General features: G+C 35.4%; 4 protein-coding genes, 1 long non-coding RNA gene and 3 other non-coding genes across 11 annotated transcripts; 4 read left to right on the top strand and 4 right to left on the bottom strand.

Annotated features, from left to right (window-relative positions):
- Window positions 1–535: 535 nt before the first annotated feature.
- Trnat-agu (transfer RNA threonine (anticodon AGU)) lies at window positions 536–608 on the top strand. The gene has a single exon. It is a non-coding gene; the product is annotated as a tRNA-Thr (tRNA).
- Window positions 609–18,484: 17,876 nt separating this feature from the next.
- On the bottom strand, window positions 18,485–24,388 carry LOC123558952 (uncharacterized). Its single transcript, XM_053544861.1, has 3 exons — window positions 23,787–24,388; window positions 23,328–23,468; window positions 18,485–21,335 (listed from the first exon to the last, which is right to left on the bottom strand). The coding sequence occupies exons 1-3, from the start codon at window positions 24,112–24,114 to the stop codon at window positions 21,160–21,162; spliced, it is 645 nt and encodes a 214-aa protein (XP_053400836.1). The 5' UTR covers window positions 24,115–24,388; the 3' UTR covers window positions 18,485–21,159.
- A 5,135-nt stretch (window positions 24,389–29,523) lies between these two features.
- Window positions 29,524–33,714, bottom strand: LOC123558951 (zinc finger protein 648-like). Its single transcript, XM_053544860.1, has 5 exons — window positions 33,283–33,714; window positions 32,100–32,719; window positions 31,463–31,568; window positions 30,856–31,035; window positions 29,524–30,321 (listed from the first exon to the last, which is right to left on the bottom strand). Exons 1-5 carry the CDS (start codon window positions 33,398–33,400, stop codon window positions 30,020–30,022), a joined length of 1,326 nt encoding a protein of 441 aa, XP_053400835.1. The 5' UTR covers window positions 33,401–33,714; the 3' UTR covers window positions 29,524–30,019.
- A 1,057-nt stretch (window positions 33,715–34,771) lies between these two features.
- Trnat-agu (transfer RNA threonine (anticodon AGU)) lies at window positions 34,772–34,844 on the bottom strand. The gene has a single exon. It is a non-coding gene; the product is annotated as a tRNA-Thr (tRNA).
- Window positions 34,845–46,556: 11,712 nt separating this feature from the next.
- On the top strand, window positions 46,557–46,629 carry Trnat-agu (transfer RNA threonine (anticodon AGU)). The gene has a single exon. It is a non-coding gene; the product is annotated as a tRNA-Thr (tRNA).
- A 5,418-nt stretch (window positions 46,630–52,047) lies between these two features.
- LOC123557058 (uncharacterized) lies at window positions 52,048–55,060 on the top strand. The gene is made up of 3 exons (XM_045348260.2): window positions 52,048–52,226; window positions 52,966–53,072; window positions 53,954–55,060. The coding sequence occupies exons 1-3, from the start codon at window positions 52,129–52,131 to the stop codon at window positions 54,457–54,459; spliced, it is 711 nt and encodes a 236-aa protein (XP_045204195.1). The 5' UTR covers window positions 52,048–52,128; the 3' UTR covers window positions 54,460–55,060.
- Window positions 55,061–60,519: 5,459 nt separating this feature from the next.
- On the top strand, window positions 60,520–132,445 carry LOC123557056 (tyrosine-protein kinase Tec-like). 4 transcript variants are annotated; one of them, XM_053543371.1, is made up of 19 exons: window positions 60,520–60,654; window positions 72,429–72,688; window positions 73,321–73,419; window positions 73,785–73,884; window positions 75,472–75,603; window positions 89,261–89,466; window positions 96,766–96,830; window positions 97,149–97,208; window positions 98,563–98,694; window positions 100,454–100,477; window positions 107,802–107,998; window positions 110,467–110,531; window positions 111,718–111,821; window positions 112,571–112,659; window positions 114,065–114,263; window positions 114,724–114,842; window positions 116,721–116,881; window positions 118,075–118,132; window positions 130,553–132,445. In XM_053543371.1, the coding sequence occupies exons 2-19, from the start codon at window positions 72,542–72,544 to the stop codon at window positions 130,558–130,560; spliced, it is 1,965 nt and encodes a 654-aa protein (XP_053399346.1). In that variant the 5' UTR covers window positions 60,520–60,654; window positions 72,429–72,541; the 3' UTR covers window positions 130,561–132,445. The 4 variants fall into 4 exon arrangements, with proteins under 4 accessions (XP_053399346.1, XP_053399345.1, XP_045204192.2 ...); XM_053543370.1 differs by lacking the exons at window positions 100,454–100,477; window positions 118,075–118,132 and adding an exon at window positions 105,883–105,903 and having other exon boundaries at window positions 60,521–60,654; XM_045348257.2 differs by lacking the exon at window positions 118,075–118,132 and having other exon boundaries at window positions 60,521–60,654.
- Window positions 91,082–93,662, bottom strand: LOC128557003 (uncharacterized). The gene is made up of 3 exons (XR_008370975.1): window positions 93,326–93,662; window positions 92,923–93,028; window positions 91,082–91,821 (listed from the first exon to the last, which is right to left on the bottom strand). It is a non-coding gene; the product is annotated as an uncharacterized LOC128557003 (long non-coding RNA).
- Window positions 132,446–142,688: the final 10,243 nt, after the last annotated feature.

The following is a 142,688-nucleotide window of genomic DNA, read 5'->3' as shown; positions in this document are numbered from 1 at the left end:
AACAATCAGCTGCATAAGTATGACATTTAATTATGAATGCAGTTCTATATGCAAATGTAATTGATATAAATGTCTGTTTCTATAACAATCAGCTGCATAAGTATGACATTTAATTATGAATGCAGTTCTATATGCAAATGTATTTGATATATTTAGTAAACTTAAATACATTTGATGAGGATTTTATACATTTAAAGTAAATATCTAAAATGAAATATTTTAATGAAAGATGGCCATTGGATATATTTAAAAGCAGATGTGTGGTAATAATTTTGATATTTTTTCTTTTGCTTTTTTCACTTTTATTTCAATGGTTTTACGTTATAAGTATGTAATTGGTTATTTTTTATATCAGTGCGTAATCAGTTGTACAAGATACATATAATTAAACAAAATGGAAAAATCGTGTGCTTTATAAATTTATCAGCCATGTGTTTTGAGGCTCGGATAATAAACTATGATATATTTATAATATTGTATTTAATATAAAAGGAATTTGTTTTATGAAAAAATAATAAGTCCTGATATATTGTATGGCTCCATAGCTCAGTGGTTAGAGCGCCTGTCTAGTAAACAGGAGGTCGAGGGTTCGATCCCCTCTGGAGCCTTTTATGTGGCTCATATATTTGTTGTGCAAGAATTGACCATTATTAATTTTCGCCAATATATTCGCGCTTTCTCGTTATTTACGTGATATTTGTATATTTTTTTCCTGAAAATATTTATATTAACTAATATTACCTATAATCGATGACACGGTTACCGTCGGTTCAAATTCAGTGTAGATTATTTCTTTTAAATTCAATTTGATGATGTTTTATCATTATTGCGTTTATTTGTCACAATCCTTAATTGACAAACTTCACGATTTGTTATTCTAATTGGTCTTTCTTTGTAGTATCTATTATCGCTGGTGACAAGTCTTCTTCTTCTTGGCGTTCACCTCTGGTGATAAGTAATTTGTTATAGATCAATGACGTTTAAAAGATATTCAGTCGACATTTTCTATATCGGTTTACTGACATGAATACAGATGTTGAATACCAACTACTAGTGTATTTCTTCCAACAAATAGATCGTCAAAAAATCATGGTAAGTGTAGAATTTTTTCAGTCAGTTATTAAGAAACAAGTAATATGACCAGATATATAGGACCCAAGCCACAATCCCGAGATTGGCAGCTGCACTTCTTGTTCACAATCGACATGATTTCAATTAAGACATGAATATCTTGCATAGATTTTGATATAGTTATACCTTAGGGAAAATTGAAAAACGGAAACATACGAAATTTTCATGAGTGCCAACAGTGTTCTCCTAAACTTATGCATATGAGTCAAATGTTATCTAACAAGCAACATATTTTTTATTGTTGTTTACTACATTCGTTTCTGATAGAGGTTGACTTTCTGCACGTACCTGTGTGTACCACATGTTGTACCACCAGCGGCTAGTTATCACGCGAACATTTAGTTAGGTGACAACTCTTGCACCGTGAAACTAGCAACGTTTGCATGTGTGAGGGACATCTTTCTCTGGTATGCTATTTTAAACGCCTATTCCAGAAGTATGATTGTGACAACTAGAAACATGATTTACAAATATGATAGTCAAGGTTATATCCACATGAAATTGTCCAAATAACTGTGTCCATATTGTACACCCTCTCATTAAAACTAAAAAACTAGTATTTATACTTTTGTTCAAATGGAAACCAAATGTGTAGCTATAATTGTGATATTTTTCTTTCTTTTTTTCTTTCTTTGTTTCATTTTTATTCAGTCGTTTTACTTCCGATGTATAGGATGTGAGACATCAGTGCGTAGTTGTACAAGATACAATAAAATTAAACAAAATTAAAATATCTTGTGCTTTTATAACTTTTTCAGCCATGCGCTTTGAGGAGGGATTTTGGTAAACTTGTATTAAGTTTACGTTAAGGAGCGACTTATTCAGTTAGCGTATATTCTACATATAGTAGTCACATTGCTCCATAACACAGTGATTAGAGCACAATTTCGAGGGTTTGATCATTTTTAATTCTCCTTAGCTGTTGTTTTAAATAAGCAATTAGTATTATAGTTTTATTATTCACGAACTCGTCTGTCAACTAGGGAATTCAGCATGCTTTGCATTGCATTATTTGAATTAAAACCACTGTCTACGTTAGCTACTCAGAATGGCGTAGTGGTTTCGTGAGGGCCGTCACAAAGGCCGCTAGGGTTCACTATTCTGAAGTCGTGAGTTTTATTTTCCAATGAAAACAAATTGAGTTGTAATCAGATTTATTTAAGTATTCTAATGTTATTTTGTAATTATATTTTTTCATTAGTATTCTCGTGTACAACTAAATTTCATTTTAGTGCAAAATACCATTCATAATGTTTCATTAGCGGTAAGTTTCGAAAGCTGTGTCAGTGCATAGCTGGAATCAGAGTCAACAGCACAATGTATAGAAACAATTGACTGTGTATTGTATGAAATATTTCATATCCCTGTGCCACCAGTCTCCGCCAGTACAGGCATATATTTTGCAATAGGCAAATACATAATATCTCAAAATGTTTATGGTCTTTACAAAACAAACTGCACTGTCTTAGTAAATAAAGTTTTGCAACACACAAAATATAAAACAGAATAAACATGGAGGTACTCACATGTGCTTCCGTTTGATGACGTCACCTAGTTTCGCCGATTAAGTGTTTAGTACCTTTACTCTCCATATGTTTTTTACAAAAGAGTTCCAACAACTTAATGTTAATATACATACTAAGGAGCTCTCGAAGGAACAGCTTAAATTTCATTTGGTTGTTTTGTTTGTTTTTCATCTTTTAATAAAAGCAACGCTAACAAGATCTCCTAGTATGTATGGAAATATTACGCATCTTTCGTTGTGCACATAGGACACAGGAAAGTATTAACCCTTCGATGAACAGAATCTTAAGGTGAATATATCTATTGCAAACATCACAGGATGCCCAGTGCACAACAGAGATACTGATCTTCAGTTTTACAGGATAGAAACATTTACAGAGTTCTGTTCTGTCAACATCTGCTCCAGATCTACCATACATCCTTGAAAGACCAGGTTCAGGCAAACATGGGATAGTTTTGTGGTTTTGGTTTCTGTCTTTTTTCTTTATAGGCCTAGAGCTGGAAGGTGAAACCCTCCCCCCCTCTAGGGATTTTTGTAGACCCCATTATTTTTGAAGCCCCTTGTATGTAGATCATATTTCTGAATTCTGCCATCTGGCAAGCGGGTTCTCTATGAGTTACAGCCTGTTATTTACGTTACCTTAACAATTATTTAATAAATGATAAAACTGGAATGTGATGATTTATATGGTAGAAACAACCAAAATCATTAGCAAATGGGTTCAGTGATATGCAGAATATGCTGTTGTCAATGTTCCCGCTTAGTTTTAATTCCCTAAATTAATCGATTCATTTTGTAATTTACGTTACAATTATAATTTATAAAAACACTCGTATCAATTAATTCAATAGGTTTAATTGTCAGAAAATATCAGATATGTCTAAAGTATAGTATTTTCAGACGCACAGTGCATTAGTATTTAAGAATTTATTGTTCAACAGTTTTAAGAACCAGTACGTTACCATTATTAAATACGTTACTAAAATTTACGATATAATATTTTCCTTTCTCAGTCAATACATTGTTTATGTAATCCTTATAATTACGTTCAAACTTAGATAATGCAGGTATCTTATCAAGTTCGAACTAGTTTGATATAAAAATGCATATAGCACAGCACTGATATTGTAACCTACGTTATGATACGTTACTGAATGTGTATTTTAGTAACTGAAAAATACACGCTTACAACCGCTTATTTGTTTAACCAGATAAATTCACATAAACCAAAATTGAGAAACAACTAAGTTGCTGGGTTCAGTCATCTAAGTCGTTATAATCACTGTCTGTTTCGTATATGGGTATATGGTGTCACTTATATTGACTACTTCTTCATAGTCATCATCAGAGTCATCAGTCACATGTGCCGATGTGTCACAATTTCAGCTAGACTCATTTCCATACCATTATATATACTCGAGACATTGCCAGCACATACTTGCATACTTTGCAAGAAACATGTCATATATAAGTTTGATGTTGATATTGTATTCTTCTATCCATCTGATCAGTGATGTGTATGAACTACTTCTGCTAATGTTGCAACAAACACCTGTTTTTTTTTCTACTACTTTGAGGGGTGTTTCTTTCCTGCGAACAAAAACACTGGTTGTGTCAACCAGTCAGACAGACTAATGTAGGCAAAGTTGAGCAGATTCTTTCTCCTTTGCTTATAAAAATGTTGTTAGCATTTAAATTGTGTCTCTTATTGCCTGTTCCAGTGTAATATAAAGCAGTATTTCATGTTTTTAAAGATATAGTTTTCATTATTTGACATGAATGCTTTTCAGTCACATGGTACTTTGGTTTTCACTCCTGACAAGTAAGAATTTTGGAGCAGATCCACGTCTTCCACGCTTACAAAATCGACACGAGCTGTCTTAGGTAGTTGAATGAACACAGCTTCGGCTACGTCTTGGAATGTTGCAGGGATGGTTACTAAGCTTTGCAGCAGGGCGTTACTGTCAATCAGCAAATCAATGTCATCTTTTTTATGGCTGCAGCCTCTGCATAGTGAAGTAGTTTTGACTTGTCTGTTTTCATTGGCATTCCAGTCGCAATAGCTATAACGGCTAGGTGACAGGTCCTAGAGGAAAAGAAAGTGTCAATTCAATTCTAGATCTATGTTGTTCTGAACAGCTAAAAGTACCAACTGTTCATACACGTTACCGTCTGCTCTTATCTGTAGTATTTTGTTTTGAGAATTGGTTACTTTCCTTTTAACTTCAGCTGTGGCAAATATATTAAGTTTTCTTCTCTTAATGGGCCTTGGAAAGGAACTGATTTTTCAATCAATCTTATTTTGATAATCCATCCATTGTCTTTTCACCTATTTCGGTTGCCTTAAGGTCATAAGCGACTTCTGCTTTCGCAGGAATACTAGTCACACACAGTAAATTTTATCTTTGTTGTTTTATTTTTTCAGCCTGGAATAGGTTCGTGAAGGATTCTATACCATCATAATCCTGTTAACTTCTTCTTCACTCAAGCCTATCTGAGCAGGTTATACTTCTTTGTGGTCGGACATGTCTTCTCTATGTATGTCTGCATTCTGATGTGTTGCTTCAACATACCCGGCTCTGTAATGACGGGTCATGCACCAATGGAAATATGCAGCATAGTTTCTACTGAAACCACGTATGCCAACCTCAGACTTTGCATGTCTGTTAATTGTCTGCTCTGTAGTAATATCTACAGCATTTCTCAATGCCGGTACAGAAGACCTAGATACACTAAAATCATTACTTCAGAGTAGCTGTTCTGCGCCTGGATCAGTATTCAACAGGTAAACGAGGAGGTAGCGGGCATAATTATTGCAGTCAAATGCGAAGAACAAAGAGCACAATTTGTACAGAGATGATATATGTAAATCAAAAGCATAATTCTATGTTGCTTTGATGAGCAACAATATCATGTGAATTATGTCTACATACATAAACCAAAATTGAGCAGTTTTGCCACTTTCACCCTTTCTGATTTCTGATTTGCTGTCTGTTGAAATACTCTTCAAAGTTAGGAGAGTTATTATTTCAAACACCTTTTCTTTGCATGGACTTTCAGTCCGTTTCTGTAATATTAGTGTCTTCTTAAATGCTTTCCTTGCGGGGTTCTGTCTCTTCAAATTTGCATAGAAGCAAACGTTCCAGAACTTCCATTACAGTCCTGTGTACATTTAAGGTATGGTTGTAGCGTTTACCTGGTAATACTTCATCAAATGAACCACTAGAACAAATTCCTTATTACATTGCAAGTTCTGCAAGACCATTGTCCTTCATTAATTTTCCTACAGGCCCAAATATAGAGCAGTTGTGTGAAACACACCCTTACAGAAGCAAGCCTCTGTGGTGTACATGCTGCGTATTTGCTGTGTATATGCCGCGAACACAGTAGTACGCCAGAGGAGTACATTTTACATACACCGCATGCCGCGTACATGCCGCGTACTATTTCATCGAGTACACAGCATGTACGCAGGAGGTCACTAGTACACTTCAAGTACGCAGCACAGACTCTGAAAATTTAAGGAGTACACTGCATGTACGCAGGAGGGACTTGTACAAGAAAATAGTACACTGCATGTACACCGCAGATACTTTGAAATTTGTGCAGTACACTTCATATACGCGGGAAAGACTTGTACAATTTCTTTTGGCATTTATACTTAGTTTTTTTTATAAGTTAAAGTCTGAAGTAAACTTCATATACGCGGGAGGGACTTGTTCATTTTCTTTTGGTGTTTATACTTTGAATTTTTTTAGGTAAAAGTCTGAAGTACACTTCATGCAGGAAGGATTTGTACATTTTTTTTTTTTTTTTTTTTTTTTTTTTTTTTTTTGAAGCAAGAACTTGATTTCCGAGTAACTTTTATCTTAATAGCATAGAATAGTTCAGATTACCGGTATTCTGAACAATGAAAATTTGCCAAACTATTTGCAATGTTCATTTGTGAAGCTTACATCTTAGTGATTTCTGAGCTGCACCTTGCATGCAGTGTAAAAATATATTCTTTTTCATTTTGAATTAATCCTGGAGCTTTCTAACTTGGATAATTGAAAAGCCTTATTTGAACTTCGTTGCATTACATTTTGTAATACATGAATAATTACCAAGATAATGCCTCAACAGCGCCCGAATGAGAAGAATTAATAGCTCTCACTGTTATTTGAATACTCTTAAGCAAAACACCATTCTATCATGTTTTATAAAGGCTTTAATGCTCATTATGTTAACTCATTAAGGCCTCACCAAATTAAAAAGTTGTTCATCGGATTTGCCGCTCGTATATTTTCAGAACGTTTTTGGCTAATTGCGCTCGCCCCATTGGAAAAAATCAATCCAAAATTTTTTGGTGCGCTACTTTTTACAGATGTAAAAGTGTATAAATGCTTATATAATTCCAGTCCTAGATTGTTCTCAGATGGATTTTAATCAAAATAAATACATACTACGCACATATCGTCTATAATAAATCATAACACTTATATTTAGTTGCATTAAAGTTGTTTCCCCTTGATGCAGTTACGCCATTTTCTTCAAATGTTTACCAAATTACATGCTACAAAAATTGATTTATTTCATTGAAAAGTGGATGAAGAAAAGCATACTAATTTATTTGATAACATCAATCTACATTATTTTGGTAAGGGTAAATACTTATTGATGCATGTCACTTATCTTTTTTCTGTTTTTTTTTCTGTCCAAATGATCAGCATTTGCATACAAAAGTTGGTGGGGTAAGGAATTTACATTATCACAGCAGTTTCGCCACAAGAGTACACAGCATGAATGCAGCAGGAGTACACAGCATGTACGCCGCAGGACTCTGGCCAGGAGTACACAGCATGTACGCCGCAGGGGTAGTACACCGCAGGCTCATTTGCATGTGAAAAGTGTATGTGCCGCGTACATGCTGCGTACTATTTCCCGCATACTAAATTCCTCCAGCGTACATCCTGTGTACTATGTAGTCCACAGCATGTACGCAGCAAGAAGTACGCGGCAGAGCTCATTTGCATGTCAAAAGTGTACTACAAACGTTCTATCGGTGTATGTGCGGTGTATATCCTGCGTACTATTTAAAATCCTTGATTTCAGTACACATCATGTACGCATCATATACGCTGTATGTACACAGTAAGAGTACGCAGCAGGCCTTTTTCTTCTGTAAGGGCACCCATTCTAACAATTATGTTACCAAGTCCATCTCTAGACTGCAGAACCAACGATTATGCCTTCTTAGCAACAGCCGAGTCACATGTCACTATAGTATATTTCTGGCTAACTTCATTACTTGCATCTACTGACGTTTTTGGCATATGCTGCACTGTAGCATTATCATTGATTGAATAATTCGAAGGTACCATATATATGAAGCAAGTTTGAGCACTCACTCTCTGCAAATTATTTCACATATTTATTTATTTATTTCATTTTATTTCAATTCATTTCATTTTCCACTGAATGAAATCAGTTTCATTTCACATGAAAAAATGATTTTTGTTAATCCTGTTTGAAGAAACCTATATACAATTTATGTTATTAGTAGTTTTCGTTACATAGATTTATAATTTGTGATGTATTTATATGGTTTAAAATATGTAATACATATTAATGGAATTTGTACATGTTACATATCAGTTTAAACAAAATATTTTACCATATCCCAAATATTTTTCGACTTTTTAAAAAAACATTTAAAAATAAAATTGTTATAAATTTGAAACTCATTGTCAACATTATATTATTTAATCTTCTTTTCTATACATTATCGCTTATTTTTTCATAATAATAAGAAATATTTCACAATCGATATAATTATGTCAAGCTCTTATCTGTTATAACCACAACCTCTTTTTAGAACACTTTTGACATAGACACTTCAAATAAAATATAAAATCACATAGTTATATTTTCTATTTTCGTTACAATTTTTGGTAACGTACATTTTATAACATAAAGCACATGCCTATAAGTGTCAATTTTACCTGCAAAATATAAATCTGTATATTCTGTCTTTATATATTGACATATTGTGTAGCTAGTAAACCATTTATGTAGTGCCTGTCAGTATTTTCTAGAAATTATTAATGGTAACGTATAAAGTAGGCTGTAACGTAAAAAGAACCCGACTGCCAGATGGCAGAATTTCTGGAATGACAGCTCATATTATATGCTTTAAGAAAATCATAGCGTAGAAATATCCCTAGAGGGGGGGGGGGGGGGGGGGGGGGTTATTGTCAGCTCAAGGTCTATTAACTTTTGGTTGTTTTTATTATTTTTCGTTGTTACAGTTCTTTTCCTGTTTTGCTGTATATGGGTTTTGTGCCCTGTGATGACGGAATTTGGTAAACTCGTATTATATACCTCCAAGAAGCGACTTATTCAGTTAGGATTGCATTTCTGGCTTAAGTTTGTAATTAAATGGCTCCAGAGCTCAGTGGTTAGAGCGCCTTTCTAGTAAACAGAAGGTCGATGGTTCGATCCTCTCTGGAGCCTTTTATTTCTTTTTAGGTGTTATTTAATAAAGCAATATAAGTGATACAAATGCGTTGCAGAAAAAGAAGTAAATTGTTTAATGCCTTTACATTATAGAAGTCGGACAAAAAAGGTGTTGTGCAATGTACTTCATACGCCAGTTCTTAACACAGTCCGTTAACTATGAACAAAGTGTAAGTCTCAAAATATTATACGTCTCTATAACTAAGTTGTGGGAATGCCTTCTTGTAAACAGGAGGTCAATGTTTCGATACTATCTCCAGCCTTCATCAGGTAGTTAATTGCGTTATTTTTCCAGAATATCTGAAATTCAAGAGCTTTTCTATATTTCTTTTTCTTTGAAACAGTTTATTAAGCTAATGTAGTGTCAAGAGTCAGTAATACGTCCTATGCTAGCAGCTTCCGTCAGATGTTAAGGTGGAATATTGTTTTCAGAATTGCTTTGCGCTCTTGAACGTACGACCTACCAATTGGAGATAATGATCTTTACATTAAATAGTTGTTAACTTGACAGGACCGTCAATAGAAAGTAATACATTTTTCGACGACGCCGTCTAAATTCATTTTCGTTACCTATGCCACGTGACTTCAGTTTGCAAATCAAACTACTTGATAACGAATTATAGATAATTTATCAAAGTGGAAGATTTATGCAACACTCTGCCTGATTGGACGAGAGCGTCAATTTCTTTCACTCTGTTGATTGTGCTACGCTGAGTGAAATGTAGACAAAGCGTTTTTCCTAAACGACGCTGTTCAAAGTTTTAAAGCTAACTTTGGCTCAATATATTTAGCAAGAATATTGATATATCTCAAAATGATAAGAAAGTTTAATAAATATGATAAAAACCTGTTCAAATACTAACATATATCAAATTAAAGAAAGAGCTGAATACGGTCTGCGTATCACATGAATAAGGGTGTGATAAGAGTCTTTTATGTAGAGAAGTGCCTGTTAAAAGATTTTCCTTGTTACAATTGTCGTCTGTATATGAAAAGGTTTCTTGCTTTTTGACTTATTCAGATTGCATATTAAAATGAGTACTTGTTTGCTTTGATATATTGGTTATAAATTATTTAACTGATTTATTATATATGAATATTTTTCTTTAGTATGGTATGCAAATATTGAACTCAGTTGAAATCTGTTTTATTATATATATGCTATATAATGACTGAATCTCATTACACTGAAACGAAGGTACGCTGCATACAGTTTATCTATGTGATATGACTACGGTCAAACTTTGCTTATGAAACAGAAATATTGAAATAATTACAATTGTATGTTTTGCTTGACCTTCACTTTTTTATAGGTGTGACGTCATTGTCCAAAGATTCCTGAATAGCGAATATGCTATTTGTTAAAGCGGGATCAGTTGGCCTATTTTAGAAATAAATAAAAATAATAAATAAAAAAATCCTTTAATTGATTTTTTCTCATGTATTCTAATCAAACTTGATTTGTAGCATCTTTATTAGGCCCGCAGCCAACTTTGTTCAGCTGGGACATTTGACGCCTTTTAGGGGCTGCTAGATGTAAAACTAGAAATGCCTTTATACAGCGTCTCATGAACAGCTTGGTGGATCTTTGTCATGCTTGGTCTGGAGCATCATTATAAGGTCCTCTTCCAAATTTATCTATATAGGAACTTGGGCCTTATTAGCGACCACTATAGCTAAAAGTAGATATGCCTTTCTTCGAAAATTAACCACTAAAATATAATGGATTTTTATCAAACTCGATGTGTAACAATATCGTAAGGTCTCCTGCTATTTTGTTACAAATGGGGACAGGGACCAGTTTAGCTAAAATATAAACACGTTTAATGACCTCTTCTCATGAACCGCTTCATGAATCTTCATCAAACTACTGCTGTAATAATTCGTCTAAGGATAAACGAAACAAAATTGCAACCCTACGAAACCTTTGCGAAAAATTAAAATAGGACCATTTAAGTTGTTAAAGTGCGGTGTTTAGTTTTGCAATTTGAAAAATGTTAAATGAAAGATGAATGTTAGATGAAAAATTCATAAACTTCTTTCCTTATTACAATTCGCCGACCATCATTTTTAAAGATATTTCTTGTTGTGATCTATGTTCAATTTATGTACCAGTGTCTACAGGTATGCTTGAACTGTCTACACCGGCAGCAGTCAGTGCGATGCTAATATGAATTTATATAATTTAGATTCTATTAGACAATAAGCTTTGATACTAGTATGCAATACTTATATTGTGTTTACAAACTGACAAACTGAAAGATATACATGTACCTTTCATGTGATAATTTAAGTTTTAACATAAATGTTGGAGATAGTTTTAAGAAATTTCATTCAGGAAATCAACATTGAATTAAGATATGAATTAAGATAAAGATGAATTTCCACTGATGGGTAAATCCTTTGAAAATTTGATTGAAAACGCGTTGCTAAAATCCGCTTGATGTTCTTCAGGTAACATCTATCTTACACAATTTAACATTTTCCCGGGAAGCATAGTCCATACTCCACAATTGGATTTTTCCAACTCGTAGCGTGTTTCTTCCAAAAAAAAATAAGGTATGGAAAACCTGCAGCATGTTATATCAAAGCTTATATAACAAATACATTTGTTTAAACCAGGAAGGGACAGCCTAAAAAATGAATTCACCATCATAATTTATCAGTCAATAGAAAGCTGACAGTCGCTGAAGCAGGACAACCACGTCAATACAATTTTAGTCTCTCTTTCATGTTATCTCTCTTTATCCACAAAATGGCATGATTCAGTGATACATACGAATAGGGAAATAAGAAACATCCAAGGCTGTTACTACAACTTTATGATTTCATTTAGTGATTAAGACTTTTAAATGAAATCACCATAATTTTGCAATACGCTTATCCGTTCTATTCTGGCTGACCGGTCTATTTTTCTTCGTCACTCTTGGACAGAAACCTTCGTTTACTTAAAAATTTGGAAAACCTTAAGAAGAAAGATTCAGCTGACCGAAATTGCTAGCACATTGGAGAATGGATGAGTTTACATTTAAACTCTGCCCATGCATTTTACTTTTTCTCGATCATGGTGTAAAAATCCACGCTGAGATATTTAATGTTTTTGAATGTTAATAAGAACAATAACTATGAACTCTATTTGAGCTTTCCTCCCAAGACAAAATTAACATCTTCAGCTATTGTATCGACGGTAACAAACTATTGTTGCCTGAGATTTGTTTTGTATGTTAAAAAAAACAGTGGTCATTCGGGAATTTTAGTGATTCACTAAAAAAAAATTATGCAACAGTGGCATGGAAAGTGACCGTTACATTTTCGACGCACTGATGTATACTTTTGTAAATTTCAAGCTCTAACCTGACAAAAATATTCAACTACTGCATCCCTTTTCACGTAAGTTTTAAAAAATAAACAGCTAAAACTAAAAAAAAAAGAATATAAGTTTTGTATTAAAATTCATTTGTTTCGATATTTATGCATATTTTTTTATAAAATTAGGATAAAAATGCACTTATTGAATAGTCAACAGTCAAAACTATTGCCCGACTTCCGAAGGCCCGATGGTCAATACTTTTGTCTATTGATCGGCAAGCCATTCAAGAAGCGTTTAAATGCATGCCATCAAATTATCTTTCATATCTTGATTCTTAAATTTTGACTTTAGCAAAATAAAATTTGCCGTTGAACTATACACCTGTCAAAAGTATAAAGTATAGAGAGGCCAGGTACGCAGTAAATCTAAATTATTTTATTAAAACAACACACTAGCAGGTAAAGAAAAGGTATTTTGATGGCATCTCTGTGTAACATAATTACCTGAAATAGTGCATATTTGTTCTCAAAACATATAATTATAACGTTCTCTGCAACTAACATTAAAATAAGATAAATCAAATAAAATGATTACATTGTAATGATCCTCCAGCGCTTTATCTCGTAATTTTAATATCAAAACATTATCTTTATGATTTTGGAACGATTTTGATTTATTGCTTTAGTAGGATAACATCTAACATACCTTGACAAATGAGTAAAACGGCGCTTTAAATATCAAAATTCCTTCATCCAAAACCAAATCTTTATCAATATTTGACAGAATTTCCACCGGTATCTGATAAAAAGCAATCGTAATAAAAAATGGAATCTTATAGCAGCATTGAAAGCAAGCAAGCAACTCACTTACAAACTTGATTTTACCGAGTCTGTTTTCGAAAGTCCCGAAAGCACTGGCTATGTATTATATTTACTGTATTATATATTCAGAGAATTGAATGGACACCACAACCTAAAAAGACAAGTAAAACAATAACAATGCGTCCATAATTCCAAAATGAGCAAGTATAAACAAAAACAATCGGTCAATTATCCCAAAAAGGACCAGTAAAAACAATAACAACGGGTCAATAATCCCAAAAGGACAAGTAAAAACAATAACAATTGGTCAATAATCCCAAAAGGACCAGTAAAAACAATTGGTCAATAATCCCAAAAAGACCAGTAAAAACAATAACAACGGGTCAAAAATCCTAAAAGGACCAGTTAAAATAATAACAATTGGTCAATAATCCCAAAAGGACCAGTAAAAACAATAACAATTGGTCAATAATCCCAAAAGGACCAGTAAAATCAATAACAACGGGTCAATAATCCCAAAAGGACAAGTAAAAGGACAAGTAAAAACAATAACAATTGGTCAATAATCCCAAAAGGATCAGTAAAACAATAACAACGGGTCAAAAATCCCAAAAGGACCGGTAAAAACAATAACGATTGGTCAAGAATCCCAAATGGACCAGAAAAAAACAAAAAAAAATGGGTCAATAATCCGAAATGGACAAGTAAAAACAATAACAACGGGTCAATAATCCCAAATGGACAAGTAAAAACAATAACAACGGGTCTATAATCCCAAATGGACAAGTATACGTAAAAACAATAAGAACGGGTCAATAATCCCAAAGGACAATTAAAAACAATAACAATTGATCCTTAATCCCAAAAGGACAAGTTAAAACAATAACAATTGATCAATAATCCCAAATGGACAAGTAAAAACAATAACAACGGGTCAATAATCCCAAATGGACAAGTAAAACAATAACAATTGGTCAATAATCCCAAATGGACAAGTAAAAATAATAACAACGGGTCAATAATCCCAAATGGACAAGTAAAAATAATAACAATTTGTCAATAACTCGAGATGGACAAGTAAAACAATAACAACGGGTCAATAATCCCAAAGGGACAAGTAAAAACAATAACAATTGATCCTTAATCCCAAAAGGACAAGAAAAACAATAACAATAAGTCTTTCATCCAAAAAGGACAAGAAAAAAACAATAACAATGGGTCCAGGTTCGGGGAGATTTTTCACTATTAAAAATGTGTTGTTGTAGTAGTTCATTACTTTTTCATGAAGATCCAGTGGAAGCATTGACTCCGTCGTTTTAAAACTGTACCTGATACAGAGGATATTTGTTTGTTTCAATGTGAAATTGAAATATCTTTCATGATTGAAAATATGAGAGGAGTTGAAGACAGAGGTGCTGAGCCATTAGCACTCTCTTAACGAACCACAGCACCATGCAATATTGCTATGACTACACGCGTACGAGAAGAAGAAGAAGAAGAAAATATGAGATATGGTTTTCATGAGTGAAAGATGTTTTGAGCTTACATGTAAAACAAACAAATTTTCTTTTTATTTCTTGTTTTGTCTAAATATGCCCATTTTATAGTTATACATTTTTAATCAGTGCAAATATATTTGATATTTTAACTGTAAAAATACAAGATATATTTCAATGTAATATTTAATCATTGAAAAACATGTAAAGAAAATGTATGTGTAGCTTTGTACAAGCATTTTTTCTAGTTGTCTGATTTCTGAATATGTGTACATCTTCCTGATGTACAGAAGTATACATGTAAGTGTTTTGATATAATTACTAGTTATTTGAGACATAAAATAATTTGTTTTTGGATAAATGCAATATGTAGATGTATCGTAGCCATTATAACAACTTCCTGAGATAAATAGCTAGTTTAGTCCTACAATCATATCTTCATATCTGACGTAAATGCAATATAGAGATTTCTACGTCAAATGTATTATGATCATGTATATTTGTCTAAACATAGCTTATATATCCCCAAGTGCACACATTCCTGAGATAAATAGCTAGTTTAGTCCTATATTTAATATACAATGTAAATGTAATAAACTATAACAGATTTTCTAACACAAATGTATTATGATCATGTATATCTGTCTAAACATAGCTTCCAAGTGCACAACTTCCTGAGATAAGGACATATTGTTGTAGCCGTGTGAACACCTTCCCGAGACATATGGTTGTATAGCTTGTGTAGTACTTCCTGGGAAAAAATAAATGAGGTAGGCACTGCTATTAAAGTGTTTACGACAGTTTTCTGTCCGGAGACGTATATCTGTAAAATGTGTGCTCATCTGTCTGGGAATACATTTAAAGGTATATCCTGAGAATATCGACGTGTTCAGTTTGTCTTCCATTGGTCAACAATGAAAACGAACCACGCGGTTAGTAGAGAACATGTAGCACCTATACACAGGTAGAAAGATATTCCCAAATAGTGGGAGGTATAGTCTGAATTCTCGGGAGTGATTAATGGCATTTTTATTGATGAAATTATGCTGGTGCCGGCAGCTGACACTGAAATATATAAAAATAATATAATATACCCTAACCTGTGTACTAATAATATACTGTCCTTTGAACTATAAAATAACATATGATCTTCTAATTGAGTCTCCTAGTATTTGAAAATGTGTACATACATGCAGCAAAGCAGACAGTCACATTTGCCTTCGCCAATCTTTGGTTTGTCACAGCAAGCAGTAATGCCAAGGATATCAACGTGGTGAGGGCGGTCGCTGCTAGGCCTATGCACTGTAATACTTTAACACCAGGAAACCAGTCTGTAACATTTATATTAAAAATACAAAATTTTGTTTTACATCATGTGCATTTGGAATTTAAAAACAACTTATGTTTGTATAAAACAGACGGTCCAACACCTGAAAAATACACACAGTCTAGAAGTTTTTCCAATACACGTCCAATATCTAAACTGCTCTATGTATCCTATCCCGATGCTGACTTGGATGTCGTATGCCGATTTTTCTCAAAGGGCTGTAGCAATTGGTTATTTATTTGCGGGGAACACTATACATTGTTTTAGAAAATAAATCTGATGGATTTGTTACTATATCTTATAGAAAACAGCATTATGAGACGATCGTATGTCTATTGGTTCTAGGGTGCATCAACACATATATTTTAAGTTCGGTGCGTTTCAATAATTTTGTGCATACATTGCATAAAATACATATCAGAACATCTGTATGTTTTAATGACGTTTGTATTATTATCAAATTAAAGGATTTATATGTTTGTAAATCGAAATCAGTTCCTTTTGATTTCAACATAATGTATGTTCTACGCTCTTACTTGAAAGAGTGATTAGGCTGCTGAAATTTTTCACATTTTAAAATGCAATTTGTTATATCTTCTGGCTTCAGAAGTAAACTTTATTCTGTCTATCTTAGTTTCGCATTGACAATAGACCAAAGAGGTAACATAAAAACAAATTATCATTTCTTTTCTAACTACTGAGAAAAGATATTCTTTAATATATTCGGGAAATTGATGATGCTACCGAAGAACAAACTCGAAAATTCGACCGATTACTCCAAATTCCGAGAGACGTTAGACTCACTGAGCTCACCTATCTCGGCCTTTCTTTGATTATCGAAATTTCAATTACTTGCTCGAAATTTCCATTTACGAAATTGGAAATTTTGCCTTACTGACTTAAATGTTCAGTTTTGACGTATCATCAAAGAAATATAAAGATTTAAAAATTACAGAAATATAGCGGCTAATCTGTACCATTTCGTTATGCCTTTCTGTCGTTATTCTTATGGTGTGTTCGATATTCTTATGGTAAAAGTCATTATTGTTATTCTATGTTTCGTTATTATATATCTTTCATATTGTTATTCAATGTCATGTCATTCATATTCTAAGTCTTACCATTGTTATTGTATATGACTGAAAAAAAAATGTTGAAAAAGACGTTAAACCCGAACACACAAACACACTCTTCTGTAACACGCGTGCTATATTAAACAAAAGCTGACACAGCATACAATACAGAATGTACATTTATATACGTAAATAAATGCAATAAAGAAAAATATACTATAACAAATTTGCCTTCCATATAATAGAACAAAAGAAGTGCCCGATTTAATACGGTATGTGAAAAAAATGGCACATCTTAATATATTAAATCATTTCTAAGAATTTAGACCAGACGATTGTATTTATCATTATCCTATAGATTATTCAACAGCAAGACTCACAATTACTCAATATAACAAAGAGTCTTTTACAACTTCACTGACCTGATTCTGTAAATAAATTCTGGCAAGTTCGGGGCACGTCTGCCACAGTCCACAGCTGGATTTTTCCAGTGCTTCTTCCAAAATATGTAGAAGTATGTATAGTAAATAGTAAACCCTGCAGTATTTAATACCAAAGCTAAATTATCAAATAAATGTCCCGCTTTTAAACCAGGAAGAGTTAGCATTAAATTAAATCACCTTCATAATCAAATCAGTCAGTCGCTGAAAGTAGGACAACCACGTTAACACAAGTTTAGTCTCTACTTCATGTTCTCTCTCTTTATCCAAAAAACGGCATAATTCAGTGATAATTAACATCTAAGGTACATCATTCCTTTGGGTGATGTATAATTTTGAATATGCTGATCCGCTATATGACATACATTCATATGTACTGACCGACCGCTAGATAAATATACCATTTATAACTTGTCTTATTTTTCTGCGACAATGTTTGACAAAAAAACTACCAAAATTGCCATGTTTCATTAACTTGAAAATTGGGAATAAAAACTTAAAAAGTAAGGTTCAGTCGACCGAAATTGTTAGTAGATCAAAGAATGGACGAATTTTCATTTAAATTTAATTAAAAATACAAACAAAAACGCCATAGCTTTCCAAGAGATCATCATTGATTCGAGAAACATGTTATTACGCTGTATAAGTCATAATTTTATATTTTGCCTCAAAGAAAGTCTGTAATTAACAAGATGTACATACGACAGAAGTGCGGAGAACTGACTGCCTAGGAGTGCTTCCGCATCTCAAAATCTCAGATATCAGATACAGTCAAAACCTGTGTTAAAGACCACTTCTGAACAGAAACCACCTGGCTCCAAAGACCACATGTTTTGTTTCCTATTTTAACATTTACAGTGTATTTTAACCTATGAATAAAGACCACCTCCCAATAAAGACCACATTTTGGCTCTCCAAAGGGTGGTCTTTATAGACAGGTTTGAGTGTATAAGACTTAGACGTTCCTGCCTACATGGCTTCTAGTTTTCCTTTGATAATGTGAATGAGTCTCTGCCATGGTGTGAAAATCCACATTGAGATATTTGGTATTTTAGCATGTTTAGAATGTAAATAAGTTAACTAGATCTACGAATTCTATTTGAGCCTTCGTTTACTTTTGAACCCCCCAAGGTAAATTCAACATCCCAAGCTATTTGTCAACGGTAACAAACTATTATTGCATGATCTGTGTTTTGTATGTTAAAATAGTCCAGGGGCCAATCTATCTGAAACATTCCTCGCCTTTAGGAACTTAAAAAGTATACTAATTTATGCAACTATGATATGGTTATTGTCCAATTCAGTTTTGACGCATCTTGGTATTTCTAGCTCTAAAAGCTGATCAAAAAGATTTGATTGCCGCATCCCTTTTCAAGTCAGTTTTAAAAATAACAAGTTAACAAAAAAGTCTTACAACTACACGAAAAGAAATATGAGCATTGCCTTAACATTAATTTAATCTGATGTTTATGTCTACAATTTATAGAATAAGGGTATAGATATATTACAGTTAAACAGAGCAACAGTCAAAAGTATTGCCCAAACTTAGAAAGACCGGTGGCCAATATATTTGACTAATGACCGGCAAGCCATTCAGGGCGCGTTTTAATACATGGTATCAAAATATATTTTCCTATCTTTATTCTTAAATTCCGACTTTCGCAAAATAAAATTTACTGTTGAACTATACACCGGTCAATAGTACAAAGTATAGACAGGCCAGTTATAAGGTAAATCTAAACTTTTCAATTAAAACAACATATTAGCAGGTAAAGAAAAAGTATTTCTATGGCATCTCCGTGTAACATATTTAGTACATATATGACGTTCTCAACAACTAACATTAAAATAAGATAAATCAAATAAAATGATTACATTGTAATGATCCTCCAGCGCTTTATCTCGTAATTTTAATATCAAAATATCATTTTTATGATTTTGGAACGATTTTGATTTATTGCTTAAGTAGGATAACATCTAACATACCTTGAAAAATGAGTAAAAACGGCACTTTTTTATATGTTTTTATATAAAACACAAAGATGAAAGCAAACGGAACATTACGATAACCATGATAGGTAAGTGACGTAAATATCAAAATTCCTTCATCCAAAACCAAATCTTTACCAATATTTGACATAATTTCCACCGGTATCTGATAAAGATTAATAGTAAATGAAAATGGAATATGTATGTTTATCCGAATTCCTCTTGGAAAGTAGTGTTTTTGTTAGGGGGATGAAAGGGTGGGGTAAAGGTCACACCGACACAAATTAATAAATATGGAGACTTTTCCAGCTTTTGCTGGTAGCGGAAGTCCACATATGCCCCACGCATGCGTGCACAATGGGTCAATTATCCCAAAGGGACAAGAAAAAACAATAGCAATGAGTCCAGGTTTGGTGAGAATTTTCTTTTAAAAGCTGTTGTTGCTGGTGTGCGTTATTTTTTCATGAAGATCCAGTGGATGCATTGACACCGACGTTTTAAAACTGTGCCTAATATAGAGGATATGTGTTTGTTTCAGTGTAAGATTGAAATATCTTTCACGAGTGAAAATATAATATATGGTTTTGATGAGTAAAAGTGTTTTTGAACTTGCATTTAAAACAAACATATGCTCTTTTTATTTCTTGTTTTGACCAAATTTGCCCAATTATAGTTTCTTACTAGTGAAAATATATTTGATCTGTTTTTACTGTAAAAGTACAAAATATATTTCAATCTAATATTTATTTACCCTAAAAAAGCATGTAATAAAATGTATAGGTAGCTTTGTACAAAAACTGTTCTAGTTGTCTGATTGCTAAAATGCTCAACTACATCTGTGAACATCTTCCTGATGTAGATAAGTATACTTGTAAGTGTCTAGATATATAAATTATTTGTTATTTTAATCATATAGTAATTTGTGTTTGGATAAAAGCAGTATACAGATGTATACTTGCCATTAGTACAACTTCCTGAGATAAACAGTTAGTTTAGTCTTGCAACAATATCTTAATATACAATATAAATGCAATATACAATATTTCTAAGACAAATGTATTGCGATCATATCTATCTGTCTAAAACATAGCTTCTATATCCCAACGTTACAACTTCCTGAGATAAACAGCTAGTTTTGTTCAATAACCATATGTTATTATACAATGTAAATGCAATAAACATATTTCCTAAGACAAATGTATCGCGATCATATATATATCTGTCTAAACACAGGTTCTATAGCCCCCAAGTGCCCAACTTCAGGTAATCAGTTTGTTTTGTCCAATAACAATATCTTAATATACGTCAAATGTATTATGATCACATATATTTGTCTATTCATAGCTTCTTTTGCCCCATGTGTACAACTTCCTGGGACATGTTGTTGTAATGCTTGTGTAGTACTTCCTGGTAATAAATAAATAAATGAGGTAGTCACTGCTATTAAAGTGTTTACGACAGTTTTCTGTCTGAAAAAGTACATCTGTAAAAAGCGTGCACATCTGTCTAGTAATAAATTTAGAGGTATATCCTGAATATATCGACGTGTTCAGTTTGTCTTCCATTGGTCAACAATGAAAACGATCCACGCAGTTAGTAGAGAACATGTAGCAAATACACACAAGTAAAAAGATATTCCCAAATACCGGGAGGTATAGTCTGAATTCTCGGGAGTGACCAGTAGCATTTTTATTGATAAAATTGTGCTAGTGCCGACAGCTGACACTGAAATATATAAAAATACAAATGTACTTGGTACGTAAAGTAAAATATCTGTGGTGGTACGTAACGTATTTGTGCAAGGATCGAATGCTGAAATCAAAATATTCAAAGGCTGAAAAGTATATGTACAAGTCAGAAAATACTGAAGAAAATATAGCAGTATAGCAAATTCATATAACAGTAAGTATCGAAACTTTGACTCGTTTATGTGTTTCTTCACAGTGACCTTTTTGGACAAGCAAAACTTTTATTTCAAGCTAGATTCAACTTCTCTTTTTACATCCCTTTCCAGTATAAAGGCGAAATGTGGAGGGGCAAAATTGTTGCGTGAAGTGATTTTGAAGTATTGATTCCTTTCCTGGGATCGAAATCAAAAATTCCCGTCATCCGCTTTCTCGTATCAACGGCAAAATCAAAATTAACTTGTATCGAGGAGGAACGATTTGTATTTTTATACGAGGGGCATTTCAAAAGTAATACAACTGGGGTAATAAAAAGTGCGCGTTTGATAGATCTTAATTTATTTACGCGTCATACCCTCAAAGTAATCACCCTTGCTACGTACACAAAGTTTCAAACGTTTAATCAAATTTCAAAGGCATTTTCATACTCATTTTCAGGTATATCCAGCATACACTGATTAACAGCTGTTTCCAGGGCCTGTCGGGACCTATAATGTCTACCAGCTAAATGTTGTTTTTTTTTTTTTTTTTTTTTTTTTTTTTTTTGACTAGGGAACAAGAAATAGTCACACGGGGCTAGGTCTGGGGAATATGGTGTATGAGGAAGAACTCGAACCCTTTCCTTATTCAAAAACGAGGTCACAACAACAGATTTATGCGCAAGGGCGTTGTCCTGCAGCAGGGATAGGTGCTTAAACCCAGTGTGTGGACGTCGTTTAAAACATTATTGTTAAGTTTCTGCAACACTTTCTCTTTATAAAATAATCCAGTCACAGATTTTCTATTTGGTGAAACCAGTTGCATAATTGGACCACGGATATCAAAGAAAATTCTTAGCAATCATCAATCTTTTGGCAATTGAGGGGCGGCGGCAGTTTTTGATAGCCCATAATTATTTTGTTGTTAATTTTCCTAGTAGGCTCAAAAAAGGTGTACCCATGTGTCATCTCCAGTAATAATGTCAGAAAACTACTTTCTATGGTATTTTGGAAACATTTTAAACAAATTTCTGGCTGTTTCAAGGCGGACACGTTTTTGCTTGTCAGACAATAAATGAGGGATCCATCTAGCTGAAATGCGTCTCATTTTCAAATTACGTTTTAGTATGCGGAATGCACTTGCGGCTGAGATACCAACTATACTAGCTATCTGTTGGACAGTTAGTCTTGCGGCAGACTAACCACATCGCATACTTTTTCAACCATATTGTTAGAAGTGGCACTACAAGGACGTCCAGGTTTTGGGGCATCATTAATGGAGTCAAAGCCGCTTTTAAACTTCTAAACCCACCGCGTAACTGTGGCATACGACACTTCATTCTGCCCATGAACATCGCACAATTCCTCAAAAATCTCCTTCGCAGACACGCCAAACTTGCATCGAGTCCTTATATAACCTCGAATTTCAGTTGCCTTTACACTTCTCTTGCCGACTATTTGTACTATAGTGTCAATGACTATCTGCTGCTTCTGTCAAAGTATTAGCGATAATACAGCATGTACACATGTAAATTTGGTATCTATGTGTAGAGAATGGAATTCTCGTTATAGTAGTATGCTTTTTATGTGAATCCCGTGCAAAGCAAGGCGGTATGATAATCAGTTGTATTATTTTTGAAATGCCGCTCGTATTTAAAATACATTTACACTGGATTGATTAATGCAGCCAAGATGTCCAACGGGCCTTCTGTATTAGTCTGGAAACTGTTAGTATGATATACCCTAACCTGTGTACTAACATGCTGTCCTCTGAACTATGAAATAACATATGTTTTTCTGATTGAGTCTCCTAGTATTTGAAAATGTGTACATACATGCAGCAAAGCAGACAGTCACATTTGCCTTCGCCAATCTTTGGTTCGTCACAGCAAGCAGTAATGCCAATGATATCAACGTGGTGAGGGCGGTCGCTGCTAGGCCTATGCACTGCAATACTTTAACACCCAGAAACCAGTCTGTAACATATATATTAAAAATACAAAATATTGTTTTACATCATGTGCATTTGGAAAGTTAAAAAACAACTTATGTTTATATAAAACGGACGGTCTAACAACTGAAAACAACTTCTCATTTTGTTTACGATATATGATTTTCGTAATACTAATACTTAAAGTTAGTAAAATTATTAAAACAGTGAATTTCTGTTGGTGAAATAATGAGCTGTAATAACTTAAACTTTGTACGCTAGCTAAGCAAATTGTTTGTTATAAGCTATAACATTTTGCCGAGTTAAAATATGATATATTTTATTGTAGCAAGAGTTCACTAACCTGTATCTATAAATATACTATCCTGACATTCAAGGCCATTCCATTTGTTGTTAGTACAAGTTTGCCAAAGTCCACTATTTAACCTTTCGTGTTCGCTGACCGTTTCTTCTAGGAAATTAGGTAAAAAAAACCCGACCGCACCTAATATCAGAGCTAACATATTGAACACTAGTCCTGATTTAAACCACCAAGAAGAATCTTCAAATGATTTCACCATTTTACCTGAGTCATAAAAAATAGAAAAATACACATACTCAAGATGTTTTCCAATACACTTTACTTTGCCGCCTGTTTTTCCCAGTTGTGTAACTGCTACATTACGTAGCATGAAAGAACTCCACTATCCAGCAATAGACACGTCCAATATCTAAAGTGTTCTATGTGTGAGTCGTGCCATGAGAAAACCAACATAGTGGGTTGGCGACCAGCATGGATCCAGACCAGCCTGCGCATCCGCGCAGTCTGGTCAGGATCCATGCTGTTCGCTAACAGTTTCTCTAATTGCTATAGGCTCTGAAAGCGAACAGCATGGATCCTGACCAGACTGCGCGGATGCGCAGGCTGGTCTGGATCCATGCTGGTCGCAAAGCCACTATGTTGGTTTTCTCATCGTAATAGGAACTTCTTGAATTTCTTTTTCTAAGGAATGATACGCAGTAATATGAAAATCTTTGTTTACATTTTTAACAAATGTTACAAATATTTAACTCAAATATTCCTAGAAATACTGCACGTATAAATAGTGTAGTCAAAACTGGAATGTGGCCATGTTTATTTAAAACAATCTTTATGGGTAGGCATATTAAGTCGTAATTTTTATAAAAGAGTTTGAAAAAGATCTACAAAATGTATGCGTGCAAGTTCCCAGCATAAACATATGATAAAGAAAATCAGTTGATTAACATAGAACAAATAGCTCATACACAATGGTGACTCAAAAAAAATATCTTCATCAAAAGAAAAATTCTTGTTATACTGTAAGTTTATCCGGAATATAAAATCATTTTTCCACATATTAGAATAAAAATTGTATGATTTCCTTTTAAGATGGAATAAATTTTTAAAACAAAAATAAAATTCATAATTGTATGATAATCTCCAGTGAAAGTAATTATTGCAGATTACACCTGCAGACAAAACAGTCACCTGCTTCCTGGATAATGTGATACGAGATATTCTAAATTTCGGGTTTTACTAAATATTTTCTAGTTTATGCCAATCAAAGTTTAAAGTGCATTCATCAAAGAAAGTATCAGTCAACAATAATGAGAAGAAATGACCGTATTTTCAACGTATTAAGAATTTTGCATTAACTATAATGTATGATTGCTTTTTTTGTGACAAATTCAAATTTATATGATTGATTGCCGTAATGATACCATCTTTAAATACTAATTTCTCAAAATACCGTTTTCTTTGGAAACAGTTAGCAAATAAAAGATGAAAGCGAAATAATTAATCAGTTTTCATATGTTATATGTTAGCCCTGTGAGATTGTATCAACATGTATATATGAAAGTTAACGAACCGTTTAGTTACCGTTTCGCTGATTAAAAGTCAGTGAATGGGAAGCTAATGAAACTATGGAACATTACTTCGGCAAATATAGTATCTTACTTTGTTGCATATCCATGTCTCTATCTGAAAAAAAATGACAGCATGATATTGCAAAATGAAAATACATGCGTTAGTCTAAGATAATAATCCTGCTTTCTAAAATGCTACAATCTGAAAAATTGCATTTGCCATACTGACTGATGCTACCGTTCATGAGCCTTTTTCGTGCTTCAATTATATATTGGTGGGAAAAAAAAGAAACAAAAGTGTTTCTTAATTTAGTGATTGCAACAATCTTTCAGACTGTAAACTGGTAATTATGCGTTATAACAACGGTCATTTGCCCTACTGTATCATCCCATTAAATGGATTTGGGTTACACATTGAAGGAATTTGACTACCTACCCCATCAGTTTTGTCTCTTTTATTTCTGTTGATGGGATTTTCGCCGCTGTCATTTTTCTGCCAGCAGGGCACTTTGAAATACACACTATCGTAAGCTGTATGGGAAAGCTTTACACATATATCTTAAACCAAAGGCTATTTAATAGTACTTTTAAAAAGATATAGTTTAGATGAAAACCAAACTGATTTCTGCAAAGATTATTCCTGTGTCGACCTTATATTTACTTATCATTTCTTAACTGAAATTGTAAAAAAGGACACTAAAACTTTTCTGTGCATTTATTGGTTTGTCTCAAGCTTTTGACAAATCCTGGTGTGGTAGTCTATGACACAAACTCCTGCGGAATTTAAGAGACGGTAGATTTTAGAGTAATTAAAACATGTACGCATATATGTAGACGTTAACTTTATTGTGTAAGATCCACAAATAGATCTTCAGTTAAGTTTAGGTATTCTAATGAATGGCACATAAAAGTAAATATGAGCAAAGGAAAGTCAGAGAATTCGAAGCATGGCAGCTTTAATATCGGTAACAAGTAAAACGGTATCACTAATCATTATCATTTTCTTAGTGTCGCTTTCTCACGAAATGGATCTTTTTTCCAAAAACTAGGAAACACATAGCCTAATAAGCCATCAACGCTTTGGATTTACTCGTTTCAATGTGCGTTAATGCTAATTTACCAACTAACTTAATCATAAAACTATTCGACCATACGATTCAACCAAGTTTAACTTATGAAAATTCGGAAATCTAGAACTTGAAAGAAATCGCAATGAATTCCCCAGTTTGTCTCCGAACCCCATCACATTTATGTATGGCCACCTATACAAATATCCTATTTCATCAATTGAGAAACGCCAGATGATTTCTACTGGAACTATAGTAAAGTGACTCTCGATATTTTAAAGTATATGTTAAATCAGCCCCAAAATGATAATTTTAATTGAATGAATAGGATAAACAGGCAGTCCCGACTTACGGAAAAACCAGTTCCAAGTTAACCAGAAAAATCTCCATACTCAGTACACAAAATAAATGTATACTAACCGACCAATTCAAGCCAACTTTAACAGCCAACTATGGGAGTTATTTACTGCAGCTTTAGAGAAATTTGTTTTAATTAGAAGAAAATAAATAAATATTTTTATTTTCGAATCACATATCACCCATTTTCAGTATTGTTGAAGGTCAATTAATGTACTCTATATAATAGGGATCAAGTAAGTTCAAGAGGCACTACTTACTACATTGTGAAAATTTCCAACGTGACAAACATTGATCTGTCAAGAAGCTAGGTATGTCAATATCTCCACTGCGCCCCCCCCCGCCCCCCCCCCCCCCCCCCCCCCCCTCCGCACCCAAACTTACGCCCGCCTTGAAACGAATGGCTAAGTGCTGACTGACTGGTCTCAAAATTTAAATGTGGCAAAGAGGCTGGTATTTCGTAATTTTGAAGCACGTCCGAGATACTAAAAGATTTTTCGTGTGTCTCTAATCAAGTAAAAGCTTCATAAATGGCGCTGTAAAAAAACTCTAGAATATAGATAGATTTACAGCTTTGATTCTCATCAATGTCAAATTTGAATTTCGCAAAAGCAAAATTAGAACAAGTCACGTTATCGTTTGTATGTGTGTTTTATTATTATTATTATTATTATTTTAGTGGTATAATTTCCGAATAATTAATTGACATGCCTAGTAGAATTCTGGCACTAAGATAAACATCACGTTTTATAAAATATAACAAGACCATGGGCCAAAGGCAACATCGCACTCTTGCTTATTTGACATTGCGTGTTTGAGCTTTAATCGATATATTGTTTTATATTTCTTTAGTGAATGAATCAGATGTTTTATTTCAATACGGCAGCAGATTTTATGTAAATACAATCAACACATTATTTACCATGAACCGTTCCAATTCAAGCGGTCTTCGTTAAAAGCACAGGAACGCAGATATTTCGGCCTTATCCGGCCTTTATGTATTGACGGAGCTTACGGCCTTTAGGAATATAATCCAAAGTTTCCATAATCTCAACTTTTAAAAATGACTCACAAACTCGGTTATACTGTTTTTTTAGTCTACCGGCACCTCGACGGTAATTTATGAAAGTTACGATTTGGGCAAAATAAGACCATATTCTTTGAGTTTGGTCCTTCGGTCACAGTATAAAGGCAAAACCTCGCAGGAAAAATACGATCATGACTTCGAGGTCCTGTGGATTATAGATGATAAAAATATCATGTGGGGCAAGTTTTAATTTCGTTTATACAATAGTCATATATATGAAAATTATGGTAGATCATGTTAGGCATGAAGAGGAACTTTTTATTTGTATCGTTTATGTTAATAAAAGTAACCAAATTTTAAAAAGAGTATTAAGAGTACTATGCATAGCGTGAATATATTTGTCCAACATTATATTTAAAAAAAAGATACACCTTGGGCACCAGAACGACAGAACGCCAAGACGACGTTTCTTGGGGCGCCGTTTATAAGTGTCGTTCTTTCGTTCTGTCGCGTTGCATTCTTCCTATATCGTTTTGGCGGGGGCGCCAGAACGAGGACGAAACAACGTCAAAAGAGGAAAACGTCATTCTGTCGTTCTGGCGGGGGCGTTAGAACAACAGAACGAGACAACGCCAAATGTGAAAACGTCGTTCTTTCGTCGTTCTGGCGAGGGGAGTGAGGGGTGGGGGGGGGAGGCGGGCGCAGAACGACAGATCTACACTGGCAGAAATCAACCACAATAATAATGTGTAGCTTAGCTGACCTGTGGGATTGGGTCAATACCTGTCCTGAATTCGTACATTGGGATTCGTGTTCTACTCAGTGTGCACATTATAACTACACTCTTTGGTGCGTTTATTTTATAACGCTAATGTACTTTGTAATCGTCAACAATGTCAATACATTCTTGTAGGTTATATGGATTGTTGTAATTATATATTTTCTGCAAGTGGAAAATGGCCAAAGATACTTTAACGGTACTATTATTTGAGCCGCGCCATGAGAAAACCAACACAGTGGGTTTGCGACCAGCATTGATCCAGACCAGCCTGCGCATTATATGTTTTTGGAGTTTGTTTTCTGAGCAATCTGGTTACAGTTCTCTGCATTTAATATTTTAATCTGACATTGTGGGGAAATTTCACGGGCGAAACATGGAGGCAGCATTTGTTCACACCTATATACAGCAACAAGGCAGTATCATAAATGCGCAAAATATTGCGCTGTCGAAGCTATACCTCATTTCACAAACATGAGTTTTGGAGTACTTCGTAGATTTTGATAGATTTCTTTAAACTTTGGGACTTCAAGCGGCTAATCTACATAGGACGACTCTTGGCAGTTCATTTGTCATCAACCAGGGCATTCGATTGTATCACAAAACGGTAGCGAAAGCCTCTCATAATGCGATATAATGGATTTTAATGACATTAATAAACGTACATTTATTCTAAATCTGACATACATCACAAACGTCGCAGATGTATTTAGGATAAAAGTGTTTCTTTTTAGATGTACTCTGTATTTGTAAACCGGTGCAAAAACAGCTGTTTTTTCTTTAGAGTTTGTCCTCAATTTTTATATGTTTAGTCATTGTGTATAATTATAATAATAATATTCAATTACCAAATACATATAACGAAATCCAGCTGCCGCGTATGGGGGGAGTCGTAATAATGCAGATGCAGTCGACATTACGATACAACAAAATGAGAACAAATAAATTATTGTGCTGTGAAAAATAAAAATGAAAATAAAAATTGATGTAATATTTGATTTTATTACAGATTTTATTGAGACAATCACGTGTAAACTCCCATTTAAAATATAACTCTTAACTGTTTGATGAAGCACATAATACGGGTGCAATGAACAACATGGTACACGAAGAAACAACTTTAAAATGTTCTAATTATGAACTTTCTTTTGTTGTTTTCGTTGTCGTGTTTTAAGAAACACAGACACGGTTTAAGTCATATTGCTACCTTGCATTTTCAATCCTGGACAAAGACACTTGGTGCCTCTACGAACATTCATTGTGTCAAACACGGTTGGGCACATTGGTTGAACTGTCGGCTTCACGCAAGCCAGTTTGAAGGATTCATGATATTGTATAATCCTGCCCAGTAAGTAAAACGTGTATCCACAACGGTAGGAGCTAGTGGTTTAATGTCTGCGACCTCACCCCTCTGTAGCAGGCAGAGGTCCACTTAGAAGAAGCATCGCCTTAGATCAATACAGGAATTGAGCAAGCGCTCAGGATTGACTAAGGGAGCCGTGTTTTATTTTCTTTCCATTATTTTCGTTAAATTTAAAATGTCTTTTGTCATAACATCTCAGAATGGTAGGATTGTAAGGATGGCTGTCTTTAATATGAACAAAATGTTCTTCCGGGTCTTCAGTCACGTGACCACAGTCTTCGCAGACGTACACTTTCCCGCGTCTTTCTTTGTATCCAAACCGGAACTCAATGTTGTGTATTTTTCGACAGTGAGACTCTAATGAGCAACGTTGCGTAAATGCCTTGTCACACATTTCACACTTGTACGGACGGACACCTGAAATAATATAGTTACACAGTTAAAAAATCTTGCCAATAACTCAAATACATAGTGGATCATTGATTGTTTCAGTGTAATTTCAAATATCTTTCACTGAGTGAAAAAAAGATCCAATTTATAAGACAATGTGTTCAAAAGTGGAAAATAGTTTTGATATCAAACATATCATCTTTTACTTGTTTTATATTTTAACTAAAGTTTTGCAATTCTGTAGGTAAAACCTGTGACAAATAGATATCCGTTTAATTTCACTTTTATAATTCACTGAGAAAAAGAATCGATCAAAACTAAGCATCCAATGAGAAATGCACAAGCAAAAAAATGCAAACTAAGAATGACTTTGTGTCAAGGTCACGACTACTGACTTCTTCTTGGTATCAGTATTCGATACGCCGTTTCTACATTGAGGCTCATGTTCTGACAAGAGCTTCTGCAATCACTTTTGTTATCAGACTTGTTTATTATGACACTTGTTGAATATTACGACACTCGATGTATATTATGACACTCCCTGTTTATTCTAACACTCACCTGTATGAGTTCTTGTGTGACGTTTAAGATCAAACGTGTCGTTGAAACCTTTACCGCAGAAAGTACACAGGTATCGTTTAACGTCTGTATGAGACTTCAGATGGCGCTGTAGTAACTTCGGGAACTCGAAATATTTGCCGCAAATTTTGCAACTGAATTTTGTATCTCTGTAGCTATTGCCTACAAAAAGAAAGTCATTCATCAATGTTACATTTTTTTTTCATTTCTAAAGTTTAAGAAACATTAACAAATGATAATGGCATATTTGTACAGCAGTTTAACTGACCATGACATAGTTTGGTTCTGGTCAATGACTTTCAAATATTCCCGTTAATGACAATTGTGATAAAATAAAAGTTTACACTATTCTGGCAAATTCCTATAAAAATACTTCTCATAAAAAATAAACTCCGTGCAAACATGAGCTTATTACGCGCTATGACATAATCAAAACTACAAAATAAAAATTATACATTTCCATGTCCTTTGAGTCCATAAAAATGTGTAATAAAAAGGATGGTTTTATTAATTTGAAAGGGTCATAAATTTAATACAAGATAAAGATATTAAATTGAAAGGAAAACGTGCTTAAATCTGTTCTAAGTACCTAATGTTGGCGCGTCTTTGGTAACATTGCAATCTGGAGATAGTAACGGGTTCTTTATACCATACCCTCCATTTATCAGCTCTATATTCGGTGTCGCCGACTGTGTCTGCAGAATTAACGAAAGTTTATTTCATAAATGTGAGAGTTGAATTTTTGGAAGCACAGCTGAATATTATCAAAAGCAAACAAATTTAATGGTGGAAAAAATATAAGCTGAATACACAAAAAACTAACACAGAATTAATAAGAATGAAGGCTTATATCAATATTATAATTCTCATAATAATTCAAAGACCGCTTATTAAACAATATCATATTTAATGTCATAACGTGTAAGAATGAAATGCTGCACAACAAAAATAAAATCAAAAATAAATTATCAGAAAAGCATTCATCTCTCCTGATCAGTTTCCTGTGTAGGTATGGAATTACTAACTGCCATACAGTGGGGATTATAACAAAACGCTATTTTTTCTAGCAATTACGGGGGTAAAAAAAGTAATATCATAAAATTTAAAATCGATTAATAAATAATTATTTTTTTAAATTTTAAAAATTTGCATCGGTCTTCTTAAATTGATTTAAAATATTGGTTGTGTGAAATTTTGCAAAACCAATGTAAAAAAGGAACACGTACAATAAGCGGAGACCTCGGAACATTTTGTGGTTTACTTTTTGTCTCTGAGACAGGCGTTGTTTTCAGTGTTGGGGACATCTTATCCTGCTTGTTCGCACATCTGAAATGCCAGTTTATGGATGTTTCTGTTGGAATTTTGTATGGATGGAAAGGTCTTACGTGTCTCTGATGAAAGGAATTGTCAGATGTATATCCAGACCCTGTAAAACTGCTGAAAATGTTATGAGCAGGCCAGAAAATAGAGTCAAAATTTGATGAACTTGCAGGTATATCCAACGCTTTATTTCTTGAAATGTAAGCGTTTACCTGACTTGGAGTGCTCGGTGAAAATGGCGGTGATGATGCCACAAGCCTGTCCTTGTTGTTGTTTAAATCAACATTCATATTATTTTCACTTTGACAGTATTTAAAACCAAATGGCAAAAAGTTAGATCTTTGCGGAAATGCGTTATGGGGTGGCGACTGTAGCATTCGTTGTTTCACGATTGGCCAGTACTCAAAAGCAGATCGGAGATGGTCACGTGACGCAGGTTCGGAAGATATTTGTCCTCTCTCCGCACTGTCTGCTGCTATTGGAGATGGAACTTCTGGAATTGGAAACTTTAATGTTTCTACGAAATCTGTAAAGCATAAAATAAATCTTTGTTCAATGCAGCTTTGTTAGTCCGGCGATAAACAGAGTTTAGATTAGACCAAAACAAATATCTGGTGTGTCATCGAATGACCATTAAAAGACTTTTACAACATCGTTTTATTCCACGACACAAATGTTTAAGGGAACTTACATATTTGTGGTAGTGTGGATTAAAAATATTAATTTTGATGTATTATGTTTAAGCTGGCATTGGTTATATTTATTGAGAAAGTATAAAGCAGAATAATAGTAAAGGGTCTTTTAAGTTGTTTTTTACGATGTTAAAATTCATTTTCCTGTTATAAGAGCTATTGTTATTATTTAATTATTATTGTTACAACAAAATTGAAAATACAAACACACAGTAGGAAACATTGAAATTAATTGATTCTCATGCAGAAATCAAATTTTGACTTTGATTTTTTTTTAAATATAATCCTTGGCAATACATGTTGTAATGAGACCTGAATTTGGCATTCGATTACAAAAAAAAACCCACTGTGAAATAAGTTCGTGATGGAAATTATATTTTTTCTGTATAAACATTACCTGTTTTAGAGTTGTCATCCAATCTCCTGGAGTCTATCTGTCCAGTAACTCCTGATTCTATCTCATTCCAAACATTTTTCAACCCTTGTTTCTTTCTTATCAAAAATGTTTTCGGCATTCTACAAACAATTCTTCCGACGAGTTGAAATTGAAAAATATTACCGTTAATTAAAGTCAGTAAAATTATATCACTCACACGCGTTAACTTTTATATGAAAAATAAAAATATATCCTTTTATTTTCACGTGCAATTAAATTTTCAGTAAAATCACCATTATTTGATTATGGGAAGTCAGTATTTGACAGAAGATAAAATTAACTATGTTTCATCAAATCCGGATATTTGTAATGACAACATCAAACGACCGCAAAATAACGAGGGATAATGAGTATAAGGGTGTTAGTATATTTTATCTAACTGTTACCATGGCAAAACGAGGTTGTAGGTTGACTACTGTTACGGTTGTTGATCAACGCCGTTATACTGTCAAACGTAGGGGCGTTTCTTCTCATCTACCCCAAAACATTAAAGCTAATATATTACTCTTTCATCTTACATCTATAGGTGTTACGCTTCATACATCCACCAATCTCAGCATCTAGGATCGTCAGTTTTGATACGACATATGAGCCGCGCCATGGGAAAACCAACATAGTGACTTTGCGACCAGCATGCGCATCCGAGCAGTCTGGTCAGGATCCATGCTGTTCACTTTCAAAGCCTATTGCAATTAGAAAACCCGTTAGCGAACAGCATGGATCCATGCTGGTCGCAAATGCACTATGTTGGTTTTCTCATGCTCAAATGGGTTTTAACAGAAACTTTCAGCGTCAGTAATAATTCTAATGAAAGACTTCTTGACCTAAACATACAATGTAAATCATTCCTTTACAGGGACACGCCATGCAGCCTAAAGGTTAATATTAAACTTAACATATTTTCGTTATTTTGTTTTAAATTTGTTTGCTGACACATCAGTTGCTGATTTGTTTATGGCTGTAACAGTCTCATTCAGCAACAAAAAATAACAGCTTATTTCTTTTTCGCCGATTACGGAGTCGAGTTAAGTTAAAGGTAAAAGTAAATTGAGCTTAATCTCTGTAGAACTTCTGAGCGACCCTATTTAAGAACAGTTAAAACCAATTATACCTTACCCACAGCAATTTGCTGGAATACATTTACAGCTGGGTCAACTGAGACAATCGTGATAAAGTGCCTTGTCCAAGGACACATCGCAAATGGGAGTAGCCAGGAATCGACCCCGGGGCCTTTACCTCCATAGGAAAGTGTCTTAGCCCTCTCGACCAATGCGTCCACATTGAGTCCATACTTATTACTTAAAAAAAGTACAAATGCAGACCCTGATTTTGAAGCATTTAGTAAGGTGAAATACATGTTACTGGTGTAAAAAGGTAACACTTTTATCATATTAATGGAATGGTATAAAGTCTATTTTAACGCAATGAAACAAAAAGCAATGTATGTAAAAGGCTCCAGAGGGGATCGAACCCTCGACCTCCTGTTTACTAGACAGGCGCTCTAACCACTGAGCTATGGAGCCGTATACGCAACGTGAGAAATAAATATGTACTATAGTTTCAAATAACTGTTTCCCGTTTATGGTTTATGTAAGTAATAAACCTTTGATGTAGAATAATAACTTGGATATTTAGTATGAATTTAATACATAGAAAATCTGTAGAATAATAAACTTGGCTATTTAGTATGACTATATAATTTTAATACATAGAAAATCTGCGACCATAAAATAAAACCAGCGTTATTTACAATAAAAATGAAACAGCTGGTAAAATGACATACAGCGCGTCTCCTGTGATGATTAAACGCACAATAAAATCATCTTTTTTTCTAATATAAAGAAGTATAAACCGTTTAGTTCTGTGTTACAGTAAAGGTAAAACTGAATATCAAAATATGGCGTTGAACATACGTGACCGTGTGGTCATATTACAGTGCACAGAAACGCAAGAAGAATGTAGGTCAGCCCCCACCTCATCCCCACACCCTCACTTTGACCAAGGCGGATAAAATCTTCCTTTTGATTTTGTTGATAAAAAAAAAACGAAGTTGAACAGAAATGGAAAACAATACTTTTAAGGTGTAATTATCTATTCTAAACGAAATGAAGTGAAAAATTGGATATAATTCAATTTGAAAAAAAAACAAAACAAAAAAACGGAAGAGGCAGTTTTACCGCCATAGTCAAATTGGGGGGTGGGGGTGGGCGGTGTCCGGAGGGATTTTATCCGTTTTCCCGGTGGTTTTGAGGCATTCAAAACTTTATTGTGAGTAACGTTGATAGGTTTCCGCACAGATTTGATCTGCGCACGAGGTATGTTAGGGTAGACTGAGACTACAGCGCACGCGAATCCCATGTCCCTTCTCTGCCACCGTAAAATAACCGTATTTGTACTTATGCATATTGCAATATCATGTGAGCAAAAAAAAACTAACAACGTTTGTGCGCATTAATCTTTTATCAGTTATTACAAATATTCGATGATTTACGTACGCAAGTAATGACGAACCAAAATTTGTTAAAAAATAGTGTTTTTCGCGGCGCCAAATTGTCTTTGCAAAAACAACATAGATATTATGTTACCTGCGATGCAATCATAATTAACCGGATTTATTGAAGTAAATTTTCCGCCACATCAGTTTAATAGATACCTTAAGATTTGAAATCATGATAAAAAACTTTAAAAGTAACATCTTTATTAGTTTTCGTGTTATTACGCGGTTTATTATAACTGCTCTTAACCCATGCGTGCAGTTCGTCAGCTTCAGATAAAGTAATATACTTTGAAAGTAAAATTCGAAAATCGCTGATAATGATATCGGATTATCGACAATATTCTGTTCAAATGCATTTACATACTTCTTAAACAATAAAATTAAAATATGTATAGACAAGTATCCTACGGCTTTTAATTTTGTGCTCAGTTTTGTTGCTTTGCACCAGGTAACGGCTAGAAAATGCACAGTGCGTGTTTCTCCGTACCATTTAATACAAGATAGAAGAGAAATATGCTTTACCTCCAAATAAGTCACTTTTGGCATAACATATAATGATTTTTGGGAGACTTGGGTCAGTATGATGGCAGATAATCTAAATTGGTTTAAAGTAAGCACAAATTCATGTATAACGTCCCCGTCTTGGACAAGCCTAATTCGCTGCAACACATATGATATGTACCAACTTGAAGGTGAAATGCAAGTAAAGCGCTGTTGCCGATCTTTGTAAAATGCTATTTTCGCTACATGTTCTACATTTCAATCAATTCCTTTCATTCTGACTACAAATAACCCTAAAACAAAAATTTAAATCCACATCAATTCCTTTAGAAAAAGAGTTTTGCTCAACAATTCTGATAGTAATTTGACCGCAGATATATGTACTAAACTCGGATATGATACCATCAGTGAAGTTTGAGTTCGGCAGTCGTTGATTTCCCGAGTCGTAGATCGATATTCATTATGCAGACCCTGGCCTTCAGTCGTAGATGTACATGAAAAACGACAGGTCTTGTTTATGTCTATACCACAGACCAACATTCTATTCAAAATGTTCTGTTCAATGTTCTATAATGTCCAGATCGCTGAAAAACATTTTCAGATGCCCAGATCAATGTTCTAAAATGTCCAGATCACAGATCAACCTTTAAAATGTTCAGATCGTATATAAATATTCAAAAATGTTTAGGTTGAAAATCAAAAATGAAAAAAAAAAGAATTCAGGTCTTAAAGAATAAAAAATATTAAACTTTCTTGAAAAAGTTTCGAGATAAAAAAAAACAACATACAAACCTCTGCATTAATTGAGGCCCCGACAAACTTATGATATAACTAAAATATAAGCGGCTGAAAAAAAAATGAAAGTGTCTTATTTATTTAAATATTTATTTATGCAAATAGAATAAAATCCTGAAATGTTGAAATGTATTAACTAAATGGGGAGACTCTGGCCAGATTTGAATATGCTATTATTTTTCTGTATCAAATTAAGGAAATAAAACCTAACACATGTACAATACATGTTTATAGAATCAAAGACTGATAAAAAAAGGTACAAAAAATAATGATTAATTTTTACATGCAGCGACCGTGCGTTATGAGCCGATCGGAACTAGAAAAATATATTTGTGTATCCGCTGTAATTTGAACCCCGACAGCCTCTAGCGCTAAAGTATGTACGAAGCTACTTTAATTAACAAACGGCTACATCATACTACGGCAACCGTTATCTGTGCAATTATTTCTTTTTCTTTTCCCCCTTTTTTCTTTTTATTTTTTTGGTGGGGATGGGGGCGAGTGTGGAGGTTGGGTGGACAGGTGTTGGAGTTGCCACTGCATGGTTAGTAGCAGCCTCAGAGTTACTTTAGCGCTAAACATAATATTATACAAGTATTGCCTTTTGGTGAGGCCGATATTTGGATTTATCGATCTGATAAAAGCGATATCGACCGAGGGCGCTGTATTCCTAATGTTACATCAGTCATGAACTATTATTCAATAACCATTGCTATACAGAAAGAAATCTTGCAGTAACATATTTCTTTTCAATGAGTGTAGGGGCCATAATAATAACAGTAAATGTCATACTTCCCATGAAAATGACAGCTTGAATAGTTAGTGGGGGCGGATTTTGGGCTTTTTATTCTTTATCTTTATATTAACGGTCAAAATGTTTAGGCCTTAGATCAACTTTCAAAATGTTCAAGTTGTAGGTCAATATTCAAAACGGCCTGGACTTATTTTAATGTTTATCTATTCAATTGCAGACTTAAATCGACTTTCAAATTCCGACTGTCATTTACTTTTTAATGTTGTTAACAAAATTGATATCTGAAGGCGGTACAAAAACTGTCCAGCCGTCTGTCCGTTTGTACGTAGGTAGTGTTTTGTCTGGTCAGTATCTCAACTAAACTTCTACCAAAATGTGATTTAATTTAGGCATCATTATTCATATAAAATAGAATAAAGAATCCAGAGGCAACAGTTAAAAGTTCAATGGATTATTATGAAAGTTTTCCATATTTTTCACTACAAGACTGACTTTGTTTTAACTTAGAAGATATGGCACAAGAACCACAACTCTGTCGTGAATAATTATTGATTTCCATCCCTTGTTTTACTTAATTTTTCGTCATTTTCCCTCTTTTCACTGTCTAACGCTGCTCCACATTTCAAAACATATCAGTTGTACACTCATTCTACCACTGCTATCATTAGCCCAAACCCAAAAAGCGAGAATAAGAGAACTTTTACATATATGTCTTAAACGCGCAAGTACGAAATATATCTGCAAGTTCCTTTCTCCTTCAACGTTTTTGTTCCTCGGTATGAGGTTCTGTCAAATCATTCCATAATACAACTCTTGATCCCACTTCTTGCATTTTTATGTATCGAGTACAATGGAAGAAAGGTATGGTTAAAACTGTCTGTCTGTCTGTGTCTAATAAGAATTAGCGAAATATGCATTTCTCATTAGGTATTTTTACTTTCGTGAAACTTGCTCCAAAACTGCAGCAGCTGTTTCATTTGGAAATAATGGACCGCTTGGCTCATCTAAACTTCATCTATCAAATAAATTAATTATAGTCGTTTCTTCAAACAGTTCACATGGTCATTACAGGGTAATTTTGGAAATGATTTTCCTATTTTTTTGGATTATTTCACACGTCAATCAGTTTATAACTGTTAATGTAATGATCTTACTAAGTTATAGGAAATACAAAACATCTGAAGAAATCTGCCCAGGCATTGGATGATGTTTTATATGGTTAACTGGAGGATGAAAACGATTTCACGAGGCGTTTTCTAAACCGTGGACGGGCGCGCCGCAGAAATTATCTGCTTTGAATTTATTGTAAGATATCAAAAAGCAACATGTTTTAGTATTGGTTGAACTAGTCACGTCACAATGTAGCTTCTTATAATTCAAGATAAACAGCTTCAGGCTATGCGTATGACTTTCCTAAACCAATTAATAAGGGGCGTCCGTGACCACGTACTTTAAACTTCGCCTTGGGGTGCAGAATTCTTGAGACAACCATCCGGCTCAGCGGTTCTGCCCAGTGCCCGCGGGTGTCTGTCATGTCTGAAATAACGCCCGAATGAGCACCTGTGGTCTTAAGTTACCACTACTGAAAGCCGCCATAATTATGACCTAAATTGTGTCAGTCCGACTCTTAACCCAGCAAAGGGAAAACAGCTAATTTATGAAAATCGCCCCATGTAATACAATTGAATTGTCGCGGACTGTAGGGTTGTGGGTCGGAGGTGGGTGATAGCTAGGTGGTTTGTAGCGTCTGATTCATAAAGTTCTTATCATTGTTTTAGAAATTAAAACGTTCATGTAGAAGTGTTTTCAGATAAAGTGAAATTATATGTTTGTTACAAGCATTGCAAAATTTTCCGGTCATCCATGTTTCAAGATTTTTCTAAGCTGTTAAAAAGTAAATACGAAAAAAAAAATGTTTACACGGGAGAAAAATAAAACATTGAAAACCAGTCCATGTTTTAGTGTGTGTTATTTTAACAGACGAAAATTACGGAAGCAGGCGACATTTAAAATTTTGTTAACAATATTATAGCGGGATTTATTGGCCAGACAACCTACCAGTTATTTGCATGGCGGCGCGTTAAACTTATAAAGAAGTAAAATCAATTACCAAAAAATGAAAATTATCCTAACTAAATCTAAATTAAGTTTTCCTGATGTATACATCAAAGGAAACAAGGTTTACCGCTTCATTTAGAGAAATTTACGCACATATTAGGCATTTAATTAACTTCTCGGACCTACGCGAATTTAGTAATTTTGGAGCGAACGTTAATTTCTCAGGGTGCACAAATCAGTTAAACAGCAGTTACATGCTTGTCATAAATCTAAAGTAAAAGAAGTACCGAATATCCTTTGAAGTGACAAATATGTTCTTTTTTTAACGAGAAACTTATACGGGTTTCGTAAATATGTACGTTAACACAAGTGACGCTGTATATCTACCATTATATAAAATATTTGTATGCTACGGTGCCCGTAAAGTGACATGTGAAACTATTTTATTTCGTTTTTAAAAACAAAATGTTATTTTGAAAAAAAAACGAAATAAAAAAAAATACCGTAGTATGCTGTATTTGGACACAAGCCAGTGGAGGTTGGGGTGTGAAGTCGTAACTGTGACATAATGCCAGTTGTAGTGGGTGGTGGCGTAAGTGACTATGTGAATATTTTATGATGTCGGTTTAACAAAATGTTATTTGTGACATAATCCGTGAGTGTGTGTAAGTGTTGTGACAAAGCCAGTGGAGGTGGGGTGTCAAGTCGTTACTGTGACATAATGCCAGTGGAGGTGGGGGGGTGTCAAGTCGTTACTGTGACATAATGCCAGTGGAGGTGGGGGTGTCAAGTCGTTACTGTGACATAATGCCAGTGGAGGTGGGGCTGGGGGTGTCAAGTCGTTACTGTGACATAATGCCAGTGGAGGTGGGGGTGGGGGTGTCAAGTCGTTACTGTGACATAATGCCAGTGGAGGTGGGGGTGGGGGTGTCAAGTCGTTACTGTGACATAATGCCAGTGGAGGTGGGGGTGGGGTGTCAAGTCGTTACTGTGACATAATGCCAGTGGAGTGGGGGTGGGGTGTCAAGTCGTTACTGTGACATAATGCCAGTGGGGTGGGGGTGGGGTTCAAGTCGTTACTGGGTGTCAAGTCGTTACTGTGACATAATGCCAGTGGAGGTGGGGGTGGGGGTGTCAAGTCGTTACTGTGACATAATACCTGTGGAGGTGGGGGTGAGGGTGTCAAGTCGTTACTGTGACATAATGAGTAAGGTACAGTCTTTCAGACAATTTACAAATACCGCGATATTTCTCAGATTCAGTGTGTGATATACAGCAGCTATTTGTTTTTAAATCTTCCAAATGGCCATCGACTCCGCAAGAACTTGTAACATGGGTACAGTTCTTGTGTCCTGCACGTCCCTTTTTGTGGTTTATGCTGACTTAAATATTTACCCTGACCATCCGTAGGCATGTTAAGATACTTGTATGTTGTTGTTTTTTATTTATTTATTTATTTTATTTTTTTTCCATTTTGCACGTTCCATTATATATATGTAAAGTTCCTTTAAAATCCTTCAAATAGATGCAAAGGTATTGCAAATATTTGAATTCGAAAACTTAAATATAAAACATGAGATAATAAAAAATATTCAAGATGCAAGTATTCTCCATTGTATATTTTCAGTACGTTTAGCTTTATTCTCCGGACAAGTGCAAAGGTCGAAGGGACGGATAACTGGACGAAATACATGCAAATATATGCTCCCTTTGGAGAACATAAAACTATAGTAACTATATATAGTATCAGTCTATAAGAAGGACGGGTACATGAGGTAAATTGTGACAACTAGACGACTTCCTTGTATATATTTTTTTGACTGTGACTCAATGCAGACTTGGAGCGCCGGTATAAATTACAGACTCCGGTACATACCGGATTAACTAAATTTGAACGAAAATATCTTAAATGTATATATTTTGTAACCATGGTGATACTAACCCTAACCTTTAGTCAGTATTTTATGCATATTGTACACTAAATGCATGCGGACATGCAAAAATATGCATATTTTTGCCGTGCGCTACAATTGATAATCACTTTCGGGCATGCGCAGAAGACCGCTCCAAGTCTGCAATGAGTTACATCGTATTTTTTTAAACCTGAAACCATCTTTTTTTTTTCTAGGCAAGTTGATCAGTTATGAGGCGTAACGTGCATATGCTCCACCAAACACAGAGTGCTCTGCAGCTCAGCGCTTAGTACACCGGCTTCTCGGGCGCAAGGTTCGTGTACTTTCCGTTAAATGATAATAACTATAGCTTTCTGGGTGCGGCTTTAGATCAAGGTTCAGTGTAGTGCTCTCTGCACGTGACCTTGCACGGAACTTTTCGGAACTGAAACGTCTGATGAATCTTGCCCTATCTTCCAGAAAAGCTAAATTGATTGCGATTATTTTACAGTTATAACACAAGAATAATCTTTACTGATTAGAACAGTAGTTATTTATGAAAAATGTGTTAAAGGGTTAGAATTGGTTATCTCAACGGAAAGTGTAGTCAGATTTGACCTCTGCGTCTTTGGTTAAGTACCAGTAAAAGAAAATACAATGTCGGCCTCTTCATCTTTGGTCATGGACTAGGAAATTATTAAAAGGTCGACCTCTTCCCCACTGGTAATATGACAGCAGCGAATGGTTGATCTCGTCTTTCTGCAGACTGACTTCTTTCGTCGCTAGTAATGAAAAAAGATTATTAAATAACACTGAACCTTCTTTCTTTTGTTTATATAAAGGGACATAGTACAATAGCACACTATTGCTGTGGTCGACTTGGATACTGTATTTGAGTATATATTTGGATATACGTAAAAAATGTTCTTAATGGTTTTCTTTACTGAAACGATGAAATATTAAAATATCCCGTAATCGCAAGTTGATCTTCACTGTAATTACCGTTTCTTTTGATCAGTCATTACACGTATGAATATACAAGTGTCAAAAAGGCCAGTGATAAAACTTTATATATGATTATTGCTAGCTAATTTCGTCCTCAGGCAAATATTTCAAAGTCATATTGAAACATTATACATCTAACGTTAGAAAACTCCGGTATTTGAAATTATCACATTGACATCTATAGTGGGTTCAATTTATTACTCACATGAAATTGAAGCTGAGGTCTTGAAAGTTATTCTAATTAGTAGTAGTTAAGTTGGTTTGATTAGAAATGAAAACACTCAGTCAGAAGAGAAAATATAGCATAAACGTTTTGATTTAATGCAATAACTGAAATGCGCGCTAAAAGGCGGGAAAAAAATATACTTTTGAATATACGCGCTGTTATGTAATCTAATATACGAGCAAAAACTATAAATTTCATAAGTGTTAACTTAATATCTAAAACTTTAAAACTTATCTCAAAGTTTAGCATGATATTTTAAGAGATGCAAATTCTTAAAGATCTGATCATTATTAACGGCTATTACTTTCTACGCTGTCTGCCTTTTATTCTAATGGCGTTAAAGTGATCTTCAGCTTTTTTTTTCATAATTTAAGTATTTGATTATCCTTCAATCAGATATATGATGTATTAAAACGTCTCTAGGGAAATCTTACAAAATGCATTTGTCATCATATGCATGTTTTGCCGATCATTCTTCTGTATAAAACATGGGCGACGTATTAAAGGCAGTCGATCACATTTGAGCATCATTTTATGACATTTTTCAGGTTTCATTTATTCTGTTATAGGTTTATTTAAGGAACAAAATGGCCCATTACATGGCGTTAAATCCATATTGGAAAGGTATATTTTAACACTTTTTTTTGCTATTTTGTAATTATTTCCCTTTAATAAAGTGTTTAAAAAGTGGTCTATCTCTTTTGATTTCAATATAATTTATAGTTTTAGATTTTGCATTTGATAAATATTGGGATATTTCAACTATCTGAAACAAAAGAAGTTTTAAAACAGCCTATAGCTTCAGAATTCACCTATTTTCAATCTATCTTGGTTGCGCAACCGAGATAGACAAAGGGAGGTAAAAATAATTTTATAAACTTGCATTTTTAATTAATTTTAGCAAAAATATGTACTTGTCAATGTAACCTTTGACAGCTTTAATACAGTAGTGCCTATATTCATATCAGTCCTTAGGCAAAATGTGTTCATTCAATTTATACTTATGCTAAAATCTTGGTTGGGCAACAAGGATAGGAAAATCAAATTATAAAAATACTTCCTGTGAAAATTTTATGTATATTAAGACTTCGGTGAATACAAATAAGTGTAAATAATCAGTTGATCTAGTTTTGAACAAATCCATTTATTGACCAAAATCTGATTGACCACCTTTAAAATATCCCAGTATAAACTTAAAAGAATAAGCCGCACCATGAGAAAACCAACATATTGCATTCGCTAACGGTTTCTCTAATTGCAATAGGCGTTGAAAGCGAACAGCATGGACCCTGACCAGACTGCGCGGATGCACTATGTTGGATTTTTCATGTATTCCTCATTTATTTTGTAAGAACTAGAGTTGAATCATTCTTCATTCTCAAGGTTCCATGAGGTGGTTACAAAAACCTTTATATGGTGGCACATTTCTGCAAACCACATAGCCACTTATTTATGTAGACAGTTTTCTCTAAAAATGTCACATATCCAGTTATTATCTGGCAAGTGGCAAAATTGCGTGTTATCCAGATAATCAAACTGCCTGTTAGTGCCATCAACATATTCACACGAATAAGTGGTTATTGTGAAAGTTGTCTTGATATCCAGTTAATATTCGCACCCAAATTGGCGATTAACGGTTAGACTTTTCGTCCCCTATACGGAATTGTCACGGTATAGAACTTGAATATTGAAAATGTATAGGTGGCCGGGTACCTCAGTCGGTACAGCATTGGAACGGTATTCCGAGGCCCCGGGTTTGAGTCCAGGTCTGGCTGCACTTTTTCTCATCCTGTGACATTTGGTGTCCAACGTGGGGCATTGACGGCATTACACTGGTTAGTCTCCGACGTCTGTAATTGCTGTAATTGTAAGTACCCGTTGAAATTCGAGGATGACTTTCAAAGTGATGGGGAAATATGTCACGGTACAGAACTTGAATATTGAAACAGGGAGAAAATGTGTAGGCGGTCAGGTAGCTCAGTCGGTAGATTATCGGAACGGTATTCCGAGGCCCCGGGTTCGAGTCTCGGTCTGGCTTCACATTTTTCTCACCCTGTGACAGAATGAATGAGTGTATATCCACCTCCTCCCCTACCACCACCCCTAATGGTTTGTGCCGATAGGACTTGGAATGATAAATTTGCATAATTGTTATGCCCCTTTACGTACTTTCATTTATTCCGTAATGATAGGGGACGATTATGGGATATTGCCAATCATAACTGACTAACTGACAAAAATCAAGATGCCTAATTAACGTAAGTGAATATGTGGATGGCAGGCATGAGTGGGCACTAACAAGCAGTTTTGTCCTGTTAAGATGCTTAAGTTGATAACCAGAAGTTTTGTCACTTGCCAGATAATAACTGAATAAGTGACATTTTTACGAAAAATTTCGAGATTAATAAGTGGATATGTGGTTGGCAGAAATATGCCACCATACTTATATAATTAAAAAAAAATATATCTTAAAAATTTTAAAGCCAATTTTAAGGCCAAAAAATCTGAGTTTTCCTGTGTAAAATTCACATTTCTACTATAAGAAAATTGAGAAAAAAGTAAAAAAAAACTTTTCCCTTTTTTAAGGGTAAATAAAGACTTTATGCTAACTACGAGATTCTGAAAACTAAATGAGAATCCATTAACAACAACAAAACAAAACAATATTGAAAATTTAAAAAACATAAGTTTTACACCAAATGGCTGACTTCACAATGGAAAGGAAAACCTATAAAAATCGTTCTATGGTGACTTAAAAAAGTAATCATTATAATTCGAAAACTACTTAAACAACAAAGACTACTTCCACCCAAACGCTGGTAATTTTTAAGAAATGTAAAGCGATATCACGTACGGAAGAATGGGATCAAACAATGATACAGAGGTTTATTCAATCACTCATAAAACATTAGTTATTCGTTATATGCTAGCTGTTTTTATTTCTATTTTTTCTTTTGTGGATGGGGATGTGGGGGTCACACTGACACAATTTAGGTCATGTGGCGACAATTTAAGATTGTAAATGGTGTTTCTCTGGGTATTTCCGGCAAGCTCTAGCACCTTAGTAGAACCACCGGCCTACCGGAAGCCAGATGAAATAATGTATGAGCAGCGGCATTATAGTATTATGTTTATGCACATTTTCACGGTGATTTTGTTAAACTGAAAAACCAATACGATAAAATCTGGGTACGAGAATCCTTTTCCTGTTCTAATCAATGATATAGTTTAGACATCATATTATCATGACAAAACGTAATTACATGAGGATTATTTTACATTAATCATTTTACCTATTTATATACCTATGTATTAAATCGATCTATATACATGGTCTATGTATTAAATCGATCTCGTGATACTATTAAACTTTATACTATACATTGTTGGCTGAACTTTATAAAGATTGTCTTATCGGACAGTTTAAATCGTCCAGTTCAGTTTATCGTCGATTTTATCGGCTTGAATTTTGTTATTTATCTTAACTAAACTTGGCCACGACACAACGGCTCCATAGCTCAGTGGTTAGAGCGCCTGTCTAGTAAACAGGAGGTCGAGGGTTCGATCCCCTCTGGAGCCTTTTACATTAAGTGCTGAACATTTTTTTTTAGTTTCAATGTGTTAAAATAGACTTTACTCCAAACCATTATTTTAAGTTATTCCTTTGATAAAAGCAGTATCAAATATACTTCGTTTTTACAATGATCATTAAACAGTAAAACTTGTAAAAGCATAGATTAAAGTACACATTAACTTCAAAAACTAACAAAGATTATATCTGGATATACGTCAAAAATAACATTATTCGCAAGATTTATTATCCGTCAGCCGTTAAAGTAAGGGTTTATACAGTTACACACGGAATACCAAGTCATTATTTAGGAAAGGTAGTAATCTTAAGATCTTTTATATTCAAATTTCTTCTTTTTTATATTTTACTGCACTTTTATTGGTACGTCAATCAACGTTCTGGTTTGAAAGACATGGAATAAATATTACGATGAACCTAACCGCTTTGCTTAAGTTTTCTTTAAGCAATATCATGTAGAAAAGTGACATCTTTTGTCGGGGACGGCGGACATAAGCGTTTGTAGGCTGATTTGTGCCATTTTGTATTTTTCCCGTGACTGTGGCGGGAAATTATATGAGACTGAAGAAGTTAAGATGGCCGGGACGGGTGGCAAATCAACAGAGGGCGGGAGCGAGAAGTGGAAATTTTACTTCAAACGGCGGAATTGCGGAGCGCCCCCACCATTATGTCTATTAAATGTCGACATTTCGCCTCGCACTCCTGCTAAAGCATTTTTTTTTATCCCGTGTTCCTGCTGTTAAGCGGCACCTCAGCCCCGACCAACCTCCAGAATTTGGTTTAAAAGAAGTCTGACAGTAATTAAGTTTCAAGTATTTCTTAAGAAATATAGCATTAATTACCTGAATCTCATTTTTTTTTCGCTTGGCGGGGTGAAAAGATGACATGGCACAAACTGAACACTATACAATCGACAGTTAATACATCGACCTTCGGACGCCCACACACGTGTTTTTCATCCTGACATAGAATTCATACAGGCGAAACAACCTATTATCTGCATGCTCTTAAGATGTTAACAAGAGTTGTTTTTCTTCATACATCACATACAATAAGCGATTCACCTAAAATCAATTTAAACACTCATTCTTGCATATAATAAAAACAAAAATATTTTTTTCACTGGATCCAGACATATATTAACGGGAGAAAAATCGTGCACAAATACTGTGCAGGCGGTAGAGCAGGCTGGCCTGGATCCATGCTGGTCGCAAACGCACTATGTTGGCTTTTTCATGGCGCGGCTCATACGTAGTTTACCAATGATACGGCGGCTTAGTGGTAAGGTGTCTGACCTGTCGTTACCATGGGTTCGGAATAATCTTACACCATCTTTTTTAGATTCAGTGTAATGTATTTAACTATCGATGTTGCTTTTATTCTAACATTATTTTATGTAGTATATTTCATGAACTTTAATTATTTTCTCTTGTAGTGTTTATTTTCTGCAAACGCTGATGACAAGTAATTGTCTTTTTTTATCTAATTTAATAGTACTTCTAATGATTTTTATTCGACATTTTCTTCCATGGTTAACTTAGCTATGAGTGTATTTCTTTTTCAATCAATGAATCATAAAAATCTCAACAAGTTTGATCAGGTAAGTGCGGCAATTTTACGGATTCACGAGTGTCAGATCAATACAGACAATCGTAATCATTGAAAACATTCTTGTTTATAACCAACTAGACTTACAAAGTCTGTTGAGATCAAGTTATCTGTAATAAAGTTTATTCCTTCTTCATACTGACACTGATATTTTCCAAGAAAAACATTTTCTCTCTAGGCTCATCTCAGAGTCAGAGGTTAGAGATATTGTAATTTTTTTTAGAAAGTGCTATCAAAGAGGATTGATTTTATAGCCAAGCGCTTTACATTTAATGACTCTAACGACTGATGCCAGTCTAATAACCAACAAACGGCTTCGTTTCAGCTTGTACTTGTAAAAATCGCCGTTCCGTAGTTTATGATATTGAAGTAGGGGTAGCATTTGGGTGCCGGCCAGTAAACCTACTGAGATTTCCCATGGACATTTTTGGACAGCCAGAAAATAATAAAAAATGATCTGCCTATTATTGACAACAGTAATCATATCAGACCTTTTAAGGTACATCTAAATACTCTTTCAAATGGCCTTTTTCTCTTTAAAATCGGTCTCTTAGGTCAAAAAGTTCGGGGAAGGAGGCGCAGCATATGCTGCCCGACACTCTCAAAATTGAAAGGGAACCTGACACCATTGTCTCTATCCCCCTCACTCCTCCCTCTCCCAGCTCCTACGCCTATGCGAATTTGTACACATTAAGTAGTCTTTGGTGACATGGATTTGAGTATGAGCAACATAAAGTTTCTATTTTTAATGCTCTTTTAATTTTTGTTATTTTGGCAGCTAACTCATTTAACGAGTTATCAAGGCAGAGAGAACTCATGAGTAGAAAACTGGCTTGTTCCAAAGACTGTTTTGTAGTGCCTTCAGTAGGTAGCCCCCGAAACGAGTCCAATAATGCTACAGTTATCTGCGCAAAATATGCCAAAATAGTTTCTCATTTGTGACCTTGACCTTGATCTGAGAGACTCGGGTCATAAGCGCGACACATCTTCGCAATATGGTTAACATTTGTGTCAAATTATTTTCAAATCCCTTGATAAATGGCAGAGTTATTATGGACCAGACAAGAAACAGACCCTGTTAACAACTGACTCCTAAGTGTGACCTTGACCTCGGAAATAGTGGATCTGGGTCTTGCGAATGACACATCATCTCATTATGAAAACATTTATTCCAAGTAGGGATGGGAACGAATATTCGAATATTCGAATATTCGGAAATCGGTCGAATATTCGAATATGAAAATCAAATTCGAATATTCGTAAATTATTGTATATTTTTGTTCAAAACAAGTATCATTGATTTTGGGCAATATGAGCATGCTAATTCTACAGAATAAAACCATGTCATGTTTGTTTAACGAGTATCAAAAGATGTCCAATTAACAAGAAAATAGCAATGCATAATTGGCAGGGGCCATCGTTACGGATTAACAGTTTGCAACAGGCGTCATTGTGTCAGATGCATGTCAAAAGATGTCCAATTAACAAGAAAATTGCAATACATAATTACCTGGGGTCATCGCTACGGATTAACAGTTTGTATTAGGCGTAAATGTGATATCTTTATAACGTTTGTTCATTTTTATTGGCGCCTGTTTTATGTAACAAGTTGTAGAATTTTTTTTTTCGAAAACAATACCAAACTTGTAGATATTGCCGATCTTTTCACAATATTTTGTACGACGTTTCAGACCATCCGCAGAATCGGTTTTCATCCGCAATCGGCCGTATTCGAATTAACTTTTATAATAAAATCAAGATAACATATGACTGATGCATAAGTTCATGTTGAAGGAGGTTTAAGTTTGCCTTACTAGCTTTTTACACGACGATTAAAAATTTTCAAAATGGCGGCGGTAATACAACAGCGCGTCACGTGTTTAAATGGGGCGACCTGCTATTTTTAGATAAAATTGCGACGGTCTAAATTATAATCGTTTTGATTTTTTGTATTATTTTGAAGCTAAAACACTGAATTAGTTATATATGTTCATGATTATATTGACAGAATCGTGAAATAAAATGCTAGGATCGGCGGGTTTTGCTAAGTAGGATCGGGTTACCCGAAGCAAACATTTTTTGGCCTTATTACGTACGATGATCCACGCTGTAAACAAATGAATACGTTGTGTTTATGCCAATCACTTAATAAGAATTGAAAGCTTCCATTAAAGCAAACCGAATATTCGAATATATTCGAATATGGCAAACCGAATATTCGAATATTGATTTCAGTATTCGTTCCCATCCCTAATTCCAAGTAATTTTAAAATCCCTTCATTGATGGCAGAGTTATGGACCGGACAAGAAACAAACCATGTTAACATTTAACCCTTAAGTGTGACCTTAACCTTAAAACTAGGGGGTCTGGATCTTGTGCAAGACATGTCGACTCATTATGGGGAGCATTTATGCCAGGTTATTTCAAAATTCATTTATGAATGACAAAGTTCTGAAACAGACAACGTTAACATTTGACTTCTAAGTGTGACCTTGACCTTGGAGCCAGGGGTTTGGGTCTGGGTCTTGCGCTTAACACAATGACTCATTATGGTAAACATTTATCCTAAGTTATTTTAAAATCCCTTCATGGATGGCAGAGTTATAGAACGGACACGAAACAGACCCTATTGACATTTGACCTCTAAGTGTGACATTAAAGCTATGGTTCTGGGTCTTGTGTATGACACGTCGTCTCATTATGGTGAAAATTTATGCCAAGTAATTTCAAAATCCCTTCATTAACCCTTAGCCTGCTGCAGGCGAATTTAACAGCCATTGCAAACAGCTTGGAACCAGATCAGACGCCGATTGATCAGGTTCCAAGCTGTTTGCTACTCTGACAATATTTATTCCAATTTTGGAGCAAATTGAATGAACTTTACAATTTAAGCAGACGACATTCCCAGCAGACGACAGTTTATCTAGCATGCTAAAGGTTAAAGTTACAGCTCGGACAAGAGTTTGTAACAAACATTTGACAAATAACATCTACATCGACAAAAACATGTTTACGTACATGTTTATCAAGTAGTAACGAACTCAGTTCTACGTAATTTCGTATCCGTGAAATGCACAAGTTTACGATTTTTTATTTTTATTTTTAAGGACATAAGCGTGATTAATGTCATAACTAATGAATTATTGTTAGTAAAATTGTTGTCGCGTATCGCTATAGGCCGAGCATATTATTTAAACTTGTTTCTTAACAGTGTAAGTAAGTAAGTAAGTAAATATTTTTCATAGTGACATGAGCATTAAATATTCATAAACATAAGATTTCAAAGGCATGAAAGCAAGTACCCGGCCCAGTGGGCCTACTAGTAACCTAGTCAAACAAACACATTATATTATTAATGATAAAGTATATACCGGTATTTGTGTATCGTTAGATGAAATGATATGGCTTCGGTTGGAATAACTGATAGACATATTGTATAAAGTGCAAATAGTGAAAAACAAATATTAATTAAATATATTGACAGAGAATAAATACATGGATGATTATATATCAATGTACGTTAATTCATATTGAAACAACTCTATGCAGAGCATGTACGAGGGTGGAGGGGGTGGGTGGAAGGGGACTGTTGCTAACCTATCAGTGTTTCTTATAAATTTGTTTGAATCCCATGTTTTAGTTTGTAACAAAAAGTGTCTGATAAACTTTTCTTCTTTTTTTTTCGGACACACAACATATGATGCAATTTGTGTGGTCTTAACTTGATTTATGTCCTCAATTCATATTTTGTTTTGATTGTACATGTTTACGTGTTACTACGTAAACGCTTTTCTCAGAATGATTAATTTACACAAACAAAAAGGGTATAAAAGACATTTGTAAAAGCGAAGTAGATGTAAACCGTTGTTTAACTATCAGAAATGGAGTGTTCGAAAAGTATTATTTGTTTCATCGCCGTCATACTCGGAGTGTCCAGCTATGCTTCTGCAAAAGCGCCTGACGCTGGCAGTGTATTTAGGTAAGATGTTTTATTTTGTATAACTTAAACACTGTTTATTTGAGTCTTGCCATGAGAAAACCAACATAGTGCGTTTGCGACCAGCATGGACCCAGACCAGCGCAGCCTGCGCATCCGCGCAGTCTGGTCAGGATCCATGCTGGTCGCTTTCAAAGCCTATTGCAAGAAAACGTTAGTGAACAGCATGACTCCTGACCAGACTGCACGGATGCGCAGGCTGGTCTGGATTCATGCTGGTCGCAAACGCACTATAGTGGTTTTCTCATGGTGTGGCTCATTTATTACCTTTTTACAAACACACAATTACAATACAAGTTACAAACAGAATTTAGTAAAAAGCTTCGAGTTTGTTTTAGAACACAATGAGTAAATATGATAATTATATTTTAAAAACTCAAATTCTATAGAGACATCCGTGTTTATACACAGAAGCCTGAAATTCTATCTATAATGCTCCAAAATGGCTAAATATAAAAATGACCCCTCCTGTTCTTTTTTTATATATATAGGAGGGGTCATTTTTATATTTAGCCATTTTGGAGCATTATAGATAGAATTTCAGGCTCCTGTGTTTATAGATCTTACATTCGTAAAAGAACGGAGAAAAAAGTAATTTGTTGAAGTCTAAATCAAAATCTTGCACTTAAAATTTCAATAAATACGGTTCCTTTATATTAAGAAAAAGTTTAAGGTGAACTGAATCATATTGAATGTACATATTATGGAATGTCTATTGCAGCTCAGGAAATGATTTAAAGACAGAAGAACTTGAAAGAGGGGGCTGGCAAATGGTGTTCCGAGCAACGTCTGGTAACGGCGACAGTGTGTACGACGCATGGACGAAAGGTTTCTTTCTTATGTTTATTAATATTTAAAAAAAATACATAATATAATGGAATTGGACAAACGTATTTGTCAAATTAATGTTAAGTCAGAACAAAATTACCACCTCATAAAAAAGCAAAAACAACAACCATAGGACGGGCCTGATATGCTTATTTCCCAGATTCAAGTTTATAAACGAAAAATATTATAATATTCATTGATAACCAGGTAAATATTGCATAAATATCATAGGCAAGGAATGGTGACATAGCATCCGTCCAGGTGATATTCAGAACAATTCAGAACGACTGTTGCATTTAAAATTAATCCCAGTCGGTCTGTGGAAATTTTTTAATGGAGTGTTTACTTTAAGTAAAAGTAGTACACAATTCAAGAGATTGCAAATTTCTACTGACACAGTCTCTGTAGTCTAGTAGTCGTGCGCCGGATTCGAGCGTTGGAGGTCGCGTGTTCACTCACCGGCCGCGTCAAACCAAAGACGTGTCTTGTAAGCCCGGTGTCAGTATAATGCTACTTGGAATGAAATCATTTCAAGTGCCTACGGCGTAATATTCCTTTGAGATACTACTATAAAGTGTGGCATTGTGCTCACTGCTAAAAGAAGAAACCGTTGTTTATATGGCTGAAACATTACTGGATAAGACGCTAAACCTAAAAACGAACGCACGCATACATGAACACACACCCACTAATGTCACAGAGTTTTATCTTATCTTCAATAATAAGAAGTAATCAGTCTTTTACTTATTTTTTATTTTACTGTTGCTAATAGATATTTGCAGAGTAATGTCGGCCAATGTGGGCCGTAGCATCAAATGCACTGCTTTTCATCTAGCCTGTCAAAAATTATTTAATCAAACGTTTCCTTTTTCTTTTACTAGGTACAAAAACCAATCAAGACAAACCTTTCTCCATGAAACGATCTCATGGATTACATTACCGCAGCAGCATTGTATCCAGATGGTCAGATGTTGGCGTCGAATTCGTCAAGTTTGCATTTTACGATGAAGATAGGGAAGTCGCTCACGTAATTTTCAATGGCAAAGGCAGCGATATCAACAACTGGTTTGACAAAACACGTGTCCTGTCATCTAGCTGGCCCGATCTAACTTCCAAACATACCTACAATTACTTTTCAATCGCTGGCCATTACATACCGGCGCGCCACGATCGCCGTTTTTTCATCAACAAATCATATGCCGGCTGCCCGAAAGATCTCGGTCACATGGTTGTTATTAATTCTGCTACCCCTGCTGTATGTCTATGGGATAGTCATGCAACCTATCCACAGTTCCTTTATTCAAAAATCAACTCTATTGATCTTTGGGACAGGCGAATGTTTGGAACAGCCGATTATATGGCGATCTTTATCAAAACAAAAGTGTAAATACATAGAAAGTCTTTGTGTATCATTAAGCATATATTCGTAATATTTCCAAAGGAGCAAAGTGATTTAACTGTTACATTTTTTCCAGGCGCTGCTACGTAAACTGCTGGTAATCCATAAAAATATTGATGCTCTGAATGATTTGAACAATGATATTAATGCTTATACATTTGAACAATGATATTAATGCTAATACATTTGAACATGATGTATCGATATACCTTTGCTGATACATTTGAACAATAATTTTAATGCTAATACATTTGAACAAAGATATTAATACTAATGCAATTGAACAATAATGAATCGATGTTGACACATTTGAACAATAATTTTAATGCTGATATATATGAAGAGCGATATTAATGCTAATATATCTGAACAATTATATTAATGATTAAACATTTGAACAAGGCTATTAATGATAATACATTTGAACAATAATATTAATACTAATACATTTTAACAGTTGTATTAATGCATTTTGCAAAATAAGTATCTTATTTTTTATATTTTCTGTATTATATGAATTATTGCTTTTAAGTCATGTTTGAAAAAAAAATGTTTTTGTGAGAAATAAACACTTATAACACCAAAACAAGCTTTTTTATATGTTCTGCAAGGACTCTTAGACTAGTGCTCTATGTTTATACCACACATAATAAAGTTAAGGGGTACACACAGTAGTACTCTTACTGTTGGTCATGAAGTCGGACAGTCGAACTGAAACGAGCCGATTTCGTAACGAAAACTGGTCTTTTCTACCCTTACCGACGCGAAATAAATCCATCAAACGCAGCTCCTTTATGGAAAATGGTTTGCTTGTTGCAAACCGATAGAAAGACACTTGCAATGAAATTCTTAAGTGCGATAAAACCGACATTCAAGAGAGACAACTCTGATACATTTCTTATCTTCAAGTATAGTAGAATATCTTCCCTTGTATGTTTTTATTAATTGTTTACACGTTAAAGTTGGTAGTTTTTATAATGTTCAGGCAGACTCTCAAACCTCTTTATGAAAGGTTTCTTTTGATCTGCATTATGCAGAATTTATAAACACAATAAATACGATATACACCATGTAAGTTCCCATGTAATTATATATTTTTTTGCGAATTTACTTAATTCCCATTTAAAAGTCCTACATGCAAGTAGTTAATCCTATAATATCAAATAATCTGTATAAGAAAATTGAATGAGCCACTGTTTCAAAACAAATGTTCCTATTTATCGAATTAGTGACCTTTGCGTGCTTGCAACATGACATCTTTAATTCAGAAAGTAAATGTAACCGACAGACACAAGAGATCAAATTGCCATTAATAGTGTATCACACTTATCAACACCGAAGTAAGTTCGAGCCTCACTCGAGGCACTGAAGTCTTCATGTGAAGACGCCATCCAACTGGCTTATGGAAGGTCGGTGGTTCCACCCAGGTGCCCTCTAGCGATGAAATAATGCACAGAGGGCCACATGGGGTCTTCTTCCACCAACAAAACTATCCACCCTTAAAAGTTTCCTGATCATGATATAGCTCAACTTTTGCCTAATTTCTGGTTTACTACTTGTATTTTTTCTATCCTTGGCCCACAGATCATTAGTCTGGTAGATGTTTTTTAAGAAGAAAAGCACTTTTTTCTGTCTTAGACGCTTTGTATTTAAAAAAATCGATCAAGTAATAAGGAAACTACAAACAAAAAATGTTACACTAATCGAGCGATTTTCTGCGTATGTACGACACAAAAAAGTCAGTATGGATTGGCCACTCTGAGGTTAGGGTTTGAGTAATACGGAACAGTATTAAGTCATTAAAATAAACAATTGTTGTGGTGAAAACCAACGAGAAAATATGCGGCGGACTAATTGTAGAAGTGCTCCAAACACTTTAATTTTACCGCAGCGTTTTTCCTCTACTTATAATCTAATACACTTGAAGATGATTATACAAGTGTAATTGTATAGTAATATAACATTTTTTCCTTGAATTTTAATAAGAACCTCTCGTCTTCATAATATATCAAGCGGACCTTGTTCGGATAGACAACTTCCTTGTAACTTTGTAAGTATATCATGCTTCCTTAATGCTGTGTTTCAGATTTATTCTTATGTTATATTAACCTGTGGAATGCCTTAGACTCCGCACACGTGCTAAGCCGTGCTGGCCATACATACTACGTTTTTGGTATGTTTAAAAAGAGCTGAACGAAGCCAAATAAGAGGCGGCTTGTCCTCTCTCAAGGCAGAGATTTTACTGAATAATCAACACTATGTAGCAACTGAAAACATGCATAGTAAAGACATTGAGATGTAAACCGGAACAAAACAGAATTTCCTACAAAACATAGGGACACACAAAAACGTATTGGCGACATATTAAAACATTAAAACGTGTAGACGGTTGCGTTGCCACAGTAACAGCTAACACTGACTTTGAAAATGCAAATCTATGTTATTTGCAAGTAGGAAAAGCAGAGATCTTCTGCAAAACAATGCAATATATACTGAATTAAATATACGGCATTAACTGGCTTAAAAAGCAACATTGAAAAATTCTACAGAACTCGCGGTGTTAATTCTACTTAAAATTATCAGAATTCTAGCACATCAAATGACAGTGGAGAGTGTCCATCTACACTGCAGCAGCCAAGTCACGTCATAAAAGTAAATACAATTCTACCAATAACATAGACAATGTCTACTACAGTGTCAGCCCTTCAGCTCAGCATTTCAGTATTCTGTCGTCGGAAGAGAAAATGATTCCTCGTTTGACGAAATGACGAATATGGAGACTTTTCAGAGTACGTAAAACGGGCCACAAAACGATTTTACGTTGTTGGCTTTAAGTCATGTATTAAGCAGCAGGGAATTGCATCTTTTGTGCGCAATCAAAGCCCTAAAATGACTTAAGTAAATGGGAATTGCTCTGAACCTCTCTAAGCGGCATAATTTTGCCATAATGTCTTCCAACAGTTCAGTTATTTTTTTATTTCTTTGTCCAATGCAATGCTCAGGTGAGTTTTTCTGATCGCTCGATGTCCGGCGTCCGTCGTCTGTCGTCTGTCAGCATTTAGTTTTTCGTAGCAGAAAATCCAATACAGCTACTGGTAAATTTAGAGGCTGACGAAAACGCAAAGTTCTCCCTTAAATTTTCTGTATGTATCCAGCAACAGATCCATTTTTATCAGAGCCTCCTGACTGGGAAAACTGTCAGTTGATGGATGGGAATGGATTGTCACAGTTCTCTCCTCCTCCTCCTCCTCCTCCTTCTTCTTCTTCTTCTTCTTCGTACGCAACTACACTGTCAGACCAGTAGCCTCGATGAAACTTGTGGTTTGCCGCAGATCCTCAATGCCTCCATACAGTTTCTGGTGGATTGAGGTATCTATCTGCCAAGTCGTAGCTCGCTCCTGGTCATGCCTTTTACATTTCTGGAGTATATGCCTCGTAGTCTGATCTTCCTCACCACATGGGCAGGTTAGTGATGGTGCCAGTCTGTATTTCTTGTACATGTGAGCATTGAGCTTGTTGTGCCCTGTGCGAAAGCTTTCTTCTTCTTGTCGTTCGCATCTACACTGCCAGACAAGTAGCCTCGATGAAACTTGTGGTTTGCCGAAGATCCTCAATGCCTCCATACAGTTTCTGGTGGATTGAGGTATCTATCGGCCAAGTCGCAGCTCGCTCCTGGTCATGCCTTTTACATCTCTGAAGTATATGCTCCGCAGTCTGATCTTCTTCACCACATGGACAAGTTGGCGATGATGTCAGTCTGTATTTCTTGTACATGTGAGCATTGAGCTTGTTGTGCCCTGAGCGGAGCCTGACCATCATCACTTGTTCAGACCGATCAAGGAGATGAAAAGCATCTTCCTCCATCCTTGGTCTCGTTAGTGCCTTGATGATGGTGACTTTCTCCTTGTAACTCATAGGTTCTGTTGGTTGTTCTGACTGAGCTTCCAGCTTAGCCAGTTTGCCTACCTCTTCATTGCCTGCAAGTCCACAATGGGATGGAATCCGCTGAAGTGCTACTTTGCAGGTTATACTCAGGCTCTGCATTCTCCTGGCTAGCTGTGGAGCTTTATTGTTGATTAGAGCTTCCATGACAGACAGTGCATCTGTGAGAAAGACGACTGAGGAGCTTTCTTCTGCCGAGGCTTCAACCATTGAGACGGCCTTCCTGAGTGCTTCAGTCTCTGTCTTGTAATTGCTGCAGTGTTTTCCTGTGGCTGCATGTAGTGTTTCTCTCTTGCTAGATGGGTATTGAATGAAAACTCCTGCTCCTCCATCTTTGACGCGCATGTGGCTGATCCGCTGTATAGAATGAGTCCATAATTCGGAGGAGCTCCTCATCTGATCAGCTACACTCTGAGAAATGCTGACCAGATCACTTGTTCAGACCGATCAAGGAGATAAAAAGCATCTTCCTCTGTCCTTGGTCTCGTTAGTGCCTTGATGATGGTGACTTTCTCCTTATAGCTCACAGGTGTTGTTGGTTGTTCTGACTGAGATCCTAGCTTAGCCAGTTGGTCTGTCTCTTCATTGCCTGCAAGTCCACAATGGGATGGAATCCACTGAAGTGCTATTTTGTAGGTTATACTGAAGCTCTGCATTCTCCTGGCTAGCTGTGGAGCTTTATTGTTGGTCAGAGCTTCCATGACAAACAATGCATCTGTGAGAAAGACGACTGAGGAGATTTCTTTTGCCGAGTCTTCAATCATTGAGACGGCCTTCATGAGTGCTTCAGTCTCCGCCTTGTAATTGCTGCATTCTTTTCATTAGGCTGCATGTAGTATTTCTTTCTTGCCAGATGGGTTTGATGGCGCATGTGGCTGATCCATCGGTATAGACATTAGTCCATGTTTCCGGAGGATAGTCCCAGTGTCAGGCTCTTACGAATACCTTCATCCTCTTGTTTCCCGCGGTCAAGATGAGGAACAGCAAGTCTCACAGACACTGGAGACAGATCATTTGCTAGAGAGTTTATAATGTCTTCTCTGCCTAGCGGAGTCTTTGGCATGTTCAGCTCACTTTCGAACTCTCGATCTCGTGAACGAAGCTGCTACGTATGAGCCGATTTCCGGTATAGCCATCCAACTTGGCTTTCATGGGATGGTCTTGAAAAGACCTGAACTTCTCTGCTTGAAGCAGGACATTTGCATGTATCCTGTCTTGTAATGGCTGTGTACTTGTTAGCTTCTCCGTGTAGGGGATTGGTGTAGACTTTGTAGCACCTGTCATGATCCGCAATGCTTGGTTGTTAACATTGTCTGGGGTCTGATGGTTAGTTTTGGCAGTAGTGGACCATGCAGGCAGTTGAGCTAGCTATAGCCTATACTCTAAATGGGGTCTCACTGTTCCCTGATATACTGTCTTAAGTATGTGCTCATTTGCTCCCCACGTTGTTCCAGCAAGTTCACGCATCATGGCAAGCTTCCCACGGGCCTTCCCTTCTGCTTGACTAATGTGGGGTCTCCAGGTTAGCCGTTTGTCAAAGGTCATTCCAAGGTATGTTGCCTCGTCTGTTTCAGTCAAGTACTAGGCCTCCGACAACTTAAACTTGTTCACGGCCGAGAGCTCCTTTTCTTATCGCTACTTGGTGGTGGAGCTAGGATTTAGTAGCCGTGCAGAATTTATATATTTCTTTAGTACACGAAGCCTACACTATGTTAAACGTTACCATTCAGCTAAATTCCAGTTCTCTTCGCTGACCCGTGAGTGATACATGGAATTTTATGAAAGTTACACCTCTTTATATATGCCTACTGGTATTTATTGCTTGTGCACAATGATTTTGATATTTCATATTTATAAATGTATAGTGTAGCCAGTGTAGGCAGGAAGGTCTAATACGTATCCAGGCCAGTGTAGGCTAAGAGATTCAAATATTTTATTTGCAGGCAAATATACATGAAATGTTCTTCACATATGGAGGAAATAAAGATATATATATAATATGTACACATGCGTAATAGTTGCTTTCATTCAAAACGATTTTGTTTCGATATTTTACATCAGCTTTTCTGCTCGGACAAATGGCATCTTTGGCTGGGAGAAAGCCCCTGTACGGGCCTCAGAGATCATAAATTGTCTCCCCTGATCGGGGTTATCTAAACGTCCGAAATATCAAGCGTTTTTATGATCGTTACCAAAATACTTCCTGCTTTGTGAAAAAAGGCCTAGAAATAATTGTTTCTGGTAAGTTTTACATAATTTCACAGATATTTGATAATATTTTCTTGTTTCTTCTGATGAAAGCTTATTTCTGCGAAGACAACTGGTCGTTTAATCGTTGTTTAATTTGTAACTGAAATCTGGCTTCATTTTGTTAGCAGAAAAAGACTTCCTGTTTGTAAGCAAGATTTTCCGTTGTATCTTAACTATAACCACAGGAGTCAGAAATTCAATCAATTAGACTCCAGAAGTCTATCTTTAAAAGAAATGTATATGCTATTTATAAAGATAAGTAGTCCAAATAATTGTACTTGAGAGTTGAATATCGTTATATTATTTTGACTTGTCGATATCCGCCTCCGAGTACAAACCAGAAAAGGTAAAGAATGTGGTAGCACTGTCCTCTTCTTTGCGTAAGTAACACCCAATGGAATCCGTTGGGCGGGAATTATGTTATAATAATGCAACAGATAAAAAAAGAAATACATACATAGAAAGCCTGTAATTTTTCCTTTTCAATGATGTATATATTACCGAGATTTCTTGAGAAAAATTCAAACTATGGCAGTTAAAAAATTGCCAAGGTTTAACACGAGTGTACTACATATTGGAAAATGGCCGATCACCGGTAAACACATTACTACACGAAGCGTTTTCATTGGTCACGCCTCCGACCACCATTACATGAAGTCGATTGAAACGTTAGAGGTTTAAATTTTTTACAACAGAAATTCTTGATAAATATGTCCTGTTCTTATGTTTTTTATTTACTATTTATGATTTAAAACAACAGGTAAGCAGTTAGGGCTAAAGAAAAATCGTGACTACTGATAAATCGTAATTTCAATTGACCACAGTTTCCACCACAGTTTTGATTGTTTCTGGTTGAGACCTCTAGGTAGACAACGTAAAATATCAAAATGTAAAATCGGTCTGCCCGAGGTCTCATTATTTAGACTATAAAGATAAGGAACCAAGTGTCAAAAACCCAGGGTCACCTGAAAATATGATCAGAATACAGGTTGCTCCCAGTCTAGTCCAAATGATATGAATTACGAATTACTTTGGGAAAGTTTTCTGGTACATGTACATTTAGTATAAATTTGTAATGATTACATCTCTGATAATGATAACTTGCGGCGTTGACATTTTATGAATGTATATTTTGTGTTTTGTTTCTGCAATCTTGTGTCATCGGCAGTCGGCTGTTTATTGAAACCGGTGTCAGGGTAGATTATCTCCTCGCACATGTCACATATCATATTTTCGAAGATTTAACTTAAGTCTCTTATTAAATTCAATTCAACCAAAGAAGTATAAGATACACAAAATGGCGAGATGATCTCGCGTAAGCTCGTATCAGCGCGTTATCTTATTGAAGTGTTTGCCGACTTGATCAATTGTGATCAAATCAAAAGACGCTTATTAAAGTATTACACTGGCTTAAATTAGTCTTATAATAATACGGCTGGCACGTAATAAACCGAATCGGGTCCAATTTTCAAACTTCCCCGTGTAGAAAATACTAATAACATTAAAACATTAAAAAAAAACATTATCATTATAAACAAACGATCTGATAGAAAGTTTTCCACGACACAAATTTTTATCCTTCTGCTGTCTGTTTCATACACCAGTAAAACGAGATCTCATTCATTGAAGTTTCTTCATGAATATCAGGGTTCATACGCGTCAGGGAAAAGTCAGGGAAAAATTTTTTTTTTCAAGGTCAGGGAATTGTCAGGGAATTTTACAGAATGTCAGGGAAATTTTGAAATTTGGAAAATGTCAGGAAAATGTCAGGGAATTTTCTGATCTGGTTAGGCAACAATTTGTAACTATGCAAAAAGATGCAGATGACATTGCTCTGGAGGCTGAAAAGAAAAGGAAAATTAAATTACTTTCCAAGTCAAATGCTTTCCGGGCAAAGGCAACAGATATAAAAAGGATCTTACTGAGCTAGATGCCAAGATATCATCACTGCAAGAGAAACTGAACACTTCCTAAATCCTTTGTATTGTTGTCTTGTTCAATGGCAACCTGTGCTTGTAAATATGAAATATTTCAGTGCTTAATAGCTGTTTTGTATAGAATCCTTATCCTATAGATTCATTGCCTTTGTTATAGTACTAGTTAATTCAATCTAACCACATGTATTATAGCTAGTTGTTTAACCTGTACAACTCTGTTAACATTTTGTGAACATTTAGTGGTTTTTATGCTGTTGTGCTGGATATGGGGCTGATCAGCTTGCTTGTATATAATAGTATGCAATACTGTCACTTAATTATGCAGGGCTTATTTTATGTGCGATATATAAAATTGAACATAATATTATCTACAATACCTTAAAGACATGCTTTTGCTACCAAGGTGTTTTGCATGGTATATATCCTATAGATGTTACTCTTTTTAATTGGTAATCAGAATGACAATTCCATTTTAATGTAATTTAGTAAAGCTATGTTCAGAAAAACAGTTGGATTTGGCTAATATATTCAGGTTTCCAAAAGTAATTGCTTTATTGTCTGTTGGTCATAACATAAAAACATTTGTTTGTTTGAAACAGTGTATTTGATTACTTTTTATACCCCCACCAAACATGTTTGAGGGGGGTATGTAGGAGTCAGTTTTGTCGCGTCCCGTCCCGTCGCGTCCCGAAATCTATTATCTCAGTTATTACCAAATGGATTTGATTTGAACTTAAAATACATGTTCCACCTTATCACCCACATCATGTGACACAAGGTGCATAACTCTTGACACCAAGTTTTCATGAATTATGTCCCCTTTTACTTAGAATTTAAGGTTAATTTTGTTGTATTTTCACTATATCTCAGTTATTACTAAATGGATTTGATTCAAACTTAAAATAGATGTTCCACCTCATCACCCACATCATGTGACATAAGGTGCATAACTCTGACACCATTTTTTTATGAATTATGCCCCTTTTTACTTAGAATTTAAGGTTGATTTTGATGTATTTTCACTTTATCTCAGTTAGTACTGAATGGATTTAATTCAAACTTAAAATAGATGTTCCACCTCATCACCCACATCATGTGCCCACATCATGTGACACAAGGTGCATAACTCTGACACCAAGTTTTCATGAATTATGTCCCCTTTTACTTAGAATTTAAGGTTAATTTTGTTGTATTTTCACTATATCTCAGTTATTACTAAATGGATTTGATTCAAACTTAAAATAGTTGTTCCACCTCATCACCCAGATGATGTGACATAAGGTGCTTAACTCTGACATAAATTTTTTATGAATTATGTCCCCTTTTACTTTAAATTTAAGGTTGATTTTGATGTATTTTCACTATATCTCAATTATTACAAAATGGATTTGATTCAAACTTAAAATAGATGTTCCACCTCATCACCCACATCATGTGACACAAGGTGCATAACTCTGACATAAATTTTTTATGAATTATGCCCCTTTTTACTTAGAATTTAAGGTTAATTTTGATGTATTTTCTCTATATCTCAATTACTACTGAATGGATTTGATTCAGACTTAAAATAGATATTCCACCTCATCACCCACATCATGTGACACAAGGTGCATAACTCTGACACTATTTTTCTTGAATTGTGTCCCCTTTTACCTAGAATTTAAGGTTAATTTTGATGTATTTCCACTATATCTCATTCTGATTGGCTTAGAGCCAAAGGGAAGTAACCTTTTTTTTAACCTTTGTACTGAGTTTCTTACCCTTAAATTCCAGGAATTAGTCTATTTTTAGAAATCCTATTTTTAGATTTTCAATATTTTAGGTATTTTTCTAACTTTTTTATTATAAGTCCTATGTAAAAAGTAAAAACTTTTTTCCGTGGTAACATGGGTCGGTAAGACACTTTTTTGTATTCACTTTTAGTGTATCTCTAATATTAGAGATTTAATATATTTACTAGTATTACTATACTAGTATTATACTAGTATTACTTATATGTGGAAGCCCAGGATGAAGTACTCCAAAGTATTTTTAAGATTCCTTATGGTTGCCATTCTTCTGTGACAAGACCGTATGGTGGGGGTATGAGTCACTTCTGTGACAGTTCTAGTTAATGCATGATAATTCATGTCATTTTGCTTGCCAATGTGTTTTGTATAATCACCAGCTCCATATCCAGTTGATTTGGAGTAAACAAACAAAATATTAAACAATGTAAATGTTTGTCAAAAAAGGAGGTAAGGGTTGGCTGTAGGGGTGGTGGAGGCCAACATTCTATTTTTCATTTAAAATTGAACCACTAAATGTGCACATTTTAAGATGACAAAAGTCATACTAGGTGACTTGGTTTGTATCGTACCGAACCAAAAAGTCAGGGAAAAATGCTTTCATGTCAGGGAAAAGTCAGGGAAATGTCAGGGAATTTTGTCTGAAAGAATGTGTATGAACCATGAATATTAATGTTTAATTTATTAAAGCAAGTAAGTCTGACTCTGACCAGATTTTTTAGATTTTTTAATGTCTTCGTTTTCCTAACAGTAAAATGCAGATATGGGTAAGGCTTAGAGGGATGACAACTGTGAAATATCAGATGATAAAATAAGTCAAGATATTGTGATAAGCCAAATGAGTAAGGCTACTCCCAATCTAACTAGCGTGCTTATGAAATAACACCAAAATAGCCCTATTGCATTTGACAGTTTTTGAACTTGATACACTTTAAGAGGTTAATCAGACACATACAGTTTTTCAGAGATTTTCTTCCAAAGCCAATTTGATGTTGCTCCATGCACTGTTTTATAATTATTAGTATCCTCAAGACATCAAAAATGGTGAGTTATATGTTTTGGCGCACCATTTTTGACTGCATGCTATTAGTGTCAGATTTACTGAACATTCACATCTGCAATTTTCACCATTTGTTCAAAGGGATGTTTTCTACTAGTATATCATGAAAGGTTAATAGACAAAACTAGTGTGTACAAGTAATGAAAACCTAAGAAATAATTTTCAAATTGCAATTTTCCTTTTTACTTTTCCTGAGCCAGTTTGTATTTATTCTGAAACTTTTCAAAACCTGACTGAAACAAACAGATCTCAGCAGAGGCAGACATGTGCATATGTAAGCTTTTATGTCATATATACGTATAAAATTTAGGCCTAAAAAAATCTTTGTTTCCAGTAACATGCTCAAAAAAATTAGGGTAGGTAGGTCGGAATTTTTTTTTTTTTTATTAGATGAGACTTTTCAGAAATTATTTTTTGACAAAAAATGAATACAAATAAGGGGGTTGTGCCTTTAGAGCATCAGTAAGTTGATTTCTAACATCACTGACCATGTTTAAAGCATAAAAAGTGCAGTTTTGCAACTTTTTGTTAAACAAAATTTTTTTTTTATGCCTTAGTGACATTTTATAATAACATTGGGAAAATTTAATTGAAGATATTGCATCTCCTTATAACCAAATTAAAAATAGGTTTGTGTGACTGAGTGTACTAGTTATTAGATTTTATCTCCAGTTTTGAAATAAATAATATTCTGAAATCTCAAAATTATTTATGCAGTTGTGTTCCTGACAAATTATAAGTTACTGTAATATAAAACACTAAAAGATTTCTCAGGTAAGTTCTTAATTTATCTGCTGAGATAAATTTCAACGTAATACTATGATTTATAATTTTAGTTTGACAACATGTTCACTTATATTTTTAGCTCACCTGTCACATAGTGACAAGGTGAGCTTTTGTGATCACCCTTCGTCTGTCGTCCGTCGTCTGTGCATCCGTGCGTGCGTCAACAATTTCTTGTCTGCACGGTAGTGGTTTCATTTATAAATTTATTTTAACCAAACTTGCACACAACTTGTATCACCATAAGATCTCGATTCCTTACTTGAACCGGCCAGATCCCATTATGGGTGTCAGAGTTATGGCCCGTGAAAGGGCCAGAATTAGCTATTTTGACCTTGTCTGCAGAATAGCAACTTTATTTATGATTTGATTTTTACCGAACTTGCACACAACTTGTATCACCATAAGATCTTGGTTCCTTTCTTGAACCAGCCAGATTCCATTATGGGTTCCAGAGTTATGGTCCCTGAAAGGGCCAGAATTAGCTATTTTGACCTTGTCTGCACAATAGCAGCTTCATTTATGATTTTGTTAGCTCGACTATTCATAGAATAGTAGAGCTATTGGACTCACCCATGCGTCGGCGTCCTGATTTGGTTCAGGTTTTGTATGTAAGCTGGTATCTCAGTAACCACTTGTGGGAATGGATTGAAACTTCACACACTTATTCACTGTGATAAACTGACCTACACTGCACAGGTTTCATAACTCTATTTTGCTTTTTTACAGAATTATGCCCCTTTTTCGACTTAGAAATTCTTGGTTAAGGTTTTGTATGTAAGCTGGTATCTCAGTAACCACTAGCAGGAACGGATTGAAACTTCACACACTTATTCACTGTGATAAACTGACCTACATTGCACAGGTTCCTTAACTCTATTTTGCTTTTTTACAAAATTATGTCCCTTTTTCGACTTAGAAATTCTTGGTTAAGGTTTTGTATGTAAGCTGGTATCTGAGTAACGACTTGTGGGAATGGATTGAAACTTCACACACTTACTCACTGTGATAAACTGACCTACATTGTACAGGTTCCATAACTCTGTTTTGCTTTTTTACAAAATTATGCCCCCTTTTCGACTTAGAAATTCTTGGTTAAGGTTTTGTATGTAAGCTGTTGTCTCAGTACACACTAATGGGAATGGATTGAAACTTCACACACTTGTTCACCGTCATGATCTGACATGCACTGTATAGGTCCCATGACTCTACTTTGCAATTTTTTCAGAATTATGCCCCTTTTTCGACTTAGAAGTTTTTGGTTAAGTTTTTGTATGTAAGCTGGTGTTTCATTATCCACTTATGGGAAAGGATTGAAACTTCACGCACTTGTTCACTTTATGAGCTGATAAGCATGTGAAGGTTCCATAACCCTTTTTCCCATTTTTACATAATTATGCCCCTTTTTCGACTTTTGTATTCATTCAATTGACAAGGCTGTTGAATAGTCGAGCGTTGCTGTCCTCCGACAGCTCTTGTTTTAACCAAACTTGCGCACAACTTGTATAACCATAAGATCTCGGTTCCTTTCTTGAACTGGCCAGATTCCGTTATTGGTTCCAGAGTGATGGCCCCTGAAAGGGCCAGAATTAGCTATTTTGACCTTGTCTGCACAATAGCAGCTTCATTTATGATTTGAATTTAATCAAACTTGCACAAAACTTGTGTCACCATAAGATCTCGGTTCCTTTCTTGAACCGGCCAGATCCCTTAATGGGTACCAGAGTTATGGCCCCTGAAAGGGCCAAAATTAGCTATTTTGACCTTGTCTGCACAATAGCAGCTTCATTTTTGATTTGATTTTAACCAAACTTGCACACAACTTGTATCACCACAAGATATTGATTCCATTCTTGAACTGGCCAGATCCCATCTTTGGTTCTGTAGTTATGGCCCCTGATAGGGGGGTGGGGCCTGTTTTCCCTATATGGCTTTATAGAAAACTTTGAAAATCTTCTTCTCAAAAGATACTGGTCCGTTTTCAAAATAATTTTACACAAATGTGCCTTGGATGACCTACCGAATTCCTTGAGATAATTTTGATTCTTCGAAAAACATGGTGGCCCGCAGGAGACACTCATTATCTCTATATGGCCATATAGAAAAATTTAAAATTAAATCTTCTTGTATGAAACTTCTGGCCTTATTTGAGAATAATTTTATTTAAAGTTACTTTAAGAAAATTTTAACTATATTTTCTCATAATTCTTTTGATTGATCTTTATTATGAATTTTTTACCTTAAAAACTTGTCCTTAAGTGCAATGATAACAGGTGAGCGATATAGGGCCATCATGGCCCTCTTGTTATTAAATTTTTCCTAATTCACCAATACCTTTATGTACAAATGTTGGGATTATAAAAGTAACATGAACTCAGAATCACTCTTTTGAAAGAACTAGAAAATTTCCCTCAGATTTCAATGTATTTTTGTTTAATTAAGGGCGCACCATTTCATATACCCCTGTATTAAAATACTGTAAAGGTGGGTCCATGTATTCAAGCAAGAAATATTATAATACAAGTTTTCATACAATTTGTTTCTTATTTTTAGCTCGCCTGAGCTAAAGGCTCGTGGTGAGCTTTTGTGACCGCTCAATCCGTTGTGTGACGTGTGTCGTCCGCCCGTCAACATTTTCTTCTTGAACACCACTGGGCAGAATTTCACCAAACTTAACAGGAATGATCCTTGGATGGTCCCCTTTCAAAATTGTTCAAAGAATTTAAATCTATGCAGAACTGTGGTTGCCATGGCAACTGAAAGTTAAAACTTTAAAAATCTTCTTGTCCAAAACCGCAAGGCATAGAGCCGTGATATTTGGGATTTTACATCATCTTATGGTCCTCTATGAAGATTGTTCAAATTGTGCCCTTGGGGTGAAAAGAGGCCCCGCCCTGGGGGTCACAAGTTTTACATAGACTTATATTGGAAAAAAATTTAAAAATCTTCTTGTCTAAACCCACAGGACCGAGGCCTTTGATATTTTGTATGTAGCATTGCCTTCTAAATTTAAAATATCTATAACATATTTGTTCATCACGTGTCTGGTTTCACCACCTAAATTCTTCTTCCTTTTCAGTTCCATTTAGTATGTAAAGATACAGTATTTCGTGTTAGTGAAATGCTCATCAGTAGTTCTTCTGTTCTATGAGGGAAAAATAAAAAATCGATTGTTGATTGTGAAATCATGCAGCAATCATTCAATAATGCATGTGGCTTTTGTTATAGTAACATACTGTTTATCAAAATTAAAAATCGTATCATAAATGTTGTCTGTAATGGGCGCACAATACTAATAAGGATAAGACTTTCTTACATTTGTTTCACTTCATAGTAATTTAACAGGTGAAGGTAACGTATCTGATTAATGCTTTGGCAACAATATATATTTGAATGCACAGACCGTGAAAATTATGTGCCATTGATGATGAATTTTGGTAGGTCATGCATGAAGCCAGTTTGAAAATGAAACGAAAAGATTTTAAATACAATGTAAAATAAATTTAGTCAAGATTGTTGAGCGACACAAAATTAGGCAATTTTAACACTCTTACGTGGAATCAGTGTAATAAGGTTCATTTACTTTTATATAAATGCAAAAAGTCTTCTCAAAAATGGTACAAAAAGTCAAATATAGGTACACAATGATGTAAAACAGGAACTAGCTTACAGAAAAAATGAAAATGACACAAAATGATTTCTTTTCTTTTAGCTATTATGTGACAAGCCCGAAAGTGCTGCTGGATTACATATTTGTACTTTTATACCTTTAATGAATTGCAACATTTAAACACTTAAAAAGACTCATTATTATATAGAAAATTGGAATTACTTGCTATATACACCATTTTCTTAATTTATTGGACACAATGTGACCATTCAGACATGAATCCCTGGAACATTGTAGAAAACACACATAAACATTTACAAGTCGCATGTGAAGCAAAATTCATGCTTGCGGTGCATTTTCAGTCGATTTCTACCAACAACAAACCTGTTAAAATGCATTAAATGTGCTTTTTGGAACTTTGGACTCGATGTGACCACACTATTTCAAGAAAAAAATCACTGCTTTGAAAATCTCTGCAGGTTAAATGGAAAGACGGCAACACTCACATAGCAAAATAATACATCGTTGGAACCGGAAAATTGTTAGCTGGAACATGATCGGTAAAATATATTCAAATATGATGAAAAATTGCAGAAAAATACAAAAAAACCTTCAAGTACATGGGGGCAGCCATTAATTTGGACATAATATGATCATAAACAAAAGTCACGTGATCACCCGCCCTGATGTAGTTAAAAACAAAGTCTGTGCGATAATCAAATACAGTTTGTTTTTATCATCGCACAAACTTAACATGAAAATAATTATTTATATGTGATAATCAAACAGAAATATAAACAACTAAAATAATGCATAATGTGTCCGATTATTGAACATTATATAAAATCGAACATAGACACAAATCTACTGCAATAACCGTATATATAGCAATATAGATAAAAACAGTATTGTGCCTTGATACATAAGCCTGTTACTGAAATGATAAGTCTGTCTCATGTTTGATTGGCAGAAGTTTGCAAAAAATTGCCTACTTAAAGTGGAATTATGGGCATTTTTCAAGTAAAAATCCAGCTGAAATAGATGTGTTTGTAAAAAAAGGTGGAGGAAATTATAGCTTTTAACCCAATATACCAAACCCTTCCTGTTACCAGTACAAAAAAATAACTTTCCAAATATGACTTTTCTTATTTTGACTGGGGCAGTCTTTTTGAGAAAAGTCAAACTGCACGCAGGAGTTGCTTCCCTTCAACTTCAGAAATCTCTACTTGTAGGTAAGGGAGATCACTGCGTAGAAGATTGAAGAAAAGAACTATTATTTTATTAGTCCAATTTCTTTATTTATAAAGCACCAACTTCAAATTAATGCTTATGCGGCATCATCTTTAATTTAACACATTAAAATGCACAGCAAACGAAAATTGCTTTTATAGAACATTCACCAAAAACACACTGTGTGCAGTAAGATGCGCATAATGCCACTTTAAAGACACAGACCAAATGATGATTTCTGTAGTCTCTAACTTGAGTAACCATTTTCAAACACAACACTGTAGTTCCTTGTTAATTTCTAATACTACAGTTGAATATAATCATGATATTGTCAATAAACATAATTGAGCCGTGCCATGGGAAAACCAACATAGTGGCTTTGCGACCAGCATGGATCCAGACCAGCCTGCACATCGGCGCAGTCTGGTCAGGATCCATGCTGTTCGCTAAAGGTTTCTCTAATTGCAATAGGCTTTGAAAGCGAACAGCATGGATCCTGACAGACTGCGCGGATGTGCAGGCTGGTCTGGATCCATGCTGGTCGCAAACCCAATATGTTGGTTTTCTCATGGCACGGCTCATTTTAGTTTTGAAAATGTTCCAGTTTTATAACATTTTTCTGTTGTGATATCTCTAAATAATTGCTACAAGTGTAGCACAATATATCACGATATGCTTAAAACATATCCTTGTGGATATTCTGTGATTCTAACACCATTAATTTTCCTTTTGTTTGAGTGTCCTAAAGCTGTAGGAAGTCAAGTGTCTCGTAATCAATTCATTTATGAATAGTGTAGTGAACTTATTTAATTTTTAAAATTGCAACTGGGACTAGGCTGATCACAAACATCAGTCTAAAATTTTATTTATCGGTTAATATGTCATGTGACAGTCAAATATTCTTCCATTTAAACATTCATCTCTTTTGGATGAATTGTCATTTGTGCCAAAGTATCGGGAATAAATCTTGCCAGTGTTTTAATATGTTGTTAATTAAAAGAAAAGTAGTATGGATTTTTTGATAATTTTGGCTCTAGGTCACAAAAATAAGTTGTAACTTTAATCCACCCACATTTAAACAAAATCCACCCATGTGCTTGACCCCTTTGCATAACAATGTAAATTAATGGTTCTTAAAGCCCAACTTACTTCATATGTGTGGGAGCATGTAATCCACAAAAAATATTGTGTTTTTGAAAAATAATGTTATCTATAGATACCACTATTCTGTGGGTGTCCACAATTCTGTGGGTGTTGCTCTACAAAGGTTTTTCTAGAAATATATAAAGGATTCAGGAAAGAAAACAGGTCTTTGATGTCTGATAACTGTTTTTCTGCAATATATTTTTTTCTTACAGAAGGGGAGTGAAGAAATGGCCCATGCACCTACACTGGAGGAGTCCCCATTAGCTCATTTTTAGTGATTTACTCAATTTTCTGAGGGTTGTGATATAGACAAGAACAAGTGAAAATGAGCAGAGATGGAAAGGAAGTGCTGGCGGACTTCATGTTGAAGCGAGCAATGAACAAGGGAACTGTATTCACTGCACAGAGCTACAAGGAAAGGTGGTTTGTGCTAACTGAGGAGAGCCTTACATACTATGGGGGTACATTGGCGGTAAGTTAGTGTAGAAGAAGTGGTGGTATGAGTATAAGTTGCAGTGGCATTTATTGACTTTCTAGGTTATGGGTTAAAACCTTTTCAGAGGCTGTGAACATACCTTTTTATCTCGACTTTCTGAAGAAAGTGTAGAGCTACATGTATTGCACTCGCCTTGGCATAGGTGTCGCCATCGACGTCGCCTTTTGTTTAAAGTTTTTGATAAAGTCAAATATCAGGAGAAACAATCCTCATAACTCTGATTCGAATTTTGACAGAGTTATGCCCCTTTTTAACTTAGAATTTCTTGGTTAAAGTTTTTGTTAAAGTCAGATATCTCTGTTACTATCAAATAAAAAAGTACAAACTGCAGTGTTATTTTTCTTTGGAAAATGATTAAATTTTGCCATGATAAAGTTACTAAACTATCCGTTCAAAGTATGTTTGGTGCTTTCTTTTGATCTGTTAATTTTTTTCTGTTAAAAATTTCAGGATGCTTTAACTTGTATTAATCATGTTATATTTGAAATGTTTTGATTGTTCTCACCAGATGAACCAACAGTACTTATATCTGGAGTAGAAAACGTCCTGTGCTGTGCCAAGTTTCATTAGACTGTATATATACATGTATTATCATGTATATTTTTCAGAAACGAGGGAAGGCAAAGGGTACAATATGCTTAAATAATGTAAAAACAGTTGAGACGGTGGAAGATGGCAAGTTAGATGATAAGATCAATGTGTTTCAGGTAATGTGACTAAAGTTTAAAAAGTTATTTTGCATCTTCAAATGTTTGGAGATATGTTGATTTTGTTTTGTCTGTCTTTGTCTGTCTGTCTTTACCAGTGATCTTCAAACTTGATAGGCACTTTGCTTCGGGCGTATTTTGCTGGACACAGTGGTGGCATTGTTTAATTAATTTAAAGTTCATCCAGGTTACTTCTCCTGTGTTGCTGTAGGGATTTGAATGAATGTTCACAGGAATTTTCAGAACCATTCTAGCTGCACATATTAAAATATGATGATTTGAGCCATTCAGAATGATTTAGATAGGCAATTTTAATGGTCTAAAATCTGACCTTACTGAGAATATTATATTTCTAACTTTCATAGATAATGCACAGAACAGAAAAGGGTGAAGGTTACTACACATTGTATGTAGTTGCTCAAAGACCAGAACAACAGAAAAATTGGGTGGATACCTTAAAACAGAGTAAGTCCACAACTTTTGCATTATGTTGTTATTTTTATGACACTTTCACAATACCATAAAAAACCAAGGCTAGGAAATAGATCAGAGATCTGTTATTTTAGCCCGCAGTCTGTAGCCTCGGACATTATGACAAACTTTCGGTTCTGTAATAGGACCATTACAAAAACACACATTTATGTAATATCGGTCACTGGTCAGATATTACTTTTTGTAGTAAAAATTTGAAATTTGGAAGATATTATGCAGACTATTTATTCAAGAACATGATTGTAGTTTGAAGTTTTCTTTTCTTTTGGGCTTAACGCCATTTTTCAACAGTACTTCAGTTACGGCGGGCAGTTAACCTAACCAGTGTTCCTTGATTCTGTACCAGTACAAATCTGTTCTTCTTTTTATGCCCCCCTTTGAAGAAGGAGGGGTATATTGTTTTGCAGATGTCAGTCGGTCGGTAGGTCTTGTCAGTACGTAGACCAATCCATTTCCGGATGATAACTCAAGAACCCTTGGGCCTAGGATCATGAAAGTTGATAGGGGTGTTGGTCATAAATAGCAGATGACCCCTATTGCTTTTGAGATCAGTAGATCAAAGGTCAAGGTCACAGTGACCCGGAACAGATAAATGGTTTCCAGATGATAACTCAAGAACGCTTGGGCCTGGGATCATGAAAGTTGATAGGGATGTTAGTCATGAGCAGCAGATGACCCCTATTGATTTTGAGATCAGTAGGTCAAAGGTCAAGGTCACAGTGACCCGGAACAGTTAAACGGTTTCCGGATGATAACTCAAGAATGCTTGGGCTTAGGATCATGAAAGTTGATAGGGAAGTTAGATGTGAGCAGCAGATGACCCCTATTGATTTTGAGGTCAGTAGGTAAAAGGTCAAGGTCCCAATGACCCGGAACAGCTAAATGATTTCCGGATGATAACTCAAGAACACTTGGCCTAGGATCACGAAAGATGATAGAGAGGTTTATCATGACCAGCAGATGACCCCTATAGATTTTGAGGTCAGTAGTTCAAAGGTCAAGGTGACAGTGACCCGGAACAGTTAAACCGTTTCTTGACGATAACTTGAGAATGCTTTGGCCTAGGATCGTGAAAGTTGATAGGGAAGTTGATCATGATCAGCAGGTGACCCCTATTGATTTTGAGGTCAGTAGGTCAAAGTTCAAGGTCACATTGACCCGGAACAGTTAAACGGTTTCCATACAATAACTCGAGAACACATGGGATCATGAAAATTGATAAGGAGGTTGGTCATGACCAGCAGATGACCACTATTGATATTGAGACCAGAGGTTAAGGTCACCGTGATCCAGAACAGTTAAACCATTTCCAGACAATAACTTGAGAGTACTTGGGCCTAGGATCATGAAAGTTGACAGGAAGGTTAATCATGCCCAGTTGATAACCCCTATTGATTTTGAGGCCAATAGGTCAAAGGTCAAGGTCACATTGACCCAGAACAATAGAACTTTTGTGTACAGTGACCAAATAATTTCTGTGTTAACAGTTAAAATAAATACCAGGAGGTGGGTTTACATGATTTTCCAAAAATCCTTATTAAGTTGATCATTTTGTTTCAGCTATAAGGGATAAGGGTGTCACATTCCTGCCAAAGTACCATACTGGGGTCTGGACAAAGAATCTAGGACACTACAACTGTTGTGACCAGATTGATCGAAACGCTCCCGGTTGTCAGGTTATACCAGATGATGGTACGCCTTTTTATTTCAAATTGTTTGTTAAAATGGTAAATTTTACATTGAAAGGGCCATTTTTAGTTAAAAATTAACTTACAACAGACAGTTGAGACAGTGAATAAGGATGATATAATGAGTAAGAATGATATAAAATTTTCTTATTTCTTCATACGAAACATCTAAATAACAAAAAACATGATCTTCAGTGTTTTATATTATGGCATTGTTAAATAGGCAGTTATTAAAGAACAAAAGACTTCTATATAGTTGGTAAGAAGATAGTACAGCCAGATTGTGTGAAGAAAGAAGACAGTTTTGGATATATCAGGTTGTTGATTTTGAATCACCTGTCCCTGACTTCCAGTTTGAAACCCTGTTTGGAATGAGGTTTTACCCAGGTGCCCACTCATGCCTGCAGTAATGTCCAGTGGGGTTCTTCCTGTTTCATTAAAACTGGAAATTCATTATACCTTTTTAGCTCACCTGTCACAAAGTGACAAGGTGAGCTTTTGTGATCGCGCGGTGTCCGTCGTCTGTCGTCCGTCCGTGCGTGCGTGCGTGCCGTGCGTCCGTAAACTTTTGCTTGTGACCACTCTAGAGGTCACATTTTTCATGGGATCTTTATGAAAGTTGGTCAGAATGTTCATCTTGATGATATCTAGGTCAAGTTCGAAACTGGGTCACGTGCCTTCAAAAACTAGGTCAGTAGATCTAAAAATAGAAAAACCTTGTGACCTCTCTAGAGGCCATATATTTCACAAGATCTTCATGAAAATTGGTCAAAACGTTCATCTTGATGATATCTAGGTCAAGTTCGAAACTGGGTCACGTGCCGTCAAAAACTAGGTCAGTAGTTCTAAAAATAGAAAAACCTTGTGACCTCTCTAGAGGCCATATATTTCACAAGATCTTCATGAAAATTGGTCAGAACGTTCATCTTGATGATATCTAGGTCAAGTTCGAAACTGGGTCATGTGCCTTCAAAAACTAGGTCAGTAGGTCAAATAATAGAAAAACCTTGTGACCTCTCTAAAGGCCACATTTTTCATGGGATCTGTATGAAAGTTGGTCTGAATGCTCATCTTGAAGATATCTAGGTCAAGTTCGAAACTGGGTCATGTACAGTCAAAAACTAGGTCAGTAGGTCTAAAACTAGAAAAACCTTGTGACCTCTCTAGAGGCCATATATTTCAAGAGATCTTCATGAAAATTGGTCAGAATGTTCACCTTGATGATATCTAGGTCAAGTTCGAAAATGGGTCACGTGCCATCAAAAACTAGGTCAGTAGATCAAATAATAGAAAAACCTTGTGACCTCTCTAGAGGCCATATTTTTCATGGGATCTGTATGACAGTTGGTCTGAATGTTCATCTTGATGATATCTAGGTCAAGTTCGAAACTGGGTCATGTGCCTTCAAAAACTAGGTCAGTAGGTCAAATAATAGAAAAACCTTGTGACCTCTCTAAAGGCCACATTTTTCATGGGATCTGTGTGAAAGTTGGTCTGAATGTTCATCTTGATGATATCTAGGTCAGGTTCGAAACAGGGTCATGTGCGGTCAAAAACTAGGTCAGTAGGTCTAAAACTAGAAAAACCTTGTGACCTCTCTAGAGGCCATACTTATAAATGGATCTCCATAAAAATTGGTCAGAATGTTCACCTTGATGATATCTAGGTCAAGTTTGAAACTGGGTCACGTGCCTTAAAAAACTAGGTAAGAAGGTCAAATAATAAAAAAACCTTGTGACCTCTCTAGAGGCCATACCTTTCATGGGATCTGTATGAAAGTTGGTCTGAATGTTCATATTGATGATATCTAGGTCAGGTTTGAAACTGGGTCAACTGCGGTCAAAAACTAGGTCAGTAGGTCTAAAATTATTAAAATCTTTTGACCTCTCTAGAGGCCATATTTTTCAATGGATCTTCATGAAAATTGATCTGAATGTTCACCTTGATGATATCTAGGTCAGTTTCGAAACTGGGTCACGTGTGGTCAAAAACTAGGCCAGTAGGTATAAAAATAGAAAAACCTTGTTACCTCTCTAGTTTAAATTTTGCCAGTTTATTTAAAAAGAAAAGCTAACAAAATACAAGTACATATAAAAGGCTTAGTTCTGTGTGCTAGACATAAGCAGTAGAAAAGTGAACTTTTTAGCACACAATTTTTTTAAAGAACATATCCTCCGTAACCAGCAAGTCAGATTAAACAAAGCTTCACAGGGGTGCCATGGCAACCAAAAGAATAAACTATGAAACATTTCTTCTTAGATACCACTGTCTCAAATTTAAAATAATTCACAGGAAAGTTCCTTTAGTGACTTTCTACCAAATTTCTTCAAGTCAGTTTGTGTGATTAAAGAATCTGGCCACCACCACACATTACCAGTATTGTCACATTGACCTGGATCAATGACCTCAACACCTGATATTATTCTGCTGCTGTACCTGGTTATAACACATCTAATGTACGGCCACGGGCATGGGTAGGTCTATTCACATGTTGATGCATACCACATGACTGAAGTACACTGGTAAATCTGACAGCATCAGATTCTCTATCTGATAGAATATCAAAATAGAAATTCATCACAGTGTCCCACAATGATGACATCTTTATCAACTGTAGCATATCTGCCTAAGAAAGCAGGCCATTCTTCCTATAGAAACATACTAGTTTGTAAACCATTTTGTTTTGTTGTTGGTGATATATATATATATCACTGTCACTTGTGCAGAAAATCCGTTGATACTCAAATTACAATTCATGTATTCAAATTTCTTAAAATCTTTGTCACAACTAGATGCAATAACAGGAAGAGTAAATGCAGATTTATGTATGAGAGCCACAGCTCCTCCAGGGCTGCTGCTGCATCGTACAATATTTTAATCAAATAACCATTCGGTACAGTTTGAAATGTTTGTAAAAATTTCATTTCGTGGTTTAACTTAAATTGTGATTGCTTCAGACAATCAGACAGTACTTGTAAATTATTCAGATGGACTCCATTGACATCCCATATATATATACCCCCTCTTGTACTTCTGTATTTTATAATATCTAACTGTTTTATTGTAAATAAATGCAAGTTGGCAAGCATAGCATGCCGAAAAAACAACAAAGAATGGACATTCAAATTGAATTGAAAAATGCAAACTTTGCCAAAATGTGATTACATCCCAATTGATACACCCTTGTATTTACTGTGATGCTAGCACATCTTGAATATAAATATGGAGTAGGAGAAATCTTTACAGTTAGAAAAGCTACGTGCAATAATTGTGTTTCCAATGTCATATTATATTTTCTTTCGTTCTGCATCAATATTTCACTAAAATGTTAACAACTAAATAGGAATGCAATGAACCCAGCCAGAATTCATCATAATATTTCCATTATTAAATATTACATATTGCATTAATTGGACCCCCTCAAACACCCACCACACAAACAAAACAGATAATGTCACTGATGATGTCATCAACATAATTTAGTTCCTTTTTACTTGTTTGTTTATAATACACTTTTGTGCAAAACGGTTGTAACTGGCAAGTACAACCGTTTTGCACAAAAACAAAACAGCACTTGCAGATACAACCTTTTGGCAAAAAAATAAAATAATACATAAATCTTCAGAGTTCAAAGCTAATATTTTACAGGATTATGTAGACATGCAAAATAGGTTGAAAAGTGTAAAAAAGTGATTTTTGTTAAAAATGTCAGTTACAACCATTTTGCGCTAAGCCCATGATATGACTTTATGAAAAGTTTTAAAAAAAAATCTTCTTTGAAATCCCTAGCTCAGTATTAATACAATTCCACACAAATGTTCTTTGAGGTACCAAATTCTTTCTGTCACTCTACTTCATTGATAGACATGGCCACTAGAAGACATGGCTGGGTTTTCCTGTATGTACATACTAAAAGCTTTAACCGTTACCCTGCTAAATTTCTATAATGAACTTGTCTGTCTTTCAATTTGGACAGTACCATTAACTGTTAAAGGGGTGCATACCAAAAAGATTCTGACTGAATGGCGAACAGTGCAGATCATGATCAGACTGCATGGATGTGCAGGCTGATCATGATCTACACTGGTCGCAAAGGCAGAATCAATTGTGTCCAGCATGATAAGAGTTAAAATTCTTCCTGTCGGAAACTAAGGGCCTAATTTAGAAATAATTTCATGCAAATGCTCCTTGGCTGACCAGCTTCCATTGTTGTTCAGATTGTTCCGATTCATTGGAAAAATGGCTAAATGAGCTAAAAATAGAAAAGTCTTCAATTGACCTGTCCCACTAAAATGCTTGTTCAATTTTGAAATAATTCTACTGGACTATTTCTTCAGGGGCCATTCTCAAACATTCCTCACATTCACTTGGTTTGTCAGAAAACATACGCAATTGAAATATAGAAAATTTTAATTAATGTCATCCAATGTCATAGTCTCTTAAACTGTTGGTCCCATCTGTGTTCAAATTATTCTAGTCTATCTGTAAAACTCAGGAAAGTGATCTTGTTATTCGTACATAATTAACACCTTCTGTAATTGTTAAAGAACAGGTGTTAAAAAAGGTATGTATATGTACAATTTTTACTAAAACCGTTTTATCTTTATATTTCCATAATTAAGTTAAAGTTGCTTTTTTCCTACTTGTTATTATTCAAAGCCTAACGTTAGATAGTTTCCAATTATTACCATATTATATTAACACATTTCAGTTAGCAAGTATTTGTTCATTATTTTGTTACTATTTTTCCATTAAGTGCAGATTTTATAAGGTTTAAAAGTTAAGAGAAGTCAGCTAAGAAAGGGCTTTCTTTCCTGCTGAGAACAGATAGTTGTGGTTGTGCAAGATCGTGAAGAAATGAAGTAATTGATAAAACAAGTTATTTTGTAAAAAAATTTACATAAATCCAAATTAACATCGAACTTTTTATTGTATTTTGTGACTATCCAGTGTACTGTAAAATCATTTAATTTCATGGACATGAAATTTCATGGTTTATGTCAAAACGGCATTTTGTGGGGATATGGATTCATGGATTTAAACTTTTGAACATAAAATGAATGGGAATTTTACTTGTTCGTTGGGATTAAATTTTGTGGATTAACTCAACCACGAAATTCACAAAAATTAGTCCCCCACGAATATTAATGATTTCACAGCATCTGAATGACATTTTTCGTGTTTTTTTTAACTTATACAACAGCATTAAAATATACTTGAATAAATAAACATTTAATCAAATAATAAAAAAAGGTTTCTTAGTTTTATACAGATTGATCTGTAATCTAGTTGTCGAGACAGCAGTATATGACATTGTTCTTTGTGTTTGATCCTCTTTACATGCAGCTGAAATTGCAATCTTGTTTCGCTGCAGCTTATAATGAAATTTTCTGGAATTATTTCTTTAGAATAAATGAAACCATTATCTTTTGGGTCACTGTTTGCTAAAATTCTAAAGCGATTTTGATGATGTTGCTTTGGGGGCAGTTTTTAGTCCCCTATTGGTCCGCAAGTTTGTGTCTGGTCCATAACTCTGTCATTCATGAAGGGATTTTAATATTACTTGGCACAAATGTTTCCCATGATGAGACAATGTGTCGTGCACAAGACCAGGACCCCTGGCTCGAAGGTCAACGTCACAATTGGAGGTCAAACATCAACAAGGCTTTTTTCCTGTCTGGTCCATAACTGCCATCCATGAAGGGATTTTAATATTACTTGGTACAAGTATACCTCATAATAAGATGATGTGTCGTGCACAACTTTCAGACCCCTAGCTCAAAGGTCAAGGTCACACTTGGCAGTCAAATGTTTACATGGCATAAACAGGGTATGTTTCGTGTCCAGTCCATAACTCTGTCATTCATTAAGGGATTTTAATATTACTTTGCACAAATATTCCCCATGATGAGATGACATGTCATGTGCAAACCCAGAACCCTAGCTTAAAGGTCAATGTCACACTTGGGGAACAAAGGTCAATAAGAATTTTTTTTGTCCGGTCTATAACTTTGTCATGCAAAACAGGATTTAAATATCAGTTGACACAAATATTCCCCTGGATGAGACAACAGGTATGTTGTCTTCCGCAAAACCCGGGCCCATAGCTGAAAGGTCAAGGTCACACTTTGAAGTCAAAGGCCAAAAGGGCTTTTTTCCTGTCCAGTTTGTAACTCAACAATTCTTAAAGGGCTTTTAATATATATCACTTGGCACAAATGTTCACCATCATGAGACATAATGTCATGCGCAAGAACCAGGTCCCTAGGTCTAAAGTCAAGGTCACACTTAGAAGCCAAAGGTCAGATACAAGAATGACTGTCCGGAGAATTCTTCTTCATGCTTTGAGGGATTTTGATGTAACGTGGCACAAATGTTCACCACCATGAGAGGGATTGTCTTGCACAAGAACCAGGTCCCTAGGTCTAAGGTCAAGGTCACACTTAGAGGTCAAAGGTTAAATTCGAGAATGACTTTGTCTGGAGCATTTCTTCTTCATGCATGGAGGGATTTTGATGTAACTTGGCACAAATGTTCTCCACCAAGAGGCACCCTTGTTTTAAGCTCACCTGTCACATAGTGACAAGGTGAGCTTTTGTGATCACGCAGCGTCCGTGCGTCCGTCCGTCCGTGCGTAAACTTTTCCTTGTGACATCTCTAGAGGTCACATTTTTTGTGGGATCTTTATGAAAGTTGGTCAGAATGTTCATCTTGATGATATCTAGGTCAAGTTCGAAACTGGGTCACGTGCCATCAAAAACTAGGTCAGTAGGTCTTAAAATAGAAAATTCTTGTGACCTCTCTAGAGGCCATATATTTCACAAGATCTTCATGAAAATTGGTCAGAATGTTCACCTTGATGATATCTAGGTCAGGTTCGAAACTGGGTCACGTGCCTTCAAAAACTAGGTCAGTAGGTCTAAAAATAGAAAAACCTTGTGACCTCTCTAAAGGCCATATATTTCACAAGATCTTCATGAAAATTGGTCAGAACGCTCAACTTGATGATATCTAGGTCAAGTTCGAAACTGGGTCACGTGCCATCAAAAACTAGGTCAGTAGGTCAAATAATAGAAAAACCTTGTGACCTCTCTAAAGGCTATATTTTTCATGGGATCTGTATGAAAGTTGGTCTGAATGTTCATCTTGATGATATATAGGTCAAGTTGGAAACTGGGTCACGTGCCTTCAAAAACTAGGTCAGTAGGTCTAAAAATTTAAAAAAACATTGTGACCTCTCTAGAGGCCATCTATTTCATGAGATCTTCATGAAAATTGGTCAGAATGTTCACCTTGATGATATCTAGGTCAAGTTCGAAAGTGGGTCACGTGCCTTCTAAAACTAGGTCAGTAGGTCAAATAATAGAAAAACCTTGGGACCTCTCTAGAGGCTATATTTTTCATGGGATCTGTATGAAAGTTGGTCTGAATGTTCATCTTGATGATATCTAGGTCGAATTCGAAAGTGGGTCACGTGCCATCAAAAACTAGGTCAGTAGGTCAAATAATAGAAAAACCTTGTGACCTTTCTAAAGGCCATATTTTTTTATGGGATCTGTATGAAAGTTGGTCTGAATGTTTAACTTGATGATATCTAGGTCAAGTACTAAACAGGGTCATGTGCGGTCAAGAACTAGGTCAGTAGGTCTAAAAATAGAAAAACCTTGTGACATCTCTAGAGGCCATATTTGTGAATGGATCTTCATGAAAATTGGTGAGAATGTTCATCTTGATGATATCTAGGTCAATTTCGAAAGTGGGTCAAGTGCCTTCAAAAACTAGGTCAGTAGGTCAAATAGTGAAAAAACATTGTGACCTCTCTAGAGGCCATATTTTTCATGGGATCTGTATGAAAGTTGGTCTGAATGTTTATCAACTGGGTCATGTGGGAAGAGGTGAGCGATTCAGGACCATCATGGTCCTCTTGTTTTAGAATTACTTCCCTTTGTTGTTACTTTAAATAGCTTATATTGTAACTTTTTTATTACTGGCTATAGGGAAAAATCGAGACCACTTTCCTGTGGTACAACATGCATGTTATTCTCCAATTTTACGTGTATTTTGACTTATCTCTACCTGGTAAAGAGTTATGTGTGGACTTACATTATATAGAATATATTTTTTTTTAGGATTAACTTCCCTTTGTTGTTACTATTAATAACAATAGAGAAAATTAGGTGCCTTCCAGTAGGGGACTTTGTATTGCATGGCAATACTTCATTCACTTGTTAGCTCATCTGATTTTTTGAAAAAAAATGATGAGTTATTGTCATCACTTGAGCGGTTGTCGGCGTCGGCGTTTGCCTGGTTAAGTTTTATGTTTAGGTCAGCTTTTCTCCTAAACTATCAAAGCTATTGCTTTGAAACTTGGAATACTTGTTCACCATCATAAGCTGACCCTGTATAGCAAGAAACATAACTCCATCTTGCTTTTTGCAAGATTTATGGCCCCTTTTGTACTTAGAAAATATCAGATTTCTTGGTTAAGTTTTATGTTTAGGTCAACTTTTCTCCTAAACTATTAAAGCTTTTGCTTTGAAACTTGGAATACTTGTTCACCATCATAAGCAGACCCTGTACATCAAGAAACATAACTCCATCTTGCTTTTTGCAAGAATTATTGCCCCTTTTGGACTTAGAAAATCAGTTTTCTTGGTTAAGTTTTATGTTTAGGTCAGCTTTTATCCTAAACTATCAAAGCTATTCCTTTAAAACTTGCAACACTTGTTCACCATCATAAGCTGACCCTGTACAGCAAGAAACATAACTCCATCCTGCTTTTTGCAAGATTTATGGCCCCTTTTGGACTTACAAAATATCAGATTTCTTGGTTAAGTTTTATGTTTAGGTCAACTTTTTCTCTTAAACTATCAAAGCTATTGCTTTAAAACTTGCAACACTTGTTCACCATCATAAGCTGACCCTGTACAGCAAGCAACATAACTCCATCCTGCTTTTTGCAATAATTATTGCCCCTTTTGGACTTAGAAAAATCATTTTCTTGGTTGAATATTATGTTTAAGTCAACTTTTCTCATAAACTATCAAAGCTATTGCTTTAAAACTTGCAACAGTTTTTCACCATCATAAGTGGACACTGTACATCAAGAAACATAACTCTATCCTGCTTTTTGCAAGAGTAATGGCCCTTTTTAGACTTAGAAAATCATGGGTAGGACAATATTTCTATTATACAAAAAAAATCAGATGAGCGTCAGCACCCGCAAGGCGGTGCTCTTGTTTTCATTAGTTATAAAAGTGAATGTGAGGTTTTGCATGAAGACTGGTGAATTAAGATACTTTTGTTTGAACACTTACATTTTTAAAGGGTTCCATGTAGTATGAAAGATTTTAAAACAAAGGTAACCCAGTTTCAAGATTTAGTTCAGTAAATTACAGTCGAACTTTGTTCAAACTCAGAAAATTGAAACACCACCCTTCGCTGGAACTCAGCATCAGGTCCTGGCAAAATTCCTTCATAAAGTATATTTTTTCAAGCTCATACTGCAGATAACCAGGGATGTAAAATTCTTTTTCACACCACATGCCCTGCAGGACTAGTAGCTAGTAAAATCTACTCGCCCTTAGTGGACAGTCACTCGCCCTAATAATTGACATGTTTAATACTGTCACGTTTTATGAAAGGAGAATTATGTACAAGCAAATTTCAAGCTTAACACATAGCTCGTACACTACGTTTCCTTTTTGATCATCCGTTTTTGTTACTCTTAAATTTCCTTTTTACACCAGACATTCATTTTTATACACCCGTTTGAAAAATGGGACGTATTATGGGAACGCCCCTGGCGGGCGGGCGGGCGGGCGGGCGGGCGGCGTCCACAGACTTTGTCCGGAGCATATCTTCTACATGCATGAAGGGATTTTGATGAAACTTGGCACAGTTGTTCACCATCATGAGACGGAGTGTCATGCACAAAAACCAGGTCCCTAGGTCTAAGGTCAAGGTCACACTTAGAGGTCAAAGGTCAAATTCAAGAATGACTTTGTCCGGAGCATATCTTCTTCATGCATGGAGGGATTTTGATGAAAGTTGGCACAATTGTTCATCATCATGAGACGGAGTGTCATGCGCAAGAACCAGGTCCCTAGGTCTAAGGTCAAGGTCACACTTAGAGGTCAAAGGATACAAGAAAGAAAACTTTGTCCGGAGCATATCTTCTTCATGCATGGAGGGATTTTGATATAACTTGGCACAAATGTTCACCACCACGAGGCGGAGTGTCATGCGCAAGAACCAGGTCCCTAGGTCAAAGGTCAAGGTCACACTTAGAGGCCAAAGGTCAGATACAAGAATGACTTTGTCCGAAGCATTTCTTCTTCATGCATGAAGGGATTTTGATGTAACTTGGCACAATTATACACCATCATGAGATGAAGTGTCATGCGCAGTTCCCTTCTTTAGAATTACTTCCCTTTGTTGTTACTATAAATAGCTTATATTGTAACTTTTTCATTACTTGTCGTAGGGAAAAATCGAGACCACTTTTCTGTAGTACAACATGCATGCTACATCCAATTATGAGGTGTATTTTGACCAATCTCTACCTGGTAAAGATTTTTGTGTTGACTTTTCAATTTTTTTTTGGATTTTTTTTTTTTTTTTTTTTTTTTTTTAAGATTATCTTCCCTTAGTTGTTACTATAAATAACTTATATTGTAACTTTTTTATAATTGACCTGTGGAAAAAACAAGACCACTTTTCTGTGGTACAACATAGATGTTACTTTCAAATTTTAGGTGTATTTTAATGTATCTCTACCTGGTAAGGAGTTTTTTTGTGGACTTAGAAAAACAAATGACTTACAATGATTACTAAACAACCACAAAATTAAAATTCCATTTAAAATACAGGTGCCAGAGTAAAGAAATTTGCTGTGACGGGCGTGTATTGTGACATTCTGGCACTCTTGTTCTTTCACTAATTTGTCATCTCCACCACCAAGATGCTTTCCATAATAACTGCATCGATAGTAAAAATAAACACAGTCTAACCCCTGCCGTAGTTTCCCAAAGTGTCAGGAAAGTATTAAACATCAGTTATTTTAATTTTCTCAAGACTTATTTCCTGAAAAAAAAATATTTTGAAAAGTGTCCTAAAAATATGGACACAATAATCATATTCCAACTTCCCGTCTTGAAACGAAAAAAAAAAGTTGACGATCATTGGTAATTATTCTGTTGATAAACTAAGTAATTGGCCTGTTTTCATCATCAATTAACATCCTCTCAAAGAGCTTAAAGAAGTGTGTCGGTATCATGACATCTGAAGTGGAGATCAAAGCGGTATTGTCGCACGAGATTGTCATGGCATTACGTCATATTACAGTTTTCGCGCCATGTGACTATTTGCCCTCAAGGAATATTTTATATAAAAAAAAATACATGTACAAAGATTCATTTAAAACTATTAAAAAACGCAACAACATCATTTGGTTTTATTTTAAAACCACATTTCTATTTACGTCCACGAGACCTTTTTACAAAAAAAAAAAAAAAGGAAAAAAAAAAAAAATATCGTTTTACTCAATGTATTTAAATTACTGCCGCTTTTTCATTATTTAAGATTTTTTAATTCTCTTTTTTGTTCTTTCTGGTCAAAAGTCCGCATTTTATGCCCATAGTATGTATCACGTATTTTCTCTTAGAAAGAAATCAGTAATTAAGATCGCGCTGTTTGAAATTTAACAAATGATTATATGAAAATTCCACCGTTTTCATACAAATTTGCTTATATTTCCGTCTATATTTTATTGAAATCGTAGTAGATTTCAAATTGTATTACTTCTCAAGCGATGTTGAAAAACTGAAGCGATAATGTTAAAAAATGAATGCACTACGCACGTTTTTTGTGTATGTGTCGATAAACAAAAAGTAACTGAGATGTGAATTTGATACTACGATAGGTCGCACGTGCTCTCGGAATGGAAAATTACTGGCATGACATTTTGATATCTTTTTGATTCGCGGGTAAATTCCAGTCAAAGTAGCAACTGAACTATCTCAAAGTTTGTTAAGGTTTTTCAAGATGTAATTTCTAAATTTCATTAAAGCTACGACGTAAAAACCACTCGCCCGATCGGTCGAGTATACAGCGAGATCCACTCGTCCTATCCATACTTTAACTCGCCAATGCGAGCGGGCGAGTGGAATTTTACACCCCTGATAACTCGATTTAATTTTGCCTGATGCAAGCAAACAAAGTTGACTGTGTTACAGCTACTGCTACTGCTCTTGTATTTAAATTGTCAAGCCTACAGTCACATGAAATTGTATACCACTGTCAATTGTGCCCTTCCTTGAAATATTTATGTCAGTGTACTCTTTACGAACTGTTCTTACTTTCAGCAGAGCTCTCTGCCTCTTAGACTTACCTTATTTTATAATATATTTAACCAAAGATCGGACCATTTACTCATTAACTTGACTGAACAGGCATGGTAGATTCACTTGATATCATACTCATTGTCTATCACTGTTTTTTACACCCCTGGGCATGTAGCGGTTGGACTGTCCATCTATTTATCAGTTCGTTCTTCAGTTTGTTCTTCCGTCCGTTCATCTGTACATATGTCCGTATTTTATAGTTTTGCCGCCCAATTAATGACCCAATTTAGGTCATACTTACACTCAACAATCCATGTGGCAAGACCTACAACAGATCTATATATAAATGACCTTGATCCCCATGTCAAAGTTAAAACCTTAATAAACGACATTTTTGGTCTTCCAGCCCACATAAATGACCCAATTTAGTTTGTACTCACACTCAACAAGCCTTGTGGCAAAACCTGCAAACTGACCTATATAAAGATGACCTAACTTGACCTTCATATGATCAACACCTTTTAACTTAAAACCTCAAAAAAAAAAACACCTTTGGTCATACAACCAGGGACATGATTTTGTGTTTTGAAAATGCAGCTCCTGATTTGGTACATCTAAACTCCATGTTATTAGTCTTAGTAATTAGTCAGATTATATTTTTTACACATTTTTCATGCTAAAAGTTCACTAGGTCTATATACACGGTGTCAGATGGCCTTGGGGTGTTTATCCTTAAACTAGCTTGATGATTGTTACATAATTTCGCAGTTACGGTTTTGGTTTGTATTTTCAAACTGGTTAGGTAAAGCAGTGGGAATAGTGAGAAAATAAATCTACCATGCCATTTAAGTTGCTGTAAAAAAGAAATCCATCCACATTTAGAAATAAGGCCAAAAACTCTATAGCACGTTGTTTTTGGACAAAATGTCAGCTTTGTTAGGGATTTTCTTATCCACAAGTCGAGGGGTTGGCAAGTTTAAAGATTAACTCATTACACAAGCTGTTACCTTGCTTTGAAACTGTTATTTCCATGATTGAATCAGCGGCGTGTTAACCATGTCAGTAAGATATCTGTACTTATAATATTAGCTCATTGAAATCTTAACGTGTCTACTTCATTATTGCTGTAATTGATATAATAAAATAAAAAAGTGGAAAACTACAGGTTACCCGGCACGACATAAACAATATAAAAGCAAAGTACATGAAGTCCTACTTTGGTAAAAGAAAAAGAAATTTTACCAAGTTTAAAGTAAAGTAGAACATTTTTTATGTAAGGGTGGTAAGTGACAAAATATAGCTGATATCTGATTTCAGGATTAGGAGCTGCACAGAACAATTCTACTCGATCTAATTTACCACCTTTACCGGATATTCCCAAAACAAACGGAACTGGTGGACACCGGCCTGTACCGGCACCCAGACCTCCGAAGAGAGAGAAGGAAAAGGATAGAGAGAAGAAAATATACATCGCAGCTTACGACTATAAACCATGTGAAGATGGGGATTTAGAATTAGTAACAGTAGGTTCTTGTGTACCCAAAAAAATTTGGTGTTGAGCACTGAAATTTGTCATTGTCTTGATGTCTGTTTGTCCGGCTGAATTTGTGCCATACATATCTGAAAAAAATATGTTTCCTAGAGTCATACGCATCATATGGTTTTTGTTCTGCTTGTGGGGTTTTATTTGGCATTTTACTTAGTGAGACTATAGTTATGGCCATTGACTTAATCAAAAATATGTATAAGAGGCCAAAGGTTGTGTCTAAAATAATAAAAAGAATTTGATCTAGAGTCATGAAAATTTGTAGGACTGTCGTTCAGTATGTGAAGTTATACACCTGCAGTTTTATTTTGGAGGAAATATATTTAATACTCTGTTTCTTTTATTTTGTGTTTTTAGCTCACCTGAGTATGAAGTGCTCATGGTGAGGTATTGTGATCATGCTGTGTGTCGTCCGTGCATCAAGTCGTCGGTTGTCAACATTAATTTTGTGTTTAAACGACATCTCCTCCAAAACCACTGAATGGATTTTGATGAAACTTGGCCCTGATGTTCCTTTGGTGGTCCTCTACCAAATTTGTTCCAACAGTTCCACTTGGTTGGACATAGGGGCTGCCAGAGCTAAAAATAGAAAAATCTTCAAACAACACCTTCTCCTAAACTGATGGTCCAATTTTGAAATATTTTCACACAAATAGTCCTTATGCTACCCTCTACCAAGATTGTTCAAATTATACTGATTTGGTAAAAAACATGGCCGGATTGTTCAAATTATACTGATTTGGTAAAAAACAAGGCCGCCAGAGGGCGTGGTCACTTTTCCCAGTATGGACATGTATATAGAGGAAACTTTAAAAATCTTCTTATATGAAACTGCTTGTCCGATTTTAGAATAATTTTACACAAATGGTCCTTGTGTGACCCTCTACCAAGACTGTTCAAATCATTTTGATTCGTCAAAAAACATGGCCACCAGAGGGCGTGGTCACTTTTCCCTATATGTATAATATTGGAAACTTTAAAAATCTTCTTGTGTGAAATTGCTGGCCCGATTTTAGAATAATTTTACACAAATGGTCCTTGTGTGACCCTCTACCAAGATTTTCTAATTATTTTGATTCGTCAAAAAACATTTCCGCCAGAGGGCGTGGTCACTTCTCCCTAATATGTATGTAGTGGAAACTTTAAAAATATTTTTTATGTGAAACTGCTGGCCCGATTTTAAAATAATTTTACACAAATGGTTCTTGTGTGACCCTCTACCAAGATTGTTCAAACTTTTCTGATTCGTCAAAAAACATGGCTGCCATGGAGTGTGGTCACTTTTCTTCTCTAAATCAATGATAGCTAGAGCCTTGATATTTGATGTGTGATATCAGATTTGTTATGTCTACCATAATTGTTCAAATTATTGCCCTAGGTTCAAAAGTGTGTGTGACATGTATATAATATAGGCTAACATAGAAGAAACCTAACTCTGTACTTATACAACTTGTACCCAGGTGAGCGCTTTAGGGTCAATGACCCTCTTGTTTTATGATGTTTTATTGTATCCTTATATCCCCCACTTCCCCTAGGTAATATTAAAGTTAACTAAATCTAGTATTGTCAACAAGTACCAAGTAACCATCCCGTCCCTAGATTTGCCACTATAATGCCACCCTTTTCAATGGTGGAGTATTTAGACAATTTTCCACCAAAATGCCACCTAAAATGACACCAAAATGGTGAAAAAATGAACAGGACAGTGGCAAACCTGTTTTACACTAAATTCCACTTCTTTCCACTTGTGTACACCTTTAGGTGGCAATAAGTGGAGTATTTAGACAGTTTTACACCAATATGCCACCATTATGGTGGAAAATTTGTTTGCCACTTAATTCCACCAATAGCCACCTTCATGGTGGCAGTAAGTGGAGTATTTAGACAAATTACCACTAAAATGCCACCATTATGGTGTAAAAATATTTTCCACTAAACGCCACTTACTTCCACCTAACGCCACCTAACAGGTGGCAGTAAGCAGACAAAATTTCACCAAAATGCCACTATGGTGGCAGTCCTATTTTCCACTAAATGCCACCAAATAGCTGGCAATATTAGGAAAATACATCGCAACTAGTGGAAATCGGCTGCACCTGCTGAATCTGAAAAAACTCAGTAGTAAGCAAAAATCAAATTATATTATTATATTTTTTATTTTTATGAAAAATCAAAGACTCTTCACAAGAAATCACAAAAGATCTGAACACGAGGATCAGGATGTTGTCAATACAGTCTTATTTTTTCATATTCCAGGATGGCTTAAGTAGATGGCGAATGACTCTCCAAATTTCACTCCTTTGGATGTAAGGCCATTTTTCCAGCACACAATCTGTAATAGCAAACCATACAATGTCATCTATTAATAGATATATTTTTCTAACATTCTGAATAATTTTGCAGAAAATTGTAAATTTCCTCTAGAAAATATATGAAATCGAAAGACTAAACTGTAACTCACTGACATAACAAAGAACTCTACAAACTTAATCTATGCCAAAAACTGTGAAATCATTTAAATTCGCTGGCATCAAATTTCAAGCAAACGTAAAAAGGACTGTTTCGCGCGGGCTTTAATTCGCACATTTTCAATTTATAAATGAAAAAATAAATAACAGCGCGGTCTTAAATTCACCCATCGGTTCTAGCCCGAAATACACGAAAATTCGTTCTAAGCAAATAAAAATGATTTCACAGTAATGTGCAACATCTTTATTATAACTTTGAGAAGTTTCATCAAAATCTACATTGTAGAAAAAATTCTATTCTCTCAAACAGTTACATTGTTTTGTGGAAATATATGCATCTTGAATCAATAACAAGAACTTGAGAATTAATGAAAGATGTGGAAGCACAATTGCTCTAAGGTGATTTACACTTGTGTCAAATTTCATGAATATTTATCAATGGATTACTTGTTATGTAGGAATTTATGGATTGAAAAACAATTAAAGGGCAATAACTTTGGTTACTGAAGTGATCCTGATGGAAATTGCACATGCACATGTCCTGTAGTGATCTACATTTTTGTAAAGTTTCATGAAGATCCATCAATAGATGCAGGAAAAATCCCTATTTTTAACCAAGTCAAGGGGAAACTCTTCTTTTATTAGGTAAATAATTGAGCAGTGTTAAGCAGTGTTAATGAGCTTATAATAATTACATGAGGTTTAGTGATTCTATAGACAAAGCTATAAAAATATTATTCCAATTACAAGCATTTTCAGTTAATCCGACGGACAGATAAAAAAGAAAGGACAACACCAAAAATAATATCCCTCCGCCTTAATAAGTAATAGCACTTGGGTTTTTCATCACATTTATAATTAATATTTATCATATAATATGCCAGGAATTTCTATTAATTGGTGTATTTCTTTAAAAAATAAGGGTTATTTAAACATTAGCTTTTATAAAAACATATAATATTTACCTGATTCAAAATTATCTTGATATGTTTCTTTTATGCAGTAATAAGCTGTGTGCTGCTCAGGTATATACAGTCAGGCACAAAGTTGCACTTTTTTCACAGAAGGTACCTGGTATGAACAGTTTAAAGTACATATTGTATCCTAAGTGCTAATCAATAATGTAAATAATTACAAAATGATACAATTTTACAAACAGTGTTATAAACATGATTGAGCTATATTCCAGAAAATATATCTGGGATTTATCCATCTGCCAAACTTCCTAAGACATAGAAGGAGATTTTTTGACTTTAATTTAAAGCAGTTTGGTAAATGTTGTTTCAAATTCAAGTATTTGTTAAGAGTAATTAAGACAATGTTAAAGACAGTAATAATTAAAAAAAATAAACAGTATAATATTGTTACCTCTCACAATGTGTTTCCAGTTTCTCCCAGGCTGACTCATCAAATGCCAGATTTCAAAATTTGGTATTACTACACAGATAAATTGATTCCACACATACACTTTCTTGGTCAGCTAAAGAAGGTGTCAAATCCTTAAGTTGAAAAGCTATTGTAAAAACATCCTTTTTATAAACACTTCTTTTTTTCAATTAATGAAGAGAATAGGCAAGAACTATTTCTTTGCATCTGACCTGATGTTTGCCTGAATATATAAATCTTAACTGACCCAAATTCCACCTGGGGTTGTTTCTATACATTTGTGTGGGAGCTTGTAACTTGATCTATCATTAATCTTATCTTTAACCCAACTTTAACTAATGCAGAAATAATACACTGCAGACACATTTAAAAATGATCTTTTTAGACTCAGCTAGTACAGCCAATTCCACTAGTTGCCACCTATTTTCCACCCTTTCTGTCTTTCATTGAATATAATGCAAAGCTATAATAAGCAATAAATATTCTGTCTCACGAAAGAACGAAAATTCAAATTTTCTGTATACCATTCTGAATATTATTTTTGTCCAGCTAGAGTCAGCATAGACTTATTCTGATTTTAATGAAACCCTTTGAAGAAGGAGCCTGGGTATACTGTTTTGCAGATGTTGGTCAGTCTGTCGGTCATCTGGTATGTTGACCAATTGGTTTCCGGATGATAACACAAGAATGCTTGGGCCTAAGATCATGAAACTTTATATGTAGGTTGGTCATGACCAGCAGTGACCCATATTGACTTGGAGGCCAGTAGGTCAAAGGTCAAAATGACAGCGACCTGGAACAGTTAAACAGTTTCCAGATGATAACTCTAATACTCTTGAGCCTAGGATCATGAAAGTGAATGGGAAGGTTGAACATAGCTAGCAGGTAACTCCTATAGATTTTTAGTTCAGTAGGTCAAAGGTCAAGGTCAAGGTCACAGTGAGCTGGAACAGTTAAGCTGTTTCCGGATGTTAGTTTGAGAACTCTTTGACCTAGGATCATGAAACTACATAGGGAGGTTGATCATGACCGGCAGAGGACCCCTACTGATTTTGAGGTCAGTCAATGGTCAAAGGTCTAGGTCACATTGACCCAGAACACTAGAACTTTTTTTGCCCAATAACTAAAGAAGGCTTTGGTCTAAGATCACATTTCATACAGAAGTCACTTATGACTGGTAAATGGCCCATGATTATTGATTTAAAGGTAGTACATCAAACGTCCAGTGCACAGTGACCAAATGATTTCTGTTTCTTGTACAGTTACTGAACGCATCAAATGGGGGTGGGGAGCATTTTGTGTTCTACGAGCTGTTGTCAATGTGCAGTTTTAGCAAAGTCGGGTTCCGTGTCAATTAGGCCTGAAGTCCATTATACCTTGATTCCAACCTGAGTCCATGTGAAGATTTTTGTACAGGGTAATCCAATGTCTTACAGTTCTCTTTTAAATCAAACATCACAAAAATTTCTAAGTTTTTTTTCCACCTATTCGCCACCAAGAAAATTTGCTAAGTCCCTATTTTCCACTAAACGCCACTCGATTTCCACCATGAAAAAAAACTATGTTCTACTTTCCACCAATTTTACACCTTTCTACCACCATAAAGAAAAACTATGTTCAAATTTACACCTAATGCCACCTAAATGCCACCAAAATAAAGTGGCTTTTGGTGGCAAATTTACCACTTAGGTGAAAAAAGAGCTGAATTACACCAAACGCCAACTAATGCCACCTATTTCCACCAACTGCCACCCTTTTTTCATAGAAATAAGTGGCAAAGAGTGGCATTAAGTGGCAAATCTAGGGACGGGATATTAATACCATACTGACTACCGCAACAGTAAGTGTTCTTTTTTTTATTATAAGAAATAAATTGGTATTCCATTTCTTTGTTTAGGACTGATGCAACTTCAGAATCCAATGTGCAGGTTCAACTGAACGCGAAAGATATACCTTTTTAGCTCACCTGAGCCAAAGGCTCATGGTGAGCTTTTGTGACCGCTCAATATCCATCGTCCGTCCGTCAACATTTCCTAAAAAAATCTTCTTCTTGAAAACCAATGGACAGATTTACACCAAATTTCACAGGAATGATCCTTGGGTGGCCCTCTTTCAAAATTATTCAAAAAAATTGAATTCCACACAGAACTCTGGTTGCAATGGCAACCAAAAGGAAAAACTTTAAGAATCTTCTTATCCAAAACCGCAGGGCGTAGAGCCTTGATATTTGGCATGTGACATCATCTAATGGCCTGCTATGAAAATTGTTCCAATTATGCCCCTGGGATGAAAAGAGGCCCCACCCTGGGGTTCCCAAGTTTTACATAGACTTAATATATAGGAAAAAACTTTAAAAATATTCTTGTCCAAATCTGCAAGGCATAGAGCCTTGATATTTTTGGCATGTGACATCATCTAATGGTCCTCTATGAAATTTGTTCAAATTATGTCCCTGGGGTGAAAAGAGGCACAACCCTGGGGTCCAAAGTTTTACATAAACACATAGGGAAATTTTTTAAAAATCTTCTTGTCTGAAACCACTAGACCTAGGCCTTTGATATTAGCATTAGCATTGCCTTGTGGTCCTCTACCAAAATTGTTCAAATTGTAATCCTGGTGTTAAAAGAGGCCCCACCCCGGGGGTCCTAAGTTTTACATAGACCTATATAGGAATTTGTTTTTAAAATCTTCTTGCCTGAAACTGCAAGGCCTAGGCTTTTGATATTTGGTATGTTGCATTGCCTAATGGTTCTCTACCAAAATTGTTCAAATTATTCCCATGGAGTGAAAGAGTGAGGCCCTGCCCTGGGGGTCTCAAGTTTTACATAGACTTATATAGGAAAAAAAAATCTTCTTCTCTGAAAGTTCAAGGCCTAGGACTTTGATATTTGGTATGTAGCATTACCTAGTGGATTTCTAACAAGATTGTTCAAATTATGCCCCTGGGGTGAAGAGAGGCCCTACCCCGGGGATCACTTGTTATATGAGTTATATAGGAAAAATACTTAAAAAATTATTAAATCGTATTTCCTAGACTGTTTAATTATAATTACCTGATGACTCCAAGTGATAAGGGTCACCTAACTATGACCTTGACCTACTGACCTACTTTCTTGCTTTTTAAGATACAGCCTTGAAATTTGGATGACATGTACAGTTTTGCACACCGATCTTAAAACTGACTTTCATTGACCATAAATATGACCCACTGACCTACTTTCTTAATATTTTAGCATCAATTTGGCTTTTGAAACATGTAGCTCATATTACTCAGGTGAGCAATCCAGGGTCATCATGACCCTCTTGTATAAACCTATTTTTGCATTTTATTGTATATAAGACAAATCCCTTTTGTTTTGCTTCTTGCATAAACTGTTGTGAAAACAACAGCTTGATGTCATGTGCCTCTGTATATATTTCAGGGCTCAGAGTATGAGATTTTAGATGATAGTAGAGATCACTGGTGGCTAGCGAAAAATCAAAACGGGTAAGCTTATTTTATGTCAGTTTCAGATATGTATGATTTTGTTTCTCTCTTATCAAGAAAAGTTTACTGATTGTCTTGAAATCAGCTGACACTTGTATATTAATGTGCAAAAAGTCTAATTAGAGTAAGAATCTGCAATGAATTTGCTTGGAAATGATTCCTTTACAGATGCTGTTACTTTTGCATTAACTTCAGACCTTGACACAACCCCCAGTTTGGATTTAAATATGAGATTTCTTGTGATTTTTTTTTCATCCAAATTGTTATTCTGGACTTTTACTTCTCATTGTAAAGTTTCTTTTTCATCTTTTTTTACAGCGAGAAAGGTTTTATTCCTGCCAATTATGTGAAGAAGAAGTTCGATCTAGAAATTTATGAGTAAGTTGAACAATATAGTATATTTCTTCCGTGCACCAGTATAAACTGAAGCATGTTTCCAACACAGTGTAATTTGGGATAGTTGGCCTTAATTAAGGTGACAGTTAGAACTCTTGATGTAAGTTCTGAATTCAGTACTTATGTATTCTATTTATATATATTTAGATGTGATTACTAGAGGTACTACTATTCTGTTTTCTCATTAAGCATCATGAGGGTAAAGATCTGTGACTCAGAATTGTTGCCCCTTTCTTACTTGTTCACATTTTTATTATTTGAGCGGAACCATGAGAAAACCAACATAATGCGTTTGCGACCAGCATGGATCCAGACCAGCCTGGCATTCGCGCAGTCTGGTCAGGATCCATGCTGTTCGCTTTCAAAGCCTATTGCAATTAGGGAAACTGTTAGCGAACAGTATGGATCCTGACAAGACTGCGCGGATGTGCAGGCTGTTCTGGATCCATGCTGGTCGCAAATGCACTACATTGGTTTTCTCATGGTGTGGCTCATTTAAACTTTCTTAGTGACAAGGCTTTCGAATAGTTGAGCTTTGCTGTCCTCTGACAGCACGTTATTGGACAAACAATTGCACAGTAACATTCAGACTGCACATATTGTACATAAATTCATTGTTGCATGTCTGGTTGTATATTTGCATGTATTGTATAATTTTATACATACAGATGTATAGTTTGATTCAAAATGATTCCATTTCCAATTCAGATCTTTTATGGATTAATAAGGTCTTTTTTCAGATGTCTGTATAAAGTTTCTGAGTGTATTTTTATAGCTGCTAATCCTACAACATTAGGCGGTCCGATTAGTCTGTTTTTCAGTGTACAGTTTAAACTTGCTTTGTCAAACGTGCCTTTTTCAAAATTGCAGAAGAAATTTTCAAGTCCTATCAAAGTTCCTTCAGAATGTATGTGTTTTCTCTTAGCCATACTTGACATACTACAACTGTGGTTGTGTTGATGTGAAATTTGAAGTCATCTCGATTTGTCAAAGTAAAATGCTGGAAGTATACATAAAGGCATGATCACGCTCCGCAAAAAAACAGCAAAGAATAAAAAGTATAAAAACATGTGTTTATATTGCCTAATATACAAAAGAATGTAAATGAAATCTGTATGTCATACTGTCTTCTATATGAGGCAGAGGCAACATTTGAAGCAAAAAGCAACATTGGCACCATTTATTTTAAAATCAAGTTTCAGCTGTCTCAAAGTAAGATACTTATTGTCTTGCCTGTTAAGACACAGAGATTGGACTGAATTTAAAATTTATAAGAACACGTACAAACATTTTGAATTGGACTATATTTCTTCCTAACTAACACTTGCACTTGCAGATGGTACTATAAAGGTGTTACAAGGGAGAGAAGTGAACAGATTCTCAAATCTGAGGCCCGGGAAGGGTGCTTCATGGTGCGTGACTCGAGCACAGCTGGAATGTATACGCTGTCTATATATACCACAGAAACGTAAGTATTGCACATCGACTAACATCAAAAATGCTTCTTCAGATTTCAGAAATTATATATTTTGTAATCCTTTACAAGAAAATATATATCTAATTTCACTGCTGGGTTAATTAAGTACCTATATCTGAAATAGAAGTTGCTTGTAAAACATGCATTCATCTAGTGCACAGGAACAGCATGTGTTTACAATAGGTAATCACCCTATGAAATTTTATGTCTACACTGCTGAGACTGATGGCAGAAAGCACTAACTGAGCAGGTGTACAGGATTCTCCCTGACCTACTCTCTCAGCTAGTACTTTCTGACTGTATTTTCAGCATGTTGCAGACAAAGGCAATTTGTTGATCGAAATTTCTGTTCTAATAAACAGAGCTTTGACCTACTTTTGCCAAGTATAATAGGGTATACACAAGTAATCATTGAATTATATGAGCCGTGCCATGAGAAAACCAACATAGTGGGTTTGCGACCAGCATGGATCCAGACCAGCCTGCGCATCCGCGCAGTCTGGTCAGGATCCATGCTGTTCGCTAACGATTTCTCCAATTCCAATAGGCTTTAAAAGCGAACAGCATGGAGCCTGACCAGACTGCGCGGATGCGCAGGCTGGTCTGGATCCATGCTGGTCGCAAACCCACTATGTTGGTTTTCTCATGGCATGGCTCATATGTACAGCCCTAGATATACAGACCATCATGTATCCTCACTTCTTGAAATCTGGTAAACAGTTATCTATCATCTTACAAAGTCTCCTGTCTTACAACAGCAGCGCCTGTCCTAGACATGTCAACATGTAAATCTCTGTAACCATTGTTTCATTCGTTTTCCTTTGACTTTCATATACGTTACAGAGGGTTCGAATTCAGTTCATTTTCTAAATTGAAATAAGTGTAATGAAATTTACTTTCTCACATTATTTGAAATAAATAATCTATTCATTTATAATGATTCTTGTTTCTATGGAAAAAAATAATAAAATTGTCAGTTATTTGCAGCAAAATTGTGTAGAAACTGCGGCAACAGTAATAGGTAACTGACTGGTGTAGGAAACTGGAATTAATAAGCTATCCCAAATAATATGAAAGAGAAATTGGTAGTTCATCTCATGATTTTTTGGATTCTATATGTACATATAAACCAGTTTTGCTAAAGTTACTGCCATAATTTCCTACGGATAGCACGCACATTTGTTTAACCTGTATTTGGTAATGACCTGCGGATTATATGACAGTAACACATCACAAGTATAACTCTCTTATTGTGCTTTTAATCACTCAAATTAAGCTGATAGATTTCCAACTATAATCACACAGTTAGATCCTCTAAGTTTCTGTATTTAACCCTTACCATGCTGGACATGATTGGTTCTACCTTTGTGACCAGTGTAGATCATGATAAGCCTGCACATCCATGCAGTCTGATCATGATCTGCATTGTTCGCTATTCAGCCAGTACCTTTTTTGTAAGCACCACTTTTAACAGTTAATGGTACTGTCCTAATTGGAAGATGGACTGGTTCATTATAATAGAAATTTAGCAGGGTAAGGGTTAAGAACAAGACTTCTCAAGTCATGCAGCTCACCGGTAGGAAAGCCAGCAAATGTCAGTGTTATTGCAGCATAAAAAATTTTGTCCTGTAACCCAAATGGCTATTCTTAAAGGCGGAAATCATTTATAACCACAGTGTATCCTTGGGAAATTATGGTAGTTTATATACCTTAGTTTAAATGAAATATAAAAACTATATTTTACTGCAAGGAGGCAGAGTGTACCAAGTAGTAGGTAAGATGACTGCAAAGCTAGTTGCTAGATACATGTAAATCACATGCAGTTAGGATGTCCGCTCGCTTTTCCCCAGACGTACATACATGTAAATAGAAGACACTGAAGACTTACTTTAATACATCACTATCAATTTTTATTGTCAACATGTGAAGTTTTGTACCAAAACCTGGTCACTACCCCCTCCCCCATTCCTTTTTTAGCTCACCTGTCACATAGTGACAAGGTGAGCTTTTGTGATCACCCTTCGTCCGTCGTCCGTCGTCAGTCCGTCCGTCCGTCCGTCCGTGCGTCCGTCCGTCAACAATTTCTTGTCTGCACGATAGTGGTTTCATTTATGATTTTATTTTAACCAAACTTGCACACAACTTGTATCACCATAAGATCACGGTTCCTTTCTTGAACTGGCCAGATCCCATTATGGGTTCCAGAGTTATGGCCCCTGAAAGGGCCAAAGTTAGCTATTTTGACCTTGTCTGCACAATAGCAGCTTTATTTATGATTTGAATTTTACCAAACTGGCACACAACTTGTATCACCATAAGATCTTGGTTCCTTTCTTGAACTGGCTAGATTCCATTATGGGTTCCAGAGTTATGGCCCCTGAAAGGGCCAGAATTAGCTATTTTGACCTTGTCTGCACAATAGCAGCTTCATTTATGATTTTATTTTAACCAAACTTGCACACAACTTGTATCACCATAAGATCTTGGTTCCTTTCTTGAACTGGCGAGATTCCTTTATGGGTTCCAGAGTGATGGCCCCTGAAAGGGCAAAAATTAGCTATTTTGACCTTGTCTGCACAATAGCAGCTTCATTTATGATTTGATTTTAACCAAACTTGCACACAACTTGTTTCACCACAAGGTCTTGCTTCCTTTCTTCAACTGGCCAGATTCCGTCTTGGGTTCCAGAGTTATGGCCCCTTAAAGGTCCAAAATTGGCTATTTTGGCTTTTGCAGCCATATAGAGACTTCATTTATGGTTTTATTTGATACAAACTTCCAAAATATCTTCAACAACAATAAATTTTGGATTCCATGACAAATCAGATCCAATCATATGTTCTCCAGAGTTATTTTATATCTGATTACCTCCCCTGATCGTAATCAAAATGGATTTATATCAGTAAGTACTTACAGGGCTTATTTGAAATTTCATTATTGTTATTAGTTGGACTGAGACAATCAGGGTAGATAACTATGGACTGATTTTATGTCAAATTACCTCCCTTTATTTCAAATTAAAATTGTTATATCTCCATAACTAATGAAGATACTGATCTGAAATTTCATTTATGTCAACAGATATATTTGGCAGATCCTTCTTTTGTCCACTTACAATATTTTTTTTTAATTACTTCCCTTTTACGTTACTATAAATAGCTTATTTTAGTAACTTTTTTATTATTGGCCGTAAGGAAAACACGAGACCAGTTTTCTGTGGTACAACATGGATGGTACCTCCAATTTTTAGGTGTATTTTAACATATCTATACCTTGTAAGATTTTTTTTTCTTTTTGGTTAAATTCCTTCCCTTTGTTGTTCCTGTCCTTTGGACTTAGATATTTTTTCTGAGGACCTTCTTGTCCTCAATTGCAATGGTAACAGGTGAGCGATATAGGGCCATCATGGCCCTCTTGTTTTAAATTTTTTTCAAACCTTCCATGAATATTTATCAACATGTGAAGTTGTAATCCCCCCCCCCCCCCCCCCCCCCCCCCCCCCCCCCCCCCCCCCCACACACACACACACTTTACAGATTTCTTACTTGATTGTGCTCTCTTAAGGACTTCTGTTCTTTAAAGCTCAAATGTAATGAAATTATTTGCTTCTTAGTCATATCCTTAACTTTTTGCCGGATATATTTCTTTGCCATTCCTCAACACAAACCCATTTGGCGGAGGATACCAATTCATCGCATTTGCTTGTTCTATATGAAAATTAATCTTGACATGCAATGTTGGATAGTTTGTAATAACCTCATCTGGGCATCATATTTTGTCTCTAATCAATTATTTTAGATATAAGACTTACATTTGAACGAATAAATTGCCGTATTTTTCTCCACTTTAAGTGATATGTTGGCCTTTTAAATGTCAGAACACCATCTATGTTAAGACACTGTGCTATTGTTAAGTGAGCAGAAACTTAGTGACCAAAGCAGTCATGTTGTATGGTTTGATTGTACTTCTCTTTCTTTCCATTAAGTTTCATAGAATCTCTTAGCAGGGACTTCTGTGCCCAGATGTTTGAAGCTACTGACATAACTTACTTCTCACCGTAGTAAGCTAGAAACCAAACTAGGGATGTAGAATTTTTTTCATGTAAGGAGCCTATCCACTGATATGTCCAACCATAATGTTAATAGGGACACCTTGGGTAATTCACAATATGCCCAGCCATAATGTTAATAGGGGCACCTGGTGTATTCCTTTATATGCCCAGCCATAATGTTGATAGGGGCACCTGGTGTATTCTGCCATATGCCCAGCCATAATGTTAATTATTCCTCCATATGCCCAGCCATAATGTTAATAGGAGCACCTTGGGTATTCCTCCATTATGCCTAACCATAATGTTAATAGGGGCACCTTGGGTATTCCTCTATATGCCCAGCCATAATGTTAATAGGGACAACTGGTGTATTCCTTTATATGCCCAGCCATAATGTTAATAGGGACAACTGGTGTATTCCTCCATAAACCTTACCATAATGTTAATAGGGGCACCTTGGGTATTCCTCCATATACCTAACCATAATGTTAATACGGGCATCTGGAGTATTCTTCCATATGCCCAACCATAATGTTAATAAGGGCACTTTGGGTATTCCACCACATGCCTGACCATGATGTTAATAGGGGCACTTTGGGTATTCCTCCATATACATAAACATAATGTTAATAGTGGCACTAGGGGTATTCCTCCATATACCTAACCATATTGTTTATAGGGGCACTGGGGGTATTTCTCCATATTCCTAACCATAATGTTAATAGGGGCACCTTGTGTATTCATCCATATGCCCAGCCATAATGTTAATAGGGGCACCTGGTGTATTCCTCCATATACCTTACCATAATGTTAATAGGGGCACCTTGGGTATTCCTCCATATACCTAACCATAATGTTAATACAAGCATCTGGAGTATTCTTCCATATACCTAACCATAATGTTAATTAGGGCACTTGGGGTATTCCTCCACATGCCTAACCATGATGTTACAGTAAAAACTTGAATATATTACGGTAGCATATATATTACACACCCCTGATCTTGTATCAAAATCTTGGGAAAAATGCTTACATTGGAATTTATTAATAATTTATATCTATATAAATTCTGTAAAAATTCGGCTTGTATTTCACAATTAAATATGAAGAGACAGACAAAAATTCCGTATTGTACCTTTTAAATTCCGTATTGTACCTTCCGTATTGCATGCTGCCGGACTATTTTCATTAATATGCATAACCCGACACATTGCAATAAATAGCGCACATAAAAACTTCACCAAGTTCCATTTAATATTGATAAACATTGAAGATTTCATTTAAGAACAAAACAAGAATCAAAATGGTAAAGGTATATAATAAAAGGGTCATTATAACAGTAGCCAGATCTGGGACTTTGTATTCGGCTCTTGTGGATTTTGCTAGGTCCGATCACACTCGGTGCTTGCGCGCCTCGTGAGATCCGATCTGGCAAAATCCACTCGAGCCGAATACTACATCTCAGATCAAGCTACTGTTATAATAACCCTTTTATATTATGCACCGAAAAATCAGTCAGAAAACGTTGTTTACAAACTCGAAGTTGGCTATTAGGGGTATGCGTAAAAACGATTTCTTGTGAAAATGGCAATTGCTGCATAATCGGTTACAGACAACAGTGACAATATCTGACAGACAAATTCTTTCTAAAGTATTTGAGAACTTTCTCAAGCTGTCAGCACCTTAGTACGCTTTAACAGATGTGCGAACAAACATCTCATAATTATGGGCACATCAAACGAGAAAATCGCGGTTAATTAGCCTGTTTGTTTAACAATATACGAGTGGCTGTATTGATCAGTAATAATTGGCTGGAAATAAATAACAATTTGTTATAATTGCAATTTATTTGAGCATCCTTGAAAGATAATGATTTTAATGATCAAACACTTACAACCTGGAACCGCGAAATTTTGTATTTTGTCTGATTGTTAAACTGACACATTATCTGGTGCTCTGGATATGTACGATATTTATTGATTAAATTTACAAATACAAAAATTTAAACTCACAATCAAAACCAACTTTACCATATATCATCAAAGGTTCGGTTCCGTAAGTGTTTTTAGTCCTACCCAATAAAACGCTCTTCAAGAGGAGGTTAAAAAAGCAATGTCCAAAATGTAAACAACTGTGACTCAATGTAGACTTGGAGCACCGGTATAAATTACAGACTCCGGTATAACCAGATTAACTAAATTTGAACGAAAAATATCTTAAATGTGTATATTTTGTAACCATGGTGATACTAACCCTAACCTTTAGTCAGTATTTTATGGATATTGTACACTAAATGCGTGCGGACATGCAAAAATATGCATATTTTTGCCATGCGCTACAATTGATAATCACTTTCGGGCATGCGCAGAAGACAGCTCCAACTCTGCAATGAGTTACATCGAATGTAAACACATGACAGTTGACAAAATTGTCCAATTTTCGCCGATATTTTCGGGTTTTCAAGCTGGGAAAAAATGTTTGAAGCTCTACCTTGGTGTTTATTACGCACCCCTTTTAAAAAATGAATAAAATCGTAAAAAAACTGCGTATTATATTCGAGTTTTTACAGTAATAGGGGCAGCTTGGGTATTCCTCCATATACCTAACCATAATGCTAATAGCGACACTAGGGGTATTCATCCATATTCCTAACCATGATGCTAATAGGGGCTCTGGGAGATATTTCTCCCAATTCCTAACCATACTGTTAAAAAGGGCACCTGGATTATTTCCTCCTTATGCTTAACCATAATATGATTCGGAGAAACTCTGGTATTCCTCCTCCATTATCAGGTTGGAAGTCACAGTATGACCATGCTGTGTGGATTTGACTTGGTACCCAAGAGACAAGCAAGACTTCTTTAGTCATCTGACCAGACAAAATGTTAACTTACAGCATTTAGTTTTCTTCTGCAGAAGTGCCAGTATCATTTTGAAATATATTAAGACGTTAGGTAGAAATTGTAACAGTTAATGTCCAGTTAATCAAGGCAGTCACAGGCCATTTGAGTCATTTCACTTGTAGTACAAGACAGCCAAAATGATCATTTATGTTAATATCTACAGGAGTAAATAATGTTTACTACACAACATGTATTTTATATGATTTTATTTCTTATTTGACTCAGTGGTGAAGTACCGGTACCAGGGTAACGTTTTCTATTGATATAAGTGTATCTTCTATTGTTTGATGAAGTACTCAAATAGTGGCAGTTTCAGTTTCAGTTTCTCTTTGTTATAAAATTGCATGACTCTACAGTGAGGGAAGTTTGATCTGCCGTGTATATATGAGTGCATGACTTACATAGTGAAAGTAGTCAAGTGTGCTGAGTTTGAGAGTCTTGTATGCGTCCTGTATCTAAATGCTCATATATTCTATATGTACATGTTGTTGGAGAAGTGATCTACAGTTTTAATCCTTAACCTGCTAGATTTCTAAAATGGACTGGTCTGTCATTCAGTTTTGGCAGTACCATTTATTATTCGAAGGGGTGTTCACTGAAAATTTACTGACTGAATCATTAGCAAACACTATTATGCAGACCATGATCAGTCTGCATGGAGGTGCAGGCTGATCTTGGTGACTGCACTGGTCGCAAAGGCAAAATCTCTTGATACTAGCAGGCTAAGCCTTTTAAAAGGTTGTTTAAGTGTATTGATTCCTATAAGGATGTACATTGTGTATTATGAAACACACTATGAAACCACAGTTGAATACGAAGATATTACAGAGTGAAAATGTTCAGTTAATCATAAGTCAATAAATTATCTCGTAAATAACTAAAAAGGTGGTAAAATATATCCATGCAAAAATTTAGCCTGTTAATGGATTAAAGCAGTTGCAATGCGTTTTAGACTATAATATACTGTTATATACTATAGACATGCTATTCAGGGAAACCTACACAATTGTATATGCTATTAAATTAAGTCATACCAAAAGTCCCTTTAGAAAATACATTTTCCAAGAAGAGATCATTTCATACATTTCTGCATTATATTTGTGAACAGACTGCTTAAAGTGACTGAATTATCATCAGTCTAGTCATTTTGAATGATTCAATGAGCCGCACAATGAGAAAACCACAAAAGCCTATAGCATTTAGGTAAACCGTTAGTGAACAGCATGGATCCTGACCAGACTGTGCGGATGCACAGGCTGGTTTGGATCCATTCTGGTCGCAAATGCACTATGTTGGTTTTCTCATGGTGCGGCTCAAATGTAATTGTAAGTGCCTGCTTTTGTTTTCCATAGTATGCAATCCTTGAATATTTTGTACCCTGCCATATACCTGTATCTTTATTCCTATTATGTTGCATCATACATGTATAAAATTGTGTCTATTATAATAAGTTTGAAGTGAAATGTTCATAGATGTTCATATAAAGGTGTCTCCGGGGTTTCTTTTATTTTCGTAAAGAAATAAACAATTTCAGGCTTTTACATGGCATTTACTAAAGACATGCTTTATTGATGACTGTGCTGATACCATTTCTACTGACTTACTGAGACTCATCAGTTTCTGCCAAATTTCATATTTTGTATGTTATTTGGGCATTCTTAGAACTGACCGTTACACCAGCAGTGATTTTCTTAAAATCCAGAGAATTCTGAAATTACGTACAGAGAAAACACAGTTGCGCATCCACTGCCTTAAAATGGTAGTGAAACTTGAAATATTATACATAAAGGACAGTAATAAGCAATATTATTATATAATAATGCACATTGATAATGTTGTCCTATTGTACATGTTTCAGTCAAGAATGAGCAGTGCGACATTTATAATGTTTTCATGTTGTACATGTTTCAGTCAAGACAGAGAAGTGCCACATTTATTTATGTATGATTCAGTCAAGACAGTGTAGTGCCACATTTATAATGTCATGCATGTTTCAATCAAAACAGAGTAATGAGATAATACATAATGTTGTCCAATTTTATATGTTTCAGTTAAGACAGAGTAGGTCCATGTTTATGATATGTGTTTCAGTCAAGTCGGAGTAGTGCCACATTTATAATGTTGACATGCTGTACATGTTTCAGTCGAGAAGGAGTAGTGCGACATTACCACATCAAAAAGAATGAGCAGGATAGATTCTACCTGGCAGAGAAGCATGCATTTGTTACAATACCGGACTTAATCTATTATCACAAACATAATGCTGGCGGTATTGCTACAAGATTAAAAGCACCTCCAGCAAAGAACAAGAATGCACCAGTAACTGCTGGCTTTGGTCATAGTAAGTGATCCTTCGTAAAATAAGTAAACCATAACTTAGTGTTAGGTACCACATTATGTATAAAGTTTAGTCATCATCTGTGGCATAAACTTTGGGATGAAAAGCGTCACTTCTGCAACACTATAAAATGATGAAATACCACCTTTCATCAGTGAAATATCATATTACATCACCCATACTGTAAATGATATATTTAAAGTTGAAAGTTGTTGATTTTATTGGGCAGACAGGTGGATGGGTGGCATCAAAATTATCATTACCGTTAAGTAACTTTAGTTGCAATGATACCTAGGTAGGTAGCTTATAGTAAGAAAAGGGTTGGGTTTGAATATGGGATCAGTGGAGTCAAGGTCACTGTTACTAAAACAAAAAAAATCAACAGTGTTACTCAGTAACTGTATTTTGGATTTCGTGAATTATACCTAGTACTTTTTATGTAGAATTTCAGTTTAAAGTTTTGATGCATTTTCACTTTATCTCTGTCAATGGATATTTACTTCAAACTTGATATAGTTGTTCCTCATCATCACCCATGTCATTTTACACAAGGGTCATAACTCTTCTACCAGTATTCTTGAATTATGCCCACTTTTTAGCTCACCTGAGCACAAAGTGCTCAGGGTGAGGTATTGTGATCGCTCACCGTCCGGCGTCCGTCCGTCCGTCCGTCCGTCCGTCTGTCCGTCCGTCCGTCGTCCGTCCACACTTTCCTTTAAACAACATCTCCTCCTAAACCAACAGGCCAATTTTGATGAAACTTCACAGGGATGTTCCTTGGATGGCCCCCTTTCAAAATTGTTCAAAGAATTGAATTCCATGCAGAACACTGGTTGCCATGGCAACCGAAAGGAAAAACTTTAAAAATCTTCTTCTCAAAAACCAGAAGCCCTAGAGCTTAGATATATGGTTTGAAGCATTGCCTAGTAGACCTCTACCAAGTTTGTTCAAATCATGACCCCGGGGTCAAAATTGACCCCGCCCCAGGGGTCACTTGATTTTACATAAGAAAATCTTAAAAAATCTTCTTCTCAAAAACCAGAAGCCTTAGAGCTTAGATATTTGACGTGTAGCATTGCCTAGTGGACCTCTACTAAAATTGTTCAAATCATGACCCCGGGGTCAAAATTGACCTCGCCCCAGGGGTCACTTGATTTTACATAGGAAAATCTTCAAAAAATTTCTAAAAATAAACCAGAAGGCCTAGAGCTTAGATACTTCACATGTAGCATTGCCTAGTGGACCTCTATAAAATTTATTCAAATCATGGCCCCTTGGGTCAGAATTGACCCCGCCCCAGGGGTCACTTGATTTTACATAGGAAAATATTTAAAAAATCTTCTTCTCAAAAACCAGAAGCCCTAGAGCTTAGATATTTGACATGTAGCATTGCCTAGTGGACCTCTACTAAAGTTGTTCAAATTATGACCCGGGGGTCAAAATTGACCCCGCCCTAGGGGTCACTTGACTTTACATAGGAAAATCTTCAAAAGTTTTCTAAAAATAAACCAGAAGGCCTAGAGCTTAGATATTTCACATGTAGCATTACCTAGTGGACCTCTACAAAATTTGTTCATATCATGACCCCCTGGGTCAAAATTGACCCCCCCACCAGGGGTCACTTGATTTTACATAGGAAAATCTTCAAAAATTTTCTAAAAATAAACCAGAAGGCCTAGAGACTAGATATTTGACATGTAGCATTGCCTAGTAGACCTCTACAAAAATTTTTCAAACCTTGTCCCCCGGGGTCAGAATTGACTCCGCCCCTAGGGGTCACTTGATTTTACATAGGAAAATCTTAAAAAAAAATTCTAAAAATAAACCAGAAGGCCTAGAGCTTAGATATTTGACATGTAGCATTGCCTATTAGACTTTTACAAAGTTTATTCAAATCATGACCCCTGGGGTCAAATTGACTCTGCCCTATGGGGTTACTTGATTGTACATAGAAAAATCTTCAAAACTTTCTAAAAATAAACCAGAAGAGCTTAGATATTTGACATGTAGCATTGCCTAGTGGACCTCTACAAAAAGTTTTCAAATCTTGTTTTTAAGTAACTTAAAGAAAATTTCAACTATATTTTCTCATAATTCTTTTGATTGATTTCTATTATGATCTTTTGACCTTGAAGGCTTGTCCTTAAGTGCAATGATAACAGGTGAGCGATATAGGGCCATCATGGCCCTCTTGTTCTTTGAATTTCCTTACTAGTCAGCCTTTTAACTGCAATCCTGTTACGAATTTTGAAATGCAGTTATTTAAGAAAAAAACAATACGAAAATTCTCAGATGGACCTACCGTGTGATATTCAGCAAGAAATGACTATAGATTTAGAGAAAGACTCAAAAGGTTAAAACTGTTTTTATCATGCATTTTTCATGTGTAATCTATTTTGTTTAAACAGCTTTTCCAGTTACAATAAATCTTTCTTTAGTTCCTGAATATATTTTCTATTTTATCTTTTCAGGTAAATGGGAGCTTGATAGGAATGATTTGGAATTATTTGAAGTTCTCGGTTCAGGTTGCTTTGGTGTAAGTTTGAATAAAACTTTTTGATGACCTTTGTTGTTTTTAAGGGTGGGGCTGTCAAACGTCTAGGCCACAAGATTTTCCAGACAATAACATGAGAATACTGGGTATAAAGTTGTCACACTTCAGAGGAAAATTGCCTGTAGTCTCTAGATAGTTTTTTTCTTTTGATTATTCTTATACAGGTTGAAGGCCACTGCGACCGCAAGGTGGAAAACAGTTTCAATTCAAAGCTAGAAAACATTTGGTCCTATGTTTAAAAAACTCAATAGAAATATGTGGTCAGTAGCTGACTATTATCTTGGGTTACAAAGACCTTAGGACTAAAAAATGTTTGAATTGGGTACTGGAGCAGATGACGTGGGTTTATGACTTTCAAAGATCATAGGATCACTGCTTGCAGTTATTATATGAGCCGTGCCATGAGAAAACCAACATAGTGGCTTTGCGACCAGCATGGATCCAGACCAGCCTGCGCATCCGCGCAGTCTGGTCAGGATCCATGCTGTTCGCTAATAGTTTCTCCAATTCCAATAGGCTTTAAAAGCGAACAGCATGGAGCCTGACCAGACTGCGCGGATGCGCAGGCTGGTCTGGATCCATGCTGGTCGCATACCCACTATGTTGGTTTTCTCATGGCACGGCTCATATGTTCCCTGTTCAAGGGATCAGTAGGTCAAAGGTCATGGTGCTTGACCACTAATGATATTGGTGTTACTAACTTGCCAGATACATACCCATTTATCTCAGACAGGCCATCAGGGGTGGGTGGTGCATATTTTTTTGAAAACAGATCTATGTAATATTTCAGTTGTATCAAGTGTACACAGTATGCCAGTTTTATCTAATACATGAACATTATGACTAGGGGTGGTTATCTTCCCTGTCTGTTACGGGAGTTGCATTTTACTTAATAAAGAGAGCTGGCCAAAATTGGTATAAAGTGCAGTTACATGCTATTTTAGCTCGTAATGTTACATAACTGAAATTCTGTTTGTTTTACCCCCACCTTTAACACACACAAATCAAAGAAAAAACAAGAAACAAAATGCTTTGGTCTGTCAAAGAGAGCAGATTTTTGATATATTGCCCATCTTTTGGAAAGAAAATTACCATGTTTTACATTATCTTGGTTTATGCACCAGTCTGTAAACAGACTGAAAATTATCATTGTATCATTTGTTGACAGACTGTTCATAAAGGCAAATGGCATGGTAGAGTGGTGGCTGCCAAAATGATGAAGGAGAGAACGATGTCAGAGGACGCCTTCTTAGAGGAGGCCAAAACCATGACGTAAGTCTCGGCAGGTCATAAGTGGGATAGGTTACCATGACAACTTTCTAACTGTAAAGAAAACTTGAGAGCTTGATTGAAAATTAAGACAAATAAAAATTTTAGGGTGTAGTCATAGTAGTATGGAACTTTGATGGTTTTGGCTCCAGGCACCATGTTCACAAAACATTTTTCGGTCCCAGCTGAGTTTGAGTTCGAAATTTTGATATTAATTTTATGAAAACTATAAAGTTCAATTCCAGTTGAGACTGACATCAATACTGAATAGCCAATTTAAAATTTAAACATGCTATTTAGATAGAAATGACAAATAAAGTTTCATTATCAAACTTAGCTGAGACTGAAAATGTTTTGTGAACACGGGGCCAGGACACTAAAATATGTCATTAAACTCCATCCACTCGCATTTCAACACAGTCCACCTACATGCTGGACACATTTGCACATATTACTCTGAAAGCATTTTGCCTGGAGATATATGATATGTTGTTAGAGAACTGCTACTTGTTTGTACTAATTTTCAACTGACAAGCTTGCAAAAAAGCTTACTGCTTTGTTGAAAAGTCTTTTATTTGTTTATCGTCACTGTTGATGTAAACATGCAAAACAAGATACAGATATCATAAAATCATGTGATGAATAATTTTTTTATTGCAGCCAACTAAGGCGTTGATATAATCATGCAAAGCAAGATATATCTTATAGATATAGTATAATCAGTCACATGATTGTGGTAATTTTTTTTTCAGCCAACTAAGCCATCCAAACTTAGTACAGTTGTATGGAGTAGTCACAAAATCCAAACCTCTAATTATAGTCACAGAATTGATGCAATATGGTATGTAGAAAGAGTATTGCTTTACTTGTTTAAATATAATACTTAAATTAGTCTGCCCTCTTAGTGCAATAGGGAGAACAAAAAATATGGATATGTGGGGTGGGGACGGGGGTGGGGTCATCAGCTTGATCCCAAGGAGATTTAATTAAGGATATCATGCCAGAAGTCATTTCATACTACCTCTTGTACATGTGGAGAATTTGTATATGGATAATGTCAATTTTATGGTCAAAAATACACTTTCCTTGTGTAAATCACAATTACGACAAAAAAGAGAAAAGTTGCTTTGATGCTAACCAGGATATTCTGAAAGTTTTAGAACAACCCATTCACAAAGTCTAAATTGAACTTTCAAAAAATATTTCAAAAATGGCTAAAATTGACAATGGAAAATAAAAAGATTAAAAACTTATCAAGATAGATTGAAGTTCTTATTACCACCCTAAAACTTATCAAGGTAGTTTGAAGTTCCTATTACCACCCTAAAACGTACCAAGGTAGTTTGAAGTTCCCATTACCACCCTAAAACTTACCAAGGTAGTTTGAAGTTCCCATTACCACCCTAAAACTTAACAAGGTAGTTTGAAGTTCCCATTACCACCCTAAAACTTAACAAGGTAGTTTGAAGTTCCCATTACCACCCTAAAACTTATCAAGGTAGTTTGAAGTTCCCATTACCACCCTAAAACTTATCAAGGTAGTTTGAAGTTCCCATTACCACCCTAAAACTTATCAAGGTAGTTTGAAGTTCCCATTACCACCCTAAAACTTAACAAGATAGTTTGAAGTTCCCATTACCACCCTAAAACTTATCAAGATAGTTTGAAGTTCCCATTACCACCCTAAAACTTATCAAGATAGTTTGAAGTTCCCATTACCACTCTATAACTTACCAAGATAGTTTGAAGTTCCCATTACCACCCTAAAACTTATCAAGATAGTTTGAAGTTCCCATTACCACCCTAAAACTTACCAAGATTGATTGAAGTTCCCATTACCACCCTAAAACTTACCAAGATAGTTTGAAGTTCCCATTACCACCCTAAAACTTAACAAGATAGTTTGAAGTTCCCATTACCACCCTAAAACTTATCAAGATAGTTTGAAGTCCTAATACCACCATAGCAATTTTTTTTTTTTTAATTATGTATACTATTAATGGTATTGTCTTAAAAGAGAAATCAAGGTAAACCTTGTTACAGAAATGATGGATCAAACAGTCGCAGAATGTTTTAACAGCATTTTAAAATGCTATAAGTATCTTTGCAGAATTTTAGTCAAGTTCCTAAATCAAAGTTCAAGTGTATTTTGAAAATGGAGATACTCATTTCTTAGCCAGGCAAAAATTCTTAGACAAAGACTTGATGTAATATAAATGCAAATGTAATATAAATAACTTTTTCAGGTGCCCTGCTGACATACTTAAAGCGTCACAAACATAGATTATTAAACAAAATTGACACACTAGTGGACATTTGTATACAAGTGTGTAATGGAATGGAATATTTAGAAAGCCGTAGTTTTATACATAGAGACTTAGCAGCAAGAAATTGTTTAGTGGGAGATAGCCAAATAATAAAGGTCGCTGACTTTGGATTAGCTAGGTGAGCGATAAAGCCTTTATGCCTATACAATATATTTTTGGCATTGATGTTTGCCGTGACTGTGTAAAAAGAATAGAAAGAAAAGTGTTTTTATAAGGTCAGGGTAAAATTAAAGATATCAGTAATTTAAATTTTTTTTTATTTGTTTTGTAAAGTCTTAAGAAAAAAAAGAAAAACAGTCTTATTATGGAAGTTCTTCTCATTCTATATTTAGTGCACACTCCGTAGTCTGAAATTTAAAGTATTAAATGATTAAGAGTAATAGACATAAATCAAGAATTGACTGGAAGCTGTCATAAAAACAGTTCCGTTCTTTTTTGTTTGATATGCACATGTACAGAAAGATTTTGTCTATCATATTTCAGAGTTACGTCTTCATTAAAAATTGTCATATTATGGATTATTGTATGAATAGGGTCTGTGTTTGATGTTTCTAAGTTTTGAACATTCCCTATTTCAGATATGTTATAGACGATGAATACACTAGTTCAACAGGAACAAAATTCCCGGTGAAATGGGCACCACCCGAAGTTCTCAGTTTTACGAGGTTTAGCAGTAAATCAGATGTATGGGCATTTGGTAAGTTTATTGCTTGAATAATGTCTGTTTTTGTTTTGTTTTTGTTGGGTTTAATGTCACACTGACAAAAATTATAGATCATATGGCGACTTTCCTGCATTTCATGGTGGAGGAAGACTCCAGGTGCCCATATGGGCATTATTTCATCACGGGTTGGCACCTGGAAAGAACCACCAAACTTTCCTAAGCTAGCTGGATAGCTTCCTCACATGAAGAATTCAATGCTCCAAGTGAGGCTCAAACCCACGTAGGTGAGGGGCAAGTGATTTTAAGTCAGGTACCTGAACCACTCGGCCATGGAGGACCCTGAATATTTACTGCATTCTATGATAAAAATGTTTTTATGCCCCCAAAGGGAGGCATATAGTTTTTGAACCGTCTGTCAGTCTGTCCGCAATTTTCGTGTCCAGTTCATATCTTTGTCATCGATGGATGGATTTTCAAATAACTTGGCATGAATGTGTACCACAGTAAGACGACGTGTCGCGCGCAAGACCCAGGTCCGTAGCTCAAAGGTCAAGGTCACACTTGGACATTAAAGGATAGTGCATTGATGGGCATGTCCGGTCCATATCTTTGTCATCGATGGATGGATTTTCAAATAACTTGGCATGAATATGTACCACAGTAAGACGACATGTCGCGCGCAAGACCCAGGTCCGTAGCTCAAAGGTCAAGGTCACACTTAGACATTAAAGGATAGTGCATTGATGGGCGTGTCCGGTCCATATCTTTGTCATCGATGGATAGATTTTCAAATAACTTGGTATGAATGTGTACCACAGTAAGACGACGTGTCACGCGCAAGACCCAGGTCCATAGCTGAAAGGTCAAGGTCACACTTAGACTTTAAAGGATAGTGCATTGATGGGCGTGTCCGGTCCATATCTTTGTCAACCATGGATGGATTTTCAAATAACTTGGCATGAATGTGTACCACAGTAAGATGACGTGTCGCGCGCAAGACCTAGGACCGTAGCTCAAAGGTCAAGGTCACACTTAGACGTTAAAGGTCATTTTTCATGATAGTGCATTGATGGGCGTGTCCGGTCCATATCTTTGTCATTCATGCATGGATTTTAAAATAACTACGCATGAATGTGTGACACAGTAAGACGACGTGTCGCGCGCAAGACCCAGCTCTGTAGGTCAAAGGTCCTAAACTCTAACATCGGCCATAACTACTCATTCAAAGTGCCATCGGGGGCATATGTCATCCTATGGAGACAGCTCTTGTTTTGTTTGAAGAATCAGTACATGCCCGTCTTTTGTATTATAATTTTGAGAAGTTGTATTTTACTTGTGGAGATCAAGGTAAGCAATCCAGATAGGCTGTTTTTCTTGTAAATCATTATTATTGATGGGGAATTATTTTTCAAAGATTGAAGCAATTGCAAAATCCATGAAAACTAGTTCCCATGGAATTAAAATGCAAGGATTTTTGAACAAATAAAGTTCCCATTCAATTTTTCTTCAGAATTAGAAATCCACAGATTTCTATCCCCACGAAATAGCTGTTTTGACCAAAACCACAAGTGTTCATTCCCTCGAAATTAAACGATTTCTAAGTTACTGATTGAAATACTGTTACGTAAAACAAAAGCTTTAAGAAAAAATATGTAACCTCTTGTATGTTAAACATTTCATAAAAAGTCTCCTTCTTTGCTCATTAACTCTAGGCTGATCTGAAAGGTACTTAAGTGATAACTGAGTCTTAATTGTTTGACATAAATTTAAGAGACATGTTCTGTAATTTCTAACTTGGAGTTACAATTACTTCACCTTCTGTCAAACAGCAACTTCAGTGTCTTGTCAAAAACGGCTTGCAGGAATTGAATATAGAATATTTATGAAATTATCTTCACCGTAAAATTTCAGGTGTATTGATGTGGGAGATTTTCACCTGTGGCCAGATGCCGTATGATCAGATGAGGAATGCAGATGTTGTAGATTTTGTCTGCACAGCAAATAAACGATTACCTAAACCTGAGGCGTCTCCTCAGAGAACATACCAGATTATGATGGACTGCTGGAAAAAGGTAAATACCAGACAAACTAAACTATAATCATCATTTGAGGTTCAGGATCTGATAAAGTATTTTTATTTTAGGAATTAGTGCCAGTATGGCTTTGATATAAACTAGTTCTGACCCCACATTCACAAAGCATTTTTCAGCCTCAGATGAGGTCGAGATACAAATTTTGATAGCAACACTTCAAGATTAAATTCCAGTTGAGACAGACCATCAGAACTGAAGTCATTTGAAAAAAAAAAAGTTATTTACTTAACATGCAATTTGATCTAAATGACAAAGTTTCATTATCAGACATAGCTGAGACTGAAACTGTTTTTATGAACATTGTGCCAGGGTTTTACTGTCTAAAAGTGGTTATGTTTACCTTTTGTAGATGCCATTTGTTTCAGGGGATAAAGATTATCCTTCAGTTACAAGTGTTTATAATAACATTTTATATAACATGTAAATTTGGTACATTCACATTGAACATGTTGTGTTGAAGTTGATGTTTATTATGCCTCTCCCCACCTTTGAAGAAGAGGTGGGTATGTTGTAATGATCATTCTAACACTTTTAAGATTTTTTTGTTCAGATTATTTTGTGTCGCAATTAATCTCTCAGGCCTTCGGCCTTCGTGATTTGATTTCTACGCATCTGAACTCAAAACTGTGGTTTATTTGCCAAAAATAACGCAAAACTAAAATCTATTTCCTAAGCAAATGACTCCTGTCAAGGTCATAATATACTTGACACTGAAAATGCCATACCCAGTTGTCTTTTATAGACCATCTTGGTGGGGAAGGGGAATGTGTGTTTTACAGACAGCTCTGTTGTGGAATTAATTTCCCAACACTAACTTTAACATAATCTGGTTGACCTGAAAGATGTTTTATCAGAAGGATAATCAAAAGATCCGGGTTTTTTTGTGCACTTACTCTCCCAAATACTTGCCTAGCCTACAGCCAAATGTAGGTGCTGTGATCAGTATTAAATCTATGTGTTCTCCTTACATGAGGTTTATGGAATATGTTTATCTGTACTAAATTTGTTAAATTGTCACTAGATTCCCCTATAGTTTTAAGTTCAGCCTTTTGAAATGTTTGTTGATGCCTAAATTACAAGTCAACAAAAGTTAGACCACCTTTAAAATTTATATATTTTACAATTACCAATTAATTCTTAACATTGTACATTTAAACTGCTTTTTTAATCAGGATTGGGAAGAACGACCCACATTTAAGACGTTAAAACAAATATTAACCAAACTTGAGGGTAAATTTCTTGTTTTATTTTGCCTGAATGTTGTTTGTGGCTCTATCTAGTGCAACCGGACTTTGTTCCCCCCTAGCTAAACCGTAGCATTTGTTAATACACTAAACTTTACACACCTTTTTTCGAGCTTGCTTGTCGGAAGCTCATGATTTTAACAGTAGTTTTTAATTTATCTAAACATATAACTCATTGTATTTCACTATTTTTCACAATGCTGTTAACTTTGTGTAACTATTTAATCAGAATCTTGTTGAAGATACAAAAAAATTTTTTTCAATATTTTTCCACAGTGCTATAATTCTTTATAATGACCACACTTGGGAGAGAGCATAGTACTACGGATTGCGGGGTCAGGAGTTCAGTCCCTAGGCAAGGCATGTGTTCTCCGTGAAGATTTGTTAAAATGGCATTATGTCTGAAATTATTCATCCTCCACTTCTGATTCTTGATGGGAAGTTGGCAGTTACTTGCGGAGAACAGGTTTGTACTGGTACAGAATCCAGGAACACTGGTTAGGTTAACTGCCTCCTGTTACATAATCTGAAATACTGCTGAAAGATGGTGTTAAACTCAAAACAAACAAACAAATACACTTCTGAGTGCACAATACTGGTGTTATTTGCAAATGGTGTTCATATACAGGTTGAAATACTCCTGAATCTGAAATAAATTAAATTGTTTTTAGAGACAGATTGTCTCTTTTCACTGGTGGTCTACGGCACAGGTTTGATGGTTTGGTGTGATAAAAAGTGTAAATCTGAAAGGTGTTGCAGAAAAACGTGTCCTTTTCCTTCTTGAGAAGATGTGACATTTCAGCTGATTGTATCTATTTAACATTTTTTTGTGTCCAAGTATTCTAATGTGCTGCAGTAAAATATGGTAGAGAATTAATTCTGTTAATAGTAGGATGCACCATATACTGGTTTAAAGTTAATGAACATTACTACTGGTCCTTCAGCAGCAACAGTTCCAGGCTTGCTTTTAATTACTTAATAATGCCAATCGCTTTTATATAATGTCACATTAATATGCACGTTGTGTGGCAGTATGGGGTACTTTTTAATCCCCTACTGGTTAAAAACCAGTTTCGGGGACTATAGGATTGCGTTTTTCTGTCCGTATGTCCACAGTTTTATGTCTGGTCCATAACTCTGTCATTCATCAAGGGATTTGGATATTACTTGGCACAAATGTTCCTCATGATGAGTCAACAAATCATATGCATAACCCACCCACTAGCTCAAAGATCAAGGTGACACTTGAAGGTCAAAGGTCAGGAGGGCTTTTTCACTGTCCAGACCATAACTCTGCCATCAGTGAAGGGATTTTAATATTACCTAGCACAAATGTACCTCATAATAAGACGATGTGACGTGCACAACTTTCAGACCCCTAGCTCAAAGGCCAAGGTCACACTTGGCAGCCAAATATTAATTAATTAATGTCCATTCTATAACTCTGTCATTCATCAAGGGATTTGGATAACACTTGGCATAAATGTTCCCAATAATCAGACGATGTGTCATACGCAATTCAGAACCCTACCTTAAAAGTCAAGGTCACACTTGGAGATCAAAGGTGAATAGGGTTTTTTCCTGTGTGATCCATAACTTTGTGATACAAAACAGGATTAAAATATCAGTTAGCACAAATATTCCCCTAGATGAAACAACATGTCATGCACAAAACCCGGACACTTAGCTGAAAGGTCAAGGTCACACTTGGAGGTCAAAGGCCAACAGGGCTTTTTAGCTCCACTATTGAGAATAGGGGTGCTTTTCTACTCACCCCGGCGTCGGCGTGAGTTTTCTTGGTTAAAGTTTTTCTGCAACCTTTGTTTTTCTTTGTTACTATCGCTTATATCTTACTGTAACTTCACATTAACATTGTTCAGCATGCAAACAAAGTATGTGCAGGGGCTGGGCCCATTATACTCAAGGTCAAGGTCACCAAGGTGTTATACTTAGGTTATTTTTAAGGTTAAAGTTTTTCGAGAACCTTTGTTTTTCTGTCCTATCTTTTTGTTACTATTGCTTATATCTTACTGTAAGTTCACATAAACATTGTTCAGCATACAAATAAAGTATGTGCAGGGGCTGGGCCCATTATACCCAAGGTCAAGGTCACCAAGGTGTTATATTTAGGTTATTTTTAGGTTAAAGTTTTTCGGCAACCTTTGTTTTTCTGTCATATATTTGTTACTGTTCCTTATATCTTAATACTCAAATTGTATTTTTGACAGAGTTATGCCCCTTTCATACTTAAAATTTTTTTGGCAATCTTCGCTTGAAACTTAAAATGTATCTTTATCATCATCATCTGCATGTGTGGAAACAATCCCCATAACTCTCATTTGTATTTTTGACCAAATTATGCCCTTTTCATACTTAAACTTTTTTGACAAACTTCGTTTTCTGACATAACTTTGGTACTATATAAGATAATGACTTGAAGCTCAAAATATATCTTTTTGTATTTTGGTGTATCTTCCTTTTAAAGTAGAGGTCTCTTATTGAGATATACATTCATTTTACTGTCAAATCGCCGAATAGTGGAGCATGCTGTCTTACGGACAGCTCTTGTTTTTTTGTCTGGTCTGTAACTTGACAATCCTTAAAGGAATTTTAATATTACTTAGAACAAATGTAACCCATAATAGGATGATGTGTCATGCATGACACCCAGACCCCTAGCTCAAAGATCAAGGTCACACTTGGAATTCAGAGGGTGATAGGGTGTTTAAGTATGGTCAATGTATGAAGGGATTTTAGTATTACTTGGTACAAATATTTCCATAGTGAGACAACTTGTCAGATGCAACCCCTTATCTCTAACTTAAAGGTCAAGGTCACTGTTAGAGGTCAAAAGTCAATAAGATTTTTTTCCTTTCTTGTCCATAACTCTGTCATCAATTTAGGGATTTTAATGTTACTTGACACAAATGTTCCCAATTATGAATGAGACACTTTGTCATGTTCAATACCCAGACCACTAGTGCAAAGGTCAAGATCACACCTGAAGGTCTAAAGTCAACATTGATCTTTTCCTGTCCAGTCAGTAAAATATTTTTAAATAAGCTGATGTGTCATATGGACCCAATTAAAAAAATTGTTGGTTTATTAGCTCATCTGATTTTTGGGGAAAAAACGATGAGTTATTGTCATCACTTTATGTGTCGGTGTTGGCATCTGGTTTAGTTTTATGTTTAGGTCAGCTTTTCTCCTAAACTATCAAAGCTTTTGCTTTAAAACTTGCAACACTTGTTCACCATGAATAGCTGACTCTGTACAGCAAGAAACATAACTCCATCCTGCTTTTTGCAAGAATTATGGCCCCTTTTGGACTTAGAAAATATCAGATTCCTTGGTTAAGTTTTATGTTTAGGTCAACTTTTCTCCTAAACTATCAAAGCTATTGCTTTGAAACTTGCAACACTTGTTCACCATCAAACGCTGACTCTGTGCAGCAAGAAACAGAACTCCATTATACTTTTTGCAAGAATTATGGCCCCTTTTGGACTTAGAAAAAATCAGATTTCTTGGTTAAGTTTTGCGTTTAGGTCAACCTTTCTCCTTAATGGTCTATTGTTTTAAAGCTTGTAGCAGTTATTCACCATTAAAAGCTGACTCTGCACAGCAAGTACCATAACTCTACATTGCTTTTTGCAAGAATTATTTCCCCTTTTGGACTTAGAAAATCATGGGTAGGACAATATTTCTATTATACAGAGACAAAAAAATCAGATGAGCATCTCGTGGGCTTAGCGCAAAACGGTTGTAACTTATATGAAATAAAGAAGGAGTTACAACTGTTTTGCGCTAAGCCAGCGATCTGCACCCACAAGGCAGTGCTCTTGTTTTCTTAAGAATTACTTCCTTTTAATATGATTTCTTACATTTTTATGCCCCCGAAGGGAGGCATATTAGTTTTCAACTATCCATCCGTTTGTTCATTCGTCAAAACGTTAACTTTTTACATGAAGGCACTTTACTCGCGAACCACTGCACCCAGGACCTTCAAACTTCACATGCTGATAGTACTTATTGAGTACACGACCCCTACTGACTTTGGGGTCACCAGGTTGAAGGTCAAGGCCCTGCGAAAGCATTTGTCACCATTAGTGACAGCTCTTGTTTCTCATATTTTCCTGCCAATTTCAAAATAAACTGTTACCAAATTTGAAATTAAATACTTTTTTTGTAATTATAGATTGGTTGCCTGCTATCAGTTCATTATGTTATACTGCAGTAGAGAAAATTAGGTGCCTTCCAGTAGGGGACTTTGTATTGCATGGCAATACCTCATTCACTTGTTTCTCTCAGCAGTCTACTGCCTCGTATTATCCATGTGTCAAAAGTTCTAACACAATTCTGGTCATCATTTCTGTAATGGAATTGGATGTTCCTTTTAACAGCACCCTTTCAACTTTGCATATTATTCCTACAGCTGTTATATCGCCAAATTGCACATGTGTAGTTATAGTGAATGTTTGTCAGTACGAAGTGAGCAAAACTCTTATGAGAGTATTGCTCAGTATGTATAACTTGCCAGTGTAGTTAAACATTTGCTCATCCATATTTCGGATTTGACAGTCTAGATAATAAGTTGTAGAATATAAGTCCATTCATAGTCAGTCATGAACTGGTATTGATCATTACTTCTGTGGGAAAAAATATCTTTTGTACTGCAACAGTAATTTTTGGGGGTAGGTTTTCAATCAAAATGGTTTTCTGTACTGGCAAAAAAATTAGTTTATGGGTGAATATATAAAGTATATTGTACATTAAGTATCAGACTTTCTGCATCTCTTTGTAAGGGGTTAGAGAGGATTTGGACATTCAAAGTAGGCCTAGATCCAGTTCAATTGATAAATCCAGAGCCCACTTATGGCTAAAAAAAGTTTGAGCCACTTTTACACCGTCAGTTGCGGGGGTGTCCCCTCAGGCTTCGAAAATTTTTGTAGTTTCCATTATTAAATGGTGATATTCTACCTTTAGTTTGGTATCATGTTCAGGGGAGAAAAGTTATAATGAGCTCCTGGACCAGTTCAAATGGAGATCCATTGAACATATTCTTGTATTGTTTTTGGGGTTTTTTTTCCGAAAAAAAAAACAACTTTAAAAAGACCATGATTTTAAATGGAGTGCCTCTAAAATGGACTCAAGTTAGCCCTATGTGTGTGTATGAGTTGATTTAGTTGCAAACAGATAAAATTTGTCATGAAACTTCTGAACTTTGTTTTTAGCTCACCTGAGCACGAAGTGCTCAAAGGTGAGCTTTAGTGATCACCCTGTGTCCGGCGTCCGTCGTCCGTCCGTCCGTCCGTCCGTCCGTCGTCAACAATTTGACTGTTAACACTCTAGAGGTCACATTTTTGACCCAATCTTAATGAAACTTGGTCAGAATGTTACCCTCAATAAAATCTTGGACGAGTTCGATATTGGGTCATCTGGGATCAAAAACTAGGTCATCAGGTCAAATCAAAGGAAAAGCTTGTTAACACTCTAGAGGTCACATTTTTGGCCCAATCTTAATGAAACTTGGTCAGAATGTTACCCTCAATAAAATCTTGGACGAGTTCGATATTGGGTCATCTGGGGTCAAAAAACTAGGTCATCAGGTCAAATCAAAGGAAAAGCTTGTTAACACTCTAGAGGTCACAATTTTGGCCCAATCTTAATGAAACTTGGTCAGGATGTTACCCTCAATAAAATCTTGGACGAGTTCGATATTGGGTCATCTGGGGTCAAAAACTATGTCACCAGGTCAAATCAAAGAAAAAGCTTGTTAACACTCTAGAGGTCACATTTTTGGCCCAATCTTAATGAAACTTGGTCAGAATGTTACCCTTAATAAAATCTTGGACGAGTTCGATATTTGGTTATCTGGGTTCATAAACTAGGTCACCATGTCAAATCAAAGGAAAAGCTTGTTAACACTGTAGAAGCCGCATTTATGACTGTATCTTCATGAAACTTGGTCAGGTTGTTAATATTGATGATCTTAAGGTCCAGTTTGAATCTGGGTCATGTAGGATAAAAAACTAGGTCACCGAGCCAAATCAAATGAAAAGCTAGTTTACACTGTAGAGGCCACATTTATGACCATACCTTAATGAAACTTGGTCAAAATGTTAATCTTGATGATCTATAGCTCAAGTTCAAATCAGGGTTAGGTGGGGTCAAAAACTAGGTCACTAGGTCATATCAAAGGAAAAGCTTGTTAACACTCTAGAGGCCACATTTATGACTATATCTGCATGAAACTTAGTCAGAATGTTAAACTTGATGATCTTTAGGGCAATTTTGAATCTGGGTCATGTCGGGTCAAAAACTAGGTCACCAGGTCAAATCAAAGGAAAAGCTAATTAACACTGTAGAGGCCACATTTATGACCATATCTTAATGAAACTTGGTCCAAATGTTAATCTTGATGATCTTTAGGTCAAGTTTAAATCTGGGTCAGATGGAGTCAAAAACTAGGTCACTAGGTCATATCAAGGAAAAGCTTGTTAACACTCTAGAGGCCACATTTATGACTATATCTTCATGAAACTTAGTCAGAATGTTAAACTTGATGGTCTTTAGGTCAAGTTCGAATCTGGGTCATGTCGGGTCAAAAACTAGGTCACGGGGTCAAATAGAAGGAATAGCTAGTTAACACTTTAGAGGCCACATTTATGACCATATCTTAATGAAACTTGGTCAGAATGTTAATCTTGATGATCTATAGGTCAAGTTTAAATCTGGGTCAGGTGTGTTAAAAACTAGGTCACTAGGTCAAATCAAAGGAAAAGCTTGTTAAGACTCTAGAGGCCAGATTTATGACTGTATCTTCATGAAACTTAATCAGAATGTTAATCTTGATGATCTTTAGGTCAAGTTTAAATCTGGGTCATGTGGGGGCAAAAACTTGGTCACCGGGTCAAATCAAAGGAAAAGCTAGTTAACACTTTAGAGGCTACATTTATGACCATATCTTAATGAAACTTGGTCAGAATGTTGATCTTGATGATCTTTAGGTCAATAGGTCAGGTGAGCGATACAGGGCCTTCATGGCCCTCTTGTTTTATTGACACAATCATAAATGTATGTGTATATGTGTATCTACAGTATTAGTTTTGGTATGTTTTAGTTTGAAACAAATATGATTTAACTCCGTACATGTCACAAAGTGATAATGTACATGCATGTTTAACCACTATTTTTCATTTGTAATATTTGAGTTATTTTTCAATAGACACCTGACAGTCGGCCATCATTTATGAATTTACAACAGAGATTGTGCGGCCTTTCAGGGACTGGCAATTACCTCATAACTTGACATGTCAAGTAAACTAATGTTTTTTACAACCTGGCACAAATGTATCTTACTGGTCTATTGCACCAAAACACCCTTCACGTCTTCTGACCTTTTGCCCCAGATATTCTTTTGAACGTGATATTTTAACCTTTAGCCTGCTGGCAGCAAGTGATTCTGCCTTTGCGACCAGTGCAGACCAAGATCAGCCTGCACATCTGTGCAGTCTGATCATGGTCTGCTCTTTTCGCAATATTTTTTTGGTAAGCACCCCTTTTAACAGTTAATGGTACTGTCCAAATTAAAATATGGACCAGTCCATTTTAGAAATTTAGCAGGGTAAGGTTTAAGTTGCTTAGTCAGTGTGTTTTCAAATTCAGCTCACATAAATGTTACATCAGTAAAAACCATGTTTCATCCCCTGTTAAACAAGAGACTGACTTCCCAGTTAATAAGAAAAACTTACAGAATAAGAGAGATTTCCTCAAGGCTTTATGGTCAACAAAAACTCTTGGAACTGACTTTTTTTCACAAGGATATTTGCCAAAAATGAGGCTTTCAGTTAGAGGTTGTTCGCTATTTTCATACAAATTTGATCTGGTTTGAGTATTGATGATAGATGACCATATTCTGAAGCATTTCTAAAAAAAGGTTGTTGTTTATATGAACAAGTCTTAATGTTTGAAGTAAGCTTAGAGGTGAGGAGATACATGTAATCTGTACCCTGCTAAATTTCTAAAATGGACTGGTCTATCATTCCATATGGGCAGTACCATTTATTATTCAAAGGGGTGTTCACTAAAAATTTACTGACTGAATAGCGAACAGTGCAGACCATGATTAGTCTGCACAGATGTGCAGGCTGAATGGCTAATCTTGGTCTGGACTGGTTGCAAAGGCAGTATCACTTGTCGGCAGCAGGCTAAAGGTTAACTTGTATCAGTATCAGTTATTATAGTTTTGTGAAAATAAGAAAACTTGGAAAACAAATGCCTCCCATATCTTTTTAAAATTCTCAGTAAATTTCCAGCACTTCCATAATATTATTTTATTATGTATGCTTCCTATATTATTAGAATTAATTCAGAAGTTTAGATATTCAATAACTCGCTGTTTGCATAGTGATTTGAGTATTGATCAAAATAGTGAAATCTTTTTCCTTTTTAGCTCACCTGAGCAATGCTCAGGTGAGTTTTTCTGATCGCTCAATGTCCGGCGTCCGTCGTCTGTCGTCTGTCGTCTGTCGTCCGTCGTCTGTCAACATTTAGCTTGTGTATGCGATAGAGGCTGTATTTTTCAATTAATCTTCATGAATATTGGTCAGAATGATAACCTTGATGAAATCTAGGCCGAGTTCGAAAATGGGTCATCTCGGGTCAAAAACTAGGTCACTAGGTCAAATCAAAGCAAAACCTTGTGTATGCGATAGAGGCTGTATTTTTCATTTAATCTTCATGAATATTGGTCAGAATGATAACCTTGATGAAATCTAAGCTGAGTTCGAAAATGGTCATCTCGGGTCAAAAACTAGGTCACTAGGTCAATCAAAGAAAAACCTTGTGTATGCGATAGAGTGGTATTTTTTCAATTAATCTCATGAATATTGGTCAGAATGATAACCTTGATGAAATCTAGGCCGAGTTTCGAAAATGGTCATCTCGGGTCAAAAACTAGGTCACTAGGTCAAATCAAAGAAAAACCTTGTGTATGCGATAGAGGCTGTATTTTTCAATTTTTCTTCATGAATATTGGTCAGAATGATAACCTTGATGAAATCTAGGCCGAGTTCGAAAATGGGTCATCTCGGGTCAAAAACTAGGTCACTAGGTCAAATCAAAGAAAAACCTTGTGTATGCGATAGAGGCTGTATTTTTCATTTAATCTTCATGAATATTGGTCAGAATGATAACCTTGATGAAATCTAAGCTGAGTTCGAAAATGGGTCATCTCGGGTCAAAAACTAGGTCACTAGGTCAAATCAAAGAAAAACCTTGTGTATGCGATAGAGGTGGTATTTTTCAATTAATCTTCATGAATATTGGTCAGAATGATAACCTTGATGAAATCTAGGCCGAGTTCGAAAATGGGTCATCTCGGTCAAAAACTAGGTCACTAGGTCAAATCAAAGAAAAACCTTGTGTATGCGATAGAGGCTGTATTTTTCAATTTTCTTCATGAATATTGGTCAGAATGATAACCTTGATGAAATCTAGGCCGAGTTCGAAAATGGGTCATCTCGGGTCAAAAACTAGGTCACTAGGTCAAATCAAAGAAAAACCTTGTGTATGCGATAGAGGTGGTATTTTTCAATTGATCTTCATGAATTTTGGTCAGAATGATTATTTTGATAAAATCTAGGCCGAGTTCGAAAATGGGTCATCTGGGTTCAAAAACTAGGTCACTAGGTCATATCACGTAAAAACCTTGTGTATGCGATAGAGGCTGTATTTTTCAATTGATCTTCATGAATTTTGGTCAGAATGATTGCCTTGATGAAATTTAGACCAAGTTCGAAAATGGGTCATCTCGGGTCAAAAACTAGGTCACTAGGTCAAATCAAAGAAAAACCTTGTGTATGCGATAGAGGTGGTATTTTTCAATTGATCTTCATGAAATTTGGTCAGAGTGATTGCCTTGATGAAAACTAGGTCGGTTTTGAATATGGGTTATCTGAGGTCAAAAACTAGGTCACTAGGTCAAATTAAAGAAAAATCTTGTGTATGAGATAGAGACTGTTTTTTTCAGTTGATATTTATGAAATTTGGTCAGGTTGATTGCCTAAATGAAATCTAGGTCGAATTTGAATATGGGTCATCTGAGGTCAAAAACTAGGTCACTTGGTCAAATCAAAGAAAAGCTTCTGTATGTGATAGAGGCTGTATTTTTCAGTTGATCTTCATGAATTTTGGTCAGAATGATTGCCTTGATAAAATCTAGGTCGAGTTTGAACATGGGTCATCTAGGGTCAAAAACTAGGTCATATATAAGAAAATGCTTGTTTTATCGCAAGAGACCAATTTTTTGGTCCAATCTTAATGAAAATTGGTCAGAATATTTGTTTCCATGAAATCACTAGGTCAAACATGTTTTACACTGTTATGGAGTGTTTCTTAGGTGAGCGACCTAGGGCCATCTTGGCCCTCTTGTTTTTGTTGTTGTTGATTTTTGAAACATTTTTAGCTTACATGTCACAAAGTGACAAGGTGAGCTTTTGTGATCACGCAGCGTCCGTCATCCGTAAACTTTTGCTTGTGACCACTCTAGAGGTCACATTTTTCATGGGATCTTTATGAAAGTTGGTCTGAATGTTCATCTTGATGATATCTAGGTCAAGTTTGAAACTGGGTCACGTGCGGTCCAAAACTAGGTCAGTAGGTCTAAAAATAGAAAAAACCTTGTGACCTCTCTAGAGGCCATACTTTTCAATGGATCTTCATGAAAGTTAGTCAGAAATGACTCAGAATGTACACCTTGATGATATCTAGATCAAATTTGAAACTGGGTTACGTGCCATCAAAAACTAGGTCAGTAGGTCAGATAATAAAAAAAACCTTGGGACCTCTCTAGAGGCCATATTTTTCATGGGATCTGTATGAAAGTTGGTCTGAATGTTCATCTTGATGATATCTAGGACAAGTTTGAAACTGGGTCAACTGCGATCAAAAACTAGGTCAGTAGGTCTAAAAATAGAAAAACCTTTTGACCTCTCTAGAGGCCATACTTTTGAATGGATCTTCATGAAAATTGGTCAGAATGTTCACCTTGATAATATCTAGGTCAAGTTCGAAACTGGATCACATGCCATTAAAAACTAGGTCATTAGGTCAAATAATAAGAAAACCTTGTGACCTCTCTAGAGGCCATATTTTTCATGATATCTGTATGAAAATTGATCTGATTATTCATCTTGATGATATCTAGGTCAAGTTCAAAACTGGGTCAGCTGCGGTCAAAAACTAGGTCAGTAGGTCTAAAAATAGAAAAACCTTTTGACCTCTCTAGAGGCCATATTTTTCAATGGATCTGTATGAAAATTGGTCTGAATGTTCGTCTTGATGATATCTAGGTTAATTTTGAAACTGGGTCACGTGCGGTCAAAAACTAGGTCAGTAGGTATAAAAATAGAAAAACCTTGTGACCTCTCTAGAGGCCATATTTTTCATGAGATCTTCATGAAAATTGGTGAGAATGTTCACCTTGATGATATCTAGGTCAAGTTCAAAACTGGGTCACATGCCTTCAAAAACTAGGTCATTAGGTCAAATAATAGAAAAACCTTGTGACCTCTCTAGAGGCCATATTTTTCAATGGATCTTCATGAAAATTGGTCAGAATTTTTATCTTGATGATATCTAGATCAAGTTCAAAACTGAGTCACATGAGCTCAAAAACTAGGTCACTATGTCAAATAATAGAAAAAACGACGTCATACTCAGTTCAAAACTGGGTCATGTGGGGACAGGTGAGCGATTCAGGACCATCATGGTCCTCTTGTTTAAATATAGTTATGTGTATGAATATTTATATGTTGCTTGACCATTTTTTGTACTTTCAAATTGCATGTTGAGTTTTATTTAGATACAAAATAGACATGCATGGTTGTTGTTAAAGAAAAGAAAAGTGTTCTTCATACACAAATGACCCACACTGAAATTTTTTATTCCTAAAGAAAACAAAAATTAAAAAATGATGTCTTAAAATGTTCATTTGTGACAATATATATGACAAGACTCAAAAATCATTTGTCTTTAATTGGTATTTGTTTAATTTTTCAAATGAGTAAAATCCTAGAAGAGGACATTTGGAGCTCTTTAACATTTGAGCTGTGACATGAGAAAACCAACATAGTGCATTTGCGACCAGCATTGATCCAGACCAGCCTGCGCATTTGCGCAGTCTAGTCAGGATCCATGCTGTTCGCTAACGGTTTCTCTAATTGCAATAGGCTTTGAAATCAAACAACATGGATCCTGATCAGACTGCGCGGATACGCAGGCTGGTCTGGATCCATGCTTGTCGCAAAGCCACTATGTTGGTTTTCTCATGGCACGGCTCATTTCCTGTTCACTGGGTTTTGTGTTACGGTAGTCATACTTCAATAAAAATGTCTTTCCTTTCCAGGATCCTGATAGACGACCAGGTTTCCGAGATCTGGGACGGACATTGAATGGACTAATGGAAGTTGGTAATTACCCACAAGTGTGACAAGTGTGACAGCATTAAACTGCAAGAAACCTCTACGATCAGCCAATCAGGGGAGATGTGAAAGACACATGACCTCAGTTGTCCAATAATGGAAGCTTATCAGGCGGTACATTGTTACAATCAGAACAATACAACTTCTTCTTGACTGGAAAATTTGTTACATGACATGTTTGTAGCAGTATTTGAACTGTGATTTATGATTTATAAATGTGCTAAAAATAACTTACCATGTGCGAAAAATAACTTACCATGGACAGTAGACTATTATTGGATTTGAATTGTTATGCAGTTTTGCATGTAACTGAAATGGCCATAAATTAGTGAACATTTTTATACGATTACTTAGAGGTCATTTGTTTTCTGTGGATTTTTTAAAATTTTATTCTTTATGTTGCATAGATTGTTTATGAAAAGAGTGTGTTTAAAGAACAATTTGTTTATTAACTTGATACAGTTTTTGAGGTTTATTTACTTTGAATCTTAACCTTCACACTTCTAAACTGGACTGATAACTCCATGTTCACTAGTAACATAAATGCATACAGAATAATGTAGAATTACCCATGTTTAATGTAACATGCTCAACTAACGACTTTTAAAATCCATGGTGTACTTTGATTGCTGCAGGGTTGTTGAGCTGCTTGACACTTAGAGCAATCAAAGTGTCAAAATGTATATATATTTAAACAGTGCTGAAGTTTAGATATTACCCAGCTCAATTTTTTAGGATGAAGTTTTGCATTATAACTAACATGGGACCATGTCCAATTTTAAGATAATGTTTGTGCTATAAAGACCAGCAGCTTCTAAGAGAAGTTTGATTTTTTTGTAGTTCTGTATTATGGAAACAGAAAGAAAATCTGCTCTGAAAATTTTGCCTCAAATAGGTGCATGCCATATTGTGTTTATACATTCTCTTCTGCAAAATCAATATCCACATATAAGTATTCTCAATTTCTGTTGTGATAAATGTGTGTTCTTGATAATTTCAATGTTTTTTGAATGATTCATTACCTTTTCTATTAAAGCAAGTTTTTTTTTGTATATGTTTGGAATATTGTTATAAATTTACTTGTAGCACATATTGTAGAGATAGATTTTTATATGTGTAATTTGGTGCACTGCTGGTTCTCATATTTCATTTAACCCTTAGCCTGCTAGCGGCGATTGGTTTTGCCTTTGCGACCAGTGCAGACCAAGATCAGCCTGCACATCTGTGCAGTCTGATCATGGTCTGCACTGTTCGCTATTCAGTCAGTAAATTTTCAGTGAACACCCCTTCGAATGATAAATGGTATTGCCCAAATTGAATGATGGACCAGTCCATTTTAGATATTTAGCAGGCTAAGGGTTAATACCAAGTATTGTCAATATGTGATTCATCATACATGTTCACAAATAGATCAGCCTGAATTGTAAAATATGGATTTTATATCAGTATCTTGCCCTGGGATGTTGGGCTCGATAGGACTTTGCCATGTTTGGATCATGTGGGGCATGCATGTACTGAGTGTGACTTGGCCTGGTAAAATCTGTTAAAGCCGAATACATATCAGATCAAGCTACTGTTATAGTGATACTTTTATTATAATATACCTCCACCTGTTTTTTTTTTTTAATTTAGCCAAATATAACTGTAAACTCTTTTGAAACATAGAATTATTTATTTACCAGGTCATTTAATTTATAAAAGAAGGCCACATACTGGCAAACTACACATCAGATTTCCAGCCTTGCACAATATGGATTTTGATCATCAGTTTCTGTTTAATTATGAAATACAGGCTGAGTCTCTATTTTTTTTTTTTTTACAAAATTACAGGTTTCTAACAAAGGAGGTATCCCATTTAAACATGTGTAGTCTTTGTTAAGTACCGTATAAATGGAAAAGTTCGCAACTTGGAAATGTACGCGAATCTTGCAAATAAAAAATTTGTGTAAATATCAGTCTCTGAAAATTTTCACGTTCACAAAGACACGTCAATATGGTCAATTAAAGGTAGACAAACTTAGCTTTCGCACTTCAGTTCTTGGCGATTTTCAAATATTTCTGCTCGCAAGAGTATTCACTCGGCAAATTGCATACTTTTTGACCGCGAATTTATCTACTTATACTGTATACCTTTAAATTAGCATGCACTGTTGTAAGTCTAGCTTTAAGAAAAATTTAGTTAGGTGGGAAAAAGACTTTTTTGCAGGGTATTCAAAGTATTTTTTTATGATTTCTGAGATTTTTGTGTTGTTGTTTTTTTTCAGTCTTTTTAAACTCCTAGATATTTCATTATTAATGTTTTGCTTCTAAAGAGAATTTGAAAATTTAGTACCGATGAGATAAAATGCAGTAGTCTGGCATTTAATTGTTATACATGTATGTTACAAATATCTAAAACCAGTCCCACACCTTATAGATGAAACTGTTGTAGATGTTAATAGATTAAGATGCTGTATTTGTGGATAATGTACAAGTGTTACTTTTTTTTTATTTTTAAATACGATATCTGCATAATATTTACACATTGGCAAAATTATATTTTGAATTCTGTTTGAAGCATGCTATGTCAGATTCTAGCAAAAACAAGAATATTTTCAATCTTTCTGACTGGTGTTATCTGTAGATCAGTTAAATATTATCTTCCATGTTTTATTGTGATGGGTGTGTGTACTTTGTTTTGTTAAAAAAAAAATCTGTGTAAAAACTTTCTTACGTTCACATCTACCCGGTACTTTTTGATGATTTTTTATACAAGATATAATAGAAAGAGTTTACTAGTAACCAGTTCATAGAAATAGAGGCCTGTTTGAAATTGAGAAAAATATGTGGCGAACAAAAGGATATGAGTGCCGTCTGGTTTTAAGGTTCACAATATCGGTATTGCTTTGCCAAATTTTTCCCCACATGTGATTAAAAAGAGCGGTGACTGGTCACTTTTAATTTTATTATCATGACACAGCAAGTTTTTCTTCATTCTACTTTAATTTCTCATTCTACAACTTTTATAGATAATGCAAAGTACAGTTGAACTTCTTTTGCTCAAATTCAACGGGACAAGCGAAATTTTTCGTGTTATTGGTTGTTCGAGTTATAAAAAAACATACATTTTATAGATATTTTCCCCGGGGACCTGAAAAGGTTTGGTGAATGGGATGTATAAAATTCCCCAATTTTGGGGGAATAATTTGACTGTACCTTGGAATAAAATAAAGGGATAATTGTTGTTTTTGGGTGAATATAATTTATAATTTCACCGAGTGGGCCCCAAAAGTGATATTTTCACAGTGCACAGCAACAACTTTTGGGGGAAAAGGTGAAATTACTTAATTAATCGATACAACAATTTTTCTTTTTATTTTATGTTTTAAAACTCTATTTTTTGTTGTGTTTTTTCAAAAAAATTTGTCAAAATTTGGGGGAAATTTTTACAGGAAGCATCGAAAAGAACTCATTTTTAACGGCTCATCGTAAAATTTGTTTCCCGGTTTTCTACCTCGGTAAACTTTTTGACATTAATCCGGGTAAAATTTTGATAATTTTCACTGGGGGGCCATGAGTTTACAGATATAATTCACCTTTTTTCGATAAACCACCGAAAAACATAAAAAAAACTTAATTTCAAACCTTCTTTTATATACTTACCCTTGCCCTTTAATTGATTTTATGAGGTTTTTCACATCATTTTTTTATCTTTTTTTCAGAGATCTCTACAACATTTATCAAGGAGTGAAATTTGGGTAGTAAAAAATTTCCTTAGTTTAACAAAAGATCAAAAACAAAAACTGTCGATCTTTCAATTTTGGGCCCATAAAATTTCATGATTCTGGCAAAAAAAATTGTTTTGTTGGGACATGAATTTGTGATTTTTGTGGATTTTGAATGTTTTTTTAAAGAAAAGAAGAAATTTATGTGTTTTTTTTTTATGGAATTTAATTTCATGGATACAAGCAATATAATATGCTTAAAAATAGTTTCCCATGAACAATATGGATTTCTCAGTACTTCATATTATATGACCTTACATATGGAAAGGTTTTCTCAGTTTAAAATGGATGTTTAAATTAGTTCTTAAAATTACTTGTATCATGGTTTACCTGCAGTGTCATTAAACTTTTAAATTCTATCTGAATATTCTTAAACTTGGGAAAAGGGCTCTCTAACTAAGTTGAGAACTTGTTTTAGGTCCCCCTGCAAAGAAACGAGGGAAATGTTAATTTCCTGAAACCGTTCTTTTTTTTCTTTAAGCCCTTTGTCGGTGAAAACCCATTGCAAAAAGGGAATGTTAACTTATCAAAAAAATTTGTTGCCGGGAATCTTGTTGAATCGGGGGCCCGATCAAAACAGAACCTGGGGCCACTCGAATAATGAGGTTATTTCGTAAACCCCCACTCTTCTATTACTTTTTTCTTTTACCTGACCTGTTTTTTTGGGTACCAAATTTTTAAAAAAAACATAAAGAACTTAAAATTGATTGTTTTGGGTGTTAAAAATCTTAAAAAAAAATAAACCCCACTATTTTTTGATTTTTTTTAAGTTTTTTTAAGTGGGCTGTTTTTTTTTTGATTTCCCGGGGCGTAGTACTTTTATACATATATTTATATTCATAACAATGAATATGTAATTTTTGAGTTTGATAACAGAAATAATCCATTTCTTTCATATATATGTGATGTTTTTGTGTTAACTCTTTTACCTGAAAGTTCTGTATTAGAACTAAAACTTGTTACTGCCAGTGTTGTAGTGATACAAAAATGCCTCTTTAAAATTTTCAGTTTTAAAGTGAATTGCATTGTGCTGCACATTAAGAGTATTTGATTATAAATTTTAAAACAGAAAACTAAAGGGGCGGTGAAGTCATTTTAAAATTTTTAAAATAATTTAAAAATATAATAAGTTCACACAAAAATATGTTGCAGTTCTTTCTTCACGACTTCTCATAATATTTTTTTGTCATACTTTTGTTTAGTTTTGAGAGGCTTCCCTACTGAGTGGGAAAGGGGCACAGATTTCGATTCATTTGTCCCCTTTCCACTGTGGGGTTGAAACCAACAGGGTGTAAATTCTTTTTTATGTGAGAAGCCATCCAGCGGGAAAGGGCAGTGTTTTACCTGGGGGGCACACCCTTCCAGAAATAATTATGGAGGGCACTTGGGTCTTCCCCAAAAAAGGGAAAAACGCCGATGACCTGAAAAATGTCAGTGTGTCATTAAACTGAACAAAAATAAAAAAAACTTCAGTTTTATGTAGTGTTCATGTCATTATTACTTTTCATTTGAAAGATGATGTGTTTTAGATTTTTATACCTTTGTAGTATTTACTTCTTTACAGATGTACATTGAAATAAATGGTTTTGTAAATAACTTGTGAAATTATATTTAGAAAAAATTAATTTTAGAATAGAAAAATCTAAGACAGCTTTTTTGTGTTTGTTTAGGATACGGATTGATGTAATGTTTAGCAGAACGTTTCCTTAAATGAAGTAAAATATAACAAAAATAGGTAAAGACATTGAGGCAACAATAATGGGGTTTTTCCATGTATTGGGAAATTTTGTTTGCCAAAATTCTAGAAATTTCCATACCAAATTCACAGACTTTCACAGGTACATCTAAACCTTTTTTTTGGAATGGTCTTGCCAAACTTTCCTATAGCGTTGATCTGTAATGAAAATCAGTAACAATATCTCTGAAATTTATTTTGGGATTACCCCTTTTTTATCGAAACCATTTTTATTTCCAAAAATCCAAACTAACAGATGAGAAATGAAAATTCCTGAATTTGTCAAATGCCATTTGAGCCCCTTTCTTTAACTTTTTAATTAAAATTTAAATTTCCAAAACCTTACTTTAATTCAACAAAAAAAACTAATCAACATAAACTATTTTTCAACACACCTCCAGGGGAAAAAAACTTATGTTTTAAAAAACATAATTTTTATTTTACTGAAAATATTTTTTTGTTTTTCCCATAAAAATGAGTCATGGCATGCCATATTTATGTCGAAGAACAACATAATTTTTAAGCTTGCAAAATTATTTAAAAACTACAAAAACAATATTTACCTTATAAAATCATTGGTAAACATAATCTTTTATTTAGTTCTTGAAATTAAGGTTATCAGACAGTCTTTGTTTAACATTACATTTGATGCCAGCAACCCATTAGAGACATCATAATTAGCACTTAAGGATGTTTTCATCACAGAGAATGGAATGTTAATGCCTGTAAAGATGTATAAAATCCCAAACATTACACAAAAAATTAGAATTTCCAGAATAACGAAAATATATAAAAAAACATATGTTCCAGTATGATATTCACAAAACTGTAAACATTAATGTAGACTGATAACTTCTAAAATGGATCCGATAGGACCCTCTCCCCACCCCTAAACCCATTTTCTTTAATTCTGGGAAAGTAGGGAAGGCAGCTGAGAATCAGTCTGTTTGCCTTAAGTCGGGAGGGAACATTTTTTAAACCGTGTACCAACAGAATTTTTTAAAAATTTATAAACATCTTAACAGATATTGGTCTAGAATTTTAAAAATAATTTTCATTAGAAGTTTAAAATTTTTTTTTTTTCGCTGTCTGAGAAAAAAACTGCTGGTTGGGTTTTAATGTCAGGTGCCAAATGAAATCAGTACTATGTCCTGTAGATTTATTTTATTTCTAAATTTTTTAAAAGCAGTCAGGATAGCACAAAGGATTTTACAGGTCCTTCATATTTTTGCACTGATACTAATGGCCAGAATTTTCTCAAATACCTCAGTTTGGAAAAGGCTAGTTCAGGCTGAAGTAACTTTATTATTGGCTTATGGTAGCTGAATCATATATGTATACAAAATTAATTTCAATTTTTAGCTCACCTGTCACAAAGTGACAAGGTGAGCTTTTGTGATCGCGCGGTGTCCGTCGTCCGTCCGTGCGTGCGTCCATAAACTTTTGCTTGTGACCACTCTAGAGGTCACATTTTTCATGGGATCTTTATGAAAGTTGGTCAGAATGTTCATCTTGATGATATCTAGGTCAAGTTCGAAACTGGGTCACGTGCCTTCAAAAACTAGGTCAGTAGGTCTAAAAATAGAAAAACCTTGTGACCTCTCTAGAGGCCATATATTTCAAAAGATCTTTATGAAAATTGGTCAGAATGTTCACCTTGATGATATCTAGGTCGGGTTCGAAACTGGGTCACGTGCCATCAAAAACTAGGTCAGTAGGTCTAAAAATAGAAAAACCTTGTGACCTCTCTAGAGGCCATATATTTCACAAGAACTTCATGAAAATTGGTCAGAACATTCATCTTGATGATATCTAGGTCAAGTTCGAAACTGGGTCACGTGCCCTCAAAAACTAGGTCAGTAGGTCAAATAATAGAAAAACCTTGTGACCTCTCTAAAGGCCACATTTTTCATGGGATCTGTATGAAAGTTGGTCTGAATGTTCATCTTGATGATATCTAGGTCAAGTTCGAAACTGGGTCACGTGCGGTCAAAAACTAGGTCAGTAGGTCTAAAAATAGAAAAACCTTGTGACCTTTCTAGAGGCCATATATTTCATGAGATCTTCATGAAAATTGGTCAGAATGTTCACCTTGATGATATCTAAGTCAAGTTCGAAAGTGGGTCACGTGCCTTCAAAAACTAGGTCAGTAGGTCAAATAATAGAAAAACCTTGTGACCTCTCTAGAGGCCATATTTTTCATGGGATCTGTATGAAAGTTGGTCTGAATGTTCATCTTGATGATATCTAGGTCAGTTTCGAAAGTGGGTCACGTGCCATCAAAAACTAGGTCAGTAGGTCAAATAATGGAAAAACCTTGTGACCTCTCTAAAGGCCATATTTTTCATGGGATCTGTATGGAAGTTGGTCTGAATGTTCATCTTGATGATATCTAGGTCAGGTTCGAAACAGGGTCATGTGCGGTCAAAAACTAGGTCAGTAGGTCTAAAAATAGAAAAACCTTGTGACCTCTCTAGAGGCCATACTTGTGAATGGATCTCCATAAAAATTGGTCAGAATGTTCACCTTGATGATATCTAGGTCAAGTTTGAAACTGGGTCACGTGCCTTAAAAAACTAGGTCAGTAGGTCAAATAATAAAAAACCTTGTGACCTCTCTAGAGGCCATACTTTTCATGGGATCTGTATGAAAATTTGGTTTTAATGTTCATTTTGATGATATCTGGGCCCAAGTTTAAAACGGGGTCAACTGCGGTCAAAAACAGGTCATAGGTCTAAAATTATTAAAATCTTTTGACCCCTCTCGAAGGCCATTTTTTTTTAAATTTGGATTTTCCCCTTGAAAATTGGCCCTTTTTTTATCTTGATATATCAAAAGGTCAAGTTAAAAACGGGTTCACATAAAGCTTAAAAAACTGGGGTAAACTTTTGTCAAAAAATAAAAAAACAAACCGCCCAAAACTAAAAACGGGGTCATGGGGGAAGGGTTAGCGTTTCCCAAGCCCCTCATGGTCCTCTTGTTTTATATTAATGGTTGGGCCCAGAAATTTAAAGAACTTGCTTTTTCATTTTAGCTACTATCAAGTCACCCATTAATTCCAGTATAAATTTAAAACAGATTTTTCCCAAATTTATCCAGAAAAAAAAATGAATTTTACCCTGCAAAATTTTCCTAAAAAGGGGACGGTCCATCTTCAATTTAGGCAGTATCATTTTCTTTTCAAAAGGTGTTCACTAAAAATTTACTGATTAAATTACAAACCCATGCAACCATGATCAGCCTGCAGGGATTTTGCGGCTGATCGGGTCGGCACGGGTTTCCCAAAGGGGCAAAAGCACTTCCCGCCGCATCAAAGGGGGTTAAAAAGGAAGGGAAAACGGGGAAAATGCTTCAGTGTCAATTGATGGTTTTTCCTAAAAAATTTAAATGGTGCAATTTTGTTTTGGCCAGGCTAATATTTCATTTTTGTTCAATTCGTTTTTCTTCCCCCCATTTCGAAAAGAGTAAATTTTGAATTTTCATGCCCAGAAATTTATAACACTGAAAAGTCCAAGTATTTTTGGAGTGTGTGTGATAGGGGAGCAAATATACAATAATACATCAAAGAGAGGGGAGAGTAAATATGAATCACCTCTACCACTGTGCCAAAGAGGCATCTGCTTTACAGTAACGTTGTAAATTTTCCCAAAAATCTGGTCATTTTTTTGAAATGAAATCACAAAATACCCCCCAAGGTTTTTAAATTGCTAAAATTTTACTTTTACTTTCGATTTTTTTAGAATTCGGGAAAAGAAAAATTCTGAATACATCATCTACGTTACGGACAGTTTTATAAATGTTAAAAAATTTTTTCGTCTTCCTTGCTTAAATTTTGGGGAACCATAACAACAAAACCAAATTTTTGGTTTTTTTAAAATTTTTTTCATGGCCCCTGATTTTGAAAAAATTATTAATCCCAAAATTTTTTTCCTATTTTTTTTTATTGTTCTGTGTTCCAATTTGATTTTTGTTCACAGTGATAACATAAAAAAAAACTTTTTTAATTATTTTAAAATTCTTTTATTTTATTTAGTAAGAAAAGGGTTTTCACAGCAGTTAAACAAAAATGGATCCCACAAATAACTTTTAAGTTCCCAAAAATTGTCCCTTTTTTTGTAGCAGTACTTTTTAAAATTTAGAAAAATAAAAACCCCATTAAATTATTTAGGTTTTTCAAAACCCTACTGTACCAACAGGGGGACGGTACTGGTTCGGGTTAGCTAAAGGGGAAAAAACCCAAAAGGGAACCTTTTACCTAATTTCTGATAGTTCGAACCCGGGCCCCTAAGGGGTGTATATTTTAAATAACTCGAATATAGTTGGATGGAATAAAATAAGCACACCCGGTTGTTAGTCGTGTATATTATCATATGGGCACCAAGACTGGACAAACACCTTTTATCGCTTTTTTTTGGGTCACCTCAAGGGCAAAATTTTATGAAATTTTTGCCTTAAAATTTTTCACAGCGGAAAACCCAACCCAAATGAAAAAGACATAAAAAGGGGCAAAATTAAAATGTTCAAGGGGTGCCCATCCCTTTTGCCGTTTCCCTGAACGTAAAAAAAAACGTGTTAGTTTTCTAATGGCCCTTTCACGCTTCTATAGAAAAAAACATTAGATATTCCACAAAAGGTCATTTTAAATTATTTTTAAATGTCTGTCTGCAATCTCAAATGGGATTTTTTGTAGAAGGCCTATTTCGTTATGGTAAAAACCGCGGTGGTTCGATGGTAAAACCACATGGTACGATGATGATAACGGGGTTGGCACAATGGGGGAAAACCGATGATACTTGAAAAAAACGCGAGGGGAGGGGGGGTTTAAAACCACGAGGGAAACGATGATGATAACGGGGGGAAAGGCACAAGGGTGAAAACGCGATGGTACGTTGGTAAAAAACCGTTTGGTACGTTTATGAAAAACACGATGACACGTTTTGGGGCGATGGTGATTTCAAACCGATCGATGTAGATAAAGAAAACGCGAAATTCATCGACTTTCCCACGTACCTTCGCACCATCGCGTTTTTCACCCTCGGGGCCATCGCTTTTTCGTCTCGTAGATCGTGCATCGCGGTTGAGTATTAAAAAAAAAAGTCACATTGCCAGGGAAACCACCGTACTTATCTTTTTTTCCTTCATTTGGGAAAAATGGTGGGAAATGCACCCTTTTTAAATATCCATTCATTTTTCCTTTTTCTGAGAAATTTCACCCGTGCACAAAAAGAAGAAAAACTTTGGGAAACGCCTGATCACTGTGAGTTTTGGGGTTACCCCTTTTTCCCCTTTGGGTTTAACTTTAAATAACCAAACACTACCCCATGGGGGGAACGAAATTTTAATTTTCATTTAGGTGGGCGGGTTTCATGAAAAATGCAAATTACAGTTTCGCGAAAATCCCTTTACACTAGATCTACCCGAAAACATTCGCCCCTAGTTTATTATGTCCAGGAACCAGAAAATTTTAAATAAAGGGGGTTCCCTGAAGCCCCTCAAAACCCAGGCCACTTTAAACAATTTTTTTAAAAGGAAAATATTTCTTTCATAAAAATTTTTTAAAAAAAAAATCTAGATCTTTAAATGGGGGCCGAAAAAACTGAGTTAGATCTAAAATTTTTTTAAATTTGGGACTTGTATAATTTGAATTTTTTAACTGTCCAAACCTTTTTTAATTTTAGTAACCCCAAATTAGGGACTAACTAGTTTTTTCCGAGCCCAAAAGTTCCTAAAATCTACCGCCAAATTTCGGCCCCAATTTTAAGAACCCGTTTTTTCTGGGAAAGGACTTATTTCACTATAGTCAGTCCTTTTTTTTAGCAATATTACTCCTAGTCATGACGCCCCTGCCCCTTCCCTTTTTAAAGACTTTTTGACGGGGTAAGAGACTGCGCGATCTTTGGAGGGGCGGAAAAATTTTTTGGGTTTTTTTTCCCAAAAAAACTTCTAATCTACATGTCAAAAAAATTTTTTTTTTTTTTAAATAAATATCATCTGCATAAAAATACTAAACTCCCATCCTCCCTTCCCTTTTTAACTCGAAGGGAAAATTGCATTTAGAGAGTAGGGGGCTTCCGCGGGGTTTAAAAGGGTCCCCCTTTTTTGAAAAAGTTACTTCCCCCTTTAACCACGGGTCTTTTTAAAAAGGCCCTTTAAAATTAAAAAATTTTCATTGAAGTGAGGCCCCCTTCTATCTCCCGGGGAAAAGGTGGACTTTTAGATACCAAAACGCCCATTTTTGAACAAAGCCCAATGGGGCCCCCCCAAAATTGGGGGGTCTTTTCCTTTTTTTCCCCAGGGGGAAATTTGGGGGGCTGGGAAAATTTGGACACGTGCCCAACTTTTTTGTCTGTGACGTAAAACCTGGGCCCAGTCCGGACTCCAGTTACCTCCCCTGACGGCCCCCCTTTTTCACAAAATATCAAGATTAAAATTTTAAAAAAATAAAATTTTTAATTACGTCCCCCCCCCCCCCCCCCCGGGGAGTTGGACTACAAAAACCCCCAAAAATTTTAAAAGGGACTGATCAATTTAGGATATGTACATTGGTTTAAATTAAAAAAA

This window comes from Mercenaria mercenaria, chromosome 5 (assembly GCF_021730395.1).
Source record: "Mercenaria mercenaria strain notata chromosome 5, MADL_Memer_1, whole genome shotgun sequence".
Classification (NCBI taxonomy): Eukaryota; Metazoa; Mollusca; class Bivalvia; order Venerida; family Veneridae; genus Mercenaria; species Mercenaria mercenaria.
Note: the sequence above shows the minus strand (reverse complement) of the source record. Positions and strands in the feature narration are given on the sequence as shown.

Bases quoted from the DNA above. Each gene is read 5' to 3' on its own strand.
- LOC123557058 (XM_045348260.2), top strand. From the start codon at position 52,129: ATGGAGTGTTCGAAAAGTATTATTTGTTTCATCGCCGTCATACTCGGA. The intron at 52,227-52,965 runs GTAAGATGTTTT...TGTCTATTGCAG, and splicing joins GACGCTGGCAGTGTATTTAG to CTCAGGAAATGATTTAAAGA. The intron at 53,073-53,953 runs GTTTCTTTCTTA...TTCTTTTACTAG, and splicing joins GTACGACGCATGGACGAAAG to GTACAAAAACCAATCAAGAC.
- LOC123558951 (XM_053544860.1), bottom strand. From the start codon at position 33,400: ATGCCGAAAACATTTTTGATAAGAAAGAAACAAGGGTTGAAAAATGTT. The intron at 31,569-32,099 runs GTACGTGTTCCT...TTAATTCTGCAG, and splicing joins TTCCGAGGTCTCCGCTTATT to ACACAGTCGGCGACACCGAA. The intron at 30,322-30,855 runs GTGAGTGTTAGA...ATATTATTTCAG, and splicing joins TCACACAAGAACTCATACAG to GTGTCCGTCCGTACAAGTGT.
- LOC123558952 (XM_053544861.1), bottom strand. From the start codon at position 24,114: ATGCTACGTAATGTAGCAGTTACACAACTGGGAAAAACAGGCGGCAAA. The intron at 23,469-23,786 runs GTTAGTGAACTC...TATATGTTACAG, and splicing joins TAGTATATTTATAGATACAG to ACTGGTTTCTGGGTGTTAAA. The intron at 21,336-23,327 runs GTATGTACACAT...TATATATTTCAG, and splicing joins GACTGTCTGCTTTGCTGCAT to TGTCAGCTGTCGGCACTAGC.
- LOC123557056 (XM_045348257.2), top strand. From the start codon at position 72,542: ATGAGCAGAGATGGAAAGGAAGTGCTGGCGGACTTCATGTTGAAGCGA. The intron at 100,478-107,801 runs GTAAGATGACTG...TACATGTTTCAG, and splicing joins CAGAGTGTACCAAGTAGTAG to TCGAGAAGGAGTAGTGCGAC. The intron at 114,843-116,720 runs GTAAGTTTATTG...GTAAAATTTCAG, and splicing joins ATCAGATGTATGGGCATTTG to GTGTATTGATGTGGGAGATT.